The 144,179-nt window shown below is 41.5% G+C and overlaps 1 protein-coding gene across 5 annotated transcripts; it reads right to left on the bottom strand.

Annotated features, from left to right (window-relative positions):
* Positions 1-25,393: 25,393 nt before the first annotated feature.
* Positions 25,394-102,533, bottom strand: POSTN (periostin). Of its 5 annotated transcripts, XM_063951852.1 has the most exons (26): positions 102,357-102,500; positions 101,120-101,218; positions 63,697-63,761; positions 62,168-62,325; positions 61,865-62,029; positions 60,767-60,913; positions 59,594-59,735; positions 57,756-57,968; positions 56,379-56,513; positions 54,529-54,677; positions 52,472-52,608; positions 49,472-49,602; positions 47,780-47,910; positions 47,112-47,214; positions 46,140-46,207; positions 45,348-45,393; positions 43,828-43,860; positions 42,820-42,882; positions 41,569-41,616; positions 40,042-40,104; positions 39,738-39,836; positions 36,153-36,251; positions 35,739-35,822; positions 33,656-33,736; positions 30,158-30,202; positions 25,394-26,518 (listed from the first exon to the last, which is right to left on the bottom strand). In XM_063951852.1, exons 1-26 carry the CDS (start codon positions 102,476-102,478, stop codon positions 26,475-26,477), a joined length of 2,670 nt encoding a protein of 889 aa, XP_063807922.1. In that variant the 5' UTR covers positions 102,479-102,500; the 3' UTR covers positions 25,394-26,474. The 5 variants fall into 5 exon arrangements, with proteins under 5 accessions (XP_063807922.1, XP_063807924.1, XP_063807923.1 ...); XM_063951854.1 differs by lacking the exon at positions 33,656-33,736 and having other exon boundaries at positions 102,357-102,533; XM_063951853.1 differs by lacking the exon at positions 41,569-41,616 and having other exon boundaries at positions 102,357-102,532.
* Positions 102,534-144,179: the final 41,646 nt, after the last annotated feature.

Consider the following 144,179-nt stretch of genomic DNA (forward strand, 5'->3'; position numbering starts at 1 on the left):
CTCAGCCTCCTGATTTATACTTCCTGGTCCTTGATGATTGGTGAGCAGGATTATGTGATGCAGAGAGTCTCAGGCTTGCAGAGGATTGGACAACTCTGGGTCAGGTGAAGTCACTGTCATGTGACTACTCTAGAGGAGGCTGTGAAGTGCAGCGAGGCCTAGCAGGCCGAGAGAACACTGAAGCCTGGACTTCTGCAAAACACAGGATGCTGGCTTTTAGACCTAAAGTTCAGATTACTGAACTCAGCCTCACACAGGAGATCACCACAGGTGGAGCTAATTAACTATTACCTCTCAGGCAGAGAACTCAGGAAAACTGACAAGCTGTTTAACTCCGTGAGTGAAAAGACACAGGATCCAGGACAGATGGCAGGGGTAAGTCACCAAATATAAAACCTACAGTCAGGATTGTGACAGTATCCCCCTCTTCAAGGGTGGACTCCGGACACCCATCTTGAATCTTAGAGGAACTTGAGAAATTCATACAGAAGAATTTAGGACCTTCGTTGATGCAGATTCCAAAGGTTTAGGACTAAATTCTTTAACTACAGCGTTACTGAAAGTCTGTAAGTCATGGAACACAGGATCATTACTCTCAAAGAGCATGTTGGCCCACTCCAAAGCTCTTCCTCTGAATGCCAGGAACAGATATCGAGTAACGTTAGAAAGAGTTACTGCACCTGAAGGATCAGACTCCATCCGAGAGAGAAATTGTTCAACCAGAGCGGCATATTGCAATAAATCTCCATCAAAGTAAATAGGTGGAAAACCATCAGACGAAAGCTTAGAGGATGAAACTGAAGAAAGCTTTGGCTGGACGAGTAGGACTGGATTGGATCCGAGGATACTTGAATTGGCTGGAGCCAAAGGAGACGGACCAGGCTGGTCCTGGAGTATTGCTGGACCGGCTGGAACCGGGACGGACTGACCAGGCGGAGCCTGGAGTATTGATGGACCGGCTGGAACCGGAACAGACTGGCCAAGCTGGGCCTGCAGTATTGCTGGACCGGCTGGAACCGGGACGGACTGACCAGGCGGAGCCTGGAGTATTGATGGACCGGCTGGAACCGGGACGGACTGACCAGGCTGGGCCTGGAGTATTGCTGGACCGTCTGGAACCGGGACGGACTGACCAGGCAGGGCCTGGAGTATTGCTGGACCGGCTGGAACCGGGACGGGCTGAGCCCTTTCTTCACAGGGCTGGGCTGAGGCAAGAGCCCCCACTCCACGGGGCTGGGCTGAGGCAAGAGCCCCCTCTTCACGGGGCTGGGCTGAGGCAAGAGCCCCCTCTTCACGGGGCTGGGCTGAGGCAAGAGCCCCCTCTTCACGGGGCTGGGGTGAGGCAAGAGCCCCCTCTTCACGGGGCTGGGCTGAGGCAAAAGCCCCCTCTTCACGGGGCTGGGCAGCACTCTGTAGACTCTCTGGCTGGGCAGCACTCTGTAGACTCTCTGGCTGGGCAGCACTCTGTAGACTCTCTGGCTGGGCAGCACTCTGTAGAATCTCTGGCTGGGCAGCACTCTGTAGAATCTCTGGCTGGGCAGCACTCTGTAGAATCTCTGGCTGGGCAGCACTCTGTAGAATCTCTGGCTGGGCAGCACTCTGTAGAATCTCTGGCTGGGCAGCACTCTGTAGAATCTCTGGCTGGGCAGCACTCTGAAGACTCTCTGGCTGGGCAGCACTCTGAAGACTCTCTGGCTGGGCAGCACTCTGAAGACTCTCTGGGGCTGGACGCTCTGAACCCCTCACTGGGTCTGGACGCTCTGAAGACGCCCCTCCTGGGGCTGTGGACACGGACTCCTCTGTGACTGTAAATGGCTTGAACATTCTTCTCTGGACACCCAACTTGGGATAAGGTTTTTTAACCACCGGACCCCAGTCATAAATTTGAGTCTCTCTCAGAAGAGTAGCCTTCTTGATACCCCCATCAGCAGCAGAAGGATCAGATACTGAGGATGACTTGTAGACATGAGCACTATGATACTGAGATTTGTCACTATTACCTGGCTTGCGAAGAATGCAGTCTTTAACAAAATGACCAGAATTTCCACAGTAAAGACAGAGATGTAGCTCCTTACGCCGCTGACGTTCAGCTTCAGAGAGCTTGGGCCGTGGATAGCTCTGATGAAAAACTTTCCCTTGCGCAGAGGAAGAGACTCTATTAACTGGATGGGACAAAATAGGATCAACAACGTTGGTAGTATTCCTGAGGAGATCAGGCATCACAGAGAGAATACTAGGCAAAAGTTCTTGTAACTGTAGTAACATCTGGTAGAAAATCTGTAGTTGGTCAGGAGTCTTAGAGCAGAAGGTCATAGAATCTCTGGAGGACGAATTCCGCTGCAGACACTGTGCCAATCGATGCTGAGTCGACTCCAGACCTTCCAAGCGTCCTGCAATATTGCTTAGGAGGTCATGCGTCAGACAAACACTTTCGGCCGGGTCCATGTGGCCAGTTCCTACTGTCATGACTAAGGTTTTTGTGAACCCGGTGTAGTGAAGTCTGTGCGGGCGACTGGAGGATTATGTGAATACTACCACTGACCTGGTTTGTAAATGTTGTGGACTCGAGTATTCGTCTGATGACTGGGAAGAGGAACCGCGGCAGAGATGGCCGAATCTAGGCTCTCCTCATACAGGATTAGGTCGGCAGACAGGAAGCACGTGGGGGCGCTGAAGGTCTCCTGAAAGACAGAACTGGAAAGGCGTTGATGAATCAGTGAAGAATACCAGGTTCAACTGTGCTAAAGGGCACGGGGTGCTTAGAGACACTGAGGTGCTTGGAGACACTGAGGTGCTTGGAGACACTGAGGTGCTTGGAGACAGGCACTGGGGTGCGTAGAGGCACTGGGGTGCGTAGAGGCACTGGGGTGCGTAGAGGCACTGGGGTGCGTAGAGGCACGGAGGTACTGAGGCACGGAGGTGCTGGAAGCACGGAGGTACTGAGGCACGGAGGTGCTGAGGCACGGAGGTACTGAGGCACGGAGGCGCTGGAAGCACGGAGGTACTGAGGCACGGAGGTACTGAGGCACGGAGGTACTGAGGCACGGAGGTACTGAGGCACAGAGGCACCGAGGCACGGATATGCTGGAAGCACGAAGGTACTGAGGCACCGAGGTGCTGGAAGCACGGAGGTACTGAGGCACGGAGGTACTGAGGCACAGAGGTACTGAGGCACGGAGGTGCTGGAAGCACAGAGGTACTGAGGCACGGAGGTACTGAGGCACGGAGGTACTGAAGCTCTGGAGATCACAACTACAACAGTAGTAAAACTGAAACACGACAGCTGTGGTTTTCAATGGAGAACACGGAATTCAGTACTGTGCCTTTAAAACGAAACACTGTAGCTGTGCCTATACATTGAGATTCAGGGAAATGGTGAAATCAATGGCGACACAAAAGTAAACCAAACAGTAACAAGGGGACAGAGTTTCCACAGGAACTTAGGTACAAAGGTTACCTTAAGGGAGCTCAGCTTTTCAGACTCACACAAGGCTGTATGTGACACAAGGAACTGGCCCAGATTCCAACTCAGCCTCCTGATTTATACTTCCTGGTCCTTGATGATTGGTGAGCAGGATTAGGTGATGCAGAGAGTCTCAGGCTGGCAGAGGATTGGACAACTCTGGGTCAGGTGAAGTCACTGTCATGTGACTACTCTAGAGGAGGCTGTGAAGTGCAGCGAGGCCTAGCAGGCCGAGAGAACACTGAAGCCTGGACTTCTGCAAAACACAGGATGCTGGCTTTTAGACCTAAAGTTCAGATTACTGAATTCAGCCTCACACAGGAGATCACCACAGGTGGAGCTAATTAACTATTACCTCTCAGGCAGAGAACTCAGGAAAACTGACAAGCTGTTTAACTCCGTGAGTGAAAAGACACAGGATCCAGGACAGATGGCAGGGGTAAGTCACCAAATATAAAACCTACAGTCAGGATTGTGACATCTATCTGTCAGTCTGTCTGTCTGACTGGCTGCCGTAATGTGTAAAAAGGGGGATGCTGTCTGCCGTAATGTGTAAAAAGAGGGACGCTGTCTGCCGTAATGTGTAAAAAGGGGACGCTGTCTGCCGTAATGTGTAAAAAGGGGACTCTGTCTGCCGTAATGTGTAAAAAGGGGACGCTGTCTGCTGTAATGTGTAAAAAGGGGGACGCTGTCTGCCGTAATGTGTCAAAAGGGGGACGCCGTCTGCCGTAATGTGTAAAAAGGGCATGCTGTCTGCTGTAATGTGTAAAAAGGGGATGCTGTCTGTCGTAATGTGTAAAAAGGGGACGCTGTCTGCCATAATGTGTAAAAAGGGGGACTGTCTACCATAATGTGTAAAAAGGGGATTCTGTCTGCCGTAATGTGTAAAAAGGGGATGCTGTCTGCCGTAATGTGTAAAAAGGGGACACTGTATGCCGTAATGTGTAAACAGGGGGACGCTGTCTGCCGAAATGTGTAAAAAGGGCACGCTGTCTGCCGTAATGTGTAAAAAGGAGGCGCTGTCTGCCGTAATGTGTAAAAAGGGGACACTGCCGTAATGTGTAAAAAGGGGACACTGTCTGCCGTAATGTGTAAAAAGGGGGACTGTCTGCCGTAATGTGTAAAAGGGGCTCTAGCTGGTGTAGAGGCACTACTGTGCAGCGTAATTTGAATAATGGAGACTTCTGTGCACCGTAGTTTGAATTGGTATTATTTTGTGGCCACACCCCTTCTCCATGAAGCCACGCCCTATATATTTTTTGACGCGCCTATGGCGCACACTGCCCCTATCTTGCATAGAGGGGGGGGGCACCAATGCCGTTTCTTGCACACAGCGCTAAAATGCCTATTTACGGCACTGATTACAAAAAGTCATAGAGGTAGGAAGGCCCTGCTCGCAAGCTTGCAATCTATGGGGAAACAGAATTAATACATAAGGATTGGTTTCTATCTACTGCATAGTTGTCCACCAGATTGCATAGGTTTTTGGTGTGCTGCATGATATCACATCACAGCAATGATGAACCAGGGTCAGGAGATAGGGAAAAGTGAAGAAAGAGAAAATATGAGGAGGATATGTGTGGACTGTACAGTGGGGATATAATTGGATAGGAAAGCTATCCTCTTCTAGTCTACCAAAGGCTGGTAATGGTGATTGATCTTTGTTATATTTTCTTTAACCTTTGTCAAAATTTAGAAAAAAGTAATTAAATGAAACAGTGAAAAGCCCAGAACTGATGCTGATGGTAAATGTGGTAAGAGTTGAATAGCAACCATGTTGGATAAAATAGTGGAGATATCTACAAAGGGATGACATGAGCCATTGTAAAAAACCAGTTGACTACCAACCAGATGGTGTGTGATCCTTTGCAACTATCACCAATTGTCGCTTTCATTAATTCCATAATCATTGTTAAGAGCCACCATTGTTGAGAGCCACCAATGTGAGTCTATTGGCAGCTCATTCATTCATAGGCACAGTCAGCTCATTTGAAATGCCTGCACCAGTTACTAGGTAGCTGGGACACTTTCTGTTATTGGGTTGTCATATAACCACAATTTAGGAGTGGACAGCCTGAAAGGGGCTTCATTGCACTTGACCCCCCCCCCCCCCCCCCCCCCCCCCGCCGGCAATCTAAACACCAGGATCCTGGCATCGGTAAGGTGACTGGCGGTGTCCCAACCCCTGGTCACCCAAACCCAACCCATTCTTTTCATTATCTATGGACAGTACAATAGCTGGAATTATGAGTGACTGACCAAAGTGACTCAAACTAAGAAGCTAGGTAACGCTGTTTGCCACCTCTCTACCTCTCTAGGGTAAGAACTAAAAGATGATGATCAAATATTTTCTCACAATTTTTGTTTTCAGTATTTAGGGATTCAGCTATTATGTAGACATCATAGGAAATGTGGACATTAAACATGTTGGCATCTGCAGATTATCAACATGTTCACAATGATGATATGTGAAATGTTGCCATCTGAAAAGTTAACCTTCTGCTCAAACGAGAGGGTTAGGGTTTGGCTTTGGGGGAAGATGGTTAGGCACTTGGTGGAACATTAGGGTTAACCTGCGGGAGGGAAGGTTACGGTTAGGTACTAGCAAGTGTTAGAGTTTAGGGATACTCACCACCGGACTGCTGCAGGAGGCAGAAGTTATCATGATGTCACTGCAGGATCCGAAAAACACTGATGGAGCCACCAGACCTGCTGTACAACATTTGTCACTGCTAAACCACCAGGAATGTTTTGTCAACATTTTAATCATGTCAACATTTTGTCAGTGTTGTAAAGTCAACAAACTATACCACACCCCAGTATTTAATAAGGAGGTGGACCATTAGCACATGGTGCCATCTTTTCCATCTAGGGAGACTGATAATATAGGCTGTAATGGCCTAGTTTTGAAAGTACACCTCTCCTGAAATTTATACAGTATATGAAGACAACTCCTCTTTAAGTATTTACACTGCAGAAAAAAATCTCTGGGTCACGTCTCTTATTTCTTGGTTTTTAGAAATGGGAACATCTAGTGAGATAGGAACTTTTAATTGGTTAGAGGACTCTTATTTATTGAGATTTGACATAATATGCAGAGCTGTACATTGAGGGAATCATAACACAAATAACAAACAATGACATGACACAGAAGGTAAGGATGGCCTGCCTAAAAGAGGTATGGGAAATACTTGATACACAAAGTTATTGAATAACAATTGTAGCAGGTAGTGTGGGTGTGTGTGGATATTATAAGGCAGTAGCATTATCAGCTTCCAAATATAAAACAGCCATTAGTGACAGGCATTACTATGGTGTTATGCAGTTGGAATAGTGGGGATATGAAATATGAACTTGTCACTGTAGAAATCATAAAACAGTCAGCTACTGGCAACCAGAACAGTCCTTGTAGATGTATAAGATATCTAATACCTTAAGAAGTTGGAATTTTAAGTGTTAAGATGTTGGGATTTTAAGTGTCTCTTCCTGTATGTTATACAAATCCTTATATGCTCTGCATGCCCCTTAGTTATCCTATCACTTAACACCTGCAAAGTTCCAGTATGATCTATATTCTGTCTTGCACATGTTTTTTATTGTCTCTGCCTTACAGCTCTTGTGAGAAATGTTACTCACTTGTTACTATGCAGACAAAACTTATATTAAATGCCCTTTTAGCATGTGCTGCAGATGCAGGGTGGCACCAGGCATTTCTTAGCTCTTTGCATGGTCCACAGTTGAGTATGAGCACCCACCTTTGTGCAACATACACATCTCAGTTACATCTTCACTTGAATAGACATAACTGAGTGGTGACAGGACACTTGTACATTTAGTGAAGGCTCGTTGAGGCTGCGTAAATTAATTTGCGGGCTATAGTATACAAAGATATGCACAGAGATCCATCTGATTTCAAACTGATATTTTTCACAAGGTATAGGACTGGTCCATGGTGACCTTCCGTGCACGTGCATAGGGCTTCAACCCAGCATGGATTCAGCAAAGCCTGGAAGACCTTGTTGAACCTTAAAAGGCTTTGCTGGTTCTCCACTGCTGGCATTAGTGACTGTACCACCAGCACCATCTGTAGATGATGTAATGATTTCTTAGTTAAGCTTACCGCTGTTTGCTGAATATTGGTATGCTGTCATAACCCCTCTGAAAGTAGTGCTAAAGGGGTTGCTTTTACATCAGCATTGTGAACCCTCTGTGTCCACCCCTGTACCAGGACCTAGGACTCATTGTTATATGGTGCACCTAGTGTGTCCTGCTCTCACTAAACCATGGGCTTGCTCTGATGATTCATGTGCTCCCACAGTGATAATAAAGAATTAAATATCTGAATAATTGGCAACTAAGGCAGCCTACACAGACCACAGGAATTAAAATCCAGCAAAGACCTTTCACACGTTTAGATATAGCCTTTAAAATCTCTGAAAACCTCTGCATCTGTGCAGAGAAAGCAAATATAGGGTCAGAAAGTGATTCATGAACCACCAACGCTCTTGAAACACTGCCTAAAAAACAAGCTTCTTCAAGTTGGCAAATCCATGCAGCGGGATAATGACCCATTATATATCCTGCATAATTCTGGTCTCCTCTGGAAACTGGAGAACTGGTGTACATCCTATATGGGGGCTAGAAATATTTGCAGAGGTAAGACTGTGTTTTGATGACTTACAGTATGAACTGTGTAGCAGTGATCCTTCTCAGATGCCATCCTAAACCGGCGAGATTAAGAGCATTCCATTTGCCTGGTACATCAACTTCAGAAAGATTGGGTTGAAGACAGTAATGATTTAGGTAAATGCAGTGTAAAGGGCTGAGAGACAGAAGCACAAATCTCATCTTTACCATAAAGCTTGCAGGGAGCACAGTACTTGTTTTTGTAGTATGGTAATAGATAGGTCTTGATAAACACAAACATCAGAATTAAACTATTTTATAGTCTATTTTCTGCAGGCTTTCTGCATACAGATTATTTCACTGCAATATGTTGTTTGCAGAATATCACATTTCTAGGTTTGTACCTTGCTGCTGTTTGGCCTCAAGGTATTCCATGCACTGTTAAGTATTATTTCTAGTGGGATATTTATTTAATCCTATAATATTTTGAAATTCAACAGATAAACCTGACCGCGGGTACGATCTCCTCTGACAGACAATTATCATGCAAGTTATTCATCCTTATCTGCCGTTGCAAACGCCACAAGGCCGCGAGGATGTGCATCTCAAAATTGCAGGAGCGAGTGCTGTTGAGGCGGAGGACGTCATATATGGTGGTAACAAAATAGGAGCTCATTCAGCTAAAGGCACCTGCAGTGTGCAGAGTCCCGTTGCTGGACACAGCCCTCCAAAGTCTGAAGGACACCTCTCTCTCTCTCCTCTAGATGCAGCACCTCCTTGGGAATACACGTAATACTCCCGCTGATGGAGAATTCTTCATTTCTGTTTGCAAAGTGCTGCTTGTTTCATATAACCAATACACAGGCTTAACTCTTATTGACTGTGCCAGTGATAACTATTGAATCGAGACTGATCTATTCACACTTTAGTTGTAGCTGCCAGCAATGTCTGATTATGGACAGTTAAATATTCATGATCCACCTCTCTTAGTAATTAATTGTGTACTATATTGTTTTGTGCTATTTTATTGATTTTTTAAATGTATATGACTAGTTATTATTGATTCAAATGTATTATTTTATATAAGTGTGGTAGTCAAGTGTATTCATGCCCTATTGCTTCATATAGTTCAACAGCGCAGGGAGAAAACTTTGTTCTTTCTATGTTATACACACCAGATTAGTTAAGGTGAATCTATTTTTTAGCTTTTACCACAAGCCAAATTCTCCCCTGCTGCTATTCGGTTATTATACTTGTATTCTGTACAACCAGTTTTATATTATTATTATTATTAGTATACAGTATTTATTTTCTTTGAAATAAGCACCAGGCATCTGTGGTTCTGACTTTTTAAGTTATTCATCCTCCCTCAATGACACAGTCAGTTATGTCCAGTGATCAGTTTTCAAACCAGTAATATCTGCTTAACACCAGGGCCGGAATAAGCCTTGGGGCTGCAGGGCATTTAACAAAGGGGGGCCCGGTGGAAGGGGGGTGTATATTGTATTGTGCCATACCTCCCAACATGACCCTCTCTAGGAGGGACAGAATACTCTGCTCCTGGACTTTTCTCTTAATGTATGATTGCCATCACCTGTGCTGTAACACCTTTTTTATCAATTAACTAGTTCAATACAGGTGCCAGCAATCATAAATTAAGAGAAAAGTCCAGAAGTAAAGCATTGTGTCCCTCCTAGAGAGGGTCATGTTGGGAGGTATGTTGTGCATACCTCCCAACATGACCAATTCCAGGAGAGACAAAATGCTCTCTACCTGGACTTCCCTCTTAATATATGATTGGCGTCACCTTTGTTGAACTATTTAATTGATTAGAAAGGTGTTTTAACAGAGATGATTGCAATCATAAATGAAGAGAGAAGTATAGGTAGAGAGCATTTTGTCCCCCCTGGAATGGGTCATGTTGGGAGGTATGGATTCTGTTTAATAAATATAAACCAATGTTGTATAATATTATTATACTAACAGTTGAATAATGCCTGAGTACTGTTTATAGCTCCACCTTATTGAGAGACAACTATTTTATAGAGTTTTCCTGTAGTGGAACAAAGACAACTTAAACAACCTTAAAATACACATAGAAAAATAAAATCTATAATTGATCTTGTCACATGCAAGGATAGCAGCATCCTCTGTACTACTAACACACTGAGACAGGACTCAGGAGGACTCTGCGTGTATGTCTCTCTCTAGACCTGAATGCTCTCATTAGATAACTGGTTACACAGGACCCTGACACCCAGGTAGTGAGGAGAAGCTGGGATCCCTGGTTAAACTACAGCTCTCTGCCCCATCTATCTCTCCTCTGGTTGGAAAGCTCTGTAGGTATCTCATGAAACCTGATACTCCTGTGGCCCTGACTGCACAAGCTCTAGAGCTAGTGATGTCAGTGTGCTCTGGCTGGGGGGACCCTCGCATGGGGGGTCCCGGGGTACAGCATGCTCTACGTCCCTCTCTCCCCCTCAGTCTGGCTATGCTTAACACATTCAGTTATAGGATGTAAATATCAGGTATTGTTAGAGAAAGTAAAATAAAAAATAATTTGTGAGCTACAGCTCAATCCCTGTGTGATCCATCTGTACCAGACTCTCTGCTTGTGGCGGATTTAAGTTGTGATGAAGCTATATAAGTCATGGCTGAAGACATTGACAAAGAGGTTATATATGTTTAACATCTTTATAACAATGCACCATGGTCTGTCACGAGACTGACATGCACAGTGGGAGCATATATTTGTGCAGTGTAAATTATTTTACTCTTATTGTAGAAAGATAGATTTTATATTTAAATTAGGAATATGGTTCTCCAGGAGTAATGCTTAAGCAAGTCAGCATAACAACATGTGTGATACTGTATATAGAGGAGAAGGATGGAGAGCAGTTCTCCTATTTTCTGAGAGACAGTGCATGACTGGCCAGATGGGGATGACTTGGCTGGTTTAACAAATGCTGTATTGCAATATTTTGGAACTAACACTCCCTGAGTGAAAGACAAAAATCATTCACACCCAACCTGACCCTAACCATAAGACCCAGGAGATTACATTGGTATGTAACAGAAGAAAAAGAGGACCCAAAAGAGATTTCAATTTTTGTGGTGAGGAGTAAAAAATTAAGTGGGACACCAATTGCCATTGGGGATTTGAGCATGTTCATGCATACAAGGAATGTGCTAATCCCCAGTCCAAGCAGTTAATTATTACAAGTGTAGCACTAGTTCCTGGTTCAGAGCAGTTGGTGAAAAACAAGCAATGTGATTCTTCCTGTTACTGGGCAGTTGGTGATATTGAGCAGTGTGCTGTTCCTGTTACTGGGCAGATAGTTGGTGATAATAAGCAGTGTGCTTGTTCCTGTTACTGGGCAGTTGGTGATATGGAGCAGTGTGCTGTTCCTGTTACTGGGCAGATAGTTGGTGATAATAAGCAGTGTGCTAGTTCCTGTTACTCGGTAGTTGGTGATAACGAGCACTGTGCTTGCTCCTATTATTGGGCAGTTGATGATAATGAGCACTGTGCTGTCCCTGTTACTGGGCAGTTGGTGATAATGAGCAGTGTGCTGTTCCTGTTACCGGGCAGTTGGTGATAATGAGCACTGTGCTGTTCCTGTTACTGAGCAGTTGGTGATAATGAGCAGTGTGCTGTTCCTGTTACTAGGCAGTTGGTGATAATGAGCAGTGTGCTGTTACTGTTACTGAGCAGTTGGTGATAAAAAGCAGTGTGCTGTTCCTGTTACTGGGCAGTTGGTGATAATAAGCAGTGTGCTGTTACTGTTACTGAGCAGTTGGTGATAAAAAGCAGTGTGGTGTTACTGAGCAGTTGGTGATAATAAGCAGTGTGCTGTTCCTGTTACTGAGCAGTTGGTGATAAAAAGCAGTGTGCTGTTCCTGTTACTGGGCAGTTGGTGATAATAAGCAGTGTGCTGTTATTGTTACTGAGCAGTTGGTGATAAAAAGCAGTGTGCTGTTACTGTTACTGAGCAGTTGGTGATAAAAAGCAGTGTGCTGTTCCTGTTACTGGGCAGTTGGTGATAATAAGCAGTGTGCTGTTCCTGTTACTGAGCAGTTGGTGATAAAAAGCAGTGTGCTGTTACTGTTACTGGGCAGTTGGTGATAATAAGCAGTGTGCTGTTACTGTTACTGGGCAGTTGGTGATAATAAGCAGTGTGCTGTTCCTGTTACTGGGCAGTTGGTGATAATAAGCAGTGTGCTGTTACTGTTACTGAGCAGTTGGTGATAATAAGCAGTGTGCTGTTCCTGTTACTGGGCAGTTGGTGATAATAAGCAGTGTGCTGTTACTGTTACTGAGCAGTTGGTGATAATAAGCAGTGTGCTGTTATTGTTACTGAGCAGTTGGTGATAAAAAGCAGTGTGCTGTTATTGTTACTGAGCAGTTGGTGATAATAAGCAGTGTGCTGTTACTGAGCAGTTGGTGATAATAAGCAGTGTGCTGTTACTGTTACTGAGCAGTTGGTGATAAAAAGCAGTGTGCTGTTACTGTTACTGGGCAGTTGGTGATAATAAGCAGTGTGCTGTTACTGTTACTGGGCAGTTGGTGATAATAAGCAGTGTGCTGTTCCTGTTACTGGGCAGTTGGTGATAATAAGCAGTGTACTGTTACTGAGCAGTTGGTGATAATAAGCAGTGTGCTGTTCCTGTTACTGGGCAGTTGGTGATAATAAGCAGTGTGCTGTTACTGTTACTGAGCAGTTGGTGATAATAAGCAGTGTGCTGTTATTGTTACTGAGCAGTTGGTGATAAAAAGCAGTGTGCTGTTCCTGTTACTGGGCAGTTGGTGATAAAAAGCAGTGTGCTGTTATTGTTACTGGGCAGTTGGTGATAATAAGCAGTGTGCTGTTCCTGTTACTGGGCAGTTGGTGATAATAAGCAGTGTGCTGTTATTGTTACTGAGCAGTTGGTGATAAAAAGCAGTGTGCTGTTACTGTTACTGGGCAGTTGGTGATAATAAGCAGTGTGCTGTTACTGTTACTGGGCAGTTGGTGATAATAAGCAGTGTGCTGTTCCTGTTACTGAGCAGTTGGTGATAATAAGCAGTGTGCTGTTACTGTTACTGGGCAGTTGGTGATAATAAGCAGTGTGCTGTTACTGTTACTGAGCAGTTGGTGATAAAAAGCAGTGTGCTGTTCCTGTTACTGGGCAGTTGGTGATAATAAGCAGTGTGCTGTTCCTGTTACTGGGCAGTTGGTGATAATAAGCAGTGTGCTGTTACTGTTACTGAGCAGTTGGTGATAAAAAGCAGTGTGCTGTTACTGAGCAGTTGGTGATAATAAGCAGTGTGCTGTTCCTGTTACAGGGCAGTTGGTGATAATAAGCAGTGTGCTGTTCCTGTTACTGGGCAGTTGGTGATAATAAGCAGTGTGCTGTTCCTGTTACTGGGCAGTTGGTGATAATAAGCAGTGTGCTGTTATTGTTACTGGGCAGTTGGTGATAATAAGCAGTGTGCTGTTACTGTTACTGGGCAGTTGGTGATAATAAGCAGTGTGCTGTTACTGTTACTGGGCAGTTGGTGATAATAAGCAGTGTGCTGTTCCTGTTACTGAGCAGTTGGTGATAATAAGCAGTGTGCTGTTACTGTTACTGAGCAGTTGGTGATAAAAAGCAGTGTGCTGTTACTGTTACTGGGCAGTTGGTGATAATAAGCAGTGTGCTGTTACTGTTACTGGGCAGTTGGTGATAATAAGCAGTGTGCTGTTCCTGTTACTGGGCAGTTGGTGATAATAAGCAGTGTGCTGTTCCTGTTACTGAGCAGTTGGTGATAAAAAGCAGTGTGGTGTTCCTGTTACTGGGCAGTTGGTGATAATAAGCAGTGTGCTGTTACTGTTACTGAGCAGTTGGTGATAAAAAGCAGTGTGCTGTTCCTGTTACTGGGCAGTTGGTGATAATAAGCAGTGTGCTGTTACTGTTACTGAGCAGTTGGTGATAATAAGCAGTGTGCTGTTCCTGTTACTGGGCAGTTGGTGATAACAAGCAGTGTGCTGTTACTGTTACTGAGCAGTTGGTGATAATAAGCAGTGTGCTGCTCCTGTTACTGAGCAGTTGGTGATAATAAGCAGTGTGCTGTTCCTGTTACTGGGCAGTTGGTGATAATAAGCAGTGTGCTGTTCCTGTTACTGGGCAGTTGGTGATAATAAGCAGTGTGCTGTTCCTGTTACTGGGCAGTTGGTGATAATAAGCAGTGTGCTGTTACTGTTACTGAGCAGTTGGTGATAATAAGCAGTGTGCTGTTACTGTTACTGGGCAGTTGGTGATAAAAAGCAGTGTGCTGTTCCTGTTACTGGGCAGTTGGTGATAATAAGCAGTGTGCTGTTACTGTTACTGGGCAGTTGGTGATAAAAAGCAGTGTGCTGTTACTGTTACTGGGCAGTTGGTGATAATAAGCAGTGTGCTGTTACTGTTACTGAGCAGTTGGTGATAATAAGCAGTGTGCTGTTACTGTTACTGGGCAGTTGGTGATAAAAAGCAGTGTGCTGTTCCTGTTACTGGGCAGTTGGTGATAATAAGCAGTGTGCTGTTCCTGTTACTGGGCAGTTGGTGATAATAAGCAGTGTGCTGTTACTGTTACTGGGCAGTTGGTGATAAAAAGCAGTGTGCTGTTCCTGTTACTGGGCAGTTGGTGATAATAAGCAGTGTGCTGTTCCTGTTACTGGGCAGTTGGTGATAATAAGCAGTGTGCTGTTACTGTTACTGGGCAGTTGGTGATAAAAAGCAGTGTGCTGTTCCTGTTACTGGGCAGTTGGTGATAATAAGCAGTGTGCTGTTCCTGTTACTGGGCAGTTGGTGATAATGAGCAGTGTGCTGTTTCTGTTACTGAGCAGTTGGTGATAATGAGCAGTGTGCTGTTACTGTTACTGAGCAGTTGGTGTTAATAAGCAGTGTGCTGTTCCTGTTACTGGGCAGTTGGTGTTAATAAGCAGTGTGCTGTTCCTGTTACTGGGCAGTTGGTGTTAATAAGCAGTGTGCTGTTCCTGTTACTGGGCAGTTGGTGATAATAAGCAGTGTGCTGCTCCTGTTACTGGGCAGTTGGTGATAATAAGCAGTGTGCTGTTACTGTTACTGAGCAGTTGGTGATAATAAGCAGTGTGCTGTTACTGTTACTGAGCAGTTGGTGTTAATAAGCAGTGTGCTGTTACTGTTACTGAGCAGTTGGTGATAATAAGCAGTGTGCTGTTACTGTTACTGAGCAGTTGGTGATAATAAGCAGTGTGCTGTTACTGTTACTGAGCAGTTGGTGTTAATAAGCAGTGTGCTGTTCCTGTTACTGGGCAGTTGGTGATAATAAGCAGTGTGCTGCTCCTGTTACTGGGCAGTTGGTGATAATAAGCAGTGTGCTGTTACTGTTACTGAGCAGTTGGTGATAATAAGCAGTGTGCTGTTACTGTTACTGAGCAGTTGGTGTTAATAAGCAGTGTGCTGTTCCTGTTACTGGGCAGTTGGTGATAATAAGCAGTGTGCTGTTCCTGTTACTGGGCAGTTGGTGATAATGAGCAGTGTGCTGTTACTGGGCAGTTGGTGATAGTAAGCAGTGTGCTGTTCCTGTTACTGGGCAGTTGGTGATAATAAGCAGTGTGCTGTTTCTGTTACTGAGCAGTTGGTGATAATGAGCAGTGTGCTGTTACTGGGCAGTTGGTGATAATAAGCAGTGTGCTGTTCCTGTTACTGGGCAGTTGGTGATAAAAAGCAGTGTGCTGTTCCTGTTACTGGGCAGTTGGTGATAATAAGCAGTGTGCTGTTACTGTTACTGAGCAGTTGGGGATAAAAAGCAGTGTGCTGTTCCTGTTACTGAGCAGTTGGTGTTAATAAGCAGTGTGCTGTTCCTGTTACTGGGCAGTTGGTGTTAATAAGCAGTGTGCTGCTCCTGTTACTGAGCAGTTGGTGATAATAAGCAGTGTGCTGTTCCTGTTACTGGGCAGTTGGTGATTAGAGGCACTGTGATGGTTTCATGTTCCTGATAATTGATAATTACAGGTACAGTACAAGTTCCAAACTGTAGGCTGTTCGTGATTGCAGTTTTGCGATTGCATGCTGGGCTGGTGGCCGCCCCTCACAGGGCAAGGCTGCCAAACATGCAAATGCCGGCAGCGATGCGATTGCAATTGAATTGCGATTAAATCGCTGAATTGTGGATGCTCCCTTGCCTCCGCAGCCTGGCACAGAGTGGCCATTTTTCGGGTCACAATGGACGAACCCACTCTGTTTGTATCTGCACACTCCAGCAACACCATGTCTGCATCACCGCCTCAGATCACCCCGCGAACACCTCTGTCTGGCAATCAGGCAGAGGTGTTCACATAAGACTCACTGTGTGCGCACGTGTAGAAGGGTGCATGCGCACTGGGCATCCACACTGAATAAGGCCCACTGTGCCTACTCATTAGTACTGTTTCATAACCGAATTTGTGAGTCCTAAAGCAAAATTAGGACACAGTGCCATGATCAGTTATATACTCTATGGTAGTACCCTAGTTCACATTTATTATGGAAAGAAAAGGGGGTTCTATTCAGGGGTATATAAATGAAAATATATATATAGGGTTGGGTACAGGATCCCGGCAGTCGGAATTCCGTCAGTAAAAATACCAACACCATAATCCCAACCATCAGAATGTCGGCAGGAGGGCGAGCAGAACAAAGCCCCTCGGTGGCTTGCTTCACTCACCACTGGTTCTATTCCTACTCCTTGGGTGTCATGAGAATAGCTGTGGCCGACCTGCCGGCATTCAGGTGGACGGGATTCTGGCATCAGTATTTTGACCATCGGGATTCCGCCCGCCGGGATTCCAACTACATCCCTATATATACACAGTTTAATGATAAAATATTCCTGTACAGTAATTTTAGCTGATTAAAATGATTCAACTGGTTAAGAGTATTTGCAGTATAAGCAGTTTACCTGGCATTGCTGATAGAATATTGCATACACTGCTTCATATTGCTTCACAATGTACCCTTAACTCCCAGAGGCCATGGAAGCATTGGCCCCCAGGTGCCAATTGTCAGGGAGGTACAAGGGGCACAGATAAGTCAATTATAACTGAGACTGCGCCCTGCTGATCACTGCATTGACGTAGGCGACAGTTACAGAAGGATCTATTTTTGCAGTTTCCAGGCAGTCACTGTTGCTTGTCTAGTTGAGGTAATAAGTAAGCCCGGCACTGTTGCTGAGGTTCACCTGTCAATGCATAACGTAGGTGTCCTATTGCAAGCTTAGGGGGGACAGAAACCTCCTGTGGTTATACCACCCCAGTCAAATTACCCTTCTGCTCTATGAAAAGTTTCTGTCCTCCTTGAGATCAATTTATGACACCTGCATTACTGTTTGACAGGTGTACCATCCCAGTGAAACTCCCCAGATGCCACAGTCATGTCAGCATTATGTTCATGTTGACACTGTGAATGTCAGCAAGTTCACTGCAGTCATTACATCAATTTCAACATGTTGAATGTAGACATAATGACTACATACCGATTTCTAAACTGGCAGCAGTTTACAAAGATGTTCTCTTATTTCTGTGTTATATATAAAATGCAAAGTGAAAACATTTTTAAAGTCACATCTTTATAAAGTCTTTAACACTTCAAGAAATATATTTTACAATGGAAGACTTTTGAATTAGTGCCATTGAAAACTTGGATCTTAGAACAGGGTTCCAATGTTGAAATTATTGAAGTCATCCGGAGTGCTGCCTCTCTTACAGTACCTTGCGTACATTCTTTCCATGCACTGGCAGTGCAGAAATTCTGGAAGGCACCAAGAAGACATCATTATTTAATGGTGCTAGAGAGTGCCAGCCTATTAAAGACTTTTTACATTGACATCCAGTCTGCTGAGTGGCGCTGATTCTTCCTCTGCTATATATATATATATATATATATATATATACCCCTTCACAAATCACGGCACTGGAGACAGGTTTCAGATGCAATAAAAAGCTTGTAATATAGGTAACTATACCTATATTACAAGCTTTTTATTGCATCTGAAACCTGTCTCCAGTGCCGTGATTTGTGAAGGGGTGTATGCTGATTTACACTGGCACGGGGACCTATTGCTGTTTGAACTCCAGAGTGCCGGCTGCTATGGACAAATATATATATATATATATATATATATATATATGGATTGGGTATGGGTGACAGGCGTTTGGGAACCCGCCGGTCACCATACCGAAGCTGGGATCCTGGGGTTGAGAATGCTGGAGGGGGGGAGAGCAACAAAGTGTGTGGGAATAGTCCTTGCTAGTCGGCAAGCCGACTGTCAGGCATTGAAGGGATCCTGGCATCCGTATAAATATATATGTATGTGTGTTATTCAATCTTAACATGAGAAGGGAAAATAATTTTGTAGAATACAATTTACAACCACTAATTCACTAACGTTCAATTGTAAAATGTATTTTAAAAATATGATTTTGAAAACGAAGCTAGCTGTGTCCTCTTAGTAGTTAACTTAACATCTGTGACCAGCAAAGAGCAACACATGTAATTAATCAGCTGTACGTTACCAAGTGTTTTTGTTATGTCATTTTTATGACTTGCAGAAGTTTTTTGCTCCAGAAATGCCTTGTCTTGAGAAATGTTTCACTTGAATGCATCATTTTTCTTGCACCACCTAAATGTGGCACTCATTATAAATGTTGTATACTTATTTAGAAAAGAGGATATATTTACAGCAGTTGTAACTAAAGAGGAAAGTCCTTAAATACCCTTTATGTATACGTAACAAGAAAAGAACCTCATATATTGAGGAATAAACTTTGGCTTTCTTCCAGAGGAAGTATTCAGCCTGTGTTCTCAATATATCAATACTATTATTATTATTATTATTATTATTATAATCTTATCTGTTGTATATTGCAGATTCTGCAGCACTGTGCGTTGTAATATAGTTGTGAGAAACTAAAGAGTGGATGGATGCAATTAATGACTAAATAATTCCAAGGCATACAAACAAGAGCTGCTTAATGTCACTAAGGAATATTGCAGTTAAGTAGAATAAAATGTCTTAAACACATCAGGCAGAAGATTTTGGCATAAGAAATACAAGTCAGGCAAGACAGATATGAGTAACACAGTTATGCAGCATAAAGAGAGTGGATGCAATATCCAACAATTTCAACCAAATCACATGTCAAGTAGAAGAATGCAGCCATGACAGGAGCTACAAAGTGTGGACAGACATGCAATAATGGGGGTAGAAGACCCTGCCCATGAGAACATGCAAACAAGAAAGGGTAAGAGATATAAGGATAGTGGGCTTAGTGGTAGAAGTGGCAAATTGAGGTGGAAGGCTAAGCAGCCAGCTGCAGCCCAATTCTCCACACATGGTGTGGAGATAGGTTAGGGGTCTATCAGATGTAAGGCAGATGGTATGGGGCCTGTATATGAGCCAGTGACCTAGATTGTGCATAGTCCTCCTGGATGTCAGGGGAGGCCTGGTTCCTGTAAGGACTTATATTAAAAGGCATTTTCATTTATTTCTTTGCGACCTATTTCTAGTTAAATACTGTATTTTGGCATACTCCCCCGAAAACTCCCATTTCCCCACATACCCATTTTCGGGATATACCCATATATATTTAGTATCACCCACATGTAAGAAAGAGGGACCACAGCAGATATCTCCCTCCATTTCCCACAGCAGCCGCAGCCCCAATAAGTGTCTATGGGGCTGCAATACTCTCAGATTTACCAAGCTCCGGTATTCCGTAGCCTATGGGCTTATGGGCTACACTTTGCAAAATTTATCTGGAACCCTCCCCAGCAATATCTTCTGCAAAATCAAGGTCAGTAGACCCGCATGCGCAGCAGTCCAGTTAAATTAGTGAAGAGACGGCTAATGTGGCCTTTTCACTCTGGACACATTGCAGGGACAAGCTCCTTTCCCTGCAGTTGAACAGAAATAAAGTAATACATTCAGGTAGTATATTCACGTACTGCAATGTGATTTTGGTCACTAATATAAATGGGCCCTTTCATGTCTTATTCTTACTTTTTGCCTTATTTTATATTGTTAAAAGCCCCAAAGCCAATAGTTATTGTGTTGAACTGGCAGTGACAAAAAAAAATCATATGGTAAAATGTATGAGGCATCACTGTGGCCTACATGAAAATCAGGCCTTTCACTGATCCTGTCAGGGACTCAAACAGTTCACAGGTAGAAGGTCACAGGAGTGGAACAAAAAAATCACTTTTACAAAACACATTCTGTACCCATACTTCTAGATCTCATATTTTCAGTAAAATCTTTAGATGAGATCATGACTAGAGATAAGTGAGTCTCCCCCAGCTTGTGACGTTATCTGAAATATTGTAGCAATAATAATGTACAAAAAATGTAATTCTTATTCATAGAATTTGGTGTTTAAAAATATCTCATGACTCAAAACAGAAAAAACCTAATGCTAAAATGCTTTGCTCATGGATAAATCAAGGTAGGTTTATCCAAGTCTGCACAGGTATACAGCACCCAAAATTACAGTGGACCTCTGCCATTGGAACTTTGTGGATCTAAGTTTGTGTCATCTGTTTTGATTTTCAGGGCATCAACAAGTATTGGAAACTGGCATCAGGATGACAATGCATCACTCTCAGCACTTGCTGACTAAAGAAGTCACTGTTGATTATCCAAAGTGCTGATTTCACAAATGAAAGGGGATCACATTGCACTACATGGATATAACTGTTGTTTGCGGGTCGGTTAGAGGATAGTCAGGATGCCAACATTCAGAATACTGACACCGGCATCCCGACCGCCTAAAATCCCAACAGGTGCACTGAGCTAAACTAACTTTAACCCTATTCCCCCCCCCACACACACAGCCTAACCCTTACCCTTCCTTCCAGTTGCATAAGCCTAACCCTCAAGCAGCCTAAACTTAACTGTCCCCCCACAGAATAACCCTCCCCCTGCAGCCTGACCATAACCCTCCCTAGCATACTGGTCTTCAGGATTCCAGCATTGGCATTCTAACAGGTGTTTGGAATCCGGAGTCGTTCTTTTTTCCGTCGGGAACCCATCCGTCGGGATGCCCACTGCATCCCTTGTTTACACTGTATACACAGTTGCAGCATTTTATTTTATTTTTGTCTGTACTAAGATTCATGCAACAAGCATTCTGATTGGTATATCACGTCACGCGGAATCTTTAAAAGAATATATTCTATGCTGAAAACAGTTGAGGCTGTTTAGTCTTGAAATAGTGCAGAGGTAAGCAATCTGTGACTTTTCACCATTGAATTTAAAATCCCATCATGCTTTGAGGCTGGCAGAGCATGCTGGGACAAGCTGGTAAGAGTTTCTTGTCAGCTGGAGATCCTCAAGTTGTTCATGGCTAATATTCACAACTTTGGGTAGCTGTCAGGTCAGGATTTCATTGCAGATATTTGTATCATTTCTGTGTTCTGGTTGTTATGTTACAAGTAATATTAATATAGAACATGATGGAAATATGTTTGTTATAATTTATATTACTTCCAAAACGTCAAATACAGGTAAAATGTTATGGACTCTATGAGCAACATACTTGTTTGTGCATGCCAGCAGAATCTACTATACATTATTACGTATCACAAAATATAATCAAATAACTACACAAATACAGTATGTATTTGATTATGTGCATATTGGGGGTCATTCCGAGTTGTTAGCTCGTTGCCGATTTTCGCAACGGAGCGATTAAGGCAAAAATGCGCATGCGCATGGTACACAGTGCGCATGCGCTAAGTATTTTAGCACAAAGCTTAGTAGATTTACTCACGTCCGAACTAAGATTTTTCATCGTTGAAGTGATCGGAGTGTGATTGACAGGAAGTGGGTGTTTCTGGGCGGAAACTGACCGTTTTCTGGGAGTGTGCGGAAAAACGCAGGCGTGCCAGGATAAAACGCAGGAGTGTCTGGAGAAATGGGGGAGTGACTGGCCGAACGCAGGGCGTGTTTGTGACGTCAAACCAGGAACGAAACGGGCTGAGCTGATCGCAATGTAGGAGTAAGTCTCAAGCTACTCAGAAACTACTAAGAATTTTCTATTCGCAATTCTGCTAATCTTTCTTTCGCAATTCTGCTAAGCTAAGATACACTCCCAGAGGGCGGCGGCCTAGCGTGTGCAATGCTGCTAAAAGCAGCTAGCGAGCGAACAACTCGGAATGACCCCCATTGTTTCAATAGACACACTATTACCTCTACTCACAACATATATTTAAGTCTCTTTATTATAAATTAGACATGCTATTTCCTAGGACCCTGCTTAACACACTCTTCTTAGACATTTAAAAAGAAATGTACTGTATCTATCATAGTCAACCATAATAATTTGTAAGTAAAAGTGTAGTGTAACCTATCACAAAATGCATGTGATTTACAAAAATGGGTGTAATCACTCTGAATGGTACTGTGGACCACTTTACATAAAGCATAATAACAAAAATAGGCAAATAGGGTGTTACCTACAGTAGGTAGATTATTTGTGTGGCTCCTTCTGTTTGAATTTTTCAATAGTGAATTTTGTGAAGTGTGGCTATGGTCAAAAGGTCGACAGGTTCAATTGTTCGACAATGACAATGGTCGACATAACATATGGTTGACGTGAGTTTTTTTAATTTTTTTGCAATATTTCCATACTTTACCATCCAAATGTACTACGGTTCAGAATGGTAACCTGTGCCGAGCACAGCGGTAGCATGTGGCACCTTGCCTGAAGCATGTGACACCCATAAAACATAAAAAACTCATGTCGACATTTTCATATGTCGACCATTTCCGTGTTGACTTTTTGATTATGTCACCATTTTTCACATGTCGGCCTTTCTGCTGTTGACCTTTGGAATCACATGTATACATAAACAAAAGCTGATTCCCATTTGAGTTATTTTAAAGAAAACAAAAAGGATGTTTGCTTTTAATGGAATTTAACACTTGTATTTTGTATTTGGCTATGTATTTAACTGAATTTTTAATGTCCAATAAAACTTTATTGGTTATTAATAGCTCTGTCCAAACACAGAGTGTCTTATGTACAGGGCCGGACTGGCCCCCAGGGGAACAGGGGAAACCACCGGTGGGCACCACTGCCTTGGGCCCTCCTCATCCTCTAGGGATCAGGTTCCAGACTCTATCCTAGTGTACTTGAATTATGCATTATACAGTACTTATGTTACATTATACTTCACAAGAATATGATTTATTATATGTTTACCAAAGGGAACAGAACATGTACTCTGTAATGGTTAGCCAAACCTCTGTGGTGGCTGGCCATGCCCCAGTGGAGCCTGGCCACACCCTTAAGCATGGGCCCCTACAATCGCAAACCCCCGGTGGGCCCTTCATGCCCCAGTCCGACACTGCTTATGTATACAATACTCCATTATAATAATATATTGTGCATAATGTAACTTTAGCATTTACTGCTAACAAGCACAACACGCTAATGTTTTCTACTGGTGTAAAACCGGTGCATGTTATTTTGAGATTTGTCCAGTTCTGTAAGCTCTGTAAATTGCTTCCTTTTTCTGGGCACGTTTTAAACCTGTATTTGTGGTCTAATTCTACATTATCCTTAGAGTGGCTATCATAAGCATGACACAAAGCAGTGCTATTTGTGGTGTTACTTATGGGTGCACAGTATACAGCGCCAGGATAAGGTGGGGGTCACAGGGGGTGTGTACCTCAGGCCCCTCTTGCTCAGGGGTCCTTCTGTCTGAGGATGATTCTGCTAATTTCTATTATTTGCCGCTCTGCACAATCAGCTACTTTACACAGATCTGTTACAAACCAAATTGAATTAGTGACCCATAGGGCAGCTGAAGGGTTGGTATAAAGACTTAAAGGAAGTTATATGCATGGAGGAGGAAAGATAGAGAAGAGGTGTGGAAAAGGGAGATGGACAGGGTGATAAGTAGAGATGAGTGGGTTCGGATTTACTCGGTTCTTAACACCAAAATTATCGCAAAATCAGATTTTCCAGATTTTTCTTATTGGCTAACCAAAACACGTGACATCTGAGAGCTAATAAGGAGATTTGAGTAAATCCGAGTAAAACCGAACCTGCTCATCTCTAGTGGTAAGCCAATGCCAGGTAGGCACAATTTACTTCAATTAATATTTTTGTTTCAATTGGATCAATAAGAATTTTTTATCCTAGGGGTGCCATGAAAAAATGCTGATACTCTACGGTACCGTGATCCAAGAAAGTTTGTAAACCACTGCACTAAATGTAAGGAGAAGAGATGGTCCAGCAGGAGAAAGACCTACTTCCATTTTAAGTTTGTGAAGCTTTGCCAAGGCAACTATAAATCTTGTTTCAACTCGCAACTTCATGTGAATAACAGCACCTATTTTTATTGAAAAAAAAGTCCGTTAATTGCTTCATAAATAATAGCAGACAATGCAACTTTGATTCTGTTACTTGGCAACACTTTTTTTTTTATTAAGGCAGTCTTTATTTCTTTAAAATGTGAATAATGTGTCACAGTATTTCTGTGAATATGCTCCAAACAGGGATTAAATACCATTTTTTGCCCACCCACTGTACATAAACAGAGGATTAAAGACGTGTGCCAACCTATACACCTCTATAAACCCTTTTGTTTCATCCTACAGTGTGAGTTCATAGCAAATACAGTATAATGGGCTGATTCAAAGCTTGGAGTAAAGCAAAACTTTGTACCTTGGTAAAACCATGCTGCACAGCAGGTGTGGCAGATGTAAAACATGCAGATATTTAGATTTGGGAGGGAAGTGTCCATGCTTAGGTCCAGATTTATCAGTCCTTGAAGAGTGATAAATAGCATGGTTAGAAAGTACTGTACCAACCAATCAGCTTTTATCTATAATTTTACAAACACAATCTGTAACATGGCAGTTAGTAGCTGATTGGCTGGTACTTCCCATGCAATTTATCACTCTCCAAGGCTTGATAAATCTGGGCCTTAGAATTTAATTGCAGTGTAAATATAAAAGCTATCCAGTATTTTGGACAACTTGACAAAGCAGCCTGCATGCAAAAAATGACTAATAAATTGCCCCCCGTGCATTATAACATGGGTTTTCCAGGTGTAATGTTACTCTTTTTTTTGCTTTGCTCACATATTGTCCATTGGTTGTAGTTTAAGTATCCCTCTAAAACTCTTCTTATTCAGTTAGTCTGTTTACAAGTAAAAGGTTCTTAGTAGAAACCTATATAAATGAAGCAATTTCATTTTGCTTAGTAACATGCTCTATGTTCAATGTAGTCAGAATTATAAATTTTATGTATAAAAAATAAAATACAAAATAACTCGTATTTCAACCACATTTTTTATTGAGTATTTGTTTAAGAAACAGAGGTATACAGACACACCCAATAGCTTTCTTTTCAAAGAAAGTAGAAACTAATATTCTAAAACAAAACTTTAGAATGTGAAAGAGAATCATATTTTTGTTTATTTTTTTAAATACATTTTTATTTGAGAATTTGGAATTTCTGGAATTGTAGACATATCATTAAGCCACCAAATTAAGAACCTGTCTTCACCAGAGTGATTGTGAATGAAAAGCCGTCAGTATCTAAGTGACAAGCACTGGCTTCCTAGCATGTTGAAGGTGCACAACAGTCATAAAAGCAGCATAAAAGTCCCACACCAGATTTATAATCCATCCAATATTTTTGTGACAAACATATGATTTGTCTTTCACAATCTAAAACCCAATTTAAATTAGTTTCCTTTTAAGGAAAAGGCACTGGAACTTAAAGTAAACACTTCTTCCCTAGTATACTTGGTTGCATTGCAACAACTGAGATAAAAAAAAGCAAATGACTCTATCATTTTATGCATATAAAACCAGAGTTATAAACATGGCATAATTTACAAATTAACCCCTTTTGAGTTAGTACCAAAAAATAGCTTTGCAGGTTTGGATAAAAATAAAAGCACCATTTGATGTAGAATGTTTAAAACACAGAAAGAATCCTGTTAGGAACACTAACATTTCAGAGATTCAATTTCTCTATAAGGTATATTGACCCACTGTTGAAGAAGTGGCATAGATGTGTCTAGAATTCTTTTGTAAAAATTGGTATACAACCAGACATGACAACATAAGGCATGTAACAGAGGGTCAAATATTATGAACAAGTCATATTCTTTGATACATTCAGATTTGTTTTTGTTTGATTGTCTATATAAAATACTTTTTGCCAAGTATTTTATATATACTTTTGAAAATTTAGAACATAACATTTTATTTATTTATGTAGAAACAATTTGTGCAAGATGTCAAATAGTCCGGATCATCCTTATCTCATGGCAGTGTATGCCTTGAAATTTCTTAAAGAGTCAATCTTTTGTAATTCTTCAACAACAGTTCCAGCTCATGGATTTAGGATTGGTGACTTCTTCTTAGTTTCCTTCTCAGTGGTTGACCTTATAAAGATGAAAAACTCTTGTTAATTACCGGTAAAAGGATTGGTCTATTTCACAACATTTACACATGGGAACCCATCTTTGCTTTTAACATGAGAGGAACATATGTTCTACTTTGATTTCATGGGTTGCCTCTATGTCTGTGGCTCATTCCATTTTTGGTTTTCATGGGTCTCACAGTCCATAAGTGGACTGCTTATTATTTTTGTAATGAACCAACTAATCATACTATGTGATGCCTGCATCAGCTTAAAGTGCTTACATTACCCAAATAGCAACTTTCTTTACAAATTTTAATTTTTCATATACATGCTAATTTATATGTCAATTGCATTTTGCTCTTAGTGATTCAGAAATAAGATTACTTGAAATAATGTTTGGTGTCATTTTATTTTATTTTTTAACTTTTAGGTGATTAAATAATGACACTAACACTAAACTTTTTTGAAAAATTGTTTGATAGACTTATCTCCTTACATATCATGTATCACACATTACAAGGACTTAGAAATTACTCCTTTGTGCTCATTATTTTTGCATAAGGATAATGTTACATGAAGCATTCTTTAGCAACACAAAGGCATAGTACAATTTTTTTAGAATTACATAGATGCATTCATCTGAAAGCACATTAGTGTGATGCTACCTGTAAATAATTCAAAGTTATCTGATCGATACACTCCTGTAGATATGAATTTATCTAAAAAGTACATGGATAAATGAAAAAGTTTATTTTAAATATCTTCATTAAAACAATATTGTTTTCTAAATAATGATATGGTTCCAATAGAGTTCATAGCACATTAAATATTTCACAACCGAGTGCTACAGTAGCTTCATTTTCTAGGCATTTTATTGGTACTCTGGTGTTTACTGTTGGGATACATGTTTTGCAAACCAAGAACAAGTTTATGCTTTCCAAACTTAAATATTAATTCCAATTTCTAAAAAAAAACAGTTTATGTTAGTAAATGGAGTTTACAACATTTGTCTTTCACATCCATGGAATGTTTTTATATTTGCCCATAATCCAATCTCTTGCAGAAAATGAATCAAAGGCAATACATTAAAATATACATTACAGAAATTTCTTCCATTCTGCCTATATCACCAAAAATACAAGTAAACTGTTATTTCTAAGAATGCTGATGTGTTTATTAACCAACCTGATAAAACTTATTTTTAATACAAAATGTCAGTGTTAACAATTCATTTAACTTTTGCAATGGAAGTGTAGTTAGTCTTAATTAATTTATTGAATATACTGTAAATGCAATACAATTTTTAAAAAAACTACATAAATGTGTCACAATCTCAGTTCAGAAGAAAAACAATATTTCCATGTCCAAGAATATAAAATTGCAATTAATTGAAACACACACATAAAAATTTAGGAACTTGTGACTAATCAGAATCAATTTATTCTCCAAGTTTTTTTTAATATTCCAATGTACTTTGCCTTGAGGGAGGGTTCCAGGTTGGATTATTTCTTCCTGTTCTGGCTAACAAGCGTTAGCCTGACATTATTATTTGTTATAATCATTCCTCTGCTATCTCACTTACTTTATCAGTCTTTACACCATAAATTATTTTCCAATGGAAAATATAAATTTAACATTCAGTTGATTGAAGTTAAAGGCTATGCCCTGAGCTAAATCGTATATATTAAATTACTGGAGTGTTTAAACTTAACTAAAAATGATACATGTTCTCTGTAACTCCCCTGCATCAGCTTGCCCTGATGTGCCTCAGTAACTGAGCATACAGAGTGTGTTTGCCGGCTTAGCAAACTTGCTCTGGTGGATTCATAGACAGAGACAGTGATTACCCATTCTCAACTATTACCCCAGGGGAAACTTCAGTTGCATTTAGCAGAGTAAAGTGGTATGGCAAGCTAACATTTATTGTTACTTCATTTTTTATATTTGATTTTTTTTTATTTTTGTTTCCATGTGCAGGTTCCCTCTAGGTCTAAAAAAAACCCTCATCCCCTGCCTTTGTCAGTAATGGCTTTTTTTCTAGGGTCCTAGATAACTTTGAACAATACAGTGATCAATATAAGTGTCTCTGAATGCATTAACTACATATACAGTGTATGATGTTCCTTTCCTTACTGTAACTGCTTGCTTACAGAGGCTTCATATATAAAATATAAACATTTTAGCACAAATTAGCCCCAAGCTAAACTAAGCTAAATTAAAGTAAGAGTCTGATCATGTTACTCCTAAACATTTTTTGAGGCATGTAGTATCTTGATAATAGCAGAGCTTACTGTTTAGACTATAGGTCTAAAATTAGGTTACTGAATGTTAATAAATGTCTGAAATTGAAAACTGTGATAAAACAGGAAATATATTTACACAGTAATCATTACCTTGATTAAATATTCACATTCGTAATTAGTAAATATAATTAGAATATAAAACTATTTGCCACCTATTCTCAGTTCACTTTAAAGCAAATTAAATGTTTTTTTGGAAGATAAAGTATTATAATTAACTACATTCAGTAGATAATTTTGCACTTAATTGTTGTTTCTTTGTGTTTATGACAGTAGAATCGTATTTTCTATTTTTTTCAGCCAAGCTATGGAGTGAAGAATAATTGCAAGAATGTGTCTTTTTTATTAGCTCCCATTATTATTATTATTATTATTATTATTATTATTAATGTCTTTTAATTTACTCAGTGCAATCTGCTCCATGGACAGATCTGATGTAAAGTTGATCAAATGAAAAATGAATACATATGGGTCAAATGTTTGGTGGACTGACCGGCTGACTGACTGAGCTGCAGTGGGCTACATGCATGTTGGTCGCCAAATGACACCCCCACCCCTGACTTGTAAAAGGCCAAATAGGACCATCTGAATTGTCTCTTGTTCCATAAAAATACAACATTGTTGATCTTATGCCTAGCCTCCACCATTAAAAAAATTAAGGAACACAATAATTACTAGAACTACTCATAATTGTAAATCAATTTTTAACATCTTTTGTATATACATGAGACTCGGAGGAGATGGGTTTAAGAGCTAGAGGATATGCTATATATGGGGGCAAGTAAGCGACATTTAGGCTGGGATTCAAATTACCATGGGTGAAAAAGGGTAGTAGCTCCAGGCTTTAATGCCCATAGCTATCCAATTGCTCTCCCTTTTTCTCCTGATCACCTTGTTGATGCCCGTTAACATACTTGTTAATGGGCATTAACACACAGAATCTGTGGTAACTACACGTATTTGTGTTAACCCACTAGCTGTCAGGGATTTTTTTGGACCCTTTGAGGTAGGTGAAAAAAATCCCTAATAACTCCTGGCTTCAGGGCTAAATGGATTGCCTGCAGTAATCTATGGCGGATAATTGAATCCCTGACTTAGTCTACATAAAAGACAATCGCCAGTCAAACTGATATCCCTGTATGTTCAATTGAAACCCAACCACATTTTGATGGAGAGGAACTTTCATTGATGGTTTACTTAGGCCCATTCAGGAATTGATGTTGGAGTAATTAGAAGCAAAAGCTTAAAAAAATTGCTTCCAGCTAAAAAACCATCTACTTATCACCGTTGTGATAATCAAGAAAACATAATTCTTTTACAAAAACATTATGGATTTTATAAGGAAAGACAAACTTTACCTTGTACCCTTCTGAATCCAGTCTGTGCTCTTCTAACTTGAGGTTCTAGAGATAAAGTAAAAAGAGTAAGGCAGTGGTTCTCAAACTGTGTGCCTAGGCACCATGTGGTCCCTGGGGACACTTACAGGGACCAACCTGTGTTGGTTGTCCAGCACCAATTGAAATTGTTTATAGTCAATGTAATAGGCAAAACTAGTGCTTGTGGCTGCCAATCATATTATTGTGGACAAACAGAAGCAAATACTGTCCCTCACCACATAATTGAACCCAAAGATGACATATAAACACAATTTATTTAATTTAATATGTCTTTCTACATTTATCAATAAGAAACTAACATTCTATACTTTTGGATGCCGTGACTCAAAAAAGTTTGGGAACCGCTGGAGTAAGGCAATAAAAATAATTAGGTGCAACCTTCACTGTAGTGAGTAGATGTTAATTATGAGAAACCTTTCACAATCTTTGTAATTTCTACTGTTTCTGATGGCTGGCTTTCAAATACTATCGAAATATGGCAACCTGGAACATAAATAATGAAACTCAGTGATATAACTTTGCCATCAAGCAATTTATATCACAGTGAAGCATGGTAATTAGCTGAAATGTAAATATTTTCATTCCATGAAGTATGATCAAATATAATGACACTGTGTGCTCTTGGAATGTTCTTACATTTTTTACCTCATACTTATGGTAGTTTATTTCTGTCCTTGTCATAGAATCTTCTGCTCCATGTCAAATGTTATACAAATTCCACAGATTCCAATTGTGTCATTACCATTTTCACCTACTTTTGCAAAAAATAAGAACTAGCCCCATTCAAAAACTGTTGCCAGAAAGGTAGCACAGGAAACAAAATCTCCTGCTAACTGGCCCTCCCTGAAGCGGAATGCACCCTGCACCCCACCCATATAACTTTTGGAACTACGTTATGGGAACTGATGCCATGTGCAGATGGCTTTAGTTCTCAGACCCCAACTACTTCTTTTGAAAATGAGTTTCATGTTGCAAAGAAGGATTCAGTTGGATCCCTGCAGTGCTCCTGCACATGCTCTGGTCATGTATGTGCAATAACACTACTGGGTCAAAGTTGACAGTGTAAATTTCACTGCTAATAATAACTAACAGATCATCACTAATAACTAACCATGAAAGTGTTGGTGGCAGGACTTCCCACAGTGGAGCAATATTCAATTGCTTTGGTAACTTGGTATCCTTTGCTGCTACTCACCATAATACAGATACACAATTACCCTGGGGTTTATGCTGTCTATGCCCCTCAGGGTTGTTGCTTAATTAATTACAATGAATTAAAGCAGAAATATAAAGCAAAAAGTCTATTGCTGTAGAAAATAAAAGTCAATGTGCATGTGCTCAGTTATAATTTGAAATGTCCTAATGGTTTTTTTTGTCATCCTTTATATTAATGGGCCAATGGCTCAATGTAGGTAGAGACATGTGACATATTTAAAATAATGGGATGTTATAGGTAAAAAAAATGTGGAATATTATTAGATAATCACATTATTGTTGTTGTTGTTATTATTATTATTAACCTTGCAAAGCTTCAAACGGGCACTAAAAACCCACCTATTCATCAAAGCATACCCTCCCAATGCATAACCCAGTCCTGAAGCCGTGCCTCCACCCCCCTGTCTCATGTCGTGAACATCTCAGCTTTGCTTGCATACTGCCATCAGGCTACCTCCTGCTTGCCTGCACCTCTTGTCATCTGTCTGTCACCCCTCCCCACTAGATTGTTAGCTCTTCAGAGCAGGGCCCTCTTTCCTCTTGTTATCTAAGCCCTCGTCTTGACACATTTCACTCGCAGCTCTCCCCTACTCAACGACCATCTTTACCCTGCTAGTAAAGGCTCATCTCCATCTATGGCCACCAGCCTCTAGTAGTACGATGATCACTCCCTCAATACTTACATCTTAGCTGTATTATGTCTTGAGACTGTGTGGTGCTCTATGATACCTGTACTCTATTTCTGTTATTTATTTACTGTAATGCTATGTTTTGTATCCCTGTACTGTCCTGTGTACAGCGCTGCAAAACACATGTGGCACCTTATAAAAAAAAATGTAATAATAATAATGATAATTATTATTATTATTATTATTATTATTATTGTATTATGTAGCACTGTACTGAGGAGGATCATGACAGAAATAATTAGCAGTTATAGGAAGCAGAAGGGAAAGATGACCCTGCCCAAATGAGTATTTTAATCACAGTGGTTTACTGTTTAATGCAGATTTAGATATAAACCCTTTAACTATATCTCCCTTTTAGTTTGAAGCAATTTTCTCTATATATATAGTTGGCAATTAACTATAAATTTTTCACAATGTACAGTATTCTTGAATATATAATAATAACAACAACAATATCTCAAATGAATACATAAACACTAAGATAACACATTTCTCCTTTTTTAAAGTACAGAATTCTGGGAATTGCAGGTCTCTGGGTCGCTTCTTTATTCACTAGGCATTTACAGCATGTCACATGCTAATCTTAATACATAAAAAAATAAGTTTACTGATATACTGTACTTAGAAGTTATAATTTAGCAACTTAAAAGTACTACTTTAAATCACATAAGTACAGATGTCCCCTCATACACGAAGTGTCTATACGCCATACAACACAATACACCTGGCATGACATAGCAGCTCAGAGAGGTGTAGTGTATAATCTCTACTTTAAATTTTGCATCTTATTCACATTGCAGAAGCAGCAAAATACCACTCAAAGTATATTACAGATGCTGATCTGCAACTTTAACAGCACAGGAATTATTTTAAAACATGTACAAAGTCACAGATGAAGCACAATGCAACTTAGCAGCCTCTACATTATAGCACTTCATATACATAGTTAGACTTATTTGCTCACAGATTTACAATTCTTGCACATCAAATTGATCAATGCATTACTTTTTTTAACAGCTATTTCAGTATATCCATCACATATAGCAATAGTTTTTTTTTTCAATTTTCAACAACATACTGTATTAGTTACATTTATTACTCATTTATTTGTTAGAAAACAATTGTATTGTTGTTAATACTGTTTTTTTAATATATTTTATTTGTAATTCTAAGTATAAGAAAAATACCAAACACATGCCATAAAGAAGGTTAAGGGGAGAAATGAATATTTGTTGTTTTTTTGTATTGATTTAGTTTTTTAATTTTTTTCACTTTTATTTGTCATTACATAACATGTCCAAATAAGTAATACAAAACAAATCAAGTGTTAAGAAATGTTAATTTGTCCCCTTTTGTTAGTTTTTTTTAAAGACTAAATTGTTATTTTAAATTTGAATAATGACCTGATTTTATAAAATAATGCAGATACTTCATTAAGTCTATGCTATATAAACAATAAATTTAGTCTTTAAAAAGAAGTGATTGCACCAGATAGCTTACCATCACCAACAAAAATTTGTTATGTGATATTAGTCTCCCAGTTGCACTCACTAACCTCCCTGAAGAAGCCTTTTCAGCTCGTCATCTTCAAGTATTTGTGAATCACCTTCAATGAACTTGGACACTCTGGTTACTTCTGATAGGATACATGTTTATGGCATCAATGTTCAGGAATACATTTTTAAACCAGAGGGTTGACTAAACCCAAATGGCAGAAGATACCGCAAACAGTGATTGGAGAAAATGTGATTATGTCAAATTTAGTCAACGGTGTTGAGCACCCTGAGCGCCATTTAATTTGTTGATCAATGGACATAAAGGGAGATTTATTAAACCTTTTAAAGAGGACTAGTGGAAATCCATTCAAATTGCCTTTTTCTTCAAAATAATAAACTCATACCAAGCAACAAATGTAAACTTTATTTGATTGACAAACTAACACATCTGCATGGGAAGACCTTTATATTGATACCTCTAACAGGAGAGCAAATGTTTACAATGCTTGCACACACTTCACCTATAGACTTTACATGGGAACTTTGCCACTTCGCAATGCCATTGTCCCAATCTCATTTTCACTTCAACTGTCACATCTACATGGTAAGACCTTTATTTTGATACCTTAACCATAATTTTACATTTAGCCTTTCTCTCAAAATAGGTCTCACAGTAAAAAAAACCTATAGAATTAATTTATAGATGAGTGAAGTTACCCATTGCAAACAAATCAGCTTATAGCAATCATTCTATAAAATGTACTATATAAATGTTAGATACAGTCTGATTGGTTGCAATGAGTAACTTTTCCACTTGTCTTCTTTACAAGGTTTAATAATTTCTTGAAAGTGTGGACAGAGGTTCACTTAGGAATCATTCATTCTCATGGAGAATAAAAACTAACTGTGCACACATACAGTAAACACATAGGGATCAATTTACTAAGATAAACATTCCATTTTAGATGGGATGTTGCCCATAACAACCAACCAGATTCAACTTCTCATTCTAGAAGATAATACCTGGAATCTGAATGGTTGCTATGGCCAACATCCCATCTTAAATAGAATTCCCATGTTAGTAAATTTACCCCATAAAGTACTTTTTACAACGAAAATGGAACATGGTTTGAAGAGTACAGTACACCATGTTCCATCTTACCCAAACCATGTTCCTTCATCTGTTATAGTCAAAGGTCTCTGGAGGGTGCATTTCTCTATAGTGAGCAATGATCACAATATACATCTCCATTCACTCTCCAACCACAAATCAATAAATGCAATGGAGCATGGTTGGATCAGCACCACGAGGAATGCAGCAGACTCTTATTACTAACAATTTATAAATAATGCCCAATAAATGAATTACAAATGTGTGAACCATAAGTATATAGCATTTGATAATTTGAACCTGTTGGAAAGAAGGCATTAGGACGCATCATTTACCATTCAAATATAATTTTTCACATTTAGATTAATTTATGATATTATTTAACTGATTAAAGTTTATTCCTTTGTTTATGTTGTTTTTGTTCTTTATTAAAATATATATTTATTTTTTTATTTTTTAATCCTCATCCAAGATATTTTTTTATTAATATATAATAATGGATTGCGGATAAAAGTCTGAATACTTTGCACAGTGACTACAAAATCTCACCCCATTATTTAGGATAGTTTGATATATTCTTTGACAGCCTCATGTAAAAGTAATCTGTAGACCAAACAATCCTTTCATATTATTGATTTTTATGTATTAATTATAACAACATAACCTCACTTGAAAACTTCCCCTAGACTTTTTCCACAGTATTTCACAGTCTATTATATATGTGTCTCCTTGTTGGCATTACACTAAAGCACTCCTTCTTTATTAGATGTCTTCTATATAAGATTTTGAAGTATTACCTGCTCAACATAGGGCTTATATATATATATATATATATATATATATATATATATAGTGAGGTAGCTATAATATTTTTTTAATATAATATCTGTCCATTGTCAGTGTCATCTGTGACAATAACTTTAATTAGACATACTTCACTCCCTTTTTACAGCATTAATAATCCATCAATGTTTGGCTACTAATTAAACTGTATTATTTTTTATATGTGACCTGTGTAAGCAAATACTAACCATCTTCTAGTCTCCTTGTGAGTTCAGCATCATCCAGGTCAGATCCTAGACTGGTAGTGATGCGAGAATATTTTATTTCAGGGCCTGCAAAACAAATATGTAAAAATGTGAAGCTTTTTCTTGCACTGACAAACTTATTTCTTTGTTTGCCATTCTCTTCCAGAGACAGTGTAGAAATTATATAATGGTTATTATATTTTTTATATGGTTTGGAATGGAATTTAAGTCTTTACACCTTAGGGTAGAATGAAGCATAGACCTCACCACTTGTTGGTGATATACACTTCTTCAACCCCTGATTTTGAATCTTATATGCCTAAACCTCCTTTATTTTCCTTGCTATACTGTACTTTTAAAGAGATGATACTGTTTAAAGAGTAAAGAATGGTAAAAACCCCATCATTTCTACTTTACCTCCTTGGATCACTTTAGTCACTTGTGTTTCGCCTTCATTTACCAGTTTAGAATCTGGCTCACCTCCAATCACTCTACTGATCTTAGTAATTGTAGTTTCTGATAAATTTGAGTGCAAAAAAATAAATTATAATAAATGAATAAATTAAAATGTACATGAAAAGCTAAGCCTTTGGATAATAAAAAATATATTATTATAAGTATTAAATTATATATATATATATATATATTTAGGTAAATTATCTGGAAAGAACTATTCAGTTGTAGTTATATTTGGTTTACTGTGGCTTGGCAGATGGCCCATATTGTGGAAACATACAGGGCTGTATAGGTCATTATGCCTTAGGTAAATCTAAAAAAAATATAATTTCTCTCAAAGAGTGTTTAAATGCCTATCAATAGTATGCTTAGACCAAAGAATAAGCCACAAATTATAAATTATTAAGAGAGAAAGGCAAAAGTCTTGTAATTTAATCAACCTCAGGGTGTAATGAGGTTTAGAGATCACCACTTCTTTGATGATATACACTTCTTCAACCCATGGCTAACCTTTTTTATTTTTTATTCAGCTATACTTTTAAAGAGACGCTGAAAGAAAAAGTAAAAAGGTAAAACACCATTATTTCTACTTTACCGCCTTGGATCATTTTAGTCAGTTGAATTTCCCCTTACTTTACCAGATTAAAGTCTGGCTCACCTTCAATCACCCTAGTGATTTTAATAATTGTACATTAGGTTCTGATAAATTCATTGTAAAAAAAACAAACATCAAAATATAAAGAAGTAATGAAGTTGTTGAAATATTAAAATGCATATTAAACATACACTGTTTTGATGGGATATGTCTTGTGTGCAAACTTTCATGCTAAGAATTATGACCACATCAAATAAAATTGGGCCTATGTGTTAATAATTGTTATTAACCATGAAAGTTAACAATTAACAAATGATTGCAAATATGTTGCAGGCATAGTATTGATTAGCCTCATTATATGTTATGTACATTGTTTGGAGAAATTAAAATAGACTAGCATATCATTAATAATTTTTGTACAAATAAGTACAAAAAATGCTATTATTGTTTTTCTTGTCACCTTAAATTAAATTAGTGGCTCAAGTTTAACATTCCCTATGAGGTCTGCAATTTGGCTCAAACGTTACTCTAATGATCTAATGATCTACTTCCTAAAAACAAACAACTCTATGAAATAGTGCATAATCAAATTATTTAAAACATAATATATTATTAATATAGCATAATTGTATTTTAAGTCTAAAAAAAGTTTTAAACTTACATTCCAGATCTGTTAGGATAACTGCATTTGCAGCAATTTGCAAATGTTTTATAAGATCAGAGTGCTAAAATAATTGTGAAGCAATCAGATCTTTATATTTCTGGCACTTTAATTAGAGTCATATTGTCTACCAATTAAATAAAATTGATATAGAAATATGTGTGCAATTAAACAAAACAAGATTTCAAAAAACTCAGTAAAAACATACACACAAGCATGAAACTGGGGTCTAAGGAATCTAAAATCATATATCATATATATTAGTGCCCCTGTGTATAGTATTCATTTCTTTTTTATATATTACTTTTTCACTTACTAAGGCTGGTAATCCACTTTCTAATTAGCAATCTGGTCATATTGGGAAATTCCTAAGTATGGACTTTCTACCAGAAGACATAAACAGATTATACAAACTAACTTCACGAGTTGGGTATGCGTGACCGGAGGTCAGGAGACCGCCAGTCACCATACTGATGCAGATATCCCAGCTGCGGAATGCTGGTGATGGGGGGCGAGTGCAAAAAGCCCCTTGCGGGGTCACTGCACTCACCACACTGCGGTTTCAGTGGCAACCTGGGGTCGCCACAGGTTCTATTCTCACTGTATGGGTGTCGTGGACACCCATGAGTGGGAATAGTCCCTGTTGGTCAGCATGCGGACCATCGGGCTTGTGAGGGGGCAGGATGTAGGGGGAGGTATTGTGACCAGCGGTTTTCTGACTGCCGGTCACATAACTACATCCCATCTCCACTACCTACCAATAGACTTTACCAACAGCAAACCTGTCCAAAGCATATGTGGTAATGATACAGAAGCCAAGTGTTTTCACCTTCTCTTCACGTCATCCCAGATAACCATCTATCTCTCCCACTTACAATGCTTCTCCTGTGCTGCCTCCAGCGAATTAAATTCTTTCCCATGCCTGACCAGCTTCTCACCCTACATTCAAATCTTTAAACACCCTATGAAAACTCACTTCTATACTAGACCCCATAGTAAAACACAGAGGGCATTTTCCCAGTGGCAGCAGATTTTCCTACCAAGTCTGCTGTGAGTGTGTGTCTATGGAAGTGGGTGCTCAATTATTGCACCAGAGAGAGATGATCATTGAACCTGCACATGTCTAAAGTACAGTATTACATAAACTGCACTTTGGGGCAGCATACTGGGTGATTTCAATTATGCCCTAATATTTTTCCGGTAAAAAAAATGGGCTTTTCCGCAATTTAATACCCAATGTTTTTACAAGGTAAATCAATTGAAACCCATTTTCTGGCTAAAGCACATAGGATCCAGGAGAAGTTCCTGGACCTATAGTATGTGTTTTTGCGACTGTGGCCACCAAAACAGACCACTTACTGGGGATTTTTTTTCAGCACCTCAGCTGAGGCTCTCCAAAAAATCCCTGATCAGTGACAGCATCAGGGCTAATTGAATGGCCCCAGGGCATCAATTAGCCATGGTAAATTAACATGGCTAATTGAATTCCCCCTATAGCTTGTTACATGCTAGTTGTGCATCTTTCACTGGCTCATGACTATCACTCTAAAATCAAACATTTGGAAAAACCCCTCCAGAAATCCTGAGTTTTCCCATGGACTGAACCATACTCCTACCACTACTCACACACTTACAGTATATCCTCACTACTGTCCCAACTCCCCTCTGAGAAATACATAGTCTTCTTGTTTCAACTCTGACCATTTCCTACAAGACTGCAAGCCCTTATAAGCAGGGCCTTACCTTTTTTTTCAAATATGAATTTAATTTGACTACCTTTTCTATCCCTTCTTAATGTATGGTCAGTTTTCTTGAAGGTGCACTGTTGTGCAGCACTTTAGAGATAATTATTATTATTAATAATAATCATAATAATAATAATAATAATACACATATTATTATTTATTATTTCAGCAAAATATTTGAAATATGCATCACCGCAAAAAGTTAAAGTAATAATATTAATAATAAATGCAGAAGGTCTGTCCCATCTGCTCAATGCGTGAGTGGTGGTACTGTGGCCTGGCCATGCATTCCAATGACTACCACTGTGAGGAAGACAGGAAAGACCTAGGAGAGGATGAATGATCATCCGGCTAATTTTATGAGTGTATATAGTGGTGTCAGGATTAGGTAAGGGGGTGGGGTAGGGGATTGGGCAGAACCATGGCAGAGTGCAGAGATGAAGAGAGAGGGGGCAGACACAAGCATTTGGGGGTGGGCAGATACTGAAATCACCCTGATCAAATAAACTAGTTAAATGTATTTGGGAGAAAACAAAATTAATTACCTCCTTGAATAACCTTGGTTACTCTAGTCTCTCCTTCCTTAACCAGGCTGAATTCTGGGCTGCCTTCTATGACTTTTGTGACTCTGGTTATGGTGGGTTCTGGAAAAATGTTTACACAAAATTAGTAAATGTTACTAATAATCTGCATGTTTAAATATTTCATTTGTCATTTTTAAGATAATAGTTACCACTAAGTTGCTCCTCCTCCTCCAAAAAAAAAAGAGTTCTGATGTATACTACTATGTAGACCATGTATGCAGTATGAATTTGTGTTAAATGGAACTTTTAACAATAGATATATTACCTCCTTGGATTATTTTAGTCACTCTTGTTTCTCCTCCTGGAATCATTCTGACTTCAGGTTGTCCTACAATCATTTTTTTAAATTGACAAACCAAAAAAAAAAGAAAAACACAGAAAAAATTAGCAAAGGTGTAGAAAAAAGCTGCTAAAATTTTAAACAGTACACGGGCTTCTAATTAGTTGGAAGCAAAAGTATGCATGGTAGAAGTGTAATAATAGGCATATTTAGCAAACACATAATGCACGCAAGTACACACATGCATACACACACACACACACACACACACACACACACACACTACATCATTACTGGTGCATAGCAAACTAATACATTTGGTATAGTTGATGAACGAATCTGATCTTTGCTTGGAGTTGTACAGTGCATTGTTGCATAAGTATTGACATCACAAATTAGGTTATTTCTTCTTTCCGAACTAGCCATGTTATAACGTTTTTATTTCAGTATGAAAGTTTAACTATATACACAACACTTACATATTGATAACACACAAGAGACAACTTTATTTTCAGGGCACATCTTTAAAATAAATGTTAGTTTTATTTTATACATGGTGATTCAGTGAGCAAACAACATACAAAGTGAAAGCATGTGAATTAAATTATAAAGGCTGGCGTTGCACATGTGTTTAGAACTCAGCTTGTTATTGCTAAGATCTGCTATTAATTATTATCACTCACTAAAGATCTGCTCTTTGCAGGCAGACTGTTTCCACAGTGCTTACTGTAATGCTCAAAAATGCTACATATAGACAGTGGAAACATGAAGGTGGTTGAGATTCTAGGCCTGTCTAGGGCCCTAGACCTGCCAGAGAGGGTCAGCAAATCCCACAAGATAGTGTGATCATGGCTCCTGCCATGCAACATGGAGAGTTAGTACATGCAATGAGGTGTAGCCGCACCCCCATAAACTTAGTCAACGCCCCCCCTTCCTCCACTCACAGGATTGATCCTGATTGATCTGCCATTGGCTCAGCATATATAATTTTCAAGTAGCAGATAAAAAAGCTGCTGAAATTTCACTATAATTAATATAAAACTCTATAGCCTATCAGTCACAAGCTGTAAAGATCTATCAAAGCAGATTTTTTCATAGCATAAAGAAAATGCTCAGAAAGACATTTTCCTAAGAAGCAGAACTACACTGTTTCTATAACATTTGTGTGACGCCAGCCTTGGGCAGTGAATACATGTTGGCATTCCGTGATATACTGTATAAAAAGATGAAAAAGACATACCGTGAGGACATTTGGAAATAGATTTTGTGCTCTTAAGGACAGTGAGTGATGCAGAAAGTGTGAGTTTTTCAACTATCCACATTGCAAAATCTTACATGCAAAGTGTAACAGTAAGGTTTTTAAGGAAAAATAAACTTATCACTGAATTCTGATCAGATCAACATGGTGCAGAAAAGTGATAGCTATGAAAACATTCAGTGTCAGACTCTGTGGATGCCTGGCCAACAAGCTGTGTGTCTCAAACCAAGACAGTAGATGGGCTTAGAGAATACCTGATTCTATTGTCACAGTAGCATCACGTTCCACAGTCACATCTGGTCCTTGTGTAAAGTAATACATACAAAGCCTGTCATTATTATTAGTTGATATTTAAAGTTTAATTGGGGATATCCACAAGGGGTTGGGGTTAGGCACACAACCTCTTCTCCCAGACATAGCAAATCAGTGAGGTTCCCTTCCTGAAGTCCCCTTTCTAAATTCAGCCAGGGTTGTTTTAAGAAAGGGTCAAAATTAGCACTTGCCAAGGGCCAAGCAGGTTACTAGGGTTTACATCAAGCTTCTTAGTGGTGGAGCTGAAGCAGTAGAGGACTTAGAGAGCTTCTGTCTCAGTCTCCTGAGTGCTAAGAAGAGAAAATACCCCTGTTGTCTAGAAGCCAGTCTCCTTTGTCACCATCATAAAATCCTCAATGTCAATTTTTTTTACATTTACATACGGACAACATTAACTCAAGTCCTAATTCCGAAGTAACCTCGTATTTTAACATAAGTCCATCATCAAATCCAATTCAAAGAATTAGGTATTAACCTTGCTCATGCTAACTTGCATCGTAATGTTAAAACATGTAAGAAAAGCTCACATGCATCATTTGTACTAGTAGAAATGTAAAGAATAATATATTTTTTCATGTTTTGTATTTTTATCTATTGAACGATATACAGATGTAATGCTGGTTCTTGTGTAATTTGCCATGTGGAACATTGCAAACTGAAAAGCATCATCTGACTGGAGTGATCAATATGGCCCACTAGACAGCCTTACGCTTCCCACTGCCCCCGAAACATGGGCTAGGTGCAGTCAGTGGTCCCTGCATAATGCAACAGCTGAATCTCATTAATGGCAGTTGTCCAAGAAAGGAGACCTCACTGTTCTGTTGTTGTCAGATGTAGAAGAAGGTGAATATCCACTTCAACATTTAACCTTCAATAATGTACATGGTTCATGATTCTAAGATATTGACAGATCGCCACATTAAATGCCTTGGTCAGCAGTTAATGCAATGTTGTGTCAAGCCATGACTCCATGAGAGGAAATGCAAACCTTTTTTAACATATTTTAACATTTAGATTTATTTTGTTCAGACATATGATTTTGTAACTTCTTATTCCATAATCTGGAATGAGTGTCATCATTTTAGGTAATAACTAAACATATAATTTTAAAATAGTATGAAAATAATGTATATTTAGAATACAAATTACTCTACAATAAGGCATGCAATATTCCAATATGCTGCATACTTTACCTTGAATAACTCTGCGAATTGTTCCAGATCCACCACCAATTACTTTATTGATTGTAAGTGGTTCTGTGACAGACAAGAAATCATTTAAACAAAAGTAACAAATATGGATAAAATAAAATAATTTAACAAAAAAGAAATAAATAGAATAAGATTAGCTCCGTTGGTATTTTTGAATGTCAAACTCATTACGTGATTTGCCCCCGGGCAATTGCAACTGCAATATAGGAAAAATGTCATCTGATCAAGAGGTTGATGTCTGTCATGAATACATATATAAAAGCTACAGAAGAATTTGTATGAAATTACATAAAATCAAGATGTCATTATTTTTACTATTTAATTATATGTCCACATAAGCAGAATCAAGTCACACATTTCTGTATGTAATTTCTACTGCTCTTTAACTGCCTTAACTTTTGCTGATAGTAAGAAAGACTTAAATACATAGGTTTTCTTCTGTTCTTTTATTGTATTAGCCAAACGGCAAATTGTAGTTGGAAAAGGTGCTTTTAAGAAATGTGTAATTTCCATTAGTTTAAACTGAAATATGTAACTGTTTATTCAGGGCATAAATGCTAAATATATCAATACAACTGCAAAATATTTTTAACAAATTATATGTTATAATATATTATGTTTTTTAAGGTCAATAAGAATGACCTTGAAACACAATTGCTGTTTTTTATTTCCTTTATTTCAAAAACATTGAAGCCTCCAGAGCTTTAACAAACCAGCAATGGACATATTTATTTATCAAAGGACTTTGTTTAAACACAAACGCCCTTTGGGTTTTTTAAAGTTGCATATTGCAGTCTTTACCTGTTAATCCACATTTTATGATTTGTACAACTGAATAAAACCCTGCTTGATGCAGCAAAAGAATATCTGGGTCTTTTCTGAAACATGAAATGCATTGGAGTGAAGGAGCTCTTAAATAAGTTTTTTAAATCTAATCAAAGCTTATAGCCATAATGTTACATTGTAAGAAAAGCACATTATATCACCTACCTTTGATAATTGTTTTTGTAATTGTTGTTGTAACTGAAATAAGAACAATAAAATGCTTTAATGATATGTAAAGCTAATATAATAAGCCATAATTGTAATAATTATGTATGTAATAGTTATGTAAACCCCATCGTATCCTAGAGTAACGATAACTATCTCATAAGTGTGTAGATGAAAGACTATATATAGTCAGAATTATACTGGAATAAATATTGTCAATCGAATATAATTGACCCTTTGCCGGTTTTCAGGTGCATTGCTAGAAGGACATCATCATAAGCAGTGCCGGTGCAAGGTTTCTTGATACCCTAGGCAAATCTTCAACCTGCAGCCCCCCAACCCCCCAAACTATACATCAGTACCCACAGTTCAACGGCGGCCATCTGCATTAAGTTTAATAAGGATGAAACTTTCAAAGTCATCCTTCATTTTGTGATAAGCAGACTCAGGTCTGCCCCAATCTTCCCCGATCCTGGCACCCTAGGCAGCTGCCTAAAGCTGCCTAATGGTAGAGCCAGCCCTGATAATAAATATTGACTGAGAGACTGTGGTCCTTGGACATCCATCTCTTCATTTGTGATTGGGGAAATCATTGTACATACAAAGATAAACACCACTACCAAAAAGAATTGGAATGAGCAATATATGATGTGAAATGTGCACTCTGTTAAATTTTATCTGTTAAATTTTAAGTGCTCTTTGGTTGTTTTTGCTTTTCATTTTCATTTGCCAGTATAACCTACGGACTGGGTTACCTGCAACTAGTCTATAATTTGGTGATATGTAAGTTGACTTGTCAGTCTTTGAATAGTTTGGGTGATCTAGCATGTGCCTATTTTGCAAAAGGTAAATATATTTTCCCTTCCAGATGTAAATAATTCCTGCCCACCAACTCTTTGTGGTGAGGTATTTAGTAAAGATAAGCAAAACTCAATGTGGGCAATTTTGTGCAAGAAATGTCATAAACAGTTGTTTTAAACACATTTTCTCAATTTGCTTAATTTTTTTTTATAGAATTTATTTCAAAATTCCTAAACATCTTCAGCATGACTATCAGAACACAATTCAAAAGCTGTAAAACTCAGAAAATTTACCAGAACACTTCACTCATAACAGGTAATTAAACAATATATCTATTGTTTTAGAATACTTTATTAGTGATATAGTAATGGAACAAGTAAGAAAAAAAACTTAGCAGAAAGCCAGTAAGAAAAAAAACTTAGCAGCAAGCCACATCAGTCTAGAGCCTTAACAAAACCAGAAATGATTCATTTTTGTCACTTGTGGTCTAGTTCACTGAGCTGCAAGAATTGCTGGGAGCCAAACCATGCAATGTATTTGCCAATAGTAAAATCTTTTGAATCAATGTAGACAGTTCTTGAAGAAAGGGATGAGCAATCCCAAGCATCATATTCCCTAATTGCAGATCAGTAAATCTTCAGTTCAAAACCACATTTTAACTGTATACCACTCAGAAGATATCCTTTTTTTCACTTATAAAATAAAGAACCATTACTTACTGTATTTGGTGAGAGGGATTTCCTTAAATGTGCTGCCACGGACAAACTAAAGAAACATTACACAGAATGTCATGTAGTACAGTAGATGGAGAAGTATTAAACTAGTTGCAAAATAATTTATTGTAAACAAAATCTTACACCAGGAAAAATGCTCAGTATATATATTTCTGAATGACAGTCACATCATACAAGAAGAAGACTTAGCTTAGGTAATGATACTGCTATAAATCTAAAATATATTTTTCTAACTACACAAACAGTTATTTTAACAATATTTTTTTTGTCTCTATAGTATCTGAGGGGGCACAAATAATCAAATTTAAATAGGGTAGTACTGAATGCTTTGATAGCAAAGAAAAATAATTTGATACTAAAAATGTTCCGCTGTGGTTACTTATTTTAAAAAGTAAAAAAATAAAAACAATCTGTTATGTCATGCTTTACTATTATTATAGTTACTTTAAAGAGATCAGTGGCCTAGCGGAAAGCAATACAATTCCTAAAAACACTATCTACTTTTCAACTTGCATATATTTCCCTGAGTAAATAGTGATCAATAATGGCAAGACAGAAGACACTTCAATGTATCAAAATCCTTATTTATGTAGGTTTAGCTGCATTATGGGAAGAGGTACTGATTTTGTTCCTATAATGGAACTAAGTCTAATGAGTCCCAACATGTTCACACATGAAATGCATTGTTAGAGATTTGCAGATCTTATATAATTTCCTTATATATTGTTTTATGATTCATTTATCAAATATAAGTAATGAGATTTAAAAATAATGTACCTTAATTGTGAAATATTTTATGATCTTATTAAGAATTCCCTGCAATTGTTCATTACCAATAGCAGCATCTAAAAAGAAAAGAAAATTATAAAGATACTTTTAAATGGCAACTACAGTAATACACTAATAAAATTAATGTTACTTACCACGTGCCATAAAAGCATAACAAATGAAATTTAACTAAAGATAGCATTTTTGTAAATAATACTAATAATAATAATAATAATAATAATAATAATAATTATTATTATTATTATTATACGCTAAAATAAATTCTGAAAAAGTTTTGGATACTAGAGATAACTTAACCAGGGCTACCGTATAATGTCCCCAATATAACAGCACAAGTTTTTGTTGTTTATTTTTTTACTATAACCCCAGTTACTATTTTAAGCTCCAATCATTTCCAGGAAGGAGAAAGAACTAAAATTAAAACAAAAAACAAAACAAAAAAAAACCCTCAACTTTCAGTCATTACTTCTCTAGTATCCAGATTAAAGCTTCATCTAAACTTATTAAAAACTGATAGGAGTGGGTTGAGGATTATAGCATTCTCCCTCCCTGCATGCATAGGCGAATAGTAGTCAGTTTCTGGGTGAGCAAAAATTAATAATGTTGCTGGTCACAATGTGTCGTAACAGAGCGGCACATCACGGCTGAGCCATTCATTGAATTTCAGTGAGCTTGTACCACAGTGTCTCACTGACGTACAGTACATGTCCTTGAAAATGAGGGGTTTAATGGTATTGCATTTTGAATACACTGATTGATCAGAGAAAAGTCACCATGACAACTATAGCACATAACTGCAAACAGAAAGTAGTTTGTGAAAACTTAATCCAAACAAATTTGGGAACACCTATATCATTATAATGTTATGTGCAATCGTATGTATAACCCAGTAGAGGTGATGTTCCCTAGTATGTGTCACCATTTTTCTTGTCAACAGTTAACATTAAACCTTATACTAACCTGCGGGGAACAGCAGCTTATCTACAATATGAATTACACCATTGGTTGCCATTAAATCTTTTTCCTTTGTGAATATATCATTCACAGAAATGGAATCATTTATCTATAGAAAAACAAAACAGGATTTAATCATCACCCAGTTACATTTAGACTAGTGCTATTAATAATACATTTTATTGATATAGTATATGAATTAATTTTCAATCCAATTGAATGATTTGAAAGATAACCTTATAAGATTGCTACATGCAGTATTATCACCATGTTGAACACATACAGGTAGGTGTAAATAAATGCTTATAAAGTAAATTATTAATTTGCAGTAGAAATTGGAGTAATACGTTTATGTAATCACTAATGCCCATGTAAATGACAATTCACATCTGACTGCGTCCTGCATTTTCATAAAGTAGTAGATGTGTTCAGGCATGAACAGGCAGCATTACTTGTCATCGGGTTCAAAGGTTCCAATGACAGATGTATTTCTTTGGCATTTTTCAAGCGTTTTGTTGTATGAACATGCTGTAGGCAATGGACCTAAGGTAATGTATACAGGTGTAATGTTACAGACTGTGTGAATGCTTACAAAATGTAAAGTAGACTGAAATAAGTTATTTATGGTCACATACTTCAAGAGCTAAATATTTAAGTTTATAGAGTTTACATACTGCCTTAATCATAATATTGCTTCCTTGGATAGACTTTAATACGTTGGTTACACCAGGTTCAAATCCACCACCAATGAATACTCCTGGGGCCAGATGGTAGAGAAGGATGTTCTGAAGAGTAACTTTGTCCCCTGAAAGTACACATTTGGAAACATGTAACACAGCACTTCCATTTGTTCTAAAATATATACAGTATAATATAATTCAATAGGGCTGGGTATGCGTTACCGCCGCTGGTGATCCCGGCAGTCAGCATACCGGCCGTGGGATCCAGGCAGTGGAATGCCATCGGGGGTGAGTGCAACAAGCCCCTTGTGGACTCTGTGTCGAACTGCGCTTGCCACAGGTTATATTTCTACTCTATGGTTGTCGGGGACACCAACGAGTGGGAATAGTCCCTGCTAGTCAGTATGCCAACTGTTGGGATTTAGAGAGGGGCAGGATGTAGCCGTCAGTAATGTGACCGGCAGTCTCCAGACAGCTGGTCACATAACTACATCCCATTCAATACAGTACAATACAATACAACAATGAAAGAATGATTTCTGCACTAATATTTAGAGGTGAGTTTCCACCTTCACACCACTTTATTTTGTTGTCTTGTATTTGCCTCTATATACATTTCATTATCTTCTTATTCATTCTGTGCTTGCCTGATATTTATGTTGTTTCATATTCTGGAAGACGCTTATAAGATTACTTGATGCTTACTCCAGTGGAGATTACTTCTAGGAAATATAATTTCCCTGACATTACATTTTAGCAATGCTGTATCTACTGGTCTAATATATATATATATATATATATATAACTCTTACTGTTTTAATGTGATTATCTCTATAATGCTGTCCACAACAACTTATCATGCATTGAGGAGTCAAAACAAGGACAAAATAGGCTGTTTGTAAGAGAATGACATTACCCATAAATAGATAAATAAATATTTGCAGCTTATGGGCTATTGATATATAGATATTTATGTTGATACATCTTACTATTACCTGTAACCTTTCACAAATATATATATTTGAGTGTTTTTCTAATAAAATGTATAATATACAGCAAGATCAATAAGTTAGCCATTAATGTACTTATTAGAAATGTGTTTTTTCCTAATCTAGTCACTTAACTTGATATAGAAACATTCAAAGGTATTTTGTAAAATGGGTACACAACATGACATTGTATATTTTATCCTATCTGTGTGGATTTTGTTCCTGTTTACATGACTTTACATGAGCTCCCCCTGGGTGCACCTGTTTTCTCCTACACTACAAAGATATACTGTTAATTTAATTGTCTGCTTGTTTGTCTGTGTGGTATAGAAATTAGATTGTAAGCTCTATTGAGACAAGGACAGATTAAATATTATCTGTAAAGTGCTGTATAATATGATAACTTGTAATAAAGAAATGAGTACCAACAGATTAGGGGGTTATATAAAACTATATATTAAACAGCAATCACTGCTCTTATTAAAGTTATCCATACGGTAGTTGTTTGTCAGATATAGAGGCATCTGCTAATATGCTGGGGGAGAAGGTCATTGGTGACTGACAACCAATCAAATGCCTTCTTCTTTCTCACTATTCCCATGCCAACTGATGGCTACATCAGTGAAGGCCATTTAGCATGGAGGACTTTATAACCCCTTAAAAGTGGGAAGAGAAACCGACCAATAACCAAACTCACGTTTTAGGATTTCAATTTCTTCAGTGCTAAGTCCCTTGAAAGCATCGTTGGTTGGAATGAAAAGGGTCAAAGCTCCTGCTCCTGACAAAAGTTCTTTCAGTTCAGCATGTTGGATTAGGTCTAGGAAAATGCTAATAATAAAAATAGAAATATTGGATTTAATACACAAGCATTCATATATTATACATGCTGACCAAACAAAGGGTAATGCATTGGCCATATGAGCAGCATAAGTACACGAGATTGATTGGAGCTGAGTATAAATATAAATAATACCTGAATAGAATCACATTTCCCTGTCAACCTAAAACAGACATATACAACTATGCAAGGCTTTTATAGCAGTCAATGGGCGGTATTCAAATGATATATCACGCCCAATCTCCTTTCTAACGTGATCCCCGTTATTGCACATATCACGCCCATAGTAATCAGGTTTAGGTGCATAAAGGGTTAGAGCATCTGGCTAGCCCGTGGGTAGCGAGCCAAAATAATGATACCATGCCCATCGCAGAAACAGAACAGGTGTGGAAGGGGGCGGAAAGAATTGAATACCACCCAATGACTGAGGAGAGATTAAAACTACCACATAATGTAAGTACCACAGTAAACTTTCCACAGAACTGATTACCACAATGTTGAATGACAAGATCTGTGGCCAACTTGGAGAATACATTTGGTAGAACAAACTGTTCATATCTTGATGATGGTGATGATGATGATGATGATGATGATGATTAGACATAAGTATCACAGCAAACTATTCACAGAAATTATGACCACAATGTTGAATGACCAGATCTGTGGCAAACTTGGAGAATACATTTGGTAGAACAAATTGTTTGTATCTGGATGACGATGATGATGATTTGTGGTACAAGCAAATTAATTGAGAAAAACCCTACTAGTGGCCAACTTGGAGAATACATTTGGTAGAACAAATTGTTCGTATCTTGATGATGATGATCATTATGATTATACATAAGTATCACAGCAAACTATCCACAGAAATTATGACCACAATGTTGAATGACCAGATCTGTGGCAAACTTGGAGAATACATTTGGTAGAACAAATTGTTTGTATCTGGATGATGATGATGATGATGATGATGATTAGTGGCACAAGCAAATTAAGTGAGAAAAACCCTACAAATTACATGTTGTCATACTCCTGTTGGATTGCATTGTCATTATCCAAGATAACATTTTGGGAGTCAAATCATGAACATTTGGGTCTCCAAATACAAATTATAGTACCTCATAATTATTTTATTTTAGGTGTTGGAACTACTGACCCTCTAAGTAGATCTAGAAATACGAAGTACTGTACCAACCAAAATTGGTGTTAAAATCATCAGTAACACAGGGATATACTGAATAGAATGTCACAGGACATCAGGAAGACTCTCAACTTCCTCATTTAACTCTTTTAATTTAAATTGATCATCTTAGTAGAAACGTTAGTTAAGATTACCCCTTTAAAATGCAGCATGCAAATTTCATGAGAACATGTTAATATTGTATGATTTGATAACATAAGGTGATATATAATGTAAGTTCAGGTACTTCTGAATAAAAAATGAATGACATGCTACAATAATGAAATATAATTAGCATGTATTTCACTAACATCGTTTTTTGCTTTTTTTAATTCTAGCTGCTTGATGCTATTATTTTATACACATCACCAATTCAACTAGCAATATATAAATAAGAGCACTGTGGTGCACTGCAGACTATGTTTAAAATACTGTAAGCGCCACAAACCAAAAACGTTCAATAAAGTTTTGCCAAACCAGAATGAAGTAAGCTGAGGAAATGGCTGACTAGCTACAGTATATGCCAGATTGCTCATAAGTGGTTTTTTAAACATTTCATAAAACCTGCAAAGCTTGCTCCATCAGCAGATCTAAATTAGATGTTTTCATTTCCAGCACATGATCTCATATATTCAGTCCACATCTATTGTATTACCAGCTTCATCTTGATTTTCAGTATCTGTTTTTCTTTGTTGAACACTTTTTAAACTAAATTAAGCTTTATTCTCTTCTAAAGTCTATTGATTTCTCTTTCTTTTACAATTAATCAAACTTATGCTAATATACTGTGGGCAAAGATTGGGCAAGTCTAAAGATAGCATCTCTCTTTAAGCATTATTACACTGATCATTATCACACTTGTCTATTCTCCCAGAATCCTCACAAGACTCCTGAATTTGGGGAAATTCTCCAGGATTCCAGGGACAGTAGACAACCCTCCTGCATCCTGAACACTTTTGCAGTGAAGCAGCGTAATAACACAAATAGTTTTTCATCATATCATCATGATCCCAACCCCATGGTATAATGACACAAATTGCAAAAATATATCACAGTGGACAGAGTTGCAAAGATACATTTCACAGTGCCATATCTCTGGCCCTCAAACATGGAGTTTTTCACTGTGGAAGAATAATTAACAAGAGACTCAACCTCTGGGGGAGAGAGTGTTGAATGAGGGAGGCTGTGGAAAAGGCTCACTCCTCCTGGGTGGTAATTTGTACCGATTTTCCATTTATAAATGTTGGGAGGTATGGTAATTTGGTGGCTGTTGGCAAAGTTTTTATTGACACCAGTCCAGTGCATACTGCCAGATTAAAACTTCATCTACAAGATTACTGCCTAGTCTTCAACAATTAATTATTGCATTAGAATTACCTGGATTTAAACCTCAAAACAGCATTTTCATATTAATAAAGTTATGGGGTTGAGGTATCAAGCAGTGAAAAGAGTGGAGAAGTATGCAAGTGGAGAAGTTGACCATAGCAACCAAACAGCATCTACCTACCAGTTTAAAGGATATACTTCAAAATGTTTCCTCAAAGCTGATTGTTTGTTATGGGCAACTTCTCCACTTGTCCACTTCCCTACTCTTTTCACTGCTTGATACAGTACATCATCCCCTATATGATAAAACTTTCATTCTAAAGGTTTAAGAATCAAATAGTTATAGAGTTTACCTGAAACGCTTGTCAAGGCGCAAGATTTCGAAGAATGACTGTTCAGCCGGGTTGATGATCTCTCTGAAAGTGTGAATAGCTCCATTCCTTCCTTCTTTGCTTCCACGAAGCATGCAGGAATTTTCAATGCACACAGCCTAAAATTGATGGGAAAAGCCATAGTCACAACTTAGGAAGTATTCTTGTAACAGAATTTTATAATGTACGGTACAATTTTTGTAGACTTCAGTTATTTGGCAAGCATACATTTGTTCACTATAGTAACACATGAATAAAGTGGCTCAGGTGTATCTGCCGAGTCCTTTAATTCAGGATTTTTAAAAAAAGCAAACCATTTAAGTTTTAGAACCATGGTGTTTATTTTATGGTCTCAGTAATTTCTCAATATTATGTCTTTAAATATGTTATGTTGGGCCCTATTAATTAGGATGAGAAAAGTTTAATCTCTATAAAAACAGGTGTTTTCACTGGAGAACTTATCCCAAGTTATAAAAGACAACCGCCATGCTATCGGGAAGCCTATGTAACAAAGATCATGTACAGCTGCAAACCTCACTAAGGAGCCAATTTATTATCCTAATCATGAAAAATATTGTGGAACAGGCTGTTTCTACATGATTTGCAGTAAGTAACTAAGCTTACTTAACAATATCTTCTATTTTAAGCAAAGTAATCTTAGAGACTGTGGTCTGGCCCAATTTATCAAGCATCATTATAGCTTAGCTTTACAGAGCTTGGTCTCAGGGTCTGATAAAGGGTCACATGGACCTGGAGCTGAAAATGATGAAGGGCCTGTTGAGAGTAGCAGTGATCCTGTGACAAGCGATGTCTGGCTGTGACCAGTGCCATGTGGGTATGTTCACCTCCTACACTATCAGTTCTAATATCTCCCTAAATCTACTGTATATATGAAAGGCAAATACCACTGACTCATCACAAAATCTCCTGAACCATAATGACTAGGAACTTGACATTTGGACAGTAGCTTTCTTTTGTGACATAGGCAACCACTAAGAAGGGATTTTCCTAAATTCCACCCACAAAGGGGTTAAAAAGCGTGAGATGATTATTGGGAATTCCCCCCTCACAGTGGAGAGTTAAGACAGCCCACACAGCCAGGGCTATAAAGAATGCATGGTGCCAGCGATACCAAGTTCATAACGAAGCACGGGTATTCAGCTAGTATAGTATACAGTAGAAAAGTAGAAAATGTGCATTATTTATTAATACCATTTTAATACTTATGATTTATAACGACCATGTGGCCAGCTGGGCGACTAGCTATCTTCATACTGTCATGATGATGGGCCTATTATTATCACATGGAGACCTGGGGCTGTCATCCTATCTGCTCATTTTAATCTAGCCCTGCTTAGCCTATTAACTAACACTATTGCAGCCTAGGCGCTACAGCAGTGATTCTCAAACTTGAGGGTTGACACACAGTATCAAGCAGAGAAAAAAGTGGAGAATTGGACTGGTGGAAAAGTTGCCCATAGTAACCAATCACCTTTGATTAGCATTTATCAAGTACATTCTATAAAATGATAGGTAGTAGCTGATTGATTGCAACCTCTCCACTGGTCCAATTCTCCACTATTTTCACTGCTTGATACATTAACCCCTTGGTCTTCAGGACCCCAAAAAGGTCATGTTTTCCAGGTCAGTTAGCAGGGGCACAGGTGTATATTACCAACTGTCACATTTTAAAGATCCACAGGCAACCATGAAAATATGAACTGTTTGGGGTCCAGAGGATGGAGGTTGAGAACTACTGAGCGTTGCTGGAATTGAGCTTTGGATACCTCTTCTGTTGCTGCAGGCATGCAGGAAGTGAAGTCTTTCACAAACGTTTTTTTAAAATGCAACACATTATAAATTGTAAGAAAACACCAATAAATAATTAAGACTGAGACCTTTAAATATAAAAATTCAATGTCATGTGCCATTAGCATGTGCTGTCCTAGCAACAGTAATCAAGGACACACTGATTCTTATATCAAGTTACACTGTGCTGCGATATATTAATTGCTGCAATAATTAAAGAACATACGTACCGTACGGTACACAAATACTCTGAGAGTTTTTCCACCAAGAGTTTCTAATGTTTGTCCATTATAGAGTCCATTAAGGACAAATTTTTGCTTGATAATGTGATTCTCCATAATCAGCCTAAGGATACGTTGGTCCATTTTCAATGTTTCTTCTGTGAAAATAACAAGAATACATTCAGTGGAACTGAAAAAGCTATACTTTAAACAAGTAATAAGGTGCCAATTTATCACTATCCACATCCAAGGATGCGAATGTGGTGTGATAAAATCGCCCGAATGCACACTGCGATAATTGATTACATCGCAAGGATGTATCAATTATCACATGCAGGGACAGAGCTTGCGAGTAAGCTCTGTCCCTGCGATGACAATCCGCAGTATAATCGGGGTATTTTTGGGGAAAAATACCACAATGTCCTGCTGCGCATGCGCCGCCACCACCTGACATTGCCCTGACCACCGCCGCTGGGTTGACACCCCCATCATGACTACCCCCCCACGCCGTGGCCCCCCACCCCATGGTAAATAAACGTACCAGTCCATGGAGCCGGTGCAGGGCTGCTGGGCACCAGATCCTGTGCGCTGCTGTGACCCCCAGTGCTGTAAAGTAAGCTGCCATTTTGCAGTGTCACTTTACTGCTCCGGGGTCACTACACAGCACATGGAGGTTCTGGCACCTGGTAGCCCGCACTGGAGCACCGATCACCAGCTCACTGGTAAGTATGTTTTGGGGCTTTTTAACTTTTTTTTTTTGTTTTAACCAGTGATCAGATTGTGTATCCATCGGATCAGAGAAAGCTGGGCAGAAATAGGGATCTCGCAGTGCTGCCCTGTGATTTCGCCAGCCTGGGCTGGCGTAATTATCACAGAGCATACTGGTGTATTTTTTGACATTTTTTTCAGTAAATTCGGCCATATTGCATTTCCCATTATAAGTATGGAGAATGCGATGTGGGTTACTAAAAAATTACAACTAAAGGGTTTGGAGCAGTATTTCAGTGATACTAAAATAATGTAAAAAGGGTGTGAAAGCACCCTTTTTAACATTTGTTCTAGTAAAAATAATGTTAATAAATAGGCCTCTAAGTATGAAGTGAATTTACAATAAAGTGAGCATTATTTAAAATTATCACATCATCTACATTAACCCAATAGTATTCCTTAGCAAAGCTCCTTATGCTTACTAGTAATCGTCTAGCGTACAGTTTTTACTAATCCCAAAAAGTATGTAGAGATGTGCACGGACCCAGTGTTTTGGTTTTGGTTCTAATGCATCATTGTGTATTAGTTTTGGTTTTGTCTAAACCATCCCTAAGTGTTTTGGCTCGGATTTGTTTTTTGTTTCAGTTTAAAATTGATTAAAAATCGATGATCATAATAATAATAATAATAATAATAATTTTATTTATAGCGCGCTCTTTCTCCAATAGGACTCAAGGCGCTTAAATGATAGAATGAACATAATATAGTACAGAAGCAATTGATGTTCCTAATGTTATTCCATAGCCAGTTTTACAAAGGAGGATGACCTTTTCTATACATGTGTGACTGTTATAAATTATAAATGGTGAGTGCTTTACGTGCTTAAAATTCACTTTGTGTGGCTTGTATTGATTGTGGAGTAAAGCATTACTTTACTGAGCATTGTTAAAGGACCAACTGAACTACAGTACAATGTAAAGTGATTACACAATGTACCAAATATACACTTTTGTGAAAGTAAAGATAAGTGAAATAAGATTAAAGATTAGGGAAGAGTGTTTTTATTATTATTATTCATGTCAAAATCATTGGAGTATTCAGTATTCACTAAGAACTACACATATATAAAATATTGTACTTATATTACTTACGAGTGAAAGCATCGTTTAATGGTGCCAGGAGAGTGTATTCTGCCTCTGGTTTCAATGCGGCTGCCAGACCCATTTGTGCCATGAGGTCAGTGAAAGTGGTCTGCTGGCTTCCTGCAAGTTCCAAAACTTGCTTTGCTGAAATCGTGAATGCAATATGAATGATCATCTTAATCTGTCATTTATAGATTTGGATAAAAATTCTCTTTCATCAGTGTAAATATATTACTATGTTCATTTTTCATTCAATTAATTACGTATACATTTTGTTATCTCCTCATTCAAACAAAAATACATTATCAATTATTAATTTTCTTTCAAAAAAGACCAGTAGGCCGGATTACACAAAAAATACACCAGCTCAGTCAGAATGCAAGAGAAAGTAAAAGCGTAAAGACACGGACCCTAGCATGTATGTTATGTAAATGACAATATAAACTCTATCACTATGAAAAAATACCACTAGGTTCACTATTACTGAGTTACCTGTTAGTCAGAGGTGTAAAGCTGATTTATTATATTTAACGGAAGTCTTAGGGGAATTCAATTAGATCCATTAATTTAACTGGGACACTCAGACGCGCCACATAATGGGGTTAATGCAGAGTTGAATGTTTTGCAGATGGACCTTACATGTTTTGGCACTGTGCATGCTCCATACATTTGCAAGCATGCATTGTATTGAGTCATATTCAACCCTATACATTGTAAGCTTGCGGGCAGGGCCTTCCTACCTCTATGTCTGTCTGTTTTTACCCAGTTTTGTTCTATTACTGTTGTTCCAATTGTAAAGCACAATGGAATACGCTGTCTTATATAAGAAACTGTTAATAAATAAAATAAATAACTCAGTCACATCTTCACTCGCAACTGAAGGGAAACAATGGAGCATGCCCAGGGCAGGTCAACAGAATTTTGAAATAGGCAGAGTTGTATACACAGAGCTGCAGTAATGATGATGACAGCTGTGAATGCAAACGCACGGATTGGAGTGGTCTGTTTGCATAGATGTACACAAACCTGCACGGCCATCTTGTTTTCAGCTACTTATCTGCCCCAATATGTGCTGATCATGTATACAACCTTGGAGAGAGATAAAGTGCCATCCAACCAGCTTTTGTCATTTTTCAAATGCTGCCTGTACAGTAAAATGCCAGTTAGAAGCTGATTGGTTGTAACTTTATCTTGCTCCACTGTATCTCTTTCCAAGGTTTGATACATCTCTCCCTCTAATATGTACAGAACTACAAGTGTCCTGTGGGAATCTGCAGAAGACAATAACTGTATGCAGGGAATTATTATAATTTTATTAAATAAAGGTGTAATATCCAATCATGAGGCTTTCTCAGTACTGTATTACCATCCACATCTGTTACTCACCAGAGTCGGGTATAAGAACCTCATCAATCAGGTGAATGACTCCATTGCTGGTGACAATATCTTTCCTGTTCACTAGCTTCTTGCCATTGACTGTCACGCTGTCACCATCACACCCAATCTGTAGTGGACTTCCTTCCAGTGTATCGAAGCTTGCTCCACCCAATATAGCTTCAGAACACTGGACACTGTCCAGGACGTGGAAGTTAACAAGAGCTAAAAGAACAGAGAAGCCATTTATACTATTGGTTTATATATTTACTATTGTAATTATAATGTCCATCTTTAGTAGCCGCCCACACAAACTATAGCTTTTAAAATATAGGGGCAGATTTATCAACAAGTGATATTCTTGTTATTATTCCTTACTAATCTTAATTGGTCCTCCAACCAATCAGCTCCTGTCATTTTTCAAACACATGGCAGTTAGGAGCTGATAGGCTGGAGCACTATTTAAGATTAGTAATGAGTGATGACAAGAATATCACTTGTTGTTAAATCTGCCCCATATTTCTTTAATTCCTTAGTGGAAATACAATTAGCTGCAAGGTTGTCAGATCATCTCACGCTAATACATTGTTGGTTGTTTAAAAACCTCACTCATTTTTGCTGGCACACCACAAAGGATTTCCCTACCTTGCATTTCATTGAATTTCCTCCCAAATGTTACGTATTCAATATTACAGCTTAAAATATAGTTAAAAAAAAACAACACATAACTATTGGAGTATTTTAATTTACCAAACATTGGAACTAATTCAGAGATGTACATAAACCCAATTGTTTTATGTTATTCTCCAATGTTGACAGATCTGCACATGCACAGATGCTGCATCGCACACGTGCAGATCTCATTCCATAAGATCATTCACAGTGCCGTGAATACAGCGGTCTGCTTAATGTTTGGGGGCAGCTACAGGCAGTGGTACAGAATACACGTGTGTGTCAGCCCACATTTCGGAACATGCTGAAGTCAGTGGCTGCAATCTTGGATGCAGCTTCATTGGCTTCAGCAATGTGAACTCCCTGGGCATCCTGATTAACTTTGGTGTTACTCAGATAACCAATGCTCATGCAGATGATACAATGCTGCGTCCTCAGATGCAGCAGTGTATCAGAGTAGCCAATAGGAGGCATCTATTTACACAAGATACCTTCTGCGGCATTGGCATATTATCACACATCCGCTGGAAACAAAGATGCAGCAACTGTGTCATTTGAGTACATCTCTAAATCAGGCCCATAGTATATATTTCATTGTAGTCAATGGCTTATGCAGTATAAATCATTTCAGTTGGATTGAGTCTTCCATATAGCTTGTCCTTCGTGTTAAGATCTTATAGAGGGCCTGATTCAGAGGTGGATGCAGTTGCGGCCGCAACTTCGCATTGTTATGTAGCATGACTGCAGAGTTACACTACTGCCGCAGCTGCTGAATCTGTACAGAGACTCTCACTGGCTATATCTCTAATATGCACCATCGGGCGCATATCATTGTTCAGAATGTACATCTGAAAGTGGCCATTGGTGCCACAGCAACTTTTATAAAAAGATTCAGTCACTGCACACGACACGCCAACAACACGGCCATGACATGTCCGCATCTAGCTACCCAGCCTCCACTTACCACCCACGGACTCCCACTAAAATTCCATCTCTGCATCCAAAATCACGCTATGTCCCACAGCTGTAAACATCAGGGCACATGTGCAGTGCAACTCAGATGCATGCACATAGCAGCGGCCACTTGCATCCGTCATTGACGCTGCATCCACCTTTGAATCCGCCCCAGGAAACTTTAGGTTAGTGACATTTCACCAAAGCATTAGTACATATCATACCTTCAGCAGCCTTCTTGTCGGACATGATCCTCTCAAGGACCCCTCGTGGAAGTTTTTCAAATGCATCATCAGTTGGAGCGAACAGAGTGTAATGTCCTGGCTTTCCAAGTTTCTCCATCAAGTTTGAAGCAATAGCAGCTGCCTGAAACGCACATGAAGTGTCTCATGTTATGTAGGTTTCCTATTGTTCCGCTGCTTCTGTAGTTTGCAATAATCATTTCTTGCATAATATTTATTCATAAAATCTTAAATGAATGTTTCCAGTGCAACTGTGTCATGTCTGTATATAGGGACCTTCAGCACTTTAGTGGAGGGGATATCCATCTACAGTATCTATCTATCTATCTATCTATCTATCTATCTATCCACACACACACACACACACACACACACACACACACACACACACACACACACACACACACACACACACAGAAATGGGCCTCATTTAGGCCAATTTTGGAGAGTGATAAATAGCATGGTGATAAAGTACCAGCCAATCAGCTCCCTACTTCCATGTCACAGGCTGTGTTTGAAAAATTACAGATAGCAGGTGATTGGTTGGTACTTTACCACCGTGCTGTTTATCACTCTCCAAGGCTTAATAAATCTGGGCCTTAGCGTTAGGAGTAAATTCAGGCAGAAGGTATAATTTTATACCCTGGCAAAACTATGTTGTATTCTGGTTAAAGCTAGATTAGGACCTTACGGGCAGTATCGGATTAACAACAGTGCAGGCAGGGAGATCACCCAGGGCTTCCCCGTACACTGAGAGGACACCATACATAGCTACATCACCAGTTTGGGGGGCATTGTGGCATACTGTATGTGAACAGGGGTTTCGTATAGCATAATGTGAAGTGGGGCACAACATTGTGTTTAACACATTTGTGGTGCTAGGAATTTTGAAACATTATCCTTTTTAATAATCACCAGCATATCATATTGACAGTTCTATTGGTAGGGGCCTGCACAAGTTAGTTGTCCTCCACAGACCTTAACCCGGCCCTCTCTGTGGAGACCCTAGGCAATATACTGTTTTAGAGCCCTCCCCCATACCCTTGTTTGTGGGGGGAAAAAACTATAGAAATGATTTAGTAAAAGCATGACCTTTAATTAAAAGTTATCCTGTGCTATTGTTTCACACTGGGACCATTTGCTTGAGACACTTACGCGAAGAGATGACAGTTCGTCTTCAGAGTCAATGAAGTCTTCAATGGTGCTTCCAGCAGCTGTTACAACACGATCGATCACATGGACAACACCATTGGTGGCGATCTGGTTACCATGGATAACTCTTGCACAGTTAACTGTGACAATCTGCAATAAATCAATAAAGACAAACAGAATGTTTTCAAACTGAGAATATGGTTTACCATAATGCTTGTAAGTATTGTATCATTGGACAGCCAATTAATTATAGATTAAAGCACAATCCCCTTAACAAAATTAAATTGATTTTAAGTGGCAAGTTCTTGCAAAGGCTACAATTGGTGAAATCTACCTAGATTTGGCACACTCCTATTCACTGACTTATATCTTTTCAGTTAAAGCTAAGGATTCCAGTAGCTATAAAGAAACCTTATTTGAGCATTATAAGTAAAATACGTAGTAACTGTCATTGTGTATTCAAGTAATAAAACTAGGAGCAACACATGTTATCTGGTATTCTATATTGCATTAATCTACTGTGTTTTCAGTTCAGACTTCACCCAGGTCACAATTTTAGCTCTATATAATCCATGTCTGTGTCCAGCCAAAAGATCAGCATATGATGTTCTATCACTGGCTCACTAGGTGGGTGCACTGCAGACACCAAAATGCTCTCACTTTCAATCTCATGCACCTTCAATGTATGTGAGGGGCTGTTTGGCACACTGGGTGTCCTAGCCCCAGTGACATCACTGGTTCTATGGATTAAATATAAGAAAAATGTATCAACTGCTGTTATAGCTCAGTCTCCCGTCCTTTATAGCATTCTGCACTAATCCTATCAGTTGCAGAATAGAAAACTGTCTTATAAAGTGGGAAACCAATCCTACTGAAATCATTATTTCTATGAAAAGGTCTGATAGGACTTGGGATGTCTGCTCCCTGTCTCTCCTTATTGCTCTGTACATTGATCATACTTTTGATCAATGATTTACTGTCAGATGAGTTACAGGTGGGAAGGTTGGATAGATGGCAGCAGAGTGGTGGGGAAAGGTGCAAGAGATATCCATCTGCCTCATAGCTGAACCACAGTGCCACTAAATAAAGTAAAACACTTACCCCATTTGTGTAGTGGTTAATCAGAAGAGGTTGGTCATTGAACATAGATGTAAGGGTCAATCCATTTTTAAGGTCTTTGGTAAGCATTCTCTTATTGAGCATGTGGTAATGCAAAGCATTCAGCAACTCAATATTCACATTGCTTAGCAGTGATGCCCGGACCTCCTGGCAACCAAAGAACAAAAATATTGGTAATATCAAAATGTATTAGTATTATTATTATGATTATTATTAAATGTAACTTTAAATATATCTTATAATATATGAGTGAAAATATAATTAGAAACAAATGTATGCTCTTACAGGGTCTAGCAAGTCCCACGCATCATTACTGGGTGCAAAGAAAGTGTAGGACCCAACTCCTTCAATTTCCTTCCTCAGTTCAGACCTATCAGAGTAATCTTGTGTGGCTGTGGCCCCCACAATTCCAAGAGTTCCGTATACATTGTCAATAGGAGCAACTGGTGAGACAAGAGAGATAAGGATAAAAGAATATTAGAGTTTATCCAGTTTCTTTGATTTATAAAGGATGGCTGAGCATTGCAAATTACATTTAGCCTTTGTGAAATAAATGAATTTCATAAATAGCCCTAGTACCCGTTGCACTCCCTGAAGTCAATCGTCCTTATCATTAAGCCACGCTACTTCCACCGTGGCTTGTTTAAAAGTGAACAGTCACCAATATTGTATTTTCTTCAGTATAATTAGTAACCTAATACAAGTGCCTTAATTATACTGTATATAAATCATACTGACTAGCTGCAAATCCTAAAGATTAGGTGTTTCCATCCATAGTCCTCAAGGCACACTATCAGTCCAGGTTTTAAGTATATACTTGAGCACAGGTGACATAATTGGTACCTCAGTTATTTTAATTTAATCCTCTGTGCTCAAGCATAGATATCAATTAAATCTGGACTGTTGAGTGAACCTGGAGGACCAAGGTTGGGAAACACTGCTATTAGATGTCTGATCAAATCAGAGATCAGTCAAACTTAGGGGGTCGTTCAGATCTGATAGCTGCTGTGCATTTTTTGAACAGAAGGCAATCAGGTCCTAACAGCACATGTGATGGTGCGAAAAATCCGTTCGCACATGCGGGAGCCATTTGTGGGTGGCAACTGACCATTTACTGGGAGTGTTCGGGAAAACGCAGGCATTCCCAAGCATTTTCAGTGAGAGTGTCTAACGTCAGCTCCGGCCCGATCATTCTGATTCTATCGCACTGGAAGAGTAAGTCCTGGGCTGCGCAGAGACTGCACACACAGAATTTTAGCAGCTCGGCACACACATAGCATCGCACACTTGCAGGGCGAAAATACACTCCCACTGTAGGAGGCGACTATCTGAACGCAGGACAGCAGAAAACTCAGCCCAGCGATCAGATCTGAATGACCTCCTTAGAGCATACGTGACAAATGTAGTTATATATTTTTTGGGACACTGTTGTCATGCAGTTGAATTCAGGGCCCTTTATAGCAACTGAAATATGTAGGTATCCTTCTATAACAGAGAAGCATGCAAGAATGTTTTTTTTTTTTTGTTGTTTTTTTTTTTTTTTTGAAATCTGGGAGAATCTGATTGGTTGTTTTGTAGGACATGCCTGTACACCAGTCATCAGAAATGTCTCCCATTGTGCTAAAATCTCACATTTAAATAATTACATTTAAAATGATTGCAGTGATTCACACCACTCTCCTGTGTAACTGAACTGAGTTTGGGGGTCCCAAACTCAGAACCCACAACTTACCCGAGGAACTCACTAATACAGTTAAAAAATATACCAAGGCTTGGGATTTCATTTACTTCCATGCTACAAAGAGTTTTCATACCTGCAGGACATCCCTGTTGACCATTCAATTTCATGTAACCAGGACAGCATTCATACAGAACAGTCCTGTTTAAACAAAACAAAAAATATATTAAATAAGTCAAAGTGAAATTTTAGGCTTCAAAAAAGACAGAGCATGGAATAAACAGCACTCAGATCATTCTAAAAGGGTTAAAAAAATAGCTATATAACCTTTAATAAAAACATACATATAGTTATATGAAGCACAAATTAATCACAATAAATCATTCATTGCCAGATGCTAAAAAAAAGTGAATCAATGACTGCTATAAATGACCAATCCATGTAGCAATAATTACTAATGGTATAAAGAGAAAGTGTTGCACTATCTTTAAATGAGACAGATGTAGATTGTCGTACAATACTCCTCCTATAATCCTTATAGCAAAAAGTTCTTCATTAGTACAGTATCTTCATTTTTATAATTGAATTTAGTGTTCCAGTTAGGCGTGAACACAGTTTATAAATTCAATATACTGTATCATCACTACTTAATGGTCAAATTCATACCAAACACCAATAATGTCATTTACCCCAGGCATAGCTCCGCCTGTGTATAAGAAGCAAGACTTAATCAAAATGGACTGGATGTCCTATTTGCAATTGCAGTCATCTCTTACTGGCTTATAAGAGTCCATATCTAGTAGTCAATAGGAGAGTAGCTGGCCAGGCTACTTACTCCTTATGTGGGTGGGTCAAATTGCAAAATTAAAATTTTAAGATATATCTCTGGGAGATGCTCAGACTCCCACTTCCATATCTATAGTGGCTGCAGTACGATGTTGTGAAGCAGGTAAAGGCAGACAGGGGCAGAGACCCTCAGTCTCCAGTAACTGCATATGGCGTCTATGTATTAAGACTTGGAGAGAGATAAAGATGACAGAGATAAAGTATCAGCCAATCAGCTTCTAACTACCATGTTACAGGCTGTGTTTGAAAAAGATGGTTAGAAGCTGGTTGGTTGGTTGGTTGGTACTTTATCTTCATCCGGGACAATAGTCATGTAAATAGTGAGAATACTAATGTATTTTGTCAAAGTAAAATTAGGATGAATACAATCCACGACAAGCATTCTCTTAGTGTTGGCTACTAATAGTAAAAGTATGGTATGGTATGACTATCTGTAGCCCTATATGGTAGTATTAAACAGGTGCTTTTAAACACCCCCAAAACACAGGAAAATAAATGCTCAGATGTTGTTGCAAGCTTCCGACACTTTTTCACTTTAACTTTTTTACTTAGCTGCCAAAATGCTGTACATGGTTATCACCAGGGCCATCAAGACATACTAGTGGCCCAGGTGTTAGAGTAGGGGAATAGCCAAATATGAAGTATGGGCACACTCACTCATTAAAACATGTAAGAAAAAATAATGCCCCGTCCATGTCTGGTCTGAGTCTCCATCGGACCCCCAGACAAGCTTGGGCCTGGGCAATTAGTACCTACCCTACTCTTAGTGCCTCTGCTTATCATGTCCATACAGCTGACGTATACAGAATAATCTTTGTATCATTTTGATATAGTGTTTCCTATTGAATGCAATCTATCACTTCGATGGTTTTCCTTATTTTAAAGCATGATGTTTTAAAGTGCTAACCAGGCTTGGACTGGCCCACAGGGGTACAGGGGAAACCACCGGTGGGCCCCACCTCCTGCTCCAAGGATCAGGTTCCAGTCTGTGCACTTGAATTATACATTATACACATGTTACCTTATACTGGACTATGGTGTATTTTCTACAGTGCATTGCTGTTATTAATCTGTTATTAATCGGGCACATTATCATTGATGCAGCATCTTAATTTACTGTATATATTTATGAAGGGGCCCAGATGTTGCACTCTCTAATGGTTAGTCAAACCAATGAGGTGGCAGGCCACACCCCCTCTTCAGACTGGCCACACCCCTAACATGGGCCCCTACCACTGCATTTCCCCGGTGGGCCCTAAATGCCCCAGTCCGACACTGGCGCTGACACTAGCCTTACTCGGCAAAAAAATCAAGATTAAAGAGACCATTATCTTGAAGCCAGCTAGTGTTATTAGATCTGCCCAAAGTATATTACAACAATCTACCTCGCACTGAGAAATTCTACATGGCAGCCATCCTGTTTTCCCATTAGGTGACCTTGTGTCCCTCCACTTTTATCTCTACAATGGGGTTTGTGAGCCAAGTTTTTATTCACAGCATAATGGGCAGAACAGGACATTACAGGGGTCACAAATTCCAGGCACAGTATAAAATATTCTGCAGAATGAAATTAAGACCTTCAATAAGTGGCGGAGATTGGATAACTCTAAGGTGTTTTACGAAGATAAAATATAAGAAACGATTCGTACTTCTAGGTATGCATTAAAAGAAAAACTATACACTGCTAGTCTGTGCTACAATCCTAGACACAAGTTTCCTTTTTAACAAGACCTTATGTGAACCTCTGCACCAGCAGTAATTTCTTTAGCCAACTTGCTACATTTACAATACAATAATGAGTTGAGGCTATATGGCAAATGACCAACAAAATTAAACTTTCCTCTAGCTAAAATTTACTGTAGGAACATGTTCATATGCTATGGAACACCATTTAGAAACTTGTCTGCAGGGCTGAAATGACAGATCCTAAAGACATTATATGATACAATGGAACAAGTAGAGGTTCAAGTAGGAAATTATTGTACAGCTAAAGGGTCTCCATTCTGGAATGAGTAATACAATCTGGCAAAAAAAACTGAACTATGACAAACCTAGGAAACTACAAAGAAAGCTTCAACCCCCCAAATCACATTAAATGTGAATAATTCTCAAAATATAATAATAATTTTAATCATCTGTAATCACAGAGCAGCATAAAGCACCAGTTTAATCCATAGAAATGAATTATCTCAATGTGAGAATCTATCTCTCCTCCACTTGCATCTTAGAAACCTAACGGAGGAGATAGAGCTATGAAACGTCAGTAAACACTTTATTTTGTCACTGATCAATGGGGGCAAAAACTATCCTTTTATATATTACAACTGCTAGTAATCTACAACTGTCCCTTGCCTACACTTTCTAGTAAGATTACCCAGAAGGGAAAATCTTCATCATAACTGCTTCAGAAGACAGGGGACACACAGAATCGAAAGGGTATAGCAACTCCACTGTGACATCATCAGGCTGCTGTCAACAGAGTTTAATTGGATACCATCAAAGCTCACCAATATCTAGAATAAAAACAAATGTATACAACCATGGATTTATCCATTAGTGTCTATGTGCACATAGCCTTTAGATTGGATTGAGCAATGTAGGAAGATGAGGCTGCCCTTGAATCTACATCAGCCACTTAACGAACTGTGTGCTGAAGGTGAACATACCTGAGACTAGTGCTGACATGTAAACAGCCCTGAAGATTTTTAGTGATTAGTACCGCCTATGGGTAAATCAGCAATATTCTCATTACTAGATCAGTAGGTCTTGCATATTTGGGAGTAGAGTTCAGCAAAGTTGAAACGTCTATTTTTTGTTTTTTAATCTACTAACTGATGCAGTAGTGTGGTTATAGTGGGGGGAGGGTAACATTAATACACATTATCCTGATGCAGATAGTTTCCGTCTATTTAAAAAGTCTTGAAAACAACTCTTGTATGTAACAGGCCTCAAAAACACCCCTCTGCCACTGTACAATTGCAGAGTATGTTTCACTAGAAGCAAAGATCATGTAGTTGAAGGAACAGCAATGAACCACAGCCACCTCAAATCCAAAAGTCACAAATGAGAAGCTTTAACAAATAGTGACAGTTGCAATAATTTTGCACAACATTATTTGACATGTGATCTTTCAACTAAATGGAATTGTACCCTGGATAGACTACGGCAAACATAAGCACATAACGTAACTGAAACAAAATGATTAGTTTGTTTTATTACACACACAAGACAATGGAAAAGGATGGCGATATGTAAGCTGCTGAGACTCCATGATAAAGCAACTACATTGTACATGTTTACTCTGGATGCTCGTGGTGAACATAAACAATCCTGTTGATTTGTTTTTCATTTTACCCAGACTTTCAAACACCTTTGTGCACTGTAATAAATATTACAGTAAGTATGGTTTAAATGATCAGACTATGCAATAGTTTATACCAACTGCTCTCAAAAATGGTCTGCATCATTTTGGTCACATAAATACAGAAGTACATGTGGTTCATAGCTTTCTAAAATTCTTTATTTTTATTGCAATGCAAACTTGCCTGACTTACAGTATGAGGACCTTGTAAGGATGCTAACCATTCATGGGAGTACCTATTCTACATTATTTATGGGTATCATTGGGCACTATTCTTAAGTGACTGCTCATGGATTGCTATGTAAGTGCATTTTTATATCATGTAACATGGCATTTGTACTGTACCTCACCCATGGTAGGTTTCATTCACTACCTGGGTGTGTTAGTGATGAGTACCAGCCAATCAGCTTCTAGCTGCCATAATACAAACAGCAAAAGATTAAAGAAGGAGAGCATAGGCCCTTTAAAGGACAAGTTGGGCATCTTAATCAAAGACAATAATGACATAGCAGAAAAATTAAATGAGTTTTTATCATCTGCATTCACAAGTGAGGACCAGATGGCGGGATTAACACATAACCTCAGCAACAATAATGTCCCACTGCTAAGTGCTTATTTAAGTGAGAAAGTAGTCTGTGACCGATTTAAAAAAAATTAAGATTAATAAGTCACCTGGTCCCGACGGAATTCACCCAAGGATTATCATGGAACTACACTCCGAACTAGCAAGATCTCTATTTTCAATCATCAATGACTCACTTACAGTACATCAGGCATTGTTCCCAAAGACTGGCGTATAGCGGAAGTAGTGCCGATATTCAAAAAGGGAAGTCAATCTGAACTGGGTAACTATAGACCAATTAGTCTTACATCTATAGTGGGGAAAGTACTGGAAGGTATTTTAAGGGACAGTATACAGGAGTTCCTTAAAGCCAATAAGGTTATTAATAGGAACCAACATGGATTTGTGAAAGCTAGATCATGTCAAACAAACTTACTAGGCTTTTATGAAACAGCGTGAACCTAGATCAGGGTAAGAAGGTAAATGTAATCTTTTTAGACTTTGCTAAAGTTTTTGACACAGTACCACACATGAGACTTATCTATAAGTTACAAGAACTGGGGCTAGGGAGCACAATATGCACTTGGGTTAGAAATTGGTTAGATAATAGGGAGCAACGAGTTGTGGTAAATGGAACTTTTTCAATTGGACTGAAGTACTAAGTGGCATGTCAATAGGGTCTGTACTTGGACCACTATTGTTCAACATTTTCATAAATGATCTAGCAGTAGGTCTAGAGAACATGGTGTCAATTTTTGCAGACGATACCAAACTGTGTAAGATTATAAATTCGGAGGGAGAAGCTGAGTCTCTTCAGAATGACTTATTTAGACTGGAAGCATGGGCAGCAAAATGGAGAATTAGGTTCAATACAGACAAGTGTAACATAATGCACTTTGGTAGCAAGAGCAAAAATACGACCTACATACTAAATGGGGATTCTGTACTGGAAAAAGACTTAAGTGTTAACATAGACAACAAACTTAGCAGCAGTACCCAAAGTAGGATTGCAGCAAAGAAGGCAAACAAGGTATTAGCATGCATAAACTGGGGAATTGATGCAAGGGATAAGACTGTTATGCTCCCATTATATAAATCCCTAGTGATGCCAAATATTGAATACTGTGCTCAATTTTGGGCACAATACTACAAAAAGGATATCCTGGAACTAGAAAAGGTTCAGAGGTGGGCAACCAAACTGATTAAGGGGATGAAAATGCTGGAATACGAGGAAAGGCTTACTAGGCTAGGCATGTTTACACTGGAAAAGAGGAGATTAAGAGGGGATATGATTAACATTTACAAATACTGTACATAAGGGGACAATACACAGAGCTTGCAGAGGATCTATTTTTATAAGATCGACATCGAGGACACGTGGACATCCGCTTAGGTTAGAGGAGGGGAGATTTTGCACACAGGCGAAAAGGTTTCTTCACAGTAAGGACAATACATGTTTGGAATTCCCTGCTTGAGAGAGTAATAATGGCAGACTCAGTCAATACTTTTAAGAATGGGCTAGATAAATTCCTAATGGATAAGGATATACAGGGTTATGGTGGGTATACCAAGCACTATAGTTAATAAAAGAGGAAAAAACACAACGGCCGACATTCACAACAAATAAAACTAGTCCTAAAAATAATACAGCGTAGGAGACGAAAAATAGGTTGAACTCGATGGACAAATTGGCTTTTTCAACCTCAGAAACTATGATACAGTCTGTGTTTGAAAAATGACAGTTAGTAGCTGATTGGATGGTTCTTTATCTCTATCCACTTTATCTCTCTCCAAGTCTAATACATACCCCCCCAAAGTGGAAAGAGATAAAGTACCAGCCAATCAGATCTTAACTGCCATGTCACAGTCTGTGTTTGAAAAATAACAGCTGATTGGCTGATACTTAATCTCTCTCCACTTGATCACTCTCCAAGGCTTAGCACAACTTCCCTTCAACCTGTAACATGGCAGTTATGAGCTGATTGATTGGTACTTTATTGCTCTCCACTTTATCATTCTCCAAGACTTAGTACATCTAATATAAGTCCTTTTTTTGCTTATGGTTCTCAACTGTATGCAGTATCAACACTTTTTTTTATATATAATTACTAATTTAAGAGGAAGTAATCAGTGATAACATTCAGAAATGATTAAAATAAGCATCTGAAGACTAGAGTAATGAAGCTGATATAAGTCTTGTATCAACTTGTAACTCTGGGCTGGATGTAATGATGCCCGAGTTTGGCGGCCATGTGGGATGCCACCCGAACTCGGACATATTTTTAAAGGGGCAATCACCTCCAAGGTAAAACCATGCCTTGCAAGTGATTGCCCCTTTAAAAAAGTATGTGTTTGTCTGTCATCCCGCATGGCCAACAAACTTGGACATCATTACATTTGGCCCTCTCTGTGCAAACAGACACCTTTTTTCTGAGCATTGGTAACTATTATCATAGAAAACAAGCACTGTATAACATTAATATACAGTAATGGAGATGAGTGAATTGTGAAATTAATTTTGAAAGTTGAACTCATCTATATCTCAGTTTAGGAGCTCAACTTCTTCCTATTTCTCTATTATTAACTATTATTATTTTTCTCTGTTTTTCTTCTTTTATGTGTTTCTGATCATTTGTAGTTCCCTCGTGCCCATCTTATCACTCCATCCAACTCAATCATTTTACACATGACTAGCCACTTTTAAGGATAATACATCAAAAACAGTGGTCAGGAAACATTCACATTCTCATTATACATCTCAGTTACTCCTTATTCTACCTAGAACACGCATTGAACTCTCTGACATTTGGTACTTTTTAGCCTTTCCAAGAGATATGAACACATCAAAATGGAATGATCATTAATGTACCAGCTCTTTTGATGAAGTCGGCAAAATCAGATTCACTGCATATATTACCATTCTCCTGTATAGTAAAGCTAAAGCGAATCTCAAAGATTGTATTGTCAGAACTCAAAGCTTCCAATCTCAGCTGCACTGACATTTTCTCATTAGATTTTACTAACAATCACCATACCCTAGCCAGAGCCCTAGAGGCTGCTCCATGCAAGGTTATCCAAACAAATCATTTTATCTTGGCTTAATGTAATCCACTGTTGGAAGCAATTAATTACACTAAACTTGGCTAACTGAAAAATGTGGTAAATAAATACACAAAGCAGATATGTTCTAAAAAATATAAAAACAAAAAAGACACAAGCTGCCCAGAGACATAATGTATATCTTCTCTGAATAGACTCAAGGAAACTGCAGTTCACTCATACAGTACTTACCTACTCTCCTGAAAGGCCTGGTGGACTCACAAAGTGTGGGGGAGAACCACACATACCAGAACAGTAGAGCACCCTCTCGCCTCCCAACAACTTCCCAGTTAGATGGGCATGACAGGATCTATGCAGGTGTGACCCAGCTTGCTAGTTCACGCATGTGCATTGCACTAGTATACACCATGCAGCGCAAGACTCCTGGCATGGCGCAGCCACTCTGAGAGGAGTAGCATACTGTTTTTTCCTTTCAATTGCACATTATTGCCCCCAAAGATGCAGCAAAACACCCCTCACAGTGTACTAAAGATGCTGGACCACATCTTTAACCAAACATGAATTCGTTTTAAACATGCACAAACTCACAGCTAAAGTACAACGGAACTTGTAATGAGAAAAAGCTGCAGCCGCTGCAGCATAGTGCATTGTATACAGGGTCAGACTCAGTTGCACGCAGATTATAAATGTCGCATATCAAACTAATCACTGCAATCCTATAAAGTAATTTTTTTCTCTAAGTTGTATTATTTAAGCGAGAAAGATGATTGGTGCGGTTGAGTGGCCCAGGACCTGGTGCCAAGAAGGGCTATTTGCTGTGACTTGAGCAACCCATGAAAGAATGAAGAATAAAAAAGTTACTATATATACCATCCTGATATGGTGGTAGCAGAGGATGGATTGCAATAGTATAGGACTTATTGAGGGCATATTTATCACCAACCACATTTCTATTGCCGTTGGGATGTGCTAAGTATGCCCCACCTCGCAATGTTTGCATGTATTACTGCTGGAGCACAGGGACAGAGCTTCTGAAAAAGCACTGTCCCAGCAAAAGGCTTTGCGTCATGCTTCATACTGTGCATGCATCAGTGGGGGCCGGCTGAGAGGGAACCGGAGAACCCATCTCTGTAAATAATTGTGGTAGAGTAGCCCACAGACTACTATGGGCTAACGCTTTGCATTCTGGAGCTTGGTAATTATGACCATTTATCAGGCCCCACAAGGAACCTATGCATGCTGCTTTTACGGTCAGAAATGTAGGGACTGTATCATATATCAGAGATATCTACTGCCGTCCCTTCTTGTTACATCAGGGGATACTTACATCTGCAAAATAACTATGATACATACGTACCTTAGTAAGTTGTACATGCTTTGCATGGGGAAGCAGTTGCTGGAAGAAGCCGGCAAATATCTTTGCTAGCATGGCAAAAGCTTTGCATGTATTTGCGATCTAATTGGGTATTTTTCCATTTTTGCCAATGGTTAGGAGGCTCCGGAACCACTGAATTAATGACTTTACTGTCACTGTTACCCTGAGAATGTGGCACATAGCTACATTCGACGTACTCGCAGTCTGAGAAGCTGAAGATCCTGCTTCAACCTCCAGCTGGTCAAGGGAAATAGCAGTGGTGGGACCTTGCTACTGACCTGAGTATAATTTGTGTTGAGCACCATAAAACAACAACTGATGTTAAGTACACTAGAAAATAAAGCTTACAGTTTTCTCACATACAGTAATGAAATGCAGACTGCTTTAGTACTGTGGGAAATTGTGTTTGCAAAAACTCAAGACTCATGCCTTGAAAAACTCAAAGCTTCACTAGTGATCATGGTGAGATCATGTTCTAAGTTTCCTATTTTGCCTTCTACAGTACCAACATATTTTATTTTCTCCTAATGAATAGTCAAAAAGCAGGAACCATTGCATCTTACAGCCTGAGGTAATATTCTGCTTTTTGTGAGAGTGGTATTTATTATTTATTTATTACCAGTTATTTATATAGCGCACACATATTCCACAGCGCTGTACAGAGAATATTTGCCCATTCACATCAGTCCCTGCCCCAGTGGAGCTTACAATCTATATTCCCTATCACATGTACACACAGACACATTCACACTGGGGTTAATTTTGTTGGGAGCCAATTAACCTACCTGTATATTTTTGGATTGTGGGAGGAAACCCACACAAGTACGGGGAGACTATACAAACTCTGCACAGTTAGGGCCGTGGTGGGAATTGAACCCATGACCTAGGTGCTGTGAGGCAGTAATGCATCTTTACATGTAATTAAACATCATATGCTAATATGCCTTCAAAGTCTCTTTATTAAATATAAGCAAATCTGCTCTATTATGTTTAAAACATTGAAATTAATGGATTTATAGATGAGCGGATGTTAAAAACAGGCTTTTTTTAAAGAAAAATTTCCTTGTGGCAGATTCTACTCTTGTAATAAGCTGGAATTCCCCCGGTAGTGAAGTTGAGTCAAACAGTATTTGCTAACTCCCTCTGAATGTCAGACTCCCAGAAATACTGTACTGTAGTAGTGATCTCCCTGACTTCCCCAAGGATTTATCAATCTCCCTGAGACTGGGCTGAGTGTGTTCAATAAAGTGATGACATCATCACTCTTCACCCACAGAGGAAACACAGCAAAGAAGAGCAAGGAGGATGTGTGCTACAAGAAAATGGCCACTGCCCTCCAGCACATTGATGGCTACATGAGTGCCTGCCTAAGAAAGTGTGGTAGATTGCATGAACCTGGTTGAAGGGGGTGAGTTACAAGGGGTAATTTAAGATGCTAGAACATATAGTGCATAATATTTTTACACACAAACACACACACACACATTTTAGAAGCACAAAACTATGCAGCTGCCTTTTCAAAAGTAGGCAAGTAGTTGTTGCGCTACCATCAATGAGTAGAAAAAGGGGAGGTTTTGAAAATGATGAATAATGTAAAGTAAATAAACCGAGAAAGTATACTTCTATATTTAGTTTTAATGCTTGAACTTGCTGTTCTACCTCTTCTCAAACGTCAAAAACACTCTGATTAAAGAAAACAATTAAAGTTGATCACAGCACACTACCATATTTTTAGTTGAAGTTCATGCTCCATAAATCACTTAATGTTGAAAGCAGTTAATGCAGTAGCAGAATTTATTTTCCTCCTTTGCTGTCTTTTTAAGTATTATTGATTTACAAAACTTTCAGTGAAATATGTGCTCTCGTTGTAAGTCAAAGGCTACAAAAGCTTAATAAAATGTAATACTAATATCATAATGTAATCATCATCCCAAAAGGCTGCTTTTGTGTTGATGACAGATAAATTCTGTTTTAATTTGATTTGATTTGATATGGCTTAGAAATCAAAGAAAATACTTAGCCAAAACAAATAGACAAATGATTGAACAGAAAGAAATAACATTTGTAACAAATTAATAATGACGTAAGAAATATTTCTAAACCCAGAGAAAATGCTTGTAATTAAAAATCCCACCCATGCAGTTCATAACGCTGCAATATATTTTTATTGACCTGGTTAGATACGCTATTAATTTGCCTATCCCAAGAAAATACTAACAATATATTGCAGAATTAGAATCCAGAGAAATGGTCATTTGACAATACTTAGAGAAACAGAATTACTGAACACTGCTATGCCAGGAAATTAACTATTTAAGACATAAGATTTGTATATATATTGTTATACAGTATATCCCAATGCAGTCTGTGTTACCCCAATAAGAATGTACAGTAGTTTATCTAGAGCCAATGGTTTAAATGGTATAGAGTCTCCTCTACAGTTTTATCCAATTTACACAAATAACAATGAAATGGTCAATAAAAAATACACAACTGACATAATATCCAGAGCAAAAGGCATTGTGGTTCTGTAGAGTATATAAATAGCTTGTTTACTGTATTTTATGGACCATGCACCAGGTGAGAGGCAGCCACAATTCTGTAGATACACCAATCATAATAAGAGGTGTATAGGCCGCTGTTTCCACTGTACATAGGATGTAGGTTACTTACTGTACTTGTGCCATACCAGCCAGCCCCTTTCCTCCCCCATTCTGTCTCACTAAGCATAGAGAGTCGCAACTGGGATATATACGGTAAGCTACATACTGACTGAGACATTCTATAGAAGCGGAGTACTTAAATGTACTGTGTCCAATTGTGCATGACCCCCATACTCTATACCTATATTTTTTATTTGGTAAATATTCAGAAACTAAGTTATTTATTGGGGGAAGGGGGGTTGCAATGAAATTAAATGTTAGAGGTGGACATGCTACATATAGGCTTCATGGCCAAATAAAGCATAAGCCCTTATATGCAAATTTATGTTAATAGTATTAATAAAAATTAATAGAATTGCCATTTATACTTATAAGCATTCTTTCTATTCTTAGAAATATCTCATACAGCACTTTTCATTTCCTTCCCTCCTTCCCTCCCTTTTCTTTAACCTAAATATAAAATTCTATCTGTAATTCTATCTGCAATAAAATGAGAGTGAAGTCATGGTTTGGAGTAAGTCTGCTATATCTTAAGAGCTTTGCTGACCCAAATCATATGAAAGCATGTACATATTAGACATAGCTTTCTGTAACATTTTCGATTGACCTATGATTGACCTGATCAACACCAGGAAGTTCCCATATCAATTGGTTTTAGGTCATTCCCTCAACCTATTTTTATTTATTATTACCAGTTATTTATATAGCGCACATACATATTCCGCAGCGCTTTACAGAGAATATTTGCTCATTCACATCAGTCCCTGTCTCAGTGGAGCTTACAATCTATATTCCCTACCACATGTATACGCACACACATTCATTGGTTAATTTTGTTGGGATCCAATTAACGTACCAGTATATTTTTGGAGTGTGGGAGGAAACCGGAGTACCCGGAGGAAACCCTCGCAAGTACGGGGAGAATATACAAACTCCACACAGTTAGGGCCATGGTGGGAATCGAACCCATGACCTTTGTGCTGTGAGGTAGTAATGCTAACCATTAAACAATACTGCCTATTATATTGTTGGAGCATAATTACAACTAAATCAAATTCACTAATTGAAAGGAGACCTCTAGACATAATTTATGGGGTATATTCAATTTAAGTTTGATCCATTCCAACATGTATTTGTCGGAATGGATCCGACAACCCCTATTCAATCCCCATCTTAATTTGATTTTTTCAAGTCGAATTAAGATGGGACGCAGAGGAGGAGAAGGGTGGCGAGCCACGGTGGGACAGCCGGCGGGCATACAGGGAGGATCAGTGCTACAGTAGCACTGCAGCAGGATGTCACTCAGCCGCCCGACCTCACGGCAGCTTCCACCCGGCTCCAGCAGCGTGCTGGAGCCGGGTGGAAGCTGCCATGAGGTCGGGCGGCTGAGTGACATCCAGCTGCAGCGCTACTGTAGCGCTGATCTCCCTGTATGCCCTCCGGCTGTCCTACCGTCTCCCTGCGGCTCCCCCACCTCACCTCCTCTGGGTCCGCCTCTCAGTCCGACATCATTTTGATGTCGGACTGAGATGGTTGAAAAGGGGGCCAAAACCTGTCGGATTTGGCCCCATTTTCGAAATAAACACGTGGATTGGCAGCTATTCCGCCGATCCACGTGCTTTGCGACAAGTCGAATGCCTCGACTTGTCGAAAAGCATTGAATAGGTCGAATCACGTTTCGACCTTAAAAAGTCGAAAACTGACGTCTTTTCGACAGACGGCAGTTTTCAACTGCAATTGAATATACCCCTTAGTGTTAATGGGGTACAGAGTACAAACAATTACACTTTACTGAAAAGTGAACTCTGCAAGGCAACGTCTTAATACTTTTATGTAAACTGTTTAAAGTCCTATAACAAGGAAATGTGTCGCCATCCATCCCTTAATATTTATATTAATGCAAATACAAATTTAAATTAAAAAAAATACACTTAGGGGGAAATTTACTAAGCTCCCGATTTTGACCGAGATGCCGTTTTTTCATCAAAGTGTCATCTCGGTAATTTACTAAGCAATAATCACGGCAGTGATGAGGGCATTCATAATTTTTTGCAAGTCCAAGAAAAAAATTACGAATGAATACACCATCGGTCAAAACGCGGCTGTTTAAGTGTGAATCTCGGTCATTTACTAAGAAGTGCAAAGCAAAAAAAAACCAAACACTGCCGTGAAAAATTACAACTCGTAAAAAAGTGCTAAAAAAAAACAGACCTTTTTTTTTTATTCGTGATTGGATAGGCATGCACGGATCCATGAGATCCGTGCATGTATATCAGTGGGAAGGGGTGGGAAAGTGCTTATTTTTTCAAAAAAAATTGCGTGGGGTCCCCCCTCCTAAGCATAACCAGCCTCGGGCTCTTTGAGCCGATCCTGGTTGCAGAAATATGGTGAAAAAATTGACAGGGGTTCCCCCATATTTAAGCAACCAGCATCGGGCTCTGCGCCTGGTCCTGGTTCCAAAAATACGGGGGACAAAAAGAGTAGGGGTCCCCCGTATTTTTAAAACCAGCACCGGGCTCCACTAGCTGGACAGATAATGCCACAGCCGGGGGTCACTTTTATATAGTGCCCTGCGGCCGTGGCATCAAAAATCCAACTAGTCACCCCTGGCCGGGGTACCCTGGGGGAGTGGGGACCCCTTCAATCAAGGGGTCCCCCCCCCCAGCCACCCAAGGGCCAGGGGTGAAGCCCGAGGCTGTCCCCCCCCATCCAATGGGCTGCGGATGGGGGGGCTGATAGCCTTTGTTGTAAAAGAAAAGATATTGTTTTTAGTAGCAGTACTACAAGTCCCAGCAAGCCTCCCCCGCATGTTGGTACTTGGAGAACCACAAGTACCAGCATGCGGCGGAAAAACGGGCCCGCTGGTACCTGTAGTACTACTACTAAAAAAATACCCAAAAAAACACAAGACACACACACCGTGAAAGTATAATTTTATTACATACATACACACATACATACATACTTACCTTATGTTCCCACGCAGGTCGGTCCTCTTCTCCAGTAGAATCCAAGGGGTACCTGTTGAAGAAATTATACTCACGAGATCCAGGTGTCCAGGGTCCTCGGGGCAACCATTTGTAATCCACGTACTTGAAAAAAATAACAAAACGGACACCCGAGCCACGCACTAAAAGGGGACCCATGTTTGCACATGGATCCCCTTTTCCCGACTGCCAGAAACCCAATCTGACTGATGTCTAAGTGGGTTTCTACAGCCAATCAGGGAGTGCCACGTTGTAGCACTCTCCTGATCGGCTGTGTGCTCCTGTACTGAGTGACAGGCGGCACATGGCAGTGTTACAATGTAGCGCCTATGCGCTCCATTGTAACCAATGGTGGGAACTTTCTGCTCAGCGGTGACGTCACTTTAGGTCAACCGCAGGGCAGAAAGTTCCCACCATTGGTTACAATGGAGCGCATAGGCGCTACATTGTAACACTGCCGTGTGCCGCCTGTCATACAGTACAGGAGCACACAGCCGATCAGGAGAGTGCTACAACGTGGCGCTCCATGATTGGCTGAAGAAACCCACTTAGACATCAGTCAGAGTGGGTTTCTGGCATTCGGGGTAAGGAGTCCCATGTGAAAACATGGGGCCCCTTTCAGTTCGTGGCTCGGCTTTCCGTTTTCTTATTTTATGCAAGTACGTGGATTACAAATGGATGCCCCGAGGACCCTGGGACCCGCGATCTGGTGAGTAGAATTTATTCAACAGGTACCCCTTGGATTCTACTGGAGAAGAGGACCGACCTGCGTGTGAACATAAGGTAAGTATGTATGTATGTTTGTGTGCATGTATGTAATAAATCTTTACTTTCACGGTGTGTGTGTCTTGTCTTTTTTTGGGTATTTTTTTAGTAGTAGTACTACAGGTACCAGCGGGCCCGTTTTTCCGCCGCATGCTGGTACTTGTGGTTCTCCAAGTACCAGCATGCGGGGGAGGCTTGCTGGGCCTTGTAGTACTGCTACTAAAAACAATATCTTTTCATTATCACAAAAGGCTATCAGCCTCCCCATCCGCAGCCCATTGGATGGGGGGGGACAGCCTCGGGCTTCACCCCTGGCCCTTGGGTGGCTGGGGGGGGGGGACCCCTTGATTGAAGGGGTCCCCACTCCCCCAGGGTACCCCGGCCAGGGGTGACTAGTTGGATATTTGATGCCACGGCCGCAGGGCACTATATAAAAGTGACCCCCGGCTGTGGCATTATCTGTCCAGCTAGTGGAGCCCGGTGCTGGTTTTAAAAATACGGGGGACCCCTACTCTTTTTGTCCCCCGTATTTTTGGAACCAGGACCAGGCGCAGAGCCCGATGCTGGTTGCTTAAATATGGGGGAACCCCTGTCATTTTTTTCCCCATATTTCTGCAACCAGGATCGGCTCAAAGAGCCCGAGGCTGGTTTTGCTTAGGAGGGGGGACCCCACGCAATTTTTTTTTGGGATTTTACAGTGTTTAATTTAAAAAAAAAAAAAAAAATGAACCCCAGCACAGATCACACAGATCCGGCCGAGATTCATTGTAAAAAAGTCGGCAGTGTTTTGCTAATCACTGCCGTAAAAATAAATAAAAAAACACGAATGACATCGACATCGGAACAAAAGAAAAACCCGAATACGACAGCTTAGTAAATCCATCGTAACAAATTCAAAAAGTTGCAGTTTTACACTTTCGATGTCATTCGTGATTGAACTTTGACCTGAAACGGGAAAACACGAATCTTAGTAAATTTACCCCTTAGTGTCTCTTACAAAATATTGGTTGAGACCTGAACCAAATATAGCATTTAGCTTCTTCTTATAATTGTCCCCAATATGAATTACACTGCCAAAAATTTGCTATACTAGTGAAGTTTGAACACTACATGTAGCTTATTGCATGGGATTTACGACTACCTCACCCCCTAAAAATGACTTGCATAGACATTTGAGATGCGCAGCAACATGCATAGGTATACATTTGTTTAAGCTTGCTTTTCTTATTTCCCCAGGGAAAGCTATGGTACAGTATATGTATCTCTATCCAAACATTGATACAAAACCAGCAACATGCCTTAAATGTCTGTGCATGCATGTGTATCATATAGAACCAAGGTCAATGCTCTCTAAAGCAGTGAGTTATTCTGATTGAGATTACAGATCCAAGACTTTATACATAGGGCTGTATTATTAACCCATGGTCAGACTCAGTGCCGTAACTAGGCATTTTAGCTCTGTGTGCAAGAAACGACATTGGCCCTCCCCATGTAAGATAGGGGCAGTGCGCGCCGTAGGTGCGCGAAAAATATATAGGGACGTGGCTTCATGGGGCAGGGGCGTGGCCACTAAATAATAGCAATTCATACTACGGTGCACAGTAGTCTCCATTATTCAAATTACGCTGCACAGTAGCGCAACTACACCAGGTAGAGCCCCTTTTATACATTACAGCAGATAACGTCCCCCTTTTTACACATTACAGCAGACAGCGTCCCCTTTTTACACATTACGGCAGACAGCGTCCCCTTTTTTACACATTACGGCAGACAGCGTCCCCTTTTTTACACATTACGGCAGACAGCATACCCTTTTTTTACACATTACAGCAGACAGCGTCCCCTTTTTTAACATTACGGCAGACAGTGTCCCCTTTTTACACATTACAGCAGACAGCGTCCCCGTTTTTACACATTACGGCAGACGGTGTCCCCCTTTATACATATTGCAGCAGCCAGCGTCCCCCTTTTTACACATTGCGGCAGCCAGTCCCCCTTTTTACATATTGCAGCAGCCAGGCCCCCTTTTTACATATTACGGCAGACGGTGTCCCCCTTTTTACACATTGCGGCAGCCAGTCCTCCTTTTTACACATTACGGCAGCCAGTCCCCTTTTTTACACATTGCGGCAGCCAGGCCCCCTTTTTTACATATTACGGCAGACTGTGTACCCCTTTTTACACATTGCGGCAGCCAGTCCCCCTTTTTACACATTACAGCAGCCAGTCCCCCTTTTTACACATTGCGGCAGCCAGGCCCCCTTTTGACACATTATGGCAGACGGTGTCCCCCTGAGAGAGAAAGAGAGAGAGACAGAGAGAGAGAGAGAGAGATACTTACCATCTCCCCGCTGACAGGTTCCTCATGCTGGCAGCTCCCTCGGAACCGCATCCCAGCATCCACAGCAGCGCCGGGCAGCCAATACGGAAGGAGAGGGGACAGCTGCAGCGGCGCTTACTACCAATGAAATAGCGCTGCTGCAGCTCCAGTTCCCCTCCCTCCTCCTCCTTCTCTGCTGCCCGGCGCTGCTCTCTTCTCCAATGAGTCAATTTGACTCATTACATGCCGCTGGCCGTTGCACCCTCAGGCAACTGCGTTGTGTGCCAGGCCCACTTGGCACACACGTAGTTACGGCCCTGGTCAGACTCCTAGGCTTTCAGGTATTTTGAGTCCCCTCCGGCATGCCAATCTTTCACCCTACTCCAGCTGACATTTTGGAATCAGATTTTATGCCATATTTTACAATTTCAGAATTCAAACAGACATTGTTGATACCCAGTTGAAATAAAGTCTGCTGACCTCTTTTCTCACAACGCAATTGTTCTTCCCTTTCTTTTTTCTTTGCAAATAGCACCAGGGTTGGGCAGGCCCACAGGGGTACAGGGGAATCCCCTAGTGGGCCCAATTGCTTGAGGGCCCCTCCTCTGGAGATCAGGTTCCAGACAGTGAACTTAAATTATTCATTATACCATACTTTCCAACTGTCCAGATTTTCGCGGGACAGTCCCATTTTTTGGGACTGTCCCACTGTCCTACCCGTGGGCCGCAGTGTCCCGCGGTGGGGGGGGGGGCATTTGGGAGGCTCCTGTCACTGCTGCTCTGCTAAGCAGAGCAAGGGTGTATAGACGCTGTGCGCAGTGGAGACAGAGGACAGGGGGCTAGCCAGCAGCACACAGAGCGCTGGGCATGCCCCCTCACTGATGAAAACAGGGCGTGGCTCGCGATCGCATGTCCTCCTGTGAAGTCACACCCCTTTTCAGGAGAAGAACGTTGGGAGGTATGATTATACATATGTTACATTTTACTGCACAGGACTATGGTGTATGTTCTACATGCATTGCTGTTTTTAATTTGCTACATTATCATGCAAGGACTATTTATCAAGGGGCCCAGAACATGCACACTGAAATGGTTAACCAAGTCTCTGTGTGCCATGCCTATTTTGGAGGTTAACCACACCCCTAATCATGAGCAACAAAACTGCATTCCTCGGCGGGCACTTTATGCCCCAGTCTGACACTGAATAGCGCTAGTGCACTATTGGTCCACTGCCCCCCCCCTCCCTTCTTTCAAAACAAACCTCAGCTGACAATGAGTGTGCCTTGATACAGCACAGAGTGCATATTTAACAATGGGAGCCCTAGGGAACAGTACCTCAGCGGGGGCCCCTATGCTTCAGCCTAATTAGCCTAATGGATAGTACGGTCCTGCTTAGTCCAATATATAGTTATAGTTTAGAAAGTAGACCTGTCACATATGCAGCTATGTTGTAAGCTAAATCTATATTCTTAGCAAGAACTAATAATTAATGCATTCATAGGCTACATTTTAATGTTGGCTCACCATGCTTTTACTTTTAATTTGATATCTATGTTCACTGCCTCTATTAAAAAAGTATGGACATCTAGATAGCTGGTTCTGGGAAAGTTGAGCCTGTTGGGTAATGACAAAATTCTCAAATAAAATGTTTTAAGTTCACTCATCTACAATTAGATTGATGGAAGATTACTACAACCCCATAGGTGTAGAAACCCACTATGATGTTGAGGCTGAGTGCAATTACCTAGGCTAAACACAAGTGGGCTGAAAGGGTAGAATATGATTGAGTTGAACACAGTTACACTGGCTAGAACTTCACCAAGCCTATTTCATGGAAAGATCCATCCAAGTTCCGTCCAAAATCAGAAAACAACGGACATATGCAAAAATGCGTAATTTTGCTTTGGTGCACACTCTTTGCAAATTCTAACTATTTCAGTCTATGCTAAGAGATCTACCTGACATTACATATTGTGTAGCATATTTATCAGAATAAACTTTGAACTTTAGCGACAAGGGGGGTCATTCCGAGTTGTTCGCTCGTTGCCGATTTTCGCTATATTGCGATTAGTCGCTTACAGCGCATGCGCAAGGTTCGCAGAGCGCATGCGCTTAGTTATTTTACACAAAAGTTAGGTATTTTACTCACGGCATAACAAGGTTTTTTCCTCGTTCTGGTGATCGTACTGTGATTGACAGGAAGTGGGTGTTTCTGGGCGGAAACTTGCCGTTTTCTGGGCGTGTGCGAAAAAACGCTGGCGTTTCTGAGAAAAACGCGGGAGTGTCTGAAGAAACCGGGGAGTGTCTGGGCGAACGCTGGGTGTGTTTGTGATGTCAAACCAGGAACGAAACTGACTGAACTGATCGCAATGGCTAAGTCTCAAGCTACTCAGAAACTGCTAAGAAATTTCTATTCGCAATTCTGCGAATCTTTCGTTCGCAATTCTGCTATGCTAAGATACACTCCCAGAGGGTGGCGGCTTAGCATGTGCAATGCTGCTAAAAGCAGCTAGCGAGCGAACAACTCGGAATGAGGGCCAAGGTTTGAACTCACAGTAACATTTGCTACCTGTAGTTTATTTTAGAAATTTGTAAGAACCGTGAATGTGAGCTACTAACTGTGAGCACAAGCTGCAATCTTCAAATCGTTCTTAAGTTCATGATCATTCCATGAATATATCTGAGGCCCTCAACTGGCCAAATTTAATTCAATTATTGAAGTTCCTCTGATGTAATGGGTTGCGGACAACAAGCAATATGCTTATTATCACTGTTAACATATGCTTTCTATTTCTAAATCAGAGACTTTAAATCCTGTACATTACCCTTTTCAATAATGTTTATCTTTACAAATCCATTAAATACTGTATGGTCTATATGTTGACATTACTTGTGATGCACAGGTTATTTAATTACTAAAATGGAATACAGTATAATGAATAAGAATTTAATAGTGTGAAACTAAAATCCAGTCCCTTCCACTACATACAGTATTATTATATTTTTATTAGAGATGAGCGGGTTCGGTTTCTTTGAATCCGAACCCGCACGAACTTCACTTTTTTTTTCACGGGTCCGAGCGACTCGGATCTTCCCGCCTTGCTCGGTTAACCCGAGTGCGCCCGAACGTCATCATGACGCTGTCGGATTCTCGCGAGGCTCGGATTCTATCGCGAGACTCGGATTCTATATAAGGAGCCGCGCGTCGCCGCCATTTTCACACGTGCATTGAGATTGATAGGGAGAGGACGTGGCTGGCGTCCTCTCCATTTAGATTAGATTTAGAAGAGAGAGAGAGAGAGAGATTGCTGTGATACTGTAGTTTAGAAGAGAGTGCAGACAGAGTTTAGTGACTGACGACCACAGTGACCAGTGACCACCAGAGACAGTGCAGTTGTTTGTTTTATTTAATATATCCGTTCTCTGCCTGAAAAAAACGATACACAGTCACACAGTGACTCAGTCTGTGTGCACTGCTCAGCCCAGTGTGCTGCACATCAATGTATTGTATATAAAGCTTATAATTGTGGGGGAGACTGGGGAGCACTGCAGGTTGTTATAGCAGGAGCCAGGAGTACATGATAAATAATATTATATTAAAATTAAACAGTGCACACTTTTGCTGCAGGAGTGCCACTGCCAGTGTGACTAGTGGTGACCAGTGCCTGACCACCAGTATATTAGTAGTATTGTATACTATCTCTTTATCAACCAGTCTATATTAGCAGCAGACACAGTACAGTGCGGTAGTTCACGGCTGTGGCTACCTCTGTGTCGGCACTCGGCAGGCAGTCCGTCCATCCATAATTGTATTATAATATATACCACCTAACCGTGGTTTTTTTTTCATTCTTTATACCGTCGTCATACTAGTTGTTACGAGTATACTACTATCTCTTTATCAACCAGTGTACAGTGCGGTAGTTCACGGCTGTGGCTACCTCTGTGTCGGCACTCGGCAGGCAGTCCGTCCAACCATAATTGTATTATAATATATACCACCTAACCGTGGTTTTTTTTTCATTCTTTATACCGTCGTCATACTAGTTGTTACGAGTATACTACTATCTCTTTATCAACCAGTGTACAGTGCGGTAGTTCACGGCTGTGGCTACCTCTGTGTCGGCACTCGGCAGGCAGTCCGTCCATCCATAATTGTATTATAATATATACCACCTAACCGTGGTTTTTTTTTCATTCTTTATACCGTCGTCATACTAGTTGTTACGAGTATACTACTATCTCTTTATCAACCAGTGTACAGTGCGGTAGTTCACGGCTGTGGCTACCTCTGTGTCGGCACTCGGCAGGCAGTCCGTCCAACCATAATTGTATTATAATATATACCACCTAACCGTGGTTTTTTTTTCATTCTTTATACCGTCGTCATACTAGTTGTTACGAGTATACTACTATCTCTTTATCAACCAGTGTACAGTGCGGTAGTTCACGGCTGTGGCTACCTCTGTGTCGGCACTCGGCAGGCAGTCCGTCCAACCATAATTGTATTATAATATATACCACCTAACCGTGTTTTTTTTTTCATTCTTTATACCGTCGTCATACTAGTTGTTACGAGTATACTACTATCTCTTTATCAACCAGTGTACAGTGCGGTAGTTCACGGCTGTGGCTACCTCTGTGTCGGCACTCGGCAGGCAGTCCGTCCATCCATAATTGTATTATAATATATACCACCTAACCGTGGTTTTTTTTTCATTCTTTATACCGTCGTCATACTAGTTGTTACGAGTATACTACTATCTCTTTATCAACCAGTGTACAGTGCGGTAGTTCACGGCTGTGGCTACCTCTGTGTCGGCACTCGGCAGGCAGTCCGTCCATCCATAATTGTATTATAATATATACCACCTAACCGTGGTTTTTTTTTCATTCTTTATACCGTCGTCATACTAGTTGTTACGAGTATACTACTATCTCTTTATCAACCAGTGTACAGTGCGGTAGTTCACGACTGTGGCTACCTCTGTGTCGGCACTCGGCAGGCAGTCCGTCCAACCATAATTGTATTATAATATATACCACCTAACCGTGGTTTTTTTTTCATTCTTTATACCGTCGTCATACTAGTTGTTACGAGTATACTACTATCTCTTTATCAACCAGTGTACAGTGCGGTAGTTCACGGCTGTGGCTACCTCTGTGTCGGCACTCGGCAGGCAGTCCGTCCAACCATAATTGTATTATAATATATACCACCTAACCGTGGTTTTTTTTTCATTCTTTATACCGTCGTCATACTAGTTGTTACGAGTATACTACTATCTCTTTATCAACCAGTGTACAGTGCGGTAGTTCACGGCTGTGGCTACCTCTGTGTCGGCACTCGGCAGGCAGTCCGTCCATCCATAATTGTATTATAATATATACCACCTAACCGTGGTTTTTTTTCCATTCTTTATACCGTCGTCATACTAGTTGTTACGAGTATACTACTATCTCTTTATCAACCAGTGTACAGTGCGGTAGTTCACGGCTGTGGCTACCTCTGTGTCGGCACTCGGCAGGCAGTCCGTCCATCCATAATTGTATTATAATATATACCACCTAACCGTGGTTTTTTTTTCATTCTTTATACCGTCGTCATACTAGTTGTTACGAGTATACTACTATCTCTTTATCAACCAGTGTACAGTGCGGTAGTTCACGGCTGTGGCTACCTCTGTGTCGGCACTCGGCAGGCAGTCCGTCCAACCATAATTGTATTATAATATATACCACCTAACCGTGGTTTTTTTTTCATTCTTTATACCGTCGTCATACTAGTTGTTACGAGTATACTACTATCTCTTTATCAACCAGTGTACAGTGCGGTAGTTCACGGCTGTGGCTACCTCTGTGTCGGCACTCGGCAGGCAGTCCGTCCATCCATAATTGTATTATAATATATACCACCTAACCGTGGGTTTTTTTTCATTCTTTATACCGTCGTCATACTAGTTGTTACGAGTATACTACTATCTCTTTATCAACCAGTGTACAGTGCGGTAGTTCACGGCTGTGGCTACCTCTGTGTCGGCACTCGGCAGGCAGTCCGTCCAACCATAATTGTATTATAATATATACCACCTAACCGTGGTTTTTTTTTCATTCTTTATACCGTCGTCATACTAGTTGTTACGAGTATACTACTATCTCTTTATCAACCAGTGTACAGTGCGGTAGTTCACGGCTGTGGCTACCTCTGTGTCGGCACTCGGCAGGCAGTCCGTCCAACCATAATTGTATTATATACCACCTAACCGTGGTTTTTTTTTTCATTCTTTATACCGTCGTCATACTAGTTGTTACGAGTATACTACTATCTCTTTATCAACCAGTGTACAGTGCGGTAGTTCACGGCTGTGGCTACCTCTGTGTCGGCACTCGGCAGGCAGTCCGTCCAACCATAATTGTATTATAATATATACCACCTAACCGTGGTTTTTTTTTCATTCTTTATACCGTCGTCATACTAGTTGTTACGAGTATACTACTATCTCTTTATCAACCAGTGTACAGTGCGGTAGTTCACGGCTGTGGCTACCTCTGTGTCGGCACTCGGCAGGCAGTCCGTCCATCCATAATTGTATTATATACCACCTAACCGTGGTTTTTTTATACCACCTAACCGTGGCAGTCCGTCCATAATTGTATACTAGTATCCAATCCATCCATCTCCATTGTTTACCTGAGGTGCCTTTTAGTTCTGCCTATAAAATATGGAGAACAAAAAAGTTGAGGTTCCAAAATTAGGGAAAGATCAAGATCCACTTCCACCTCGTGCTGTAGCTGCTGCCACTAGTCATGGCCGAGACGATGAAATGCCAGCAACGTCGTCTGCCAAGGCCGATGCCCAATGTCATAGTACAGAGCATGTCAAATCCAAAACACCAAATATCAGAAAAAAAAGGACTCCAAAACCTAAAATAAAATTGTCGGAGGAGAAGCGTAAACTTGCCAATATGCCATTTACCACACGGAGTGGCAAGGAACGGCTGAGGCCCTGGCCTATGTTCATGGCTAGTGGTTCAGCTTCACATGAGGATGGAAGCACTCAGCCTCTCGCTAGAAAACTGAAAAGACTCAAGCTGGCAAAAGCACCGCAAAGAACTGTGCGTTCTTTGAAATCCCAAATCCACAAGGAGAGTCCAATTGTGTCGGTTGCGATGCCTGACCTTCCCAACACTGGACGTGAAGAGCATGCGCCTTCCACCATTTGCACGCCCCCTGCAAGTGCTGGAAGGAGCACCCGCAGTCCAGTTCCTGATAGTCAGATTGAAGATGTCAGTGTTGAAGTACACCAGGATGAGGAGGATATGGGTGTTGCTGGCGCTGGGGAGGAAATTGACCAGGAGGATTCTGATGGTGAGGTGGTTTGTTTAAGTCAGGCACCCGGGGAGACACCTGTTGTCCGTGGGAGGAATATGGCCGTTGACATGCCAGGTGAAAATACCAAAAAAATCAGCTCTTCGGTGTGGAGGTATTTCACCAGAAATGCGGACAACAGGTGTCAAGCCGTGTGTTCCCTTTGTCAAGCTGTAATAAGTAGGGGTAAGGACGTTAACCACCTCGGAACATCCTCCCTTATACGTCACCTGCAGCGCATTCATAATAAGTCAGTGACAAGTTCAAAAACTTTGGGTGACAGCGGAAGCAGTCCACTGACCAGTAAATCCCTTCCTCTTGTAACCAAGCTCACGCAAACCACCCCACCAACTCCCTCAGTGTCAATTTCCTCCTTCCCCAGGAATGCCAATAGTCCTGCAGGCCATGTCACTGGCAAGTCTGACGAGTCCTCTCCTGCCTGGGATTCCTCCGATGCATCCTTGCGTGTAACGCCTACTGCTGCTGGCGCTGCTGTTGTTGCCGCTGGGAGTCGACGGTCATCCCAGAGGGGAAGTCGTAAGCCCACTTGTACTACTTCCAGTAAGCAATTGACTGTTCAACAGTCCTTTGCGAGGAAGATGAAATATCACAGCAGTCATCCTACTGCAAAGCGGATAACTGAGTCCTTGACAACTATGTTGGTGTTAGACGTGCGTCCGGTATCCGCCGTTAGTTCACAGGGAACTAGACAATTTATTGAGGCAGTGTGCCCCCGTTACCAAATACCATCTAGGTTCCACTTCTCTAGGCAGGCGATACCGAGAATGTACACGGACGTCAGAAAAAGACTCACCAGTGTCCTAAAAAATGCAGTTGTACCCAATGTCCACTTAACCACGGACATGTGGACAAGTGGAGCAGGGCAGGGTCAGGACTACATGACTGTGACAGCCCACTGGGTAGATGTATGGACTCCCGCCGCAAGAACAGCAGCGGCGGCACCAGTAGCAGCATCTCGCAAACGCCAACTCTTTCCTAGGCAGGCTACGCTTTGTATCACCGCTTTCCAGAATACGCACACAGCTGAAAACCTCTTACGGCAACTGAGGAAGATCATCGCGGAATGGCTTACCCCAATTGGACTCTCCTGTGGATTTGTGGCATCGGACAACGCCAGCAATATTGTGTGTGCATTAAATATGGGCAAATTCCAGCACGTCCCATGTTTTGCACATACCTTGAATTTGGTGGTGCAGAATTTTTTAAAAAACGACAGGGGCGTGCAAGAGATGCTGTCGGTGGCCAGAAAAATTGCGGGACACTTTCGGCGTACAGGCACCACGTACAGAAGACTGGAGCACCACCAAAAACTACTGAACCTGCCCTGCCATCATCTGAAGCAAGAAGTGGTAACGAGGTGGAATTCAACCCTCTATATGCTTCAGAGGTTGGAGGAGCAGCAAAAGGCCATTCAAGCCTATACAATTGAGCACGATATAGGAGATGGAATGCACCTGTCTCAAGTGCAGTGGAGAATGATTTCAACGTTGTGCAAGGTTCTGATGCCCTTTGAACTTGCCACACGTGAAGTCAGTTCAGACACTGCCAGCCTGAGTCAGGTCATTCCCCTCATCAGGCTTTTGCAGAAGAAGCTGGAGGCATTGAAGAAGGAGCTAACACGGAGCGATTCCGCTAGGCATGTGGGACTTGTGGATGCAGCCCTTAATTCGCTTAACAAGGATTCACGGGTGGTCAATCTGTTGAAATCAGAGCACTACATTTTGGCCACCGTGCTCGATCCTAGATTTAAAGCCTACCTTGGATCTCTCTTTCCGGCAGACACAGGTCTGCTGGGGTTCAAAGACCTGCTGGTGACAAAATTGTCAAGTCAAGCGGAACGCGACCTGTCAACATCTCCTCCTTCACATTCTCCCGCAACTGGGGGTGCGAGGAAAAGGCTCAGAATTCCGAGCCCACCCGCTGGCGGTGATGCAGGGCAGTCTGGAGCGACTGCTGATGCTGACATCTGGTCCGGACTGAAGGACCTGACAACGATTACGGACATGTCGTCTACTGTCACTGCATATGATTCTCTCAACATTGATAGAATGGTGGAGGATTATATGAGTGACCGCATCCAAGTAGGCACGTCACACAGTCCGTACTTATACTGGCAGGAAAAAGAGGCAATTTGGAGGCCCTTGCACAAACTGGCTTTATTCTACCTAAGTTGCCCTCCCACAAGTGTGTACTCCGAAAGAGTGTTTAGTGCCGCCGCTCACCTTGTCAGCAATCGGCGTACGAGGTTACATCCAGAAAATGTGGAGAAGATGATGTTCATTAAAATGAATTATAATCAATTCCTCCGCGGAGACATTGACCAGCAGCAATTGCCTCCACAAAGTACACAGGGAGCTGAGATGGTGGATTCCAGTGGGGACGAATTGATAATCTGTGAGGAGGGGGATGTACACGGTGATATATCGGAGGGTGAAGATGAGGTGGACATCTTGCCTCTGTAGAGCCAGTTTGTGCAAGGAGAGATTAATTGCTTCTTTTTTGGGGGGGGTCCAAACCAACCCGTCATATCAGTCACAGTCGTGTGGCAGACCCTGTCACTGAAATGATGGGTTGGTTAAAGTGTGCATGTCCTGTTTTGTTTATACAACATAAGGGTGGGTGGGAGGGCCCAAGGATAATTCCATCTTGCACCTCTTTTTTCTTTTCTTTTTCTTTGCATCATGTGCTGATTGGGGAGGGTTTTTTGGAAGGGACATCCTGCGTGACACTGCAGTGCCACTCCTAGATGGGCCCGGTGTTTGTGTCGGCCACTAGGGTCGCTAATCTTACTCACACAGCTACCTCATTGCGCCTCTTTTTTTCTTTGCGTCATGTGCTGTTTGGGGAGGGTTTTTTGGAAGGGACATCCTGCGTGACACTGCAGTGCCACTCCTAGATGTGCCCGGTGTTTGTGTCGGCCACTAGGGTCGCTAATCTTACTCACACAGCTACCTCATTGCGCCTCTTTTTTTCTTTGCGTCATGTGCTGTTTGGGGAGGGTTTTTTGGAAGGGACATCCTGCGTGACACTGCAGTGCCACTCCTAGATGTGCCCGGTGTTTGTGTCGGCCACTAGGGTCGCTAATCTTACTCACACAGTCAGCTACCTCATTGCGCCTCTTTTTTTCTTTGCGTCATGTGCTGTTTGGGGAGGGTTTTTTGGAAGGGCCATCCTGCGTGACACTGCAGTGCCACTCCTAGATGGGCCCGGTGTTTGTGTCGGCCACTAGGGTCGCTAATCTTACTCACACAGCTACCTCATTGCGCCTCTTTTTTTCTTTGCGTCATGTGCTGTTTGGGGAGGGTTTTTTGGAAGGGACATCCTGCGTGACACTGCAGTGCCACTCCTAGATGGGCCCGGTGTTTGTGTCGGCCACTAGGGTCGCTTATCTTACTCACACAGCGACCTCGGTGCAAATTTTAGGACTAAAAATAATATTGTGAGGTGTGAGGTATTCAGAATAGACTGAAAATGAGTGTAAATTATGGTTTTTGAGGTTAATAATACTTTGGGATCAAAATGACCCCCAAATTCTATGATTTAAGCAGTTTTTTAGTGTTTTTGGAAAAAAACACCCGAATCCAAAACACACCCGAATCCGACAAAAATAATTCGGTGAGGTTTTGCCAAAACGCGTTCGAACCCAAAACACGGCCGCGGAACCGAACCCAAAACCAAAACACAAAACCCGAAAAATTTCAGGCGCTCATCTCTAATTTTTATGTTGTTCTAGCTTGAAATTAACACTCAATTCCCCCGTAAAAAAAATTTTTTCTAGAAAGGTAAATGTGCTAACAATATTTGGTTTTGGAAGTAGGATTTGTTGGAGCATGTGATTATAATGGCAAACAGATGGCGTTTTTTTCAGAAACCACTCGCTTCTTTACTTCATGGTAAAGGATTTTCCTTTCCTCTGGGATATTTTACAACAGAAACTCAAGTAGATTTGCAGTCCCACATATTTTCCCAGCAGGGGTCAAGTTTCAATGCTCAAGGTAACAGAAGATTTATTACACAAAATTTCAGCCATATTTTAATTACATCTCCCCCACATGATCATCTAATAAAACAAAAAAAATAAACCTATATTTAGATGTGTAGACATATTTCTGAAAGGGTATTCTCTTGGTTTTAATACAATATGCAGTGAAAGTGGACAAGATAATGAGATATTGTAGGTAAAATTTCTTGCAAAAGCTGTAACAACAGGAAAAGGCCGGAGCGCTCATATCTCTTCCTCATTCACATGACCCCAGAGGTCAAAACAAATGAACCCAAAAGTCAGAACATAGCTAAGACCATATGCTACCTCACATGAATACCTGTCACACATTTTCTCTGTCAGGCAGTTTGATTTCTGAGCCCAAAGTTCTGAAACGTGATATAAAAACTTTGCTGAAACACCTGAGCCAGCTTGCTGTATGCCAGTGTGTCCTATATAACATGGTGCTGTGTCAGTTGCTATGTGATAGCTACCAACAGTGGCTTATCTATACTACACACAGGGCCCTGGGTCAATGGGGGGATCATGTGTCACCTCAAAATAAGGTCTAGTCAGGCTGTGGCTGGTGCCATTATTCTGTGCGTTCTTAGAAAATATGGCGCCGGTGCTATATTTCTATTCAAAACTGTGGAGATTTGGTAGACGCGCAAAAAGTATCAAGAAATCTGGTGCTCTGAAGTGGGGGCCCCACAAAAACTTGCACACTGGCCCCCACATATATAAAAATTCCTCTCTCTACTAGTCATGTTGGTTAATGCAGAAGTGTATCCTTTATCATGAAAAAGCTAAAAATTAGCAGTTATGTCAGGAAAATAATCACAACAGCTGTCAATAAGGAGTGGTATTTACTGATACACACCTGCTTCTTCTCCATAAAGTATACAGTAACATGGCAGCAAAGCTTGAAACTAAAAACAGGTCAGGTGAAGACCCCGATGGGACCCTAGGAATTATACTGGTTTGGGCTCATTCCCACCCTGATTGCCAGAAATCCTATATACCCACTGGTTCCTAAGCCTAATGTATGATCCAGGTATGCCTACCAATAGCAAACAAAGAGAGAGATAGAGAGCAAAACAGTTTAAAATGTAGCAATATCATAATGGCAGAACTTGACCCACCCTTGGTGTCTACAGAGGCGTCACCGAGTGTGGTGACACCCGATGCACACCCTTGGCCTCTCAGCATGCCGGGAGCGTGCTCGTGGTAAATATGGGGTGTGGCCATATATAGGGGTTTGTGGTTTCGCAGGGATCTTGAGAATGTCACTACGGGGGTGTTCAGCATCTCCGGACATGCTAGGCTGTACTTGGCTGCCCCTGGAGACAGTCTCCCAGCGCTGTCGGCTCCTCTTCTATGACAGCAGCCAGGTGCAATAGGAGTCTACCACACTGCAGCACCTCGCTCCTGTTACTATGGAGGAATCGTCATTTTGGTGTCACATCCGGGTGCAGGACGCACCCCCCGCACTCGCCTTGTGACACCATTGGGTGTCTATATACTAAGAATATAGAAAATAAATATTACAAAATTCCATTAAATAGAATCCTGGAAACATTTATTTTCAGACTTCAGATAGTTTACAAGCATTGATATTAATTCTTTACAGTAAAGGCATTATGTGATAATCTTTAAAATGAGAGCTTACAGTGTTCTATTATTTCATACTGTCAGGGCCGGTGCAAGGTCTCTCTGCACCCTAGGCAAAGCTTCATCCTTGCGCCCACTAACCTGCAATCCCCACCACCACCATCTCTCGGAGGGGAGATCCAAGTAACCACTATGTGGGCTGGGGTGAATTGCCTCATTATACATATACACTCAAGGACATTTAAAGTGAAAAAGTATATTGTAAACAAAGGGGTCTATTTACTAAGCCTTGGATGGAGATAAAGTCAACAGAGATAAAGTACCAACCAACTAGCTCCTAACTGCCATGTTACAGGCTATTTTTGAAAAGTGACAGTTAGGAGCGGGTTGGCTGGTACTTTATTTCCGTGCACTTTATCTCCATCCGAGGCTTAGTAAATAGACCCCAAAGTCACAAAATTACCCAGCGACTCTGCTGGGTGCAGACATGTAGTCAGGTGCTGCTTGCTGCTGGAGAGCCGGGATCCAGGGGCCTGGAGGAGGTGCATCAGGGCTATGAGGAGAGGCCATAAGGGTGCCCCTCGGGAGCCATACTTCATTTGCCTCCTGTGTACCTTCACATGACTTGATGTTACACATGTCAGTACGGAGGAAGCGCAGAGACAATATTGGGTAAATTTACTAAGATGGGAGTTCTATTTAAGATGGGATGTTGCCCATACCAACCAATCAGATTCTACTTCTCATTTATCTAACAGCTTCTAGAAGATAATACCTGGAATCTGATTGGTTGCTATGGGCAACATCCCATCTTAACTAGAACTCACATCTTAGTAAATTTACCCCTATGTTGGGACAGCCTGATAGCAGCGACTGCACCTGATTAGACTCGCAGCAGCAGCAGCCAGCACAGTGTAAAAGTAGGAGGCTGCATACAGGGATATCCTTCAGTTTTTTTGCTAGATGAATTCAGTGGCACCCTCCAGGGGCCCGAGCCCCTAGGCAGCCGCCTAAAGCTGCCTAATGGTAGACAGAGCTGACCCTAACCAATATGATGTCCTAGGCAAGATTCTGGCTGGTGCTCCCTAGCACCACCACTAGTTCCGCCTCTGACCATGCACCCTTTTCTCAGCACCATCACCCCACACCCATAGCAGTCCTCATTTTGGTGCTCCTACACCCCATATTTTAAATAAGAACAGTGCACACATTCGGCACACAGACCAAAAAGGGGCGTATTCTTGCTGGGAAGGGGCATGGCCACACAATAGTACCCCCAATTCAAATTATGCCACACAGTAGTGCAACTTTATTTACACTATATCATGCGATAGTGTCCTTTTTTCACGTTACATCACACAGTAGTACCACTTTACCTTATATACGTTACTCCTCACAGTAGTGCCCCTTATTTACATTACATCACACTTATTTTCTCCTTATTCACATTAGACCACACTGTAGTGCCCTTTCTATACGTTATGCCAAACAGTAGAGCACCTTATACACCTAATGCCACATGTTAGTAATGCCTTTATACACATAATACCACACAGTAATTCCCCTTACACATGACACACATTATTAATATCCTTATAAACATAATGCGCCTTACACATTATGCCCACCTTTATTCATGCCCTTATACACATAATGTCCCCTACATATATGCCACACATTATTAATACATTTATACACTTGACACACATAGTGCCCATTACACATACTGTATGCCACACATTATTAATGCATGTATACACTTGACACATATAGTGCCCCTTACATATATGTTGCTAATTATTAATGCATTTATACATATTACACAACCGACCAACCAACCAACCAACCAACCAACCCGCACACAGCACTCACACGGCCGCTAACACTGTGACCTCTGCCTCTGCTTGGATATAGATGTGTCCTCATACATCTTGCCTCAAGACACCATGCAGCAGGAGATGCTTGGTGTGAGTCAGCTGGCAGCTCTAGGCCAGCTCTGCTAACGATTGGGCACCTTTTTTGCAGAAATTGTCTTATTTGCACTGCTATGTGGCTTGGATGCACAAGCAGCTTCTGCTGATTAAAAAAATGTATGTGGCATGCCTATAGTCTGTGTGCGACTGTGGCTGTATCTGCATTCGAAATGCTACGTTACAGTGATTTCCAGGAATACTCTGTAACATAGCATTTTGTATGCAAATACAGTTGCAGTCCCACACCGAATAAAGGCATGCCACATATAATTTTAATCAGCAGAAGCTGCTTGTGCCCCTAAGCATTCCAAATGCCCTAGGCATTTGCCTAGTTTGCCTATGCCTAGGACCAGCTCTGATGGTAGAGCCAGCCCTGCATACTGTACAGTGCTTTAAATATCACATGGTTCTGTATATCTTACAGAAAATATATCATGCAGAAACCAGCTTATTCACCCATTACAGGCTGTATCTTTTCTATGTTACTATGTGAATGCAAGAGTTGACTAACCAACACCAGTTTGAAGAAATGTTTAACAGGCTACTCAAAGTCACATTTAATAGGTAAATATCTATGATGTAACCCATGAGATCAAGTTGCAATGTAAGTATGTTTATGTTACATGTGCTCATTACCAAGCACAAGTCACTGTAATATACAAACTACTGTACTACTACTACTACTACTACTACTGTAAATGACACAGTGGGGGTGATTCAATTGTTATCAAATCCCCCTCCTAGCACCCATGCGTGCCTGTTGGCAGCTATTCAATTGTTTCTGCCAATGGGCACACTGACATTACAGCTCACAACCTCCTGATGTGTCGAGCAGAAAGTGACCCATTTGGGTGCCCAAATTTTGCACATTTCTACTCTCCACTGTTCTCGTCGCTCTAAGGACTTCAGCCGGGTTTAGTCATTTTACGCGGCTAAACCCGCCACTTCAGGGATGGGGGAAATACAATTTTGGGGGCCTATTAAACAACTGTTTAAATCCCTAGTAAATTCTGTACATTTTGTAAGGATAAACAGTGCATTGTTAGAAAGGGGATGCAACTGCTTATGACTTAAGCCTACCTGGTATGGGATAATTTGGGATCAATGAGGTAATGGTACAAGGTTGCAATGTAAAAAAGATTCTTGCAACCTGTGGAAATTGTCTGAGAAATATAAATGACGTTTGTTAAAACAAATTCTCTGGAGCAGAATGGAACTTTATGGGATACTTAGCGGGTGCAAATGCAGTTTGTCAGGGGACTTAAGTTTGTGTTGCCCTATACGAGCATTCAGTATACTGACAACTATTGTTGTTGCTTTGTAAGGTGTCACAGTGCTCTGCAGAACCACCATATTGGAGAAGAAGAGGATACTGTATATGCAACCAAGGGCATACAAGGTAGACAAAGCAATGACAGACATGAAAACAAAAGGTAACGATGCTCCTGATTGTGAAAGAGCTAACAATTTAGTGGAAAAGGGAAAGGCTTTAAAAAGAGGGCTCACTGTCAGAGTGGAGATTGGGAGAGCAGCGCTGGTGTAGGTAGAAGCAGTGTAGGTCCTGATAAAGAGATGATTTTTTTTCAGAGAGCATTTCAAGATTTGAAGATGGGACAGAGAATCTGATCAGGCATCCTAGGGACCTTTATAGGCGGGCAGTGACGTGAGAGAAGTGTTATAGGCAAAAGTGAGAGCTGGTAATCAGGGAGAAGGTAAGGTCCAAGCCATAGGCAAATCTAACAATGGGAGCCTGTCAGATTTGTGGGTGGAATGGCAGATGCAAATCACTCATTCAGAAACATAAGACTTTCTGTGGAATTTAGGGTACAATATCCTTCATAAATCCACAAACCATGTCATAATGCTGGTAAGTACTGAGCCGGCTGTTTCCCCTGGGTGTCTGTAATAGCCATAACTGATCAGTATCACAGCCTACAAAAACCCAACCTACTGTTTTTACTGTCTTAGCGGCATCACAACGCTTGCAGACCATTGTATATTTCATGGTAGTCAGCAGCACTAGGATTCCGACTTACATCAAGGATGTAGTGGAGGAGCTTACTAACTTACTATCTGCATACTCCTGCCTGATGTAACTGTATAAGTCACAGAAGAGTCAATGTACAGTAAAGTGTGTCTGGTATATTCTATACATATAGAATATAGCAGCATGAACATTGGGGCAGATGTGTTAAGCCTGGAGAATGGATAAAACAGTGATAAAGCAGTGATAAGTGCAAGGTGATAACGCACCAGCCAGTCAGCTCCTAACTGTCATTTTTCCAATCCGTAATGATTGGCTGGTGGGTTATCATCTTGCAATTATCACTGCTTTATCACTTCTTTATCCCTTCTCCAGGTTAATACATATGCCCCATTATCTTATGTACTGTACAGCATGCTTATTCGATAGGAAAATAGTTTTAGGTATTTATAACATTGATTATGAGCAACGAACATTGATGTAAAAAAAATGGTACTTAGAATGTTCTGTACATTATCTTTCTACTGCTGCCCATCTGAACCATTTTCCTACATCACATACATCATGTATTTTTTCATTATCATAGAAAAAATGGCAACCGAAAGATAACATCCAAACACATGACCTCATGTAAATCAAAAACATCACTTTGGGCCACATATGTGACAATTTCACACAATATGTAATTAAACACTTTTAATGGAAGTAATATAAATTATCCAGTAACCAATTCCAGGAGTAAAATTAATAGAAAGCATGATTAGGCATAAGGTATAAGAGCTCCCCCTAGTGGCATGGAAAAGAAAAATGCATATATAGATACAAAACGTGCTGTATCCCAGAGAAAAAACAAAAAAAACAGAACAATGTGGAATATTAGCTGGTTACAAGTAAATGATGTCTAAACCAACATACAAACAGATACGGAATTAAACAAGGTAAATATCACAAATATATATATTTTTTGGCTCTGATTTTTGTTTTTTATAATGGGAGTTTTTCACCACTGGGTCAATGGACAGAAAATTCAAGTTATATCGCGAAATCAGCAACATATGTTTCACACAGCCTGACTCACAAATAATCTAGTTTACTATAGTGACGGTAAATTGCCTAAAATTAATTTTCCCCAAATATACATATATGTGCATGTTCAATAACTATATATACACAGCAGATGCCAATTTAAACTCTAATAAGCATAACCCCACATATTAGTAATTAGCACTGTGTATAAGTACCATGGAAATATTTCTATCACAGGTATTACAGTACTTACAGTACACCGTGTTTAATAAGTTCTCCCAAAATCTCCACTTTTTATAATACTTAGCTGATTAGATTCTAATGAAGTCCTATCTTGTTTACAGAAATGTAAAATACTGCTTTTGTCTATTATGTCATATGATGCAGTGTATTGTACCTACATACCATAAGTATGGAGAGCCAGTGGGGACCAAAGTTTCCATACAATTTTAAGACAGCTTTTCCTAAGCAGATCTTCACAAAGGAGTAATAGTAAATATGATTTAAAAGGTATTCCTAAAGTTTTAATTGTAAATTATAGTCATGAAATACCTTAACAGTTAGATAGCTAAGTTATTTATAATTGCAGAATCTTTTCATCTAGTATTAAAAGTTTACCATCAATTTATGTTTGTACAGCTGAGAAACCGAGAATATTCACTTTGCTTGTTCCTTATCTAGTTGTCCTGCCTATACAATATGCATACAGTATACTGGTCATTCTACATATACAGTAAGTGTCACGCCCTAGAAAAGTCTACAGACCATACAATCCTGAAAAGAGAAGCCAGTAAAAAGGATTCTAGTGCCAGAAATGGTAAAACACTGAAGTTTGATTGTTAGTCTTGTGTTTAAAAAACCAGAGTCAGCATAAGAAGAAGGAGGCTTTTAGAGTTAACAGTGAATGGTGTATAAGTCCAACTGATGCAGCAACTATATTAAACAATTCTAAAATATCTACTAATGTTTGCAACATCTAGTACATAATTCAAGCAATATACTTTAGTCTTCTTTGGTGCACCAGAGTCGTCATTCCAGACAGACACATGTCTTACACAATTCTATTTTAAAACAATTCTCTATTGCAGGCTTCGGGCCAAATGTAATAGAGTGAGAGTTTCAGAAAGTGAGAGATTTGGTAAGGTTTTGCTTTTTTTTTTTTTTTTTTAAAGTGGCAATCATTTACACAGCAAAATCAACCTGGTTTTGCAGTGTAAATGATTGCCACTTTAAAAAAAAAAAAAAACTTAAAATCCTTACCAAATCTCTCACTTTCTGAAACTCTCACTCTATTACATTTGGCCCGTCATGTCTGTAAACACTTTAAAGAATAATGTAAAGACTCAAACATAAATCATATGAAATTTTTTTCAATATGTTCAATACATCTAACTTCCAGCAGGAAGCTATTATTCAGCATATAGTCTGCAAGGCAGCTCAGAGGGGGCTTGTCTGACCTCACTCTCTTTGTCTCTCTCTCTCTTTTTTCAGGACCTGCATTTTACATTAAACATCTTATTGACTCATTGTTTCTTTCTGTATATTCACTGGCAGTGGCATGAGAACAGATGTCCTTATTTAGCAGCAATAAATTAATAACGTAGTAACAACAGTTCAATAAAAAATAAAAATAGTGAACTAATTATAAAACTTACGCCTTCTTTCCACAGATTGCACCTTGGTACCAGTTTTTGCAAGTGCTGAAATACTTCTTTTTGGTCCCCATAACTTGCTGCAGAGCACAGACATTTGGACTAAAAGGAAAAAAAAAGTTTTACTTTTTTGGGGGGGAGTAGGTTGAGGAGGATAATAGTTGGCTTTCGTTGTTACTACACAATAAAACAGAAAGCTCCTATAAAATTGTCTTTCACAGTGCCATTTGCTGGTGCATTAAGGGGGAAACAAAGAGAGCTTTATGTAAGCTGAACTTAACAGCGTCCACCAGGTTCCCTGGAACATGTTACACTGTGCTTTATGGGTCTTTCTTCATTTTGTTTTATAGGGGTCTCCCATCCATTAGCACTGAGGCTGTAATCCACACCAAACTAATTTTCCTTCTAAAATTTCATGTGCTCCAGAAGGTGAAACCGTGAAACTTTAGGAGGTTCCAATACACTGGAAAGCAATCAGTTTTAACAATGCCCATAATTGGTGTCTACAATACCAAACACAGCTAAGCAAACAATACATTAAGCATCCTAAATTCTGCTAAACTGCTATTTCAGTTTAGGAAATGGTTACAGCACATTAACACTTTATCTTGTTGTACTCTTGCCAAAAATAACAGTCCTCTTTTACTTTAAGCTTATAGTATTCATTTTGTATTTATAAATAAACTGATAACGAACAGTCTGTAAAGAAATTTTATAATTTTTAAAATGAACAAATATAAATATTTTAATGTTCAGTGTCTACAGGGAACTGCAGAGAACAATCAGATCCTAAGATATCACAATATATCTTTAAATTAAATGTTGCATGCTAGTAAATATGCAAGTCAAAGCTTAAAAAGCAAAAAAAAACAAACGTTTTTTTCTCTCCTTATATTGCTTAATATAGCAAAATGTAACAATAAAAACTAGGCAAACAAAGCTACTAAAACTTTTCAGATGAAATTTATATCATACATTGCTTTGCATATACTGTATAATAGGTTGTTCTTTGTCTGGGAGCTTATGTTGTTTGAAATCCATGAACGGATGTAATACATTAAAATATAAATAATACAATAAAAAAAAACTAAAACTAAATATACCAAGTTAAAATGTAAATCTGAAAGGCAGCTTAAGTGTTGCAGAAATACTTCTTAATATTATGAACAGCATCCCAAGGAAAAGTAATAAAAAAAAGTTTAGATAATACTAATAGGCAGGAATGGATTAATATACATACCCCTCTTTTTTGGCCCTTATGCGACTGTGTGACAATATCTTGTCATAATAAGCATTACTGTCTGCATGGTCAAAAGCAGACAGTACAAAAATGGCAAAGATGGACAAAAATATAGCCTTCATTGTATAGTCCCCCAAATGCTCCCTGTAAATGAGAAAGGGAGAACTGCCAAATGATATAGAGCTGAACACAGTTTATATACAGCCTGGAATTCTGTGGGAGGGGAACAGTGTGTCAACCTGAGACTAATGTACCACCCTCTAAAAAGATCAGCATCTGCTGAAATCAGTTAAGTTAAAGTTCTTTAAGCCAAGCCAAGTGCAACTTTTTCTTCCTTTCCAGGAAAATAAATATTACACAGCTCAAAATGTGAGTAATACAAAAGTGAATCATTTTCATCACCATTATTTGCTACATATTTTGTGTTGTTTTAAGGTTAGTCACTTTACTCTGCATGTGTGCATATATGGAGAGAGGATTGCAGATGCCTACTTAATAGCAGTATCTAAGAAGACAGACATAATGGTGTTACAGCGTGTTATAGAGGTTACTGTACCTTCTACTGCTGGCTGGCTGGCTGAGTGACAATACAGTAGTGATTGCTGCTCACTTCAAGACTAGGAGTATATGGGATCAGTATAAAATCCCGGTGCACGGGATTCCGGCGTTTGACTTTGCAATGGTTCCGATGGGCATCTCTCTTCTTTCCTGGGTGGCAGCGATGATTAGTAGTTTCGTAACCTAGAAAAATTCAGCTTAGCAGGCATTTGCTTACAAACATGAATTCGACCCTCTGTGCAACTGTGAAAATATTCAAATGACTCTTATGCTCAGAGACGCCCACTGCTGGCTCTCCAAGTGCGGCACTTACATACAAAAGCAGAAACATCAGATGCGGATTGGTTGGCCATCGAACTTCTGAGTAAGTTTATAAAGTCTCAAACAAAGTGGCTCTCAAGATGTGAGCGAATTCACTGTGGCTGATTATGGCAAGCAGTCAGAAACAGGCCTGATACACTTGCGTTTCTCTGGCCACACTCCGTTACTTCCCCCAAACGCTGACTACCTGTCACTCATTTTGCAAATAGATGATATCTGCATGTGCTATTGCAAGACAATTGTCAAGCGTGCGCAGTGCGGATTTGGAGCAGATGCAGTGGAAAATAATCAGTCCACTGCGTACAACATCGACATTGTGTACACCTCTATAGGCCTGCTTCAGTGTTGTACGCTAATGCATTCACATCTGTGATCCCGTATGCATATAACGTGCAAAAATATGCAAATGTCTCAGCAGCCAGGATTTGTATTGAGACGCCCACCGACAGCTTTGTAGATCCAAGCACCTGTGTACAAAAGCACTACGTCAGTCGCAGACCATTCAATTTTTTCAGTCTTGATGCATATGCAGTCAGCCAATAATCGCTGATCTCTGTGATTATCGACATTGCGTACATTGTGATGAGTGTAACACATGGGGCCCAGACTTGGCCATGCCCTCCATATATGACAGTGCCATCTTTGTCTATATATGACCATGGAAACCCTGATTATTTATTACAGCTTTTCCGATTCTGAAATAAATACATTATATACAGTGTTTATTTTTTGAAGACTTCTATATGTACGAGTATTATGTCTGGGGAGGGGTCATGCAAATCCTTAACAGGTAGAAACTTCATGTAACTTGGCATTTGTCCTGTTTTTATCCTAAACAAGTCATGAAAGACAGAAGAGAGTATCAGAGGCATGATTCCAGGGGAACTGGGGGAAAAGGTGGGCGTTGTCAGGGCCCATGCTGTCAGGTGATGGGAGAGAGAACCTGGGGTATGGGAGAAGAAAGCAAAGCTAGGCTAGCTATAATAGCAATGTATATGTATTGTATAACAATGGCCTTTATTTCCTTTAACATTGCAAGCAAGATTTCTTACTTATTGAGGACTACAGAAATTATACTCTACTCTATCTCACTCTTGGTGTCTAACTTTCTGTTATGGGCATGAGAGCAAGAAATATTACTGGTCATAACAGACATTAAACCAGGGATAGGTAACAGAATGCACTTTCTGGGCTGCAATGGGCAGCCCCCTAACATTTGGCATCATGTTACTCTATATTTAAGCAGGAGGTTAAATGAAAGAGTTCCAATGTATGGACAGACAATGTCTAGGTCGACAGTCAATAGGTTGACCCCATATGGTCAACATGCATTAGGTCTACATGGACAAAAGGTCGATCTATGAAAGGTTGACACTGGAAAAGGTCGACATGGACAAAAAGTTGCCAGGCTCAAATGATCAACACTTTTGGGGAGGACGGTTTCATGTTTTTTTATTTTTTCCACCCTTGACTATCCATGTCACAAATCATAACCTTTAGTAACCTTGTGTCAAGTGAAGCGAGACACCACACCAGAAGCGTGGCGGCCAAAACAAGCCCACAAGGGGATGCATTTTTACAAATGGTGGTCCTAGATGGTAAAACTATCCACGCTAACCCCAAAAATGCCCAAAAGTGTGTTGGCCATTTTTGTGTCGAACATTGCCATGATCCTGTTGACCATTTGTCCATGTCGACTGTTCCCCGTGTCAACCTTTCATAGGTCGACCTTTTGTCCATGTCCACTTTTCATCAGTGTTGACCTAATGCATGTCGATCATATGGGGTCGACCTAATAACTGTCGACCTAGACACTGAAGATCTTTTATATCACACCCTAAATGGACATACACTTAATCAATGTAAGAGGCACCGTTATGTAATAAAATATCAGCAGGCCTGCTATACAAGTGCTACAATCTATAACAAACCAATATGATGACAAACCAGGAAGGAGCTGAGTGCACAAGTGAAGGCTTGCATGTCCACATGTGGCCATTGGGGCTGCCTGTTGCCCACCACTGCATAAAACTATGACAGCATGATATGGCAACTCTCTTTATAGTGTGTGATGTCTGATTGTTGCTATTGTGTTGTGTATACAGCAGGAGTTACAGGACTTTGCAGTTGATGTATCAAGCAGTGAAAAGGGTGGAGAAGTGGACCAGTGGAGTAGTTGCCTATAGCACCCAGTCAGCTTTGAGGTAGCATTTATCAAGTACAGACTACAGTATAAAATGATATGTAGATGCTAATTGGTTGCTATGGGCAATTTCTCCACTTGTCCATTTCTCTACTATTTTCACTGCTTGATACATCAGCCCCTTTGGATCCCATTTATATTTTTATCTGGGTTTTCACTGACAAATTTTGTTATTTTGTTTGGATTTATCAGACCTAATTGACAATGTGCAGTGCTTCCGAAAAGAGGCTGCCCTGGTGAGACTTCACTTCTTAGATACCCGCAGCTACTGAAGAGGGGTCCAAAGGTCCCTACCCAGCAATATGATAACCCAAGTGTAGACAATAACTTTTCTCTTTGGGTGTCAGACAATAAGCATTCCATGTCACCAATACAAAATATACAATATAAACAATGGGCCTAATTCAGAACTGATCGCTGTGCTGCCCTGCGATCAGATAGTCGCCGCCTACAGGGGGAAGGGAAACGCTGTGCAAATGTGCGAAAGCTTCGTTAGCAGAGCTGCACAAAAATCAATTTGTGCAGTCTCTGAACAGCCCTCGACTTACTCAGCCGCTGCGACTGAATCCTCCTGATCAGGGCCGGAGCTGAAGTCAGACATGCTCCCTGAAAAAGCAATTCCACCCACAGATGGCCTCTTTCTGTCAGTCTTCTTATGAACGCCCGTGAGTTCAGATTTTTCACACCATCCCGTCGCTAGGTACCGATGCCCGGTGCTGTTGTGCATTGCGCCGGCGCATTGCGGCTCACACGCATGCACAGTTCAGATCTGATCGCACACTGTGCAAAAACGCACAGCAGCAATCAGATCTGAATAACCCTCATTGTCATTTCTCCCTTAACCAGCAGAACAGGGAGAAAGAGGAAATATCTCCTAACTGTCTAGTCCTCCTGACTAGTACTACTGTATGTCCCCAGAATCAGGACAGTTGGCCGAATGTTCTGCTCTCTCCTACTGTTTCATGAAGCTTTCACTACCTGTGCCTGCTCTGATTTTAAGTTCAGTTGCTGATTGTCTGGCTCTTAGGATGTTGGGGGCTTGTTTGAAAAAAATAGGCTAGATACAAGTAATACCCCTTTAATACCCCTTTTACACTCGCATGAAAATCCCGGGATATTGCACGTGAACACGCATCATCCCGGGATTTTTGTCAGTGTGAAAGGGTACAGGGACAATTTCCCGGGTCGAGCATCCCGGGATTTCAACCCTGGTCTCGACCAGGGTTGGTCCCGGGACCGTCCCGGGAAGCTGGGTAGTGTGAAAGGGCCCATCCCGGGATTCACTACCCGGGACGGTTAAAAGGCCTCCGATTGGAGCTTTCATGGGCTCAGAAAAGATGATGTCATCTTTCAGAGCCCATTCGCCTTGCCAGAGACCTCATCTTTATAATGATGACGGCTCTTCGACTCTCGTCCTCCTTCCCCAAGTTTGCTTAACAGACTGAGCTGCCCGGGAATGAAGCACTGATGCTTAAAATCATCGATGGGAGATGATCACATATATATTTTTATTTTTAATATATATATTTGGTTTTTTTTTTACCATCGATGGTTAGTGATTACATGGGTATCGATGGTAGCCATCGATGAGGGTGCTCCAATGTGTCCATCTCTCCTTTTCATGCCCCACTGCCTTTGGCTCCACCTCCAGCTCCGCCCCCAGCACCTGAATTATAGGGATATCCCGGGATCAGTGTAAATGGGGCTGTCCCGGGTCCATCCCAGGTCTTAGTGCAGTGTGAAAGGGGTCACTCCCGGGAATGCATCCTGGGACGCATCCCGGGAAGCATCCCGGGAGTGACCCGGGAGTGCGAGTGTAAAAGGGGTAACACAGACAGCCTGGCAATGTGTGAATATTCTTGTCCTCAGCTATTCTAAAGTTCAATTAATAGCACAGTTTAATAATTAGGTCTCACGCCCTGCAATGAGCCCCAGGCATCACATTTTATAACTGGACCTATCTTCCCCCAAACAGCCCTGACACTAAATACTGTAATTAGTACTCGTAATTAAGAGACATGTTTAAAACCACACTGTCCTGTGTCTAATTAGTTTGCAAGAAACAAAAATAAGCAAAATGCAGAGGTAAGATAAAGCAAAACAAGAAAGAACACAATAGAATTGAATAAATAAAAGAGCCAGGATGAATACGTAGGTTTTAAAGCAAGTGGGGCAGGGAGTGATTACTGTATTTTTGTGTTACAATTATTTTATTTGTATTCATATTATTATAAAGCAGTTTTTTTGCCAAATATTGTTTCAGTCTATGTACCTCAATTACATTTTTATATCTACAGTAGGTGTAGAATATCAGAATTTTTTGAGGGCACTTGGAGTAACATGCAATGGAAATTAGTTCATCATATAATTAAAATCATTCAATCCACCATCATCCACACCAAATAATAGTCCCTTGTTCAAAGACTTAATCCTGCCTGTCATATACTGTATACACGCAAAGCCGTGTGCAGGAGGGTAACACCAGGCACAGTGAAATAGTGGGAAAATTTGCAGTGTTAGGGGGAGAATTATCAAAACTAGGATAGATATAAGTGGAGAGAGCTAAAGTACCAACCAATCAGCTCATAACTGTAATTTTACATTATGTGTTTAAAAAATGACAATAATGAGCTGCTTGATTGGTACTTTATCTCTCTCAGTTTTGTCTCTCTCCAAGCTTTAATAAATCTCCCTCCTTTATGCGTTCACTGTTAATGTAGTGTCCAGATGTACTGTATACGATACCAATAACTCCCATCTGCTAGAAACGGGACTTGAATCTATGGCTATTCATTTTACTTTGAATTTCCAAATAATATCATAAAAGGAATAACAGCTGTTTCACCTGATGTATGATGTTTGGCAATTAGTTACAGTTTTACATCCCATTAATAGAACAACAGTAGTTGTCAGGTAGTGCAGCGACCTAATCATCTCACACAATTTTCCTACAAATGCTTAGAACACAAGGAATGCAAGTACTGTACTTATATCTATCCATTATTACAGTCATACATAAGAATATTTATCAAAACCTCCTGGTTAGTGAGTTAATAATATTATTTATTCAGTCACCTTCCTTTATTTTGTACCCTAATTTAAAAAATAAATGGAGAGAAGAATGAGTTTTGCAGAATACCACTTTGGTTCCCGTATTTATCAATATTATTTGTGAGCTGCCAGTTGAGATGAACAAGGGTTCTATTCAGTGGCGTAAGTTCGTCACAGTTACCCGGAGGCAAGTTCATACCAGTTGCACCCCCCCCCCCCTTATATTTAGATAAATGTGTGTGTGTGTGTGTGTGTGTGTGTGTGTATGTGTGTGTGTAGTGTTCTGATTTTTTTTTATATCCTGTGTATATATACATTTAATTGTCTTTTATTTTAAATCACACATTTCTTAGCAGTCATACCCAGGATTAGAACCCACTGACAGCAGACACTTTGCTGATAGAGCTATTTGCTCCAGTACAGGAAGCATGAGAATTGTAACTATATGAAGCTATGTGTAATTGTCAGAGAAGTAACTTCATATAGTGAAAAGATAGCGGCAGCCATCAATTAACTTACTTCAATGGTGTCACAGAATGGGGGGAGAAGAGCCCCCCTTCAGAGCAGAAGCCTGGCGGCAGATGACTCCGTTGCCTCCCAGAGTTCTGCCTCTGGTTCTATTCATAAGCAGTGAAAAGAGCGGAGAAGTGAGCCTGTGGAGAAGTTGCCCAGGGCAACCAATCAGCTGCTCCGTACAATTGTGTAGTATGCAAATTACAAATGTTACTTCAATGCTGATTGGTTGCCATGGGCAACTTCTCCACTGGCTCACTTCTCCACACTTTTCACTGTTTCATGAATAGACCCCCAAATGTGATGAATGGGGCCGGTGTATTAAACCTGGAGAAGTGATAAAGCAGTACTAAAGCAGTGATAAGTACAAGGTGATTAACGCACCAGCTAATCAGCTCCAATATGTAAATTGACAGGAGCTGACTGGCTGGTGCGTTATCACCTTGCACTTTTCACTGCTTTATCACTTCTTTATCATTTCTTTATCACTTCTCCAGGCTTAATACATCTGCCATTATTTCATTACACGTAACGTTTTGCATTTGTTAATAGAACTGAAGGAAAAAAGAACTGGTCATTAATTTGACATTACATATGACTTTATACATTGGCTTAACTTTTGTGGCTCTTTCAGTAGTCTACTATGGTAGTATTTACTGTATATACTTTTAGTTGGTTAACCATAATGTCATGGTACAGTACAGTATGTTACATCTTTCTGATATCTTGCTGCCAAACCAACAGCAAAAAAGAAAATGTCCAATGCCTCATAAAACCCTTTACCTTTGCCTCTCTTTGGTGGATTAGTCAATAGGAGGGGAACTTTTACTGTTTCTCTAGAGACAATAAATGTGTAAACCACTAGTGCTATTTCCTCTGCATATTTTGCCCAGACTCTCGGATTCACTATAACCAAGAAAAGCAGACAGGTACAAAAATATGACTCCCGTGTGTCCCAGATTTAACATTTGTGGCAGGACGGCTCACATTTTATGGCATTTGAAACTATAGTGTTGCATTCTTCTTTTCCAATAATTCACACACTGATCACTTAGATTAATGGATATTGTTGTGATATAACCGCATAACTGCTTTTTGCATACTGGTATTAAATTACAGTACATCCCTAAGCGTACTTGGCTGCCTGCAAAGAAAGTTTAGTTGTATTTTAAAGGGTTTGGTCCAACTCCCAGTGCTATTTGACAGCAACTGGCCTAGGTGTAACGTAAATGGAGTGATATATTCCAGGCCAATGAAGGAGTCACGCGTTGAATATGGAACACAGCCAAACCACCAAGTTTTGCTGTCCTTAATGCCCATTTCATGCTCTCCGTGTCTAGAAAAAGCGAGATGTACAGTAGGGTCAGAAGGTGTGCCAACCCTTTAAGCAGTGTATTATTACATATTTCCCAAAGATTCCTATTTTAACTGGCACTGAGCCTCTAATTAGGGGGTTAAACTCTGTGAAACATATTTAGTACTAATTGTACATTTTTGTGTTTTTCATTTTGATACACAGATGTAGCCATGCTCATCTTTGCTGCAATGCGGAATTCTGCAACACGGCTTGCTGCATGGCATGCTGGGCTGTGACCATTCAGGAATAAATGAAGGTGATCGCCAGCTGCAAATAGTCACAGCCCGGCACGCCATGCTGCATACCGTGATGTAAACAAGTAATATAATGTAGGTTAAAGGGGTATTATGTTGCATATAAGTTGCAGCATGCATATAAAACATGTAGACGTGCAGAGCTTTCGTGTTTGAGCAGATACTCCTAATTGTCCTTTTAGGTGCTCCCACGTGTGTGAGATTGTGGATCTGACTGGAGGTGCACACAATGGGAAGAGTGAAAATGTCACCTCATAGTCCTCTATCGTACCACTGTACTGGGGATGTAGTCATGTGACCAGCAGTCGGGAGACCACCGGTCACTATACCACTGCCGGAATCCCGAGCGTTGGACACCCCGACAGTCGGCATGCCAATTAACAGGGACTATTCCCCACTCGTGGGTGTTCACAACACCCATAGAGTCGGAATAGAACCTGTGGTGAGCGCAGCAAGCCACCATGCTCAGAAGGGGCTTCATTGCTCTAGCCCTACCACCGGCATTTTGGAGACCAGGATTGGTATTGTGACCTCCGGGATCCCAAACGCTGGTCTCCCAATACCAAAAAGGTGAGTGGACTCGTATTCATCCTCCATGCAGGCCCCCTCTCTTGCTGGCACAGGCTCCGAGTACACTCTAGCACTGTGCCTGAGTCTGCCGAGCATGTGCTGATCTCTGGGAAAATGGCACTGCACTGTTTTTGCTGTGATCACTCTATTGCGCATATGCAGAACCTGTAGAGAAATGCACCACACACCTTGCATTCATTATAGGTATGTCCATTATACTCTATCCATTTCATTGCTTCCATTTTTAGCCTAAGCTTCCCGCCTACCTCCTGATCCATGGAATCATCTCTGCAAAATTAACCTCCATTTAGCAATGCAGGTTTGCAGAGACTCCAGAATATGTGTGTTGCACCCTGCAACCACGAGATACCACTTGGGCTGCCACAGCTGTAATGAACTGCTGACCCAGGCTCGTTAGTGAGACAAGAGCATGCACAGCCTGAAATTACTGTTAGAGAGAGGACAGTTGGTGACAGTTAGAGAGGAGACAGAGCTGCTGGAAATAGAGGTGCTGGGTGATCTGCACATCAAGGTTAAAGATAGAGAGAGAGAGAGAGAGAGAGAGATCTTTGAGACTTTGCACAGACCCGGCCTTAGGCATAGGCAAACTAGGCAAATGCCTAGGGCATTTGGTATGCTTAGGGGCACCAGCAGCTTCTGCTGATTAAAATTATATGCAGCATGCCTATATTCTGTGTTTGACTGTGGCTGTATCTGCATACGAAATGCTACGTTGCAGTGTATTCCTGGAAATCACTGTAATATAGCATTTCGTATGCAGATACAGCCGCAGTCGCACACAGAATATAGGCATGCTGTTTATCATTTTAATCAGCAGAAGCTGCTTCTGCATCCTAGCTACATAGTAATGCAAATAAGATGCATTTTCATAAAGAATAGGCGCCCAACGTTAGCAGAGCTGCCAGCTTACTCATGCCAGGCATCTCCTGCAGAACTAGCAGCGGTGCTAGGGGGCACCAGCCAAAATCTTGCCTAGGGCATCATATTGGTTAGGGCCGGCTCTGACTTTGCAGAAGGATTAAATACAGACGCTGAGAGAAAGAATCAGAGAAAGTCAGATTGAGAGGTAACAGCGACACATGGATCAAAAACTCAAGATTGGGTAAACAACTCTGCAGCTATAGGGGTCTATTTACTAAACCTTGGAGAGAGATAAAGTGGACGGAGATAAAGTACCAGCCAACCAGCTCTTGTCATTTTTCAAACATAGCCTGTAACATGGCAGTTAGGAGCTGATTGGCTGCTACTATATCTCCGTCCACTTCATCTCTTTCCAAGGCTTAGTACATAAACCCCATAGTCACTTACTGCAGGGAGCCGGAAGTTGTCATTATACCCAACTTTGCCCAAGTTCAGATGGGGGAGGTAATTCACTAGTGATACTCAAAACTGTGTGAAATTGGGCCTAATTCAGACCTGATCGTAGCTGTGCAAAATGTCGACCAATGGGTGTCGACCTAATGGGTGTCAACCTAGACACTGTTGACCTTGAGTCCCATACCCCACCAGACTCCTGTATCAAGTACTGTAGCATTGGTAAACTTTGTGAGAGAGTAGCCTATTGGCTACTATGGTCTAACGCCATCTTCAGATGGTGTTAGCTGGCATAGCCAAGCTTTGGAACGCACTTAGGGTGTCATTCTGAACCGATCGCATGCTGCAGTTTATCACAGCGGTGCGATCGGGTCAGAACTGCACATGCATAGCAGTGCGCGGGCGCATGCCAGTCGGCCGAAGGCCGTTGGGCCGCTACGATCACCTCTGCCTGATTGACAGGCGGAGGCAGTCGCTATATTAGTGGGCGCGGTCTGGCCAACGCAGGCGTGGCCGTACCGAACGCGATGACCCCCTTCCCTTGGTAAATCTGACTTGCACAAATGTGTCCATAAATATCTTTATGGCACATCACATATAACTGTGTGGTTTTGTTTTTAATTGTTGATTGTTGGTTTTGTGACTATAGTATTTTATACACAGCACACTTATTATTATTGACTGTCTTTGTAAGACTGTTAGTCAGACATGGGTATGTCCAGAATAATGCAATATAATGAAGTTCAGCCCTATTAAGTGTGAACGTGAGACAAATAGAATGGCAGAAAGATATATTAGGTAAGTTTTCCAAAGTGCTCCTCCCATCCAGATATCTTAAGCTCTGTCCAATTTAGAGTTTTTCTGAGGACATATGCCAAAAGCTGTCATTCTTCCCTTTCGGTGGACACTGGCAGCTTGTCTTTACTATGCAGCACACTTTTATACATTTAAAAGATTCTAGTACCCTATTCCTCCAGTTTGCGGAGCAATATCAGCCTTCCAGCAGCTAGTGGTCTCTGCTCCAGCTCCACACGCTTGTTATGCAGTTTTATGCTCTGGCTCCTGATCTCTGATCCCCAAGTCCCCAGTATTCCCTGAAAGGTGGGACTCTAGTTTTTTTTATCCCATTGAAAGCTAAGAAATCTATTTCTAGGAACTGGAGATATCTGAAGTCCACCAAGCAGCCTTCCCACCACAAAATAATAAATATTAAGCCCACTCCACTAACCACCCCTCTCCTGTGTATTAAACGCCCCCTACCACCCTGGAAGTCATGTACCAGGGCCTCTTTATTCAGCCCAATGCCCCTTCTACAGTTTAGTGTTTTCCCTCCCGCCCCATTTCCCACCATCTTTGCAGTAAAGGAGTAATTAGCAGGAATTACTGCTCCAGGTCCTACATGCTGAGTGGAAGATAGAACACCTCCTACCTCCAGCAGGAGATCAAAGCTGCCACTGATAGCACCCCCCACCCCTACTGCTGATGGATTAGTAGTGGCCACAGTGCATTGCTTTGCCCAGGAGCCTACACTGCTCTTAAGACAGCCCTGTATGTATATGAAGGTACATGGGTGGGTTGTTTGGTCTTAATATTCTTAGAATGGATAAATTGTTAGAAGAGCTTCCCTCAATGTTGGACAATAAGATTATCAGCTGTATTCTTATGGAATGTATGCATCTTCTGCAGGCTTTAGCTGTGAATCCCTTGCAGCGCTTCCTGAACATGGTGTTTTTATGAAATACCTACATACCTTGCAGGGCTTGTCTGAATTCTTATGAGCTGTCAGCATCCACTGCACTGCTTAAATGTATCCTTATGATTTGGATGGTACTCCAGACGGGTTGGATTCAGGTGACCGGCTGTCGGGAGACCACACGTCACCATACCTACGTGGGGAGGGGAAGGCGAGCGCAACGAAGCCCCTTGCGGGCTTGGTGGTTTGCTGTGCTCACCACAGATTCTATTACCACTCTATGGGTGTCGTGGACACACACGAGTGGGAATAGTCCTTGTTGGTCAGCATGCAAACCGGCGGGCTGGTCACCGTTTGGGATTCTGGCGTCAGTATAGTGACCAGGGTTCTCATGATCGCCAGTCACATAACCGCATCCCCTCCAGACAATTATTGACAGAGGTCTATGTTGCCACTGGAAATTTCCCACTCGCTTGTCCCAATAACTTTCATAATAGATTAGACTCTTCTGGATGGTTTATAAACATACTAATCTTACTCATGCTGATTCTGATCCTTCTATGTTTTGACAAACAGCAAAGTCAGTTCTTTGTGGAGCTATCATATCATATATCTCAGCAAAAAACAAAAAAATTGTTGCCACCTATAATGACATTCAGACCAAGCTTTGAGATGCTTTTCAGATATTTAAATCCAACCCAACTTCCTCTTCCAAACCGTCATATCATACTGACAAACTACACTTTGATGAGCTTCTTAAAATTAAAAGATAACCATTACCTTTGCCTGATTGCAGACACTTTGAGAACGTTTTATGCTTTGCTTTACTCTGATAACCCCTCTTCCCAAACTACTAATACTTCCCCCATTATGTGGGATGGTCTTTCTATGCTACAGGCATTGGCTCTAAGGAAGACAGGGTGTGTGTGTGGGGGGGGGGGGGGGGGGGTACTATTTACTGAAACTGATTTTACCACAGATCATACATACTGATCAAACTGGATATATCATGTAAAGACATTGGGTAGTCACTGTTAGGAGTCTTTTAGCTGCTGTTCAGCATCTGCACTCTTCTAATTGTCCCACTCCTAGTGTGATGGTGTCTTTTGATGTAGAAAATGCATTTGATCTTGTTGTCTGGAAATAACTTTTTTCCACTATGCACAAATTTGGTTTTCCTTCTGTTAATGTTATTGTAGGGACATTATATGCTAGTCCTTTCTCGCAAGTGTCCTGTAATGGATACATATACTTGCCTTTTGAAATACACAGAAGTATGCCCCTTCCCCCTCATGTTTGCTATAGCAAATTAAACCTTTGGCCATAGCTGTGCGTACCTCTCCACTGGCAGAGGGAATTTCGGTGGGCAATATATCAATGAAAATTGTCCATTTTGCAGATATATTGTTTTTTCTGTCCAACCCTAGCAGTTTACTTCCAGCGGTGATGGATATTATATCTTCTTTTAGTTCATTCTCAGTATATAGGGTCAATTTGGAAAAATCAATGGATCAGTTGACTATTTTAATTCCTTACTAATCATGCAATACTTCCATATTGTGTCTTCTAGTCTCAAATAGTTTGGAATTTATATTACATCTGACCTACTGAATCTCATTTCTATAAACCCAAATTCACAGCCATTATTTCTAAAATTTCTACTGTACTAAATAATTGGGAGTCACTTCCCCTGTCATTGCCGGGCCATTTGACGGTAATTAAAAGCATAATTTCCCCCCAAAATTTTCTTTTATGCAAATGTTACTAATTGACAGCTCTAAAAAAGATGTTTAGGATCTCACATGCTGCTTCTCATGTTTTGTGTGGCAAGGTAAAAAACCGCACTGGCTAATATAAAGACTACACATAGTGAAGGGGACTTAGGACTCCCCATATGTAACTTCTTACTCACTTTCAGGGGTTTTTAACTATGTCAGTGACTGGCTGATGGACCACAGTACTTATACAGATAATTCATTGGATCTGGCGTTGTTTTCCCCTTACTGTCCTAGCGACCTTTTGCATACCAAATTGTATGATATTCCACTGTACATACTAGATATTGTTATTTTTTGTGACACTTATTACTGATGGATCTATTTCAATAGGAGGCTATAATGTAACTACCTTCATTCTGTGTGTGTGTCCCTGTGGGGTAACCCAGCATTCCCACCCTCTCTGTATAACAGTAACTACCTTCTATGGAAGGAGAAAGGTTTGTTGAGTATTGACTAAGTGTTTGATATGGGTGGGCATGTACTATCTTTTACAGACTTTACAACAGATGTTTAATTTACCATGAGAGTATTTTTATACAGAACTAGCTGAATACCCGTGCTTAGCTACGTAATATCAAGTATAATCACAAAGAGATGAAAAGCGTTGGCGCTGAGAATAATCTGCCTCCTTCTCTTCCCCATCCTGCCTCTAATGCTGCCCTAGTGATGGCTGTCAACCATCGATGCTTCAAAATCATTGATAGTTTATGACCAATGTCAAATACTTCTACCATAGATGGGAGAGAACCAGATGATTTCCCTCCATCGATAGTTCAGTGCTATCAAATTGTTTTATTTTCCTTCCCTCAAAGGGTCAGGACACGGAGCTTAGCCCTGCCCCATGACTCCCAAAAAGCCACACCCCCGGGCTCTGATTGTCCCGCTCTTCATTATACAGTAATGTTGTGCTGTCAATCGATGGATAAAACCATCGATGGTCCACTTACAGATGTTTTTACGCCATCAAGGTTATCAATCGATGGTACCATTGATGGTGGCCATCGATGGATAACCCACCGATAGCCATCCCTATGCTGCCCTACTCAGTGCTGTAAATGCTGGGATGACAGTCCAAGCTCTACTCAATGTATATAAAATATGTAAGGTTTGCAGGGATAGGCTGACTATTCCAAAGGGCCCTAGATTTCCTTGCTTAGCTTCTCACTCTCCTTAGGGCTCCTCCTTTTGAGGTAAAAAGGTAAAGATTTTTGCACAACACTTAAGGTCACTGGGAGAGCTGTCGGTACCTGTTACACAGCAGATAAGCAGTTGCTGACTATCAAGCTTTTCTTTAATGCATTTAAAAGTCAACATTAGGGTGGCCAATTCCGGGATCAGGATTGGCGGGATCCCAGGATTTAAGCCTAAACTTGCCCAGGATTCAATCCCGGGATTGGAGCTTCCGATCACAGGGATTTGGGGATTTGAAAGCCCCCTTGTTTTTTCAATGCCAGGCAGCATTGAGAATCCTCAGGAGGCTCAGACGTTGCCTAGCGCCCTCCTCCTGGCTCCTCCCAGCTCCCCCTGCCCCCAGCTGTGCGCACAGCTCAGCGTGATGTGAAGTCAGAGGTCACGCTGCACAGTCTGATGCCAGCCGCCCGCGAGGTGCAGCAAGTGAACCTGGCCACACTCCCAGAGAATGATGAGTAGTTCGGTTGGCTGGGCGGCTCCAGGAAGGGGGTGGAGGGGCACTGAAGATTTTAATGTTAAAATCTTCAATCCAATCCCGGGTATCCTGGGAATCCCGGGATTGAGCATTTTTCAATCCCGATACCTGGGATTGAAAAAAATTCACCCCTAGTCAACATATCTATGTCTCCCTTCCTCCTATTGCTCTCTGAGATGTTTGGCAATGTTTAGAGTCAGTGTCATTTGTCTTTTATCTCCATGACCCTGAAAACTATAGATTTTTACATGTCACCCCCTTCCCACCCCCACCCCTAGGGGTGCTAGGGGTGTCTTACCCCCATAGTATTTTTTTCCAGATTGTAAGTCATCTGTGTACCAAGTTTGGTGTAAATTGCTCCAGGCATTCCAGAGTTATGGCCGAAAACTATGGATTTTTACATGTCTCCCCCTAACCACCCCCACCCCTAGGAGTGCAAGGGGTGTCTTACCCCCCACAGTATTTTTTTCGAGATTGTAAGTCATATGTGTACCAAGTTTGGTGTAAATTGCTCCAGGCATTCCAGAGTTATGCTGGAACATACATACATACATACATACATACATACATACACACATACATACACACATACATACATCCATTTTTATATATATAGATGTACCTACAATCCAGGCATTACATATTTTCCCTCCACTCATTACCTAGTGGGATTGCAGATCTTAATCCTCTTTATTCGCTCTTAAGAATTCTCAATACCGTCCCTTATAGGGAGAAATTGTTGTGCACTCATTAACTGATAATCTTTCGGCTAATCCATGGGTCTCACTATTTCATACATGGAAAATGAAAGTCTCGGCTTTGACTTCTTTCTCAGATCTCATTAAACACTGTGATCTCACTTTTATATGATTGCAGCCAGTTTATTTGTAAGAGGTTCACATACACACAAGACACAGAGCCTATGGTGGTCATTCCGAGTTGTTCGCTAGCTGTTTTTGGTCGCTGCGCAGCGATCAGGCAAAAAAAGGAAATTCTGTGCATGCGTATGCGGTGCAATGCGCATGCGCGACGTACTTTCACGACAGCCGATGCAGTTTCACACAAGGTCTAGCGACGCTTTTCAATCGCACTGCTGGCCGCAGAGTGATTGACAGGAAGTGGGTGTTTCTGGGAGGTAACTGATCGTTTTCGGGGAGTGTGTGGAAAAATGCAGGCGTGTCAGATACAAACGCAGGCTTGCCTGGGGAAATGCAGGCATGGCTGGCCGAACGCAGGGCGTGCTCGTGACGTCAAAACAGGAACTAAATAGTCTGAAGTGATCGCAAGCTAGGAGTAGGTCTTGAGCTGCTCAGAAACTGCACAATCTTTTTTTGTAGCAGCGCTGCGATCCTTTCGTTCGCACTTCTGCTAAGCTAAGATACACTCCCAGAGGGTGGAGGCCTAGCGTGTGCAATGCTGCTAAAAGTAGCTAGCGAGCGATCAACTCGGAATGAGGGCCAATGTCTTGCCAGCTCAGCATAAGCACATGGTTTTATCAGAATCAGATGCCTGCCCAAAATGTCATATAACTAATGCTACATTCATACATTGTATGTGGGAATGTGGTAAGATTAGGGCATTTTGGAACAAGGTGGTAAAGTTTATTAACACTGTTTTTTTCTCATCATTTGGTGTCGAATTCACATGCTTGTTTATGTGATAACTTTACATTTTGGGATATAGACTAAAGCAAGGATCTAAACTTCCTCTTCTGACTAAATTGGTTATGATGGCGAAGAAAGTTATTCTTATACTGTACACTAGACCAGTAATCTTCTCCTTCTCTTCTCCTCTTAATGAAGTCAAACAAATAATGTTGCAATTATTATTACACTCGACTATACCAGATATAATTAAGGTTTAGAAAAATTCTATAAAAGATGGGAACCCTTTATTAACACCTTCAATAATCTCAGGACCATATTATTAAATACTTTGACAATACTGACTGGTACTTACTCAGCCGTTTATCTTCACCTCTTAATATGGATTATGTTTTGTTTTTTTTACACTTAAGTCACTTTTCTCTTTTGCTTCCACCTGAAATGACCTACCTTTTGCTTTGTTATTGGGTCTAATAGGTCTTTAACTTACCTCATCATCCCTTCCTTTCCTTAACTTGTTATCCTCCTGTGCCCCCCCCTGCCCCCCCCCCCACACACACACAAGTGTGCTCACACACACACACACACACACACACACACACACACACACCTTCGTAAATACTCTAATATGACATCTATTGATTTCTACTTAGGTAATTATCTTACTTGTTCTATATTGGCAGATTTGCCAAGTAAGTTAGTTTTTTATATATAGGTTTACAGACATATAGTAGGATACAGCTTTATACATTTTTCTTGTGTAAGGCACTACTTTCTGCTTATTGTATTTAATACAGTATTGCTGGTCTTTTGCTATGGAATGTATACCATTCTTGTTCTATTGTGAAAATGCAATAAAACATTTTTTTTAACAAATAAAAATGTATTCTTATGAAATGCCTGTATTCCTTGCAAGCCTTATCTGTGTCCTTGTGATACAGTTTGGCTACACCTCTTGCAGTGCTTAGCTGCATCCTTATGAACTGTCTGCATCATTTACAGGGCTTTGATGTATCCTTATAATATGTCTGCATCCCTTGCAGTGCAGCTGAATCCTTTTGAATTGTATGCATCTTTTATAAGGCTTAGCTGTATCCTTATGGAATGGCTGCATCCCTGGTAGGGCTTAGCTGCATCCATATTGTAGGGCTTAGCTGCTTAGCTGCATCCTTATTACCCATCTGCATCCCTTGCAGGACTTAGCTGTATCCTTATGAAATGTCTGCATCCCTTGCAAGGCTTGGTTTTATCCTTATGAAATGCCTGTATCTCTTGCAGGACTTAATTTTATCCTTATAAACTGTGTGCATCCTTGGTAGGCTTTAATCTTTTAGAAATGTTTGCATCACTTGCAAGGTTTAGACTGCAACTTTTCATGGGAATATTACTATAACATAAGATAATACATCAACATGTTTTGTAGTTCTGTAGTTCTCCTCAGCCTAGATCAGTGTACTTTATATGATATTTATAAATATCTAAATATTTTATATCTAAAACAGCAGTTACTGGTTCCCATATGATCGTAATACTAAACCTGAGAATGAAGTGAATTTATCCATCCAATTTTTTTTTTTTAAATTCTTTATTTTTCATTTTGTAATATAAAACATTTTCCAAATATGTCAACATACATATCAAAAATAGAACGTATACAACAGTCGTATGACTCAACGGCTGTAGTTATAAACATCAATAAGTGTTTGCAACAAAGGGGGATCAGCAGATTCACTTATATTTTCTTAAACCGTGTAACGTTCAATATAATTTGCAAAATCTAAAGTTAAGAGCAGCCCCATGACGATATTGCTTATTAATATATCATGTATTTAGGGTATGAGGCATTCGACATTTGGAACAAATAGATAAAGAAAATGACAAGGGGAGGAAGAAAGAGAGGGGGGGGAGAAGAATGGGGAGGGGAATGAGTGGGCCACAGACGTTGAATATATCTAAGTTAAGACAGAGGCCCTAAGACCTCCATCAGCAGTGTATGGTCAGGGTGCATAGTCAGCATAGGTCTTAGTCGTCTTGAATTTAATCCAAGGAAACCAAGTAGCTATATAGTCTGAGTATTTGTCTAAGGCGGTAGAATAAACATCCTCCATATGCATGTAAAAATCAATGCGTTGGAACCATTCCCATATTGTCGGTGGATTAGTGGATCTCCAATGTACCGGTACTACAGCTCTTGCTGCGTTGTTTAGGTGTTTAATGAGGGATTTCTTGTAACGAGAGAGGGGTATATCTGAATGTGATAATAACCAAAAATCTGGGCCCAGCGGGACTGAGCCCCCCAGAATCTTTGTAGATATTTCCATGATCGTTTTCCAGAATGGGGCAATTGACGGGCAGTCCCACCATATATGGATCAGTGTGCCCGTACCCGTACCACATCGCCAACACAGAGGGGAGACCGAGGGGTAGAATTTGTGTAGAAGTAACGGGCATCTATACCATCTCGTCAGTAATTTGTATTGTGTTTCCACAACGTCTAGACTAGTGGAGCATTGTGCCATAACTTTGCAGTGTGTGTCCCAGTGGATCTTGATTCCCCTATGTATTAAGTCCTTATCCCATGTGTCACAGAAAGAGGGGACCGTAGGAAATAAGCCCTGTTGAAGAATTTTGTAGATACCGGACACTACATGTGAGGGGGTTATCTCCTGATTACACATGGATTCAAAGGGAGTAAGAGCTTTATAAAAATCTGTCGCCTCACGTTGTGAGGTAACAAAATGGTGTACCTGAAGGTAAAACCAATAGTCCTTAGCGGGTATATCACCCGTACTCTGTATTTCAGAGAACGTTTTGATTTTGCCATGTGCAAGCAAGTGTCCAACCCTAGTCACACCCGCCCCCTCCCACCTATAAGCAATCTTATTGGACCTCCCTGGGGGGAACAACGGGTTGTCAAAGATGGGTCTAAGGGCTGTTCGTCTAGACGACACTCCCATCTTGTAGCGAAGCGTCCGCCATAAAGCTAAAGTAGGCCCCACTGTGGGATGTGATGAGCGGCTAAAACTAGGGAGCCAGGGCACTGTCTGTAGGTTAAGATTGGTAGAAGACGATTCCAGTTCAACCCACTGTTTTCTATGTGGGATGGGACGGGACCAGTCCACCACTCTGTGCAGTACCGTGGCATGGTAGTATGCGGAAATCATAGGCAGTTGTTGTCCACTTGGGATTTCAATCTAGATAAATGGCTATGCTTGAACCTAGGTTTCCTGCCACCCCATATAAAGTGGCTTATCGCCTTGTGTGCTTCAGCTAAAAACTGAGAGGGAAGTTTCAAAGGAATAGTTTGAAAAAGGTATAGCAATCTGGGAAGAATGTTCATTTTTACTATATTTATGCGGCCTAGCCATGAGAACCTCTGCGTGAGCCAGTGCCTCATCTCCTGTCTCAATTTTCTGAGTAGAGGGGTATGATTAATAGCGATCATAGTAGTAAGTGTCGATGGAATCTGAATTCCTAGATATGTGATATGGGATTTTTGCCATGTAAATTGGAACGATTGTGACAGGAGGGATGCCGTGGCAGATGGAAGCGTGATATTCATTGCCATGGATTTTGAATAGTTGATTTTAAAATTCGACATGTCTCCGAACCGTGCGAATTCCTTCACCAGGTTGGGTAGAGAAATCAGAGGGTTCGTTACGACCGCTAATAAGTCATCAGCAAAGAGGGCCAGGCGATGGTCAGCTTTACCTACTCGCAGTCCCGCAATGTCAGGGTTGTGTCTAATCGCACGTGCCAAGGCCTCCATGCACAAAACAAAAATTAAGGGTGACAGCGGACAGCCCTGGCGTGTGCCATTAGAGATTGAGATGGACTCGGAGAGGACACCATTCACCCTGACCCGTGCAGACGGGGCCCTATATAATGAAAGAATCTTTTGTAGAAAAACATCCCCCAGACCCAATCGCCGAAGCACTGCCTCTATGAAATCCCAATCCACCCGATCAAAGGCCTTTTCTGCTTCTGTGGAAAGGAGCACGAGAGGCGTGTCAGTCATCTGTGCGTGTGCTATCAGGTCAATGACTCTAATAGTATTATCTCTGGCCTCTCTGCCCATAACAAAGCCGACTTGATCAGGGTGGATTATATCCGGTAGCAGCGGCTTAAGGCGATTAGCCATAAGCTTTGCAAATAACTTGACATCTACATTTAACTGCGATATCGGCCTATAGCTAGACGGGAGCGTCGGGTCTTTAGAGTCTTTTGGGATGACAGTAATATGGGCGCCCAAGGACTGGCTCGAAAAAGGAGCTATTGATGATATGGTATTGCAGGCCTGTAGGAGAAGGGGGCTGAGTTTTTCCTGAAAGGCCTTATAATATGTGACCGGGAAACCATCCGGTCCCGGGCTTTTACCATTGGGTGACGCTTTTAGGGCAGCTGTCAGTTCTTCTTCAGTGAAGGGGTCGTCTAGTGCCCGAGCAACGTCCGATGGAAGGGTCGGGAAAGAGATCTCATCTAAAAATTCTTGTATTTTATGTTTGTGGTCGGCTCGTGCGGTTGTCGTCTGCTTAGAGGTCAAGTTGTATAAGGCTGAGTAATACGTATGAAAGATCGCCGCTATTTCCGTATCAGAGGCCCGGGATATCCCGTCAGCACCTGTGAGCTTAGGTATATATGTCAGAGATCTCTGAGCTCTAAGAGCACGTGCCAGAAGCTTACCGGGTTTATTTCCCCATCTATGGTATTTGTGTCGACATGTACGGAATGCCCTACGGGTACCGTCACTGAGTAAGTTGTTAAGGGCCTGTCTCGCTGTTTGAAGTTCAACATAAGTATCCGACGCCAATGTAGATTTATGAGTCAATTCCAGTATTTTGATTTTCTCTAATAAGGTATTTCTGCATTCAGCCTTCTGTTTTTTCAGACGTGAGCCCATTTGTATGCATTGGCCTCTAATCACACATTTGTGTGCCTCCCATAATACAACCGGAGATACATCTCCAGTCGCGTTCAGAGAGATGTAGTCGTCTATAGCTGTCTCAATTTGGCCTCGATAAACAGGATCTCGAAGGAGTTGTTCGTTAAATCGCCAGCGCCAATGTTTGGGGGGGGGATGACGGAGAGCAATGGTTAGCGTAATCGGTGCATGATCTGACATTGTTATTTGGCCAATAGTTGCATCGACCAATAAATCTAGATGGGCATGGCTCACGCAGAGGTAATCTATTCGAGAATATGAGTTATGTGGGGGTGAGTAAAAGGTAAAATCCTTGTCTGAAGGGTGTAAAAGACGCCAGGAGTCGATTAGCTGAAAGTCATGTAAAACAGTCCTAAATCTCCTAGATTCTCTAAGAGTATTTCGTGGGGACCCAGAGGAAGAATCCAAGCGAGGTTCAAGGACCCAATTAAGATCTCCACCCACCACCAGAGTACCCAGTATGTTTTGCTCGATTAGTTCCAACGATTCTCTAAGGAACCGGGTTTGGCCCTGGTTGGGGAGGTATAGGTTTACAAAGGTGAATGTCTGATGGGCTATGGAAGCTCTAACCAGTATCCCCCTTCCGTCACCGATCTGCGTTACGGAGACATCCTGCAATCTCAAATGTTTGGCGAAGAGGATGGCAACCCCCCTAGCCTTCGCACCAGAATAATCGTTAAAATAACCAGTGGGGAAATGACGAGAGCAAAGGCCGGGTGAAACCCCCTGCTTAAAATGAGTTTCCTGCAGGAAAACAACTTCCGCCCCATCAGTATGTAAAGTATGTAGTAGGCCTGATCTCTTTTCAGGGACATTTAAGCCCTTTACATTGTATGAAATAATCTTTAAGCTAGCCATATATAAATGATAGCAGGTATCAACTTATTGAGTGATTCATCTTGACTATGATTCTTACACATTGCTGTGCTATGAAACAGCTGAAAATGGAAGTGGCACGGGAGGGGGGGGGGGAGGCGGGTGGACACATGAGGAAAGAAGGGGGAACATATAAATTGTAACTTAGAAAGAGAAATGGAAAGAAAGAACAAAAAAAAACAAAGAAAAAATAACATAGACAACAACATATAGTAGCAGTCTCTGCATTGATAGCCACGGGTATAGATTAAGTCTCCCAAGGTCTAAAAAAATATACAGCAGAGGGGGGGGTTCAGAGGGTGATATCGGGCCCAACAATTTTTAGTAAGTAAATAAGTAAATAACATAGCAATCCCAAGGGATACATCCTGGTCGACAAGGAAGTGGGTAGAAGGAGACATGACAGCCACCTCCTCTCACTCCGTCATCTAGTCCCACATAGCCCATACAAAACCGCCCTGACTAATTACGTACACAATTTCTAATATTTAAGAAAAAAGCATGTGTTCACAGGGCAATTGGAGCTCACATATTGATCAGCCAATAACAAGATCAATGCGAGCATGTAGTGGGGTAGCCAGGGAGAAAAAAGATAACATAACGTAGGCTGGTTGACGGAATCAAGAAACTCCTGATGCTTGATCCGATTTCCCAGTCCGATTGCGTCGTCTGGAGACACCCACTGTTTTCCAATGCTCTCTGCGGGGCAGCATCGATGTGGGAAGTTGCAGGGGGTCCATCCAATTTGGCAATGAGATCAATGGCAGACCTAATGCAGAACAAAATGATGGAACACCATCATAGTCCTCAAGGACGTGTCTGTTGCCATCCCGGGTGACTTGGATGCTCAAAGGGAAGCCCCAGCGGAATCTGATATCCTTCTTCCGAAGAGCTTCCGTAAGGGGATGGAGGAGACGCCTTTGCTGTAGGGTCATCCAAGAGAGATCTTGGAAGATCTGTATGTGGTGGCCATTGAAATCTATGGTCGAGGTCTGTCTTGACTTCTGTAGTATAGTCTCTTTCACTTGGAAGTAGTGCAGCCGGCAGATGACGTCCCTAGGCCGTTCTGTGGGTGCTCCTCTCGGCCGTAGTGCCCGATGTGCTCTATCAAATTCTATCTGGGAGCTGGGATCGGCACCAATGAGGTTTTTAAATATTGTAGTCAGTGCCGTCACTAGTGCCTGGGGCTGCACATCTTCAGGTAAACCCTTGACCCTCAGGTTGTTCCGTCTTCCTCTGTTGTCTATATCATCCAGCCTACGCCTCATTTCAGTGGTGGTACGTGAGTATCGGGATACTAGGTCGTGGAGATCGGCGAGTTTAGAATCTGTTGCATCTCTGTGTTCCTCCAGATCGACCACTCTGTTTGCTACTTGCGTGAGATCAGATTGGATGGTGGATAGGCTCGCCTGTAGGGAGTCATGGATTCTTTTTTCCATATTAGACAAATCTTGTTGAATGTCTTGGCGAGTCGGAAGGGAGCGTAGTTGTGTGAGGATTGCCGCCATATCCGCAGAGTCTCTGCCCACAGGTCCGGTTTGTCGGTGTTTCGGAGAGGACGGGGCCCCGGTCTCCTCCATTATGGTTGACGGCGAGGAGTCAGGGATAGGTGTAGAGATGGCGGGGTCAGGAACGGGGGGGCCAAATAAAGTATGAAATGCTGCAGCTTGTGTAGTCGCGGGTTTAGCTTTTGACGCGTTGCCAGAGCGGCGTCGTCTTGTCATTTGTCTGAGTGAAGAGAGCAGAGTCAAGCACGGTGCCCCGCGGAAGCAAACATTTAGGATATATCCCAATCTGAAGTAGAACCCGCTATCCCCTCTGCGTGGTTTGGCCTTCTTATAGCATAATATACATCAGGCGAGCCTCTGCAAACTCTGGGGTCTGCATCATGGTGTCGTATAGAACACAATGAATCATGTGTCGTTGTTGGTATTTACATCGCTCCGGTGGGGATATCTCACCGGCATCTGCGGTCATCTGGAGAATGGTCACCGCGGGATCCCAAGGGCCGCAGGTCAGGCAATGTGCCCCACTTAGGCTTTACAAATAATTTGCGATTCGGAGGGGGTCAACGCAGGTTATAGGAGGGTCAAGGCGGCGTGCATGCAGCAGGAGGCCGCAGCGATCTGCAGGTGTATGGAGGACGTCCAGGTCTCAATACGGGTGGGCTCCACCAGACCTATCGGGATGTCGCGGGTAGCTGTGTGGCAGCCTCTCGACTCTGAGATTGTGAGACTGTGTGACTGTGTGACTGTGTGGGGCCCTAGACTCTTCCCAGCCCTCGGCACCTCAGAGTGGCACCACCGTCCGGAAGCCTCTCTCGTTCTGTCCTGCTGAGCTGCAGCGGTGTAGTTGGGCTCTGGAGTTGAGGAAGGGGCTCAGAGAGGCGAGCACAGATTCACTGACTTATAGAGGAGGGTGGGGGCAGCCCCCTCCCGTCTGGGGGGTAATGTCGGAATCCGGTCCCCGTATGCTGTAATGTCTAAGGGCCTCGGCCTACTCCGCTGCTCTCTCCCTCCACTGTCTAATGGCTGGGGTATGTGTGCCTGGGTACGGAGAGTCTCCGGGAGAGCAAGGGGAGGCAGTCACAGGGGCAGAGGTCGGGACCGGTATAGGCCCGAGAGGGCACCTCTTACCTCCCTGCCGTCGGTCTTCGTCCCCGCACACCAGTCGTCTGCTGCTGCGTGTATCCCGACCGCCAGGCACCGCGGAGTCCGAGTCTCCAGGGGCCGCGGTGTCGGGCCAGGTGTCACGCGTCTCCGTCCAGCCGCTCTCCTCGAGTCTCGGAAAGATGGCGGACGCTCCCGTCACGGACCTCGCCGCCCGGGTCTCCAGAAGTCTTCAGCGCCGTGCGTCCCCTGAGACAACCAGTGTGGGGCAAGAATGTGACAGGCCCCGTTCAGGTACCCAAGGAGATCGGGGGAGATAGAAACACGGCCCCCACGGCAACGATCGGGTCCCGCATTAACTCTAGGTCCCGGCTTCAGTCTGGGGGGAGGGCCGCAACCCGCAGGAGCGCTAAAAAGCACTCCCCGATTCCGCGGGATCCCCCCAGAATATTCCAAGCCAGTGTATGCACAGTATGGTGGAAGGGAGGAGCAGATGGGAGGGTTTCAGCACCTTAAAACTGGGTTTTAGGTATTTTTCCTTCAGGAGCTCTCAGGCTGCACTTCCTTCCTTTTCAGTAGCCAAGCCACGCCCCCCCTATCCATCCAATTTTGACCACAGATGTGGTCACTCTACACTCAGGTATCATGCAATCAGATCTATCCATGTATTGGCAGTTTAAAATCATTTTTTACGTTTTGGTCTGAGATAAAGACTAATGGCTCCCATAAATCTGCACCCGAGATTCCCTGATCTGTCGGCACTCAGCACCACTTATCTCCAACAATGATCGGCAATTGAATTGGGGGGAAATTAAGCATGTTAAAAATGCCTGATTTGCCAATCCTGACTGTTTTGGGTTGGGATCAAGAAATTAGGATTTTTTAACATGTTCAATATTCCCGATTCCCTTATTTTGCCATCAGGGGAACGGGGTATTGCCCCAGTACATCTGTAATGTTTGGGGTCCACAAGGCTTTACACACATTTAAATATTTTATTGCATGGATCAGTGTACAGATGAGTAATAACATAGAGACAGGAAGAAAGAAGGTGAGAGAGTTGATGAAGACACAGTATAGAATTATATCTTTATATAGCCGTATCCCGCAAGCCTAATTGCAGTACTTATTGTCTTGGCCAGTACACTTGGTAGCAGATAGCTACTAAAGATTGGATATTAGCGAACATTGTGACTCTCACTCTGCTATAGGTCTCTATTCAGAGATTTTGGTGAAACATACTAAACATTGGATTTGAAATACGTGATTGTGGAGTTTTCTCTAAACTGAAAACCACTGCAAAAATGTAGAGAATCCAGACTTTAGGACAGATGGTGCTGTCCTGATCCCCCCATTAAAACAACTGAAACCACCTCATTTACTAAGTGGTGAATTTTAACCTGATGCAAATATAAAAATATTGTCTCTGAGGTAATTTGCGTAAAGCTTTGTAAAGACACCTATGGCGGCATAAGGTTCCCCAGGAAATTGCTAACAAGCACTAGCCGTTTACACCTAGGATGGTAGATGAACATTTGGATGACGAAGATTTGACGCTAGCCAGCACTAGGCTATGCAAACACACATAAAACGGGAAAAGTTCTTACAAGGCAGTGTACCAGGGATGTGCAGTCAGGGGAGGCAGTGCCTCCCTTGTCATTCCCCTATCATTAATGATTAAAATAATACAAAGAAGATACTTATGACACATATTCTGTGTCATAACTATCTTCCTTATATTCTGGTAATCATTTTCAGTGTAAATAGGTGTTTAAATTGATTTCAGAGGCACCAAGAGCGGTGCCTCCCGCTGCCAATAGTAAATGTCCGGAAGCAGGGGGCTGTAAAAGCCCATTGAAAAAATCAGTGTAAGCGGCACCAGTGTGAGTGCCTCAGTGCAGGGACGTGCTTTCAGCCCATATGAAAGCACGCCCCTGTCACTGAAGGCACTCACACTGGTGCCGCGCCGGCCCTCAGAGTCCGCTGCCTGCTGCCTGTCTTCAGAATGACCCGTCCCCTGTGGCTGCTGCAGAGTGAATGGGAGCAGGAGGAGGGGGACGCCGGAGCTTACTTACCCGGCCGGTGTCTTCCTCTGTTGTGTATGGCTGCAGTCAGCGTCCGTGCTGTCCAAGGAGGAAGGCACAGCGTCCGGGACCCGGCAGCAGCAGACAGGAGGTGACCCCCAGCAGCATAGGCACGAGTGGGATGACAGACTGCAGCGTTCAGGGTAAGTCTCTTCCACTCCATCCTGTCCCCTGCAGCCCACCACTGCTCCCATCCTGACCCCTGCAGCCCACCACTACTCCCATCCTGACCCCTGCTGTCCACCACTACTCCCATCCTGACCCCTGCTGTCCAGCACTACTCCCATCCTGACCCCTGCTGTCCACCACTACTCCCATCCTGACCTCTGCTGTCCACCACTACTCCCATCCTGACCCCTGCTGTCCACCACTACTCCCATCCTGACTCCGGCAGTCTACCTCTACTCCCATCCTGACCCCTGCTGTCCACCACTACTCCCATCCTGACTCCTGCTGTCCACCACTACTCCCATCCTGACTCCAGCAGTCCACCACTACTCCCATCCTGACCCCTGCTGTCCACCACTACTCCCATCCTGACTCCGAGCCACGGAGTCAGGATGGGAGTAGTGATGGACTGCCGGAGTCAGGATGGGAGTAGTGGTGGACTGCCGGAGTCAGGATGGGAGTAGTGGTGGACAGCAGGAGTCAGGATGGGAGTAGAGGTGGACTCCGAGCCACGTGTGAACATAGGTAAGTATGTGTGAATGTAGGTGTGCATGTATGTAATAAAGTTTTACTTTCAAGGTGTGTGAGTTCTGTTTTTATTTGGGTATTTTTTTGTAGTAGTACTACAGGTACCAGCGGGCCCGTTTTTCCACCGCATGCTGGTACTTGTGGTTCTCCAAGTACCAGCTTGCTGGGGAGGCTTGCTGGGACTTATAGTACTGCTACAAAAAACAATATTCTTATTTTTACACATGGCTATAAGCCCCCCATCCGCAGCCCTTGGATGGGGGGGACAGCCTCGGGCTTCACCCCTGGCCCTTGGGTGGCTGGAGGGGGGGACCCCTTGATTTAAGGGGTCCCCACTCCTCCAGGGTACCCTGGCCAGGGGTGACTAGTTAGTGATTTAATGCCAGGGCCGCAGGGACCTATATAAAAGTGTCCCCCGGCTGTGGCATTATCTCTCTGACTAGTGGAGCCCGGTGCTGGTGTTAAAAATACGGGGGACCCCTACGCTTTTTGTCCCCCGTATTTTTGGCACCAGGACCAGGCGCAGAGCCCGGTACTGGTTGTTAAAATATGGGGGCAGCCCTGTTAATTTTTTTCCCATATTTTTGCAACCAGGACCGGCTCAAAGAGCCCGAGGCTGGTTGTGCTTAGGAGGGGGGACCCTATGCAATTTTTTTTAATGTTTTTACACTAAACGACCCTTTCCCATAGATAACCATGCACAGATCTCACTGATCCGTGCATGATTATCCAAACTCGCCAGGAAAAAGCAGGTCTATTTTTTTGCTGTTTTTTTTAACGAATCGCAAAAAAAAAACACCTGCACTTGAGCATTCAGAGACTAACACCCAAACACGAATTAATAGTGAATACCCATGTTGTATGAAATAACAGCCGCATTTGACCGATGGTCTATTCATTCGTATTTCTGAACTTAGCCATGAAAACCATTACGAATAGCCCAAACACTGCCGAGATTTGTGCTTAGTGAATTCCCGTGTTGGGACTTAGAAAAAAAAACACAAATCGGTCAAAGTCGGATTATTAGTTTATATAGGCCATGGTTTCTCTACCAGTGACCTATTTGTATACAGTATATTGTATTATTTTATACACTATGGAAATTTAAAAAATATCCACTTCATTATTACATTATCACTGTTACCCACTTTATTATATATCACTGTGATCCACTTTATTATATTATCAATATTGTCATTTTCTCCCAAGTCTGCATAAATGCTCCAATTTTAACTGACTGTGTTAAAATTAGTAAATATTGATCACTATAATACTGTTACTTGTCAATTAATAGATAGCCCAGCATATCTATTCAATGACGAGAAAATAGATTCATATATAGTTACCTTGACAATTGTAAATGTGAAAAAAGCTTTTACAAGAAATGATTTATGCGGAATCATCAGCTATTTTGATGACCAATATGAAAAGCTTTTGTAGAACCCAGAACCTGTTATAGTAATGCAGTAGGTTAACTAATATTTATTGTTTGTAATGTGTTGTTTGATTGTTTCAAATAACAATAGTAGTACAATGTTCCAGTCTCCTCCTTATGATACTATTGTATCATATTAGCAACATTCTGTCTTAGTAAGTGGGTTTGTAAGAACAAATGATTTTTTCCTTTCCCCTCAAAGCACTAGGCCAGGGGTGGCCAACCAGTCAGAAGCAAAGAGCCAGAAAAGATCTGTAGTCAAGACCAAGAGCCACTATTATGCGCGCACCGAAGGCGCGGGCGCAAATATGAGGGCGTGGCCTAGTTGTCACAAAGCCACACCCCATTTTTGTGTGCACACCTTTCGGTATGACATTTGTAGAAGTATGACCTCATATCATAACCCAATTTTTCGTCATGTTGTACAGTGCCAGATACATATAATGCCCCAGTACAGTGCCACATACATATAATAACGCCAAAAAATGGGTGCCTCCACAGTGCCAGATACATATATGCCCCCAGTGCCAGATACACATGTCCCCAGTGCCAGATACATACAGTATGTCCCCACAGTGCCAGCTATGCCCCACAGTGCCAGATACACATGTCCCCACAGTGCCAGATATGCCCCCAGTGCCAGATATGCCCCCAGTGCCAGATACACATGTCCCCACAGTGCCTGCTATGCCCAAGTACCAGATATGCCCCAGTGCCAGATACACATGTGCCCACAGTGCCTGCTATGCCCCCAGTGCCTGCCTGCTATGTCCCAGTACCTGCTATGCCCCAGTGCCAGATATGCCCCCAGTGCCAGATACACATGTTCCCACAGTGCCTGCTAATCTCCCAGTGCCAGATATGCCCCCAGTGACTGCTATACCCCCAGTGCCTGCTATGCTCCCAGTGCCAGATATGCCCCCAGTGCCAGATACACATGTCCCCACAGTGCCTGCTATGACCCCAGTGCCAGATATGCCCCCAGTACCTGCTATGCCCCCAGTGCCATATATGCCCCCAGTGCCTGCTATGCCCCCAGTGCCAGATATGCCCCCAGTGCCAGATACACATGTGCCCACAGTGCCTGCTATGCCCCCAGTGCCTGCCTGCTATGCCCCAGTGCCAGATATGCCCCCAGTGCCAGATACACATGTCCCCACAGTGCCTGCTATGCTCCCAGTGCCAGATATGCCCCCCAGTGACTGCTATGCCCCAAGTGCCTGCTATGCTCCCAGTGCCAGATATGCCCCCAGTGCCAGATACACATGTCCCCACAGTGCCTGCTATGCCCCCAGTGCCAGATATGCCCCCAGTGCCTGCTATGCCCCCAGTGCCAGATATGCCCCCAGTGCAGATACCCATGTCCCCACAGTGCCTGGTATGCCCCCAGTGCCTGCCTGCTATGCTCCCAGTACCTGCTATGCCCCAGTGCCAGATATCCCCTTAGTGCCAGATACACATGTCCCCACAGTGCCTGCTATGCCCCCAGTGCCAGATATGCCCCCAGTGCCTGCTATGACCCAGTGCCAGATATGCCCCCAGTGCAGATATCCATGTCCGCACAGTGCCTGCTATGCCCCCAGTGCCAGATATGCTCCCAGTTCCTGCTATGCCCCCAGTGCCAGATATGCCCCCAGTGCCTGCTATGCCCCCAGTGCTAGATATGCCCCCAGTGCAGATACACATGCTCCCACAGTGCCTGCTATGCCCCCAGTGCTAGATATGCCCCTAGTGCCAGATATGCCCCCAGTGCTTGCTAGGCCCCCAGTGCCAGATATGCTCCCAGTGCCTGCTATGCCCCCAGTACCAGATATGCCCCCAGTGCTAGATATGCCCCCAGTGCCTGCTATGCCCCCAGTGCCAGATATGCCCCAATGCCAGATATGCCCCAGTGCTAGATATACCCCCAGTGCCAGATATGCACCCAGTGCAGATACCCATGTCCCCACAGTGCCTGCTATGCCCCCAGTGCCAGATATGCTCCCAGTGCCAGATATGCCCCCAGTGCCAGATATGTCCCCAGTGCCTGCTATGCCCCCAGTGCAGATACCCATGTCCCCACAGTGCCTGATATGCCCCCAGTGACAGATATGCTCCCAGTGCCTGCTATGCCCCCAGTGCCATATATGCACCCACAGTGCCAGATATGCCCCCAGTGCCTGCTATGCCCCCAGTGCAGATACCCATGTCCCCACAGTGCCTGCTATGCCCTCAGTGCCAGATATGCTCCCATTACCTGCTATGCCCCCAGTGCCAGATATGCCCCCAGTGCTACATATGCCCCCAGTGCCAGATATGCTCCCAGTGCCTGCTATGCCCCAGTGCCAGATATGCACCCCCAGTGCCTGCTATGCCCCCAGTACAGACACACATGTACCCACAGTGCTCACCAGAACCCCCTCCCCCCGTCCCGCTCCCCTCCGCTCACCGTGCTGCTGCTTCTCTCTGGCGGCGGTGTCTCTCTTGAATTAGGCGCCGGTCCGTGAGCCAATCAAAGCTCGCGATCCGGCAGCCAATCAGGAGCCTTAGCTGCCGGTCCGCGAGCACTGATTGGCTCACTGGCCGACGCCGAATTGAAGCGAGACACCGCTGCTGGAGAGGCGTGCGTGTGTCTGGGGATTGGGGGCAGCGGTGGCCAGGAGCTGGCCGAGCCGCATGCAGTGGATGAAAGAGCCGCATGCGGCTCGAGAGCCGCGGGTTGGCCACCCCTGCACTAGGCTTTATCAGTCAGGGCTAGTAATACTATAGAAGGGGGGATGTGGCACGGGGTTCCTCCACCCATGATCATATTTAGGTTTATGAAGTGCCCAGACAGAGCAACTAACCTGTTGGGAGCCCATATCAATAACATTTTCAATAAGATATACCGACAATGTTATTAACAAGTATAATGCTCCCAGCACCACAAATGTGTTACACACACTGCAATTCCTGCAGTTCATATTATGCCAAATTTGGGGTGGCACTCAATGCTCACTGCCCCCCCCCCCCCCCCCGCCCCACATTTTTTTATTGTGCTAATTAGCAATTTACAGGTAATCCCATTATATTTAAAAAATAATAATAATAATAATAATTATTATTATATAGAGAAGTCTGCACAGATCCTAGTGCTTTTGAAGACTGTCAGGACGATTTCTACAGACTCGGGGGTTGGAAACACCAGAACACCATAAAGAACGATGATTATTAAATACTGTGTTTTGGCCTCCGAACTCTGTATAATACTTATCTGCTTCATATTGCAACTTTTCTTAGTTTAATCAGTAATTGTAGCAAGTCATTGTACTGCAGATGTTCACGAGGAGTCTTATTTAACAGTGGTGAGTGTTACTTTCCTATTGAGAACAGTATGGACTAAAATGGCCCAGCCCTTAACATAGAATTAAAATGTAAAACTGTCCAAAATAAATGTTACACACACAGGTCATTCTGATGTAAATCACTGTACTAAATACTAGAGATGAGCGGGTTCGGTTCCTCGGAATCCGAACCCGCCCGAACTTCAGCTTTTTTTACACGGATCCGAGCGACTCGGATCTTCCCGCCTTGCTCGGTTAACCCGAGCGCGCCCGAACGTCATCATGACGCTGTCGGATTCTCGCGAGGCTCGGATTCTATCGCGAGACTCGGATTCTATATAAGGAGCCGCGCGTCGCCGCCATTTTCACACGTGCATTGAGATTGATAGGGAGAGGACGTGGCTGGCGTCCTCTCCATTTAGATTAGAAGAGAGAGAGTTAGATTGAGACAGAGACACTTGATTTACTGGAGCTTAGGAGTACTAGAGAGAGAGTGCAGAGTTTACTAGTGACTGACCACTGACCAGTGACCACCAGTGCAGTTTTATTTAATATAATCCGTTCTCTGCCTGAAAAAAACGATACACAGTGACTCAGTCACATACCATATCTGTGCTCAGCCCAGTGTGCTGCATCATCTATGTATAATATCTGACTGTGCTCACACAGCTTAATTGTGGGGGAGACTGGGGAGCAGTTATAGGTTATAGCAGGAGCCAGGAGTACATACATATTATTAAAATTAAACAGTGCACACTTTTGCTGCAGGAGTGCCACTGCCAGTGTGACTGACCAGTGACCTGACCACACTGACCACCAGTATAGTATACTATATTGTGATTGCCTGAAAAAGTTAAACACTCGTCGTGTGACTTGTGTGGTGTTTTTTTATTCTATAAAAAACTCATTCTGCTGACAGACAGTGTCCAGCAGGTCCGTCATTATATAATATATACCTGTCCGGCTGCAGTAGTGATATATATATATTTTTTATATCATTATTTATCATCCAGTCGCAGCAGACACAGTACGGTAGTTCACGGCTGTAGCTACCTCTGTGTCGGCACTCGGCAGTCCATCCATAATTGTATACCACCTACCCGTGGTTTTTTTTTTCTTTCTTCTTTATACATACTACATCTCATTATCATCCAGTCTATATTAGCAGCAGACACAGTACAGTACGGTAGTCCACGGCTGTAGCTACCTCTGTGTCGGCACTCGGCAGTCCATCCATAATTGTATACCACCTACCCGTGGTTTTTTTTTTCTTCTTTATACATACTACATCTCATTATCATCCAGTCTATATTAGCAGCAGACACAGTACAGTACGGTAGTCCACGGCTGTAGCTACCTCTGTGTCGGCACTCGGCAGTCCATCCATAATTGTATACCACCTACCCGTGGTTTTTTTTTCTTTCTTCTTTATACATACTACATCTCATTATCAACCAGTCTATATTAGCAGCAGACACAGTACAGTACGGTAGTCCACGGCTGTAGCTACCTCTGTGTCGGGACTCGGCAGTCCGTCCATAATTGTATACCACCTACCCGTGGTTTTTTTTTCTTTCTTCTTTATACATACTACATCTCATTATCATCCAGTCTATATTAGCAGCAGACACAGTACAGTACGGTAGTCCACGGCTGTAGCTACCTCTGTGTCGGCACTCGGCAGTCCGTCCATAATTGTATACCACCTACCCGTGGTTTTTTTTTCTTTCTTCTTTATACATACTACATCTCATTATCATCCAGTCTATATTAGCAGCAGACACAGTACAGTACGGTAGTCCACGGCTGTAGCTACCTCTGTGTCGGCACTCGGCAGTCCATCCATAATTGTATACCACCTACCCGTGGTTTTTTTTTTCTTCTTTATACATACTACATCTCATTATCATCCAGTCTATATTAGCAGCAGACACAGTACAGTACGGTAGTCCACGGCTGTAGCTACCTCTGTGTCGGCACTCGGCAGTCCATCCATAATTGTATACCACCTACCCGTGGTTTTTTTTTCTTTCTTCTTTATACATACTACATCTCATTATCAACCAGTCTATATTAGCAGCAGACACAGTACAGTACGGTAGTCCACGGCTGTAGCTACCTCTGTGTCGGGACTCGGCAGTCCGTCCATAATTGTATACCACCTACCCGTGGTTTTTTTTTCTTTCTTCTTTATACATACTACATCTCATTATCATCCAGTCTATATTAGCAGCAGACACAGTACAGTACGGTAGTCCACGGCTGTAGCTACCTCTGTGTCGGCACTCGGCAGTCCGTCCATAATTGTATACCACCTACCCGTGGTTTTTTTTTCTTTCTTCTTTATACATACTACATCTCATTATCATCCAGTCTATATTAGCAGCAGACACAGTACAGTACGGTAGTCCACGGCTGTAGCTACCTCTGTGTCGGCACTCGGCAGTCCATCCATAATTGTATACCACCTACCCGTGGTTTTTTTTTTCTTCTTTATACATACTACATCTCATTATCATCCAGTCTATATTAGCAGCAGACACAGTACAGTACGGTAGTCCACGGCTGTAGCTACCTCTGTGTCGGCACTCGGCAGTCCATCCATAATTGTATACCACCTACCCGTGGTTTTTTTTTCTTTCTTCTTTATACATACTACATCTCATTATCAACCAGTCTATATTAGCAGCAGACACAGTACAGTACGGTAGTCCACGGCTGTAGCTACCTCTGTGTCGGCACTCGGCAGTCCGTCCATAATTGTATACCACCTACCCGTGTTTTTTTTTTTCTTCTTTATACATACTACATCTCATTATCATCCAGTCTATATTAGCAGCAGACACAGTACAGTACGGTAGTCCACGGCTGTAGCTACCTCTGTGTCGGCACTCGGCAGTCCATCCATAATTGTATACCACCTACCCGTGGTTTTTTTTTCTTTCTTCTTTATACATACTACATCTCATTATCAACCAGTCTATATTAGCAGCAGACACAGTACAGTACGGTAGTCCACGGCTGTAGCTACCTCTGTGTCGGCACTCGGCAGTCCGTCCATAATTGTATACCACCTACCCGTGGTTTTTTTTTCTTTCTTCTTTATACATACTACATCTCATTATCATCCAGTCTATATTAGCAGCAGACACAGTACAGTACGGTAGTCCACGGCTGTAGCTACCTCTGTGTCGGCACTCGGCAGTCCATCCATAATTGTATACCACCTACCCGTGGTTTTTTTTTCTTTCTTCTTTATACATACTACATCTCATTATCAACCAGTCTATATTAGCAGCAGACACAGTACAGTACGGTAGTCCACGGCTGTAGCTACCTCTGTGTCGGCACTCGGCAGTCCATCCATAATTGTATACTAGTATCCATCCATCTCCATTGTTTACCTGAGGTGCCTTTTAGTTGTGCCTATTAAAATATGGAGAACAAAAATGTTGAGGTTCCAAAATTAGGGAAAGATCAAGATCCACTTCCACCTCGTGCTGAAGCTGCTGCCACTAGTCATGGCCGAGACGATGAAATGCCAGCAACGTCGTCTGCCAAGGCCGATGCCCAATGTCATAGTACAGAGCATGTCAAATCCAAAACACCAAATATCAGTAAAAAAAGGACTCCAAAACCTAAAATAAAATTGTCGGAGGAGAAGCGTAAACTTGCCAATATGCCATTTACCACACGGAGTGGCAAGGAACGGCTGAGGCCCTGGCCTATGTTCATGGCTAGTGGTTCAGCTTCACATGAGGATGGAAGCACTCAGCCTCTCGCTAGAAAACTGAAAAGACTCAAGCTGGCAAAAGCACCGCAAAGAACTGTGCGTTCTTCGAAATCCCAAATCCACAAGGAGAGTCCAATTGTGTCGGTTGCGATGCCTGACCTTCCCAACACTGGACGTGAAGAGCATGCGCCTTCCACCATCTGCACGCCCCCTGCAAGTGCTGGAAGGAGCACCCGCAGTCCAGTTCCTGATAATCAGATTGAAGATGTCAGTGTTGAAGTACACCAGGATGAGGAGGATATGGGTGTTGCTGGCGCTGGGGAGGCAATTGACAAGGAGGATTCTGATGGTGAGGTGGTTTGTTTAAGTCAGGCACCCGGGGAGGCACCTGTTGTCCGTGGGAGGAATATGGCCGTTGACATGCCTGGTGAAAATACCAAAAAAATCAGCTCTTCGGTGTGGAAGTATTTCACCAGAAATGCGGACAACATTTGTCAAGCCGTGTGTTCCCTTTGTCAAGCTGTAATAAGTAGGGGTAAGGACGTTAACCACCTCGGAACATCCTCCCTTATACGTCACCTGCAGCGCATTCATAATAAGTCAGTGACAAGTTCAAAAACTTTGGCCGACAGCGGAAGCAGTCCACTGACCAGTAAATCCCTTCCTCTTGTAACCAAGCTCACGCAAACCACCCCACCAACTCCCTCAGTGTCAATTTCCTCCTTCCCCAGGAATGCCAATAGTCCTGCAGGCCATGTCACTGGCAATTCTGACGAGTCCTCTCCTGCCTGGGATTCCTCCGATGCATCCTTGCGTGTAACGCCTACTGCTGCTGGCGCTGCTGTTGTTGCTGCTGGGAGTCGATGGTCATCCCAGAGGGGAAGTCGTAAGCCCACTTGTACTACTTCCAGTAAGCAATTGACTGTCCAACAGTCCTTTGCGAGGAAGATGAAATATCACAGCAGTCATCCTGCTGCAAAGCGGATAACTGAGGCCTTGACAACTATGTTGGTGTTAGACGTGCGTCCGGTATCCGCCGTTAGTTCACAGGGAACTAGACAATTTATTGAGGCAGTGTGCCCCCGTTACCAAATACCATCTAGGTTCCACTTCTCTAGGCAGGCGATACCGAGAATGTACACGGACGTCAGAAAAAGACTCACCAGTGTCCTAAAAAATGCAGTTGTACCCAATGTCCACTTAACCACGGACATGTGGACAAGTGGAGCAGGGCAGGGTCAGGACTATATGACTGTGACAGCCCACTGGGTAGATGTATGGACTCCCGCCGCAAGAACAGCAGCGGCGGCACCAGTAGCAGCATCTCGCAAACGCCAACTCTTTCCTAGGCAGGCTACGCTTTGTATCACCGCTTTCCAGAATACGCACACAGCTGAAAACCTCTTACGGCAACTGAGGAAGATCATCGCGGAATGGCTTACCCCAATTGGACTCTCCTGTGGATTTGTGGCATCGGACAACGCCAGCAATATTGTGTGTGCATTAAATATGGGCAAATTCCAGCACGTCCCATGTTTTGCACATACCTTGAATTTGGTGGTGCAGAATTTTTTAAAAAACGACAGGGGCGTGCAAGAGATGCTGTCGGTGGCCAGAAGAATTGCGGGACACTTTCGGCGTACAGGCACCACGTACAGAAGACTGGAGCACCACCAAAAACTACTGAACCTGCCCTGCCATCATCTGAAGCAAGAGTGGTAACGAGGTGGAATTCAACCCTCTATATGCTTCAGAGGTTGGAGGAGCAGCAAAAGGCCATTCAAGCCTATACAATTGAGCACGATATAGGAGGTGGAATGCACCTGTCTCAAGTGCAGTGGAGAATGATTTCAACGTTGTGCAAGGTTCTGATGCCCTTTGAACTTGCCACACGTGAAGTCAGTTCAGACACTGCCAGCCTGAGTCAGGTCATTCCCCTCATCAGCCTTTTGCAGAAGAAGCTGGAGACATTGAAGGAGGAGCTAACACGGAGCGATTCCGCTAGGCATGTGGGACTTGTGGATGGAGCCCTTAATTCGCTTAACAAGGATTCACGGGTGGTCAATCTGTTGAAATCAGAGCACTACATTTTGGCCACCGTGCTCGATCCTAGATTTAAAACCTACCTTGGATCTCTATTTCCGGCAGACACAAGTCTGCTGGGGTTGAAAGACCTGCTGGTGAGAAAATTGTCAAGTCAAGCGGAACGCGACCTGTCAACATCTCCTCCTTCACATTCTCCCGCAACTGGGAGTGCGAGGAAAAGGCTCAGAATTCCGAGCCCACCCGCTGGCGGTGATGCAGGGCAGTCTGGAGCGACTGCTGATGCTGACATCTGGTCCGGACTGAAGGACCTGACAACGATTACGGACATGTCGTCTACTGTCACTGCATATGATTCTCTCAACATTGAAAGAATGGTGGAGGATTATATGAGTGACCGCATCCAAGTAGGCACGTCACACAGTCCGTACTTATACTGGCAGGAAAAAGAGGCAATTTGGAGGCCCTTGCACAAACTGGCTTTATTCTACCTAAGTTGCCCTCCCACAAGTGTGTACTCCGAAAGAGTGTTTAGTGCCGCCGCTCACCTTGTCAGCAATCGGCGTAAGAGGTTACATCCAGAAAATGTGGAGAAGATGATGTTCATTAAAATGAATTATAATCAATTCCTCCGCGGAGACATTGACCAGCAGCAATTGCCTCCACAAAGTACACAGGGACCTGAGATGGTGGATTTCAGTGGGGACGAATTGATAATCTGTGAGGAGGGGGATGTACACGGTGATATATCGGAGGATGATGATGAGGTGGACATCTTGCCTCTGTAGAGCCAGTTTGTGCAAGGAGAGATTAATTGCTTCTTTTTTGGGGGGGGTCCAAACCAACCCGTCATATCAGTCACAGTCGTGTGGCAGACCCTGTCACTGAAATGATGGGTTGGTTAAAGTGTGCATGTCCTGTTTTGTTTATACAACATAAGGGTGGGTGGGAGGGCCCAAGGACAATTCCATCTTGCACCTCTTTTTTCTTTTATTTTTCTTTGCGTCATGTGCTGTTTGGGGAGGGTTTTTTGGAAGGGACATCCTGCGTGACACTGCAGTGCCACTCCTAGATGGGCCCGGTGTTTGTGTCGGCCACTAGGGTCGCTTATCTTACTCACACAGTCAGCTACCTCATTGCGCCTCTTTTTTTCTTTGCGTCATGTGCTGTTTGGGGAGGGTTTTTTGGAAGGGACATCCTGCGTGACACTGCAGTGCCACTCCTAGATGGGCCCGGTGTTTGTGTCGGCCACTAGGGTCGCTTATCTTACTCACACAGCGACCTCGGTGCAAATTTTAGGACTAAAAATAATATTGTGAGGTGTGAGGTATTCAGAATAGACTGAAAATGAGTGGAAATTATGGTTTTTGAGGTTAATAATACTAATCAAAATGACCCCCAAAATCTATGATTTAAGCTGTTTTTTAGGGTTTTTTGAAAAAAACACCCGAATCCTAAACACACTCGAATCCGACAAAAAAAATTCGGTGAGGTATTGCCAAAACGCGGTCGAACCCAAAACACGGCCGCGGAACCGAACCCAAAACCAAAACACAAAACCCGAAAAATTTCCGGCGCTCATCTCTACTAAATACAGAAGTGTGCCTCTAAATAGTAAAATACAGACACATAATCAATGTCACATAAAATAAACCTTTCACCATAACCAACTATTTGAAATTCTTGAGGCATGGGCTGCACTCCGGCTTGTGTGAACATGTGGGGTTTCTATGGTTCATGCTGTATATATGACAAAAACCACAATACAGAACTGCAAACCACCCACTGTATATGTCATATTGGGCTTTTGTCTTATTTATATACTACGTATCTTCGTCAGGTAACTCTGCAACATTTCTTTGCATTGTATCAGGAATACATAAGTGTTTCATCTTTGCAATTAGAAGCACAATTCCTAAAATATACTAAATGATATTTTATAATTAGCATCATCATTCCCTACACTGACCCTGAAATTCTCCTCTTTATTACATTTGTAGCATTGCTTCACACCTTCAGTCAGGGGCAAAAGCAGGATTTCTAGAGGGGGGTTCCAATGGGTGTAGTACGGCTGACCGGCGGTCAGGAGACCGCCGGTCAGCTTACCGACGCCGGGATCCCGGCGGGGAGGGGAGAGTGCAGCAAGCCCCTTGCGGGCTCGCTGCGCTCACCACGCTGCGGGCTCGGTGGCGACCTGCAGTCGCCAAGGGTTCTATTCCCACTCTATGTGTGTAGTGGACACCCACGAGTGGAAATAGTCCCTGTTGGTCGGCATGCCGACCATCGGGATAGTGAGTGGTCGGGATGGTGGAGGAGGTCATGTGACTGTTGGTCTCCCGACCGCCGGTCACATAAATACCACCCGTTCCAATCCACAGTTTCCTGCTCTGTGGAACATTGGAGCAAATGCGGGAGTCTGGTGGAGTGGTAAAGGGCCTAGTACAGACCCTGGTCTTTTCATAAACTGGATTGTGTATGGAATGCAGAATTAATAATAAACACTATATTGTTGTTAAGTACTGTCAAGTCACTGCCAATATATAGTGACCCTACGGATAGCTGTCCTGCACAATTAACACTATAGACAGTATATAGTATCGGCTGTATAAATAATTTGACTGCAATCATATAAATAACATACAGCAAGTGGTCAGGAAAAGGTTAAACATCCCATAGCAAATAAATACACAAACATAGTAGAACCAGTAGGAGCCTGCACTTTCAGGCAATCGTAAACCCCTCTGCATTTGCCAATGATTAGTGATGCACTGGATCATCTTCTGTATCTGGCATATAAGAAGTAGCATTTTTTTTTAAATTCTGGTGTTTAGAAACTTCTAGATAATGTAATTACAGCTAATTATATTAGGTCAATCAACAGAGGCGTAGCTAGGGTTTTTGGAGCCCAGGGCAAGATGGAAAATGGCGCCCCCCCAAAAAAAAAAAAACCAACCAGCAAAAGAAGCATGTGCGCGCGCCGCTGAAAAATGGGCGTGGCCACGCACCAGAAGGGGTGTGACCATGCACCAGAACAGTGCCAGTTACATTGCCCCACAGTGCCAGATACATGCCCCACAGTGCCAGATACATGCCCCTCAGTGCCAGATACATTGCCCCACAGTGCCAGTTACATTGCCAGATACATTGCCCCATAGTGCCAGTTACATTGCCAGATACATTGCCCCACTGTGCCTGATACA

Source organism: Pseudophryne corroboree, chromosome 2, assembly GCF_028390025.1.
Source record: "Pseudophryne corroboree isolate aPseCor3 chromosome 2, aPseCor3.hap2, whole genome shotgun sequence".
Lineage (NCBI taxonomy): Eukaryota > Metazoa > Chordata > Amphibia > Anura > Myobatrachidae > Pseudophryne > Pseudophryne corroboree.

Coding starts and splice junctions, on each gene's coding strand:
- POSTN (XM_063951852.1), bottom strand. CDS start 102,478: ATGAAGGCTATATTTTTGTCCATCTTTGCCATTTTTGTACTGTCTGCT. Junction 47,215..47,779: donor GCAATATTATGATTAAGGCA/GTATGTAAACTC, acceptor GTTTTTCTATAG/ATAAATGATTCCATTTCTGT. Junction 45,394..46,139: donor TAAAATATTTCACAATTAAG/GTACATTATTTT, acceptor ATGTTTCTTTAG/TTTGTCCGTGGCAGCACATT.